The sequence below is a fragment of the Manacus candei genome, unplaced genomic scaffold (assembly GCF_025592945.1).
Source record: "Manacus candei isolate 608988 ecotype Guabito, Panama unplaced genomic scaffold, ASM2559294v1 h1tg000017l, whole genome shotgun sequence".
Taxonomy (NCBI): domain Eukaryota; kingdom Metazoa; phylum Chordata; class Aves; order Passeriformes; family Pipridae; genus Manacus; species Manacus candei.
The window spans coordinates 19,430,691-19,552,586 of NW_026138065.1; the positions used below are offsets into that span (position 1 = coordinate 19,430,691).

The window sequence follows — 121,896 nt, forward strand, 5'->3', positions numbered from 1 at the left end:
TCAGCTATGCAGGAATATATGCACAATAAGTCACTGCAATTAGAAAGAAATAAAATGCAAATTATATACTTTGCATAAGCCTCCCAGTAGGAACGGTTAAGGATACCAGTTAATTCCAGAGAGACCCAAAGAGGTCTGGCTGCAGGTACAGCCTTATCCCGTTGCTAAGGGGACAGTGTTTGTCAAGCACTTTCTTTTGTTACCAGATACTGTCATCCTTCTCTACAGAGATCAGTTTCTCCTCCTTTACATGCAGAGCAGCTACACAGAAGTACTCTGTGCAATCCAGGAGTGGCGGCTTGAGCTGACCGGGTTACAGGTGGGAGGGCAGAGAAGCAAAGCAGAGGATCAGAGAGTGCACTAAAGGCAATTAGAGGGAGATGAAGAGTGAGAGCGAAGGACACTGTTTCATGGCAACGGCAATGACTTTGACAAGGTTAGCCAAGAACAGCAACTGTGGGTAGATTTGGCCAGGGCTAGTCAATAAAACAGGACTGGCATACATGCTGTAAGTAACTAATGCTTACCAACTCACGACTCTGTTATCGTTTCCCCCTCCTTGGGAGGACAATTAACTCCCTGTGCTGCCACCACCACCTATGTATACATCACTTTTACGAGCTACCTGGGCCACAGGGAAGTGAATCTCTCCCACTCTCAAATTCTCAGTGCCAGCTGATGAGCAATCAGCTTTAAGACCACCCTGACAGAAAAACTTTTGTATCATTCAAGCAAGCTGAGATTAAAATATTTTAATAACCAACACTGTGACAGCTTTAACTCTGCCTCTGTGTATGCTGTGGTTTTACAGCTTGTTGCAGCTGAGTCTGTTCACACCATTTGCAGTCTCTCATCTCTATTAGATCAGGTTGTGAGAGCAAGGTCATTCATTTTGTGCTGGCGCAAACCAGACCAGTAGTCTCTGTTAGCATCCAGGATTTTGTTCTTTCTAAAAATAGCCCTCCAGGAGAACTGGATGATATCTTTCCATCCCCTTTTAATATTTTAAGTATGAATAATGGAAATTGAATTTGATTTTGTTCCATGGTATTACCTTTGATGGCTTTTTGATGAAGAAGATTTTTTCCGTTAAAAAAATAGACATGGCTTTCTGACTGGCTGTTTGTTCATACTTATGTATCTGCCTGTTTTCATATCACTTATATGCTATGGCTTCTCTAGTTATATGTTCACATAACTCTTCTATTAGAAGGCACGGTAATTCCCATCCACTTGTGTGCTGGGATATACATATGCGATACTTGTCTTTGAAAGAGCACAGAGTTTTTTGTTGTTAATTTGCATTAAAATGTTTTGGTATTTAACAGTAGCTGAACAGCTCATTTTTCATATTTTGCAAGACTTGTGAAGGCCATTTACTGGGCTTCAAGATTTTTAATCTGATTTCCCAAGCAAATGAGGCTTATGTGAACATGTTCTCTTTGTCAAATGCTTCTACCTGTGAAAGCTGAGGAAAGCCTCAGCTTCGACATGGCTGGTGGAGTTCATCAAGAACTCAGAAACAGTTAGGTTCCTTCTAGTTTTATGGAAACTAACTTTTGTGTAGAGGAAATAGAATGAAATTAGCGCTCACATTGAAGAAAAGGCCAGGAGAATTAAGCAATTACGACAATGCATCATTTATACCTTTTGTTTGGCAGGTTCTTGACTGTTCAAACAGCATGTGCAAAGCTCTGGAATAATTGTGACATGTCCTGTTATTGCTGGGGATGTAACAGAGGATATGCTGGGGATAAGCCAGGGATGTCCCACTGAGGAGGGATAGAGATAAACGGTAGAGAACTACATCTGCAGGGCACCCACTTCATTAACTTTTCTTCTCATGGAAAAACTGGCATGTCTGCATGGATTGTGGATGAATTTGGTGAATGATTTTTTTGCACAGTTTTGGTTTATCATTTCTGTAGTTTGTGCGGGCACATGCTCGTTGATTGGCACATTTTTTGGAATTGCAGTTAACAGTCCTGGCTGTATCTTCATGAGGTTTTTGTTTTGGAACAGTGAAAGGCAACAAAGTAGAATAATGTTTACTTTGGTCACTTGAGCCAGTTAAGTTTTTTACAAGTGCACCAATAAGAGTCATTATGTCATTTATCCAGCTCTGAAGTTTGCCTGTGACTTTTGGCTAACACTGAACATCTGCTAGAATAATTAGGTCTCAAAAACCACATTTTTATTTATGTTTTAAGTTTTTATTTCTGTAGCAGATGCATTACCCATGGATTAACAATGTGAAACCGAACAAAAGTCTTTGCTTTTTGATTTAGCTCACAGGACCTTTTCCAACTGTATCCCAGTTGGAAATCCGACCTTGTGGAGTCCCAAATTTGGCAGAAGGAAGGTGCTGCTGGAAACACTATTTTCCAGTTTCTTAATCATTTATTCATGAATTCGAAGTTACACACTGAGTATTATTTGGGCAAATCATTTGCTTCTAGAGTCAGGTTTATGATTCTTTTCCAAAAAGTGGAGACTTGAGGGTATCTGGTGTGTCACTCTCACCATGTGTAGCTATGCAATTTCTGCCAGAGGGCTCAGGCTGTCTTTCCTAGCTTTCGAAAACTATAAGAAGCTAAGTAAGAGTCACAGGTTATTTACTTAGTGCCAACAACTTGATAATGCAAACCTTAATACTGAAAGGTCAGGTGTTTAATGTCCCAATAAAGAACACTTTGCATGCAAAACTAATCTGATTGCAAATCTGACTGGCAGTGTTCACAAAATTGCTGCCAAAAGTTCTTACGGGAAGTTGTAAACTGATATCCCAAATCAATTAGGGCACAGCACTGTATTAAAATCCTTAGCCATCTTTTCATCGGCTGGAGCAGTAATATCTTTGGGAGATCTTTCTTGAAGATGTTTCAGAGGTTGTGTTTTAACTTCAACATTATGGGTTAGAGATTTTGAGTTTGTCTCTTCACTTCAGCATTACCACACCAATTTTTTTGCATTCCCATAAACGAACCACAAGGATAGAATACCCCGGAGCTGCATATCCTTGTGCTTCTTGCTGGGATTTTCATAAGTCTCCTGGTTAGAAAAACAGAATTTCAGTTTTGTGGGAGTTTTGATATCTTCTTTCAAAACCTGTTTTTATTCCAGATTGAAATACAACCAGAGAAAAGATGCGCACACACACACAGGGAGGTGCAGGTACATGTGCACACACAGCACTGGAGCACCCTATTAAGTGACATTTCAACAAAGGAGTGAGTTTTCTAGCTGAAAGATTTTATATTGATAAAATCAAGATGGTTCATTTTAATGTCAATATTATGTTAAAATATAATACAGTAAAAAGTCTTGTGATTAAAAGGTTTTTTTTCTGAAATGCAAGGCATTGCATATTTTGCCTTCCTCCCCAGTGGCATTTCAGTGAAATGACTGGCAACATTCCACTGGAAAATTTATATCCAGCTGTTGGAAATTTTCTTCCACTCTTTGTTCAGTTGTGAACTCACTTTGTTCACATCATGACAACTATAGATAGCTTATCCGTCTGGCATCTTAATTAGAAGATTACTAATCTAGGGCTTCAACCTTTCTGGTTACTGATAGCCTGTGTTTCCTAACCCTTCAGTTAGTCTTTTCATTCATACAAGCTATGGTTTTCATATATTCTAAGTCTTAATGAAGCACAGACTCTTTAATCCTATCTGGTTTAGTACTAGGATTATGGCTAAAGTGGAAGACAAAATTCAAAAGGTTGGGTGAGGATTATGCCTTAAATGGGCAAAGAATCAGCTTCTAACAAGGATCAGATAATTTAGAATTCTGAGGTAATTGCACATAAAATATTTGCTCACTTTAAGAAAAATCAGTGCAGAATTCTACCCAGAAAAAGCAAATATTTTTATATAATGAACACACACATGCAACATGTATATAGACAATGGTACTACATTAAACAGACTTGGTATTATAATTTAATTATCATGTGTGCTATGTATCATAAATGCATTGATTTGGAGGGACCTTAGAGATCATGTAGTTCCAACCCTCCTGCCATGGGCAGGGATGCCATTCCCTATATCAGGTTTCTCAGCTGTATATATTTGTATGCTAATAAACATACAAATATACTTTATCTCATACATATACTTACATAATATTCTATTGCTGTACTTGTTTTCCTAGTAACTGAGACCTTCATGTTCTTTAATGTATTTTTCTTTCTATGACACTCATCCATAAGTTTCTAGCAGCTTTTAGTTTTAATTGCCAATGTGGCTTCATATCAGTGCAGCAGGAGAAGTTTCTCCTGTGTTTGTTGAAAAGTTTAGGCCTTATGGGAAAAAAATTATCCTGTATGTGTCAGTTACTTGTCTTGCTGTTGGTAAATTTGTTGTCACATTAGGTGATAGTTCTTCCCTTTGGCAGGAAAATCTTGATAATATGTGAATTGTTTATACATTACGGATTTATCACCATTACTTAAGGTCTGGCGTTGAGCTGTAGTCATGTTTGTGTCCAGCTGTGCTTTTCTGCAAAGGGCAGACTTGTGAGATCACACGTTAAATGCTTCCAGCAGAATGAATTGACCATTGGATTCAGTAGAAAGTCTCTGACACATCCAAACTGACCAGTTGCACTCCTTTTATGCAGGGAATGGATGAAGCTATAGCTTATACTGTTGCAATTACACCACAGGAACAAAATAAAAATAGTTGAATTTTGTAAGTTTGTTCAAGATTTGTCCTTCCTGGTAACACTGAAAAAAAATGAGACCCTTATGGTGGTGGGCAGGAGTATCTGCTGTTTGAATACAGCTTAGAAATTTTAAACATGTACTTGTGAAAAGCACAAATAGAACTGATTTCATTCAGCATAGCTCTGAAAAGTCGTGTTTTGGTTCCTTACACATACTTTTCACACCATCTCTTTGTTGATGTGGAATCATGTTTGTTTCGCTGTGTCCTAAAACTGGTTTTCCAAATGGAGCACATCATTACTTTGGAAGAAATTATGCGTTTCTTTTGCATTTTGAAAACCGAAAGCTTGGACTAAGAATTCCAGTTGCAGTGTCACTAACTCTCAAACATATATTCATTCTTCAATTCTTCACCTTCAAAAACAGTTTGTCCAATGATACAAAGTTCTGCATTCCATTATGTTAATTGCATACATGAATCACAGAAATGTGATGATATGTGAGGCAGTCCAAAAATTTCAGATGACTTTTTAAACATCTAACAAACTGCATGCTGGATTCTGTATGGGTGGATGTCTGTGCCCTGGGAAGTTTTGCTGACATCTAACTGGTAGTTCTTTCATATGAGGATGCTGCCAAAAGCAGGGGGAGAAATAAAAAAAAGCAGTAGAGGAGAATAACAACTCCAGCTACATACTTGATCCCACAGGAATCTTCATCCCTGTGCTCAATACAGTAATTTCATCAGAAAGATGGCCATTAGCACAAATTGTACAGAAAACTTCAGGGTTGGAACACTTTCTAGGAATGAATAGAAAATCATCAGGGTATCTGAGGTAAATGTCAGTGCTGGTACAGAGAAATATATTTGCCATTAAGCTCTGCTGACATTTTCTCTTCTAAGATCCTTTTTACGGTTGGTTTTGGTCTGGACAAATGTCTGTCATTTGGGACTTGTGTTTTCCAAGATGGGGATTTTGCTCAAACTGACTTTGCTTTTAAATGCCCCACTTTTAAGTTTTCTTTTCCTAACTGAGGTGAAGAACAAAATCGAGAAAACACATTGATTTTTTCATACAACAAAACATTTCTGAAGGCTGCTTGGCTGAAGGAGATTAATGCTTCCAGGATTCGAATGGTGACTTAACACTAGGCAGAAAGATGACATTGGGACCAAAGACATTCCTTCTTACCACGTTGTGAAAATTTTCCTGTGTTTGGCCAGCTCATACGTGTCTGAAAAACCTGTTTGCATGTACTAACATGTTTCTTTATAGCTCCAAATGCTAGTGAGACTTTCTGACCCAGTAACAGAGTTTTATACACAACCTACATCCCATAAAAGATTACAATATAAAGTCCATAATATAAGCTATCTGCTTGGCTGTTTTCTCTGTTAGTCACAGGACCCATGCATAGCCTGGCTCAGATGTCCTTCTGGATCCCAAGATCCTTGTGGTAAATGCTGCAGAGCCTTGTGAAACCCTGTCCTCTTTGCTCACTGTGATGGTCCTTTTGAATGGAGCCTCTGGCAGGCAAGGAGAAGAGCACAGCAGAAGGAAGTCCTGCGTGGGACAACAGCTGCAGACCCTCAGGGAAAGAGAGGATGGTACAAGTTCAAGAGAGCTGAGGAAAAGTCATGGAAGGGAGAGGAAGGACCTGTGGCAGGTAGGACAGAGGCTCCAGCAACTCCTGTTGACCTGCTCCAACAGGTCCACATCCTTCTTATGTTGGGGGCCCCAGAGCTGGACACTGTATTCTAGGTGGGTTCTCATGAGAGCAGAGTAGAGGGGGAGAATCCCCTCCTTTGACCTGTTGGCCACACTCCTTTGGGTGCAGCCCAGGATACAGTTGGCTTTCTGGGCTGCAAGTGCACCTTGCCAGGTCATGTCCATCTTTTTGTCAACCAAGCAAGTCCTTGTGAATGTGGCTCCACATGAAAGTGTTCTCTCAGTTTTATGTCCCCAAAAACTATAGGAAATTGAGACTACAGTTACAGAACGTTATGGTTTAGAAACAGAAGAGCCAACCATGCTCAAATGTCATCTGCCTGCTGCACCAAGTCAGTCAGAGGTGTGATGGGAGGAATAAAGAGTCTGTCACCACGCTGCTATGTATTACAGGAGATCTGGAGCACATGAAGGTTGCATGTGTAATTTCAATGTTGCTATTTCAGTGGTTTTACTTAGCAAGACTTTTTTCAATGTTTTCACAGGGTTGTACAGGCCCTTGGTGTGGCCAAATATATGTGCACACAGGGAAGCCACATGCATGTGACTGCAGGTGCTGGGGGAGTGACATTCTGGGCTTGTTGATGGAAGCACTGGTGCAGCTTGTTGATGGAAGCATTGAATATTGTGTGCACTTTTGGGCACCACAATGTAAGAAAGATATTAAACTATTGGAGAGTGTCCAAAGGAGGGCAACAAAAATGGTGAAGGGCCTTGAGAGGAAACCATAGGAGAGGTAGCTGAGGTCACTTGGTCTGTTCAGCCTGGAGGAGAGGAGACTGAGGGGAAACCTCATTGCAGTCTACAGCTTCCTCACAAGGAGAAGAGGAGGGGCAGGCACTGATCTCATCTCTGTGGTGAGCAGTGACAGGACTCGAGGGAATGGCCTGAAGTTGTGTCAGGGGAGGTTTAGGTTGGATATTAGGAAAAGGTTCTTCACCCAGAGGGTGGTTGGGCACTGGAACAGCCTGCTCAGGCAAGTGGTCACAGCTTCAAGCCTGACAGAGTTCAAGAAGCGTTTGGACAGTGCTCTCAGGCACATGGTGTGACTCTTGACGCTGTCCTGCGCAGGGTCAGGGGTTGGACTCGATGTGGGTTGTGGGTTCCTTCCAACTCAGGACAGCCTGAGTGATTCTGAGAAGCATGGCTTGGCTGACACTAGTGCCCCCGGAGCCTCGGCTTCTGTTCTAGCCAATCGCTTTTGGAAAGGAAACCCACGGAACAGAACGGCGGGAAGCGCCGGGAGCTTCCCCTGACGGACAGCAGCGTTTCCGCCCCGCAGCCGTGAGGCGCCCGGGACTCCCCGCACCGGGGCCAGGCGGGGCCGGACGGCGGCGGCGGGAGCGGTGACGCGCCGGGCGCGCTCCGGCCGCCCCGCCCCGCCCCGCTCACCTCCCCGGCCCGCCCCGCCCCTCCCGCCGCTCCCGCCCCTCCCGCCGCTCCCGCCTGGCATCCGCGGCGCCCGGCAGCGCCTCTCCTGCGTGCGCTCCCTCCGCTTGGTACGGCCCACCCCGCCGGGGATCATGGCGATTGATGGTAAGTAGGCCAATAACGGGCTCCTCTCTCTCGCCCCGAACCGCTCCCCTCCCCCAGCCCCCTCCTCTCCCTCTCCTCCCCCGGGCTCGGGCAGGGGGGCGGCTCCGGGGGGAGGGAGGGGTCCCACCGCGGTGGGAGGTGGGGGCGCACCGAAGAGAGCGGTCCCCCAGCCGAGGAGGGCGGCGGGGGCGCCTCCTCTGCTCCCCGTCCCCCTCGGCCCGGCTGCGGGGGGTACAGTGCCGGGGTGTTGGATGGTGGGGGAGAGGTGAGTGTGGTGTTCCCTCCTCCCGTCTCCGCGCCCAGGAGCCGGGCAGGGGTAAATAAATCCTCGGCACGGTGGCCGGCATCCTTCCTCCTCCTCCTCTTCCTCCTCCTCCTCCGCCGCCTCCTGCCCCGGGGATGCCGGGCGTGCGAGGACCCGAGGAGGACGAAGCCATCCATCCCCCCGTGCCTTGAGCCGCCCTTGCTCTGTCGGGGAGGCGGGGGCGGGCGGTGCAACCCCCGCGGCCGGGGCTCTGCCGCCCCTGCCCGCCGCTGGGTCCCAGACCCGCGCCCGGGATGAAAATGTGGGTGCTGGAGGTGCGCAGCCCTTTCCACCCTCCCCGCAGGGACTTTGCCAACTGCTTTAAAACTCGTTGGCCCTCTCCTGGCCCCTGAGTCTCTGAAAACTGAGTCCCCAGGCGAGGGATGCTCCCGGCTCTCCGCCGGTTGCTGGGAGCTAACAGGCTGCACAGGAGCCTGGTGTCCGCAGATCTTTCTAGTCATCACTTAGAAACAACAACAAAGGAGCGAGATGTTCGAGACACTTGTTGGGTTTGTTTGGAGATGATCATCCTCAAAGGCAAGACTTCTGAGCTTTGCTCTGAAACCTCTCCTCTCGATTCTGAGAGTAATTTTACACTTCGATAAAAATCCTTTAAAAAAAAAAATAAATCCCAGAACTTTATTTCCAGACGGAGAAGATCCTAAGGTATGCAGCTTCCCCGACTGAGGTGTTTCTTTCTGAAAACGTCTGTTGTTATAACTTAAAGAATCCAGGAAAACAGTGAGGGAGGGGAAAAAACAAACTGTTCTCGTTTGTTTCGCATGTGGGATGCTCCTCTGCTGTCAGTTTTTTCTGGATTAGTAATTCAGGCCTCTGTAAAGAGAAGTTGCACTGCGCAAGCAGAGCTGCATGTTCACCCTGTCTTGGAAGCTGTGCCCACCAGGAGTCTGAGCTGGCCAGCTTTAAGTTGGCCGGGTTCTTTTCTGCTGAAAAGTCCTCTTAATATTATCAAGAAGATAGCAAAAAATTTCTGCTGGGTCTGGACTTTTTACATAATTCGAGCTCAGAAAGAAAAAAATTATCAGTCCTTCAAAATCTGTCTCTGTTTTCAATTTAAGCAGCATTATCCCAGAAATCTGTGGGAATCTGTTAGATCCGAAAATATTCATGGTATGTGAAATTCATGTGTAATATTTTCAGAGGATTTAGGGTATTACTTCTTAAAAGTTAAAGCAAATAATCATGGATGAATAAAGCAATCTAGCCTTTGAAAAGAATGCAACACTTCTCATTATGGCCAGACTTTAGAAATAGCCCAACTCTTGTAGATACTTATACGAAATATTCAAAATGGGGCTTAGGCTCTTGAGAAAATTGGGTGCATAGTTTACAGTTAAATGCAGAGGCAGAATAAAAAAAAGAATCCAATCACGAAAGTGGTCTGCTGGGTTTTGATTTAGTACTCTTCCTGAAGACAGAAAATGCAATGTATTTTTCTACTGTAGTCTGTAGCAGGCATGCATCCTCCTCTTTGTTTTCAGCTGAATAGCTGACTATATTGATGTTCTCTCCCTCCTGTTTGTGCAACAGTACCTTGCCTTGGCTGTACTGTTTAGCAGTACTGTGTTCTGACCAGCAGTGCTAAAAAATATGAGTTTGATTTGGTTGAATACTAACTCTTGAAGTTGGCATCAAACCATGGGATTTCTAGTCTAAACTGTCAAAATACAGAATTTGCATTGTGTCCAAGTAAATTTGTAAATGTATTTAAGTAAACAGAGAAAATACTTTGCTCAGTTTTAAAGACACAGCATTTGGACAGATTCTTTAATTTTTTTTTTTTTTGGTAGAGGCACAGGAAATAAGCAAGATTGAAGACTTCTGTTTGAAGAATTAATATAAAATAGTTCAAAACCCCTTCAGTGCAGGACATAGGTGTGAAGAGTGCACAAAATTAAAAGAGCTCAAGTTAAAATAGAATTTGTTAGCTGCTTTTGGCTGTTCTCAAAAATCTCTAAGTACCATATCCTGTGTCACTTTGTCAGCATACCAGCTGACAGTGAACTCCAAAGTTTTTATAAAAGTGAGACTTTTTGTATCAAGTGTTATAGAGAACCACGGAGCCACTGGCCATGGCCAGTGGCCATTACCCTTTTGGTCAGTGTCAATGCTTTGTTACAATCACTATAAGAGATTTCTAAAAGATGGGTATTCTTCATGTGATCATGGTTCAAAGCCCTCATCTAGTGATTGCAGGAACAATTACATCTTTTTCTTTAGAAAGTTAATGTCATGTTAAAACATGTTCCTTTTGTATTTTTTTATAAAGACATCAGGTTACAGTTTGCATAGGTCAGGCAGTCTCAGATTTATGAGGAAACAACAAAGAGCAACCCAATTGGAAAAGTTTTGGCACAAATGAGATTAAAGGATTGTATTTGCAGTTGTTATTTCTGTGTAGCTATCTCCCAAAACAAAATTAGTATTAGCTAGGAGCTCTGTTTTATCATGCAAGGTAATTTATTGCTTAACTTTTCCACTTTTTCACAGGGAAAGATTAAATTAATAAGTAGAGTATCAGAACAGGAAGGTGACAAATATCGTAGAGAGTAAGACCAAACTGAAAGCAGTAGTACGACCAGACTGGTAGGCAGTCCCAGGTTAAAATGCTCCCACCTACAGCTGCCCAGTCCTGGAGTCTTGTGGCAGTTTGCTGGGACTGGGGAGAAGGTTGAGGAGTCACTTCTGAGAACCCTTTAGCATCACTGTGGCAGTGATCCTTATGGCAGCATTAACTTGATTTCTCTATGCTGCTTTTCCTCTTTTGAGCAATAGCAATGGTTTGGCATCTTAAGAGAGGTCTGTTGAATTGAGGTCTAGGTGAGGAGCTAGCAATGGAAACCACACTGCATTGCATGGAGGAGGGAAAGGAAATGTAAAAGGTTACAGATGGGATACTTTATAACCTAAGGCAGAATTGCATCTCTTGCATAGCCTCTTGAATCTACTTTTACCAGATTTTTGGGCTGCACTTGAACATGCTCTAATGTAGTACAGGCTATACAAAAGTTTATGTTGCTGAAGGAGGGGAATACATCTGGAGATTAATCTTTTCAGAACAAGTTAATTATTTTCAAATTTAAACTCTTTCCTATGGTTTACATTGTAAGGAGTTTAGTGTTAAGAACTGAGAAGCTGTATTAAAGAGAATAATGAGCCAGCCAGATAAGAGGAATCTAGTAGAGAAGAAAGAATTACACCTTGGTGCTGTCATCTAATAAGTTATTGGTAGTGAGACTAATGAACATGGCTTCCTATATTTTTCCCCTGTGATCCTTTCAGTTTAACACTTCTTCCTGATGTAGAGGCCAAGGTCCTTACCATGTGTCTAGGTTTTTGATCATTTTGTTCTTGCATCTCCTGAGCGTCTCTGAAGTGTCTTGATCTCTTTGATGCTTCTGAAAAAATTGTCCCCTTCTCTTTCCTCATGTGCCAGCTGTTTGGTTTGGAGGAGGCATCTGCAGCTCTGTGTGCTGTGCAGGGATTTTTTTGGCCAGTGGGCTGTCCTCATGTTTAATGGGGTCTGTGTTTGTGTTGCATTTGACTGGTAATGTTTATAAAACAGTGAATACTAAATGTATGAAGTTCTTAAAACTTTCTGTCAATTTTGTCTTAAACTAGCCAGTGAATCTAAGACAAAATAGTAAACAGTAGAAGGATGGGGCAGGAAGCGAGCCGATTAATTATATAACCCTCATTTCCTTGGGAAACAAAGATAAAAATTACTGAATGAACCTACTTTTTGTTTATGTATACAAAAAGAGAGGGGATTTAAAACACTGCTTCATATAGGTTACGTGAAAACTATGCCTAGTTGTAAATTTCCAGAATCCAGAAAAGGAAACAATGAAACAATTAGCTGCTTACAGTTAGGTAGGAGTATCTTAAGTGGCTTGTAGGTTGAATCTGGCTTGGGGAACAGTTTTATCTTGACTTCCTACTTACCTGGGATATTGAGGTATCACTGCAGCATGTACTAGAAGGGTGTAAGATGACATGGAGATCCTCGAGCTAGTGCTGATCTGAACTGGCAGTAGTGCTTCCAAATCCAAGCTGGTGCAGCCAGGACAGGGGTTGAGCAGCAGCATCAGTATTAAATAAAGCCTAAACATAAGAGGACATATTTTGTGCTTAGGCCCACTTTTAACACATTTGCTTATTGTGGAGTGGATCATATGTCAGGGTATCAGATTTGATCAACCACGGAGAATCGGTTTAATGCTGCCTTCTGCTTGTTCACTGTCTGTAGTGGAAACTATTCAGTGAATGCCTGGTATTGTCATTGTAAGGATGATTCTCTGCATTATTTGCTGATGACAGTAAAACCTTGTGCCATATGCAAAATCACCAGTTTCCTGGTTGGATTTGTCTTACACCATCATAGCTGTAGTGTTGAATCTGTTGAAATAAGGAAAGCCATTAGGTCTCTATCACCTTTCAGATTATAGAGGGGGCTATCTTTTTTTTTAAAAAAAGACATCTACCCTCTAATGCTCTACAGACTTCTTTTTGATAAGTTCCCTGTGGGCTGAGATGTAACTATCATAGTTAATATAAGAACAGGTGATGTGTTCAGGGTGAAATTCTTCTTGAATTCTGTTCATTTTTAGTGCTTAGCAGTTTTGCAAATTGGAACTCTTGATGTTCAAGATGGGTGTGCAGGAAAGCAAACACACAGCCACTACTTGATTAAAGATGTTGGCTTATATTGCTGCTCATCAAAATACAGGAGATCTCTAAGAGAAGAAAGAGTCTTGCTGTCTTCTGGAGAACTTTCAACTGTTTTAACTATTAGGTCATATTTTCTCTTCAACCTAATTCAATTATAATTCTTCCAGCTTTTGTAATGAATAATGCAAGGGATTATTCACAGCTGATACAAATTTTTTCCTGAATATTGTCAGGTTTTGAACTGCATAAGGCCAAGGGCCTATGTTGTATGTAAAAGTTGAAATGGATTTCAAGTCATCAGTTAATCCTTGCACCTCCTGATTTTTGCATATTTAACTCTTGGAGGTGTTAGGTGTTTTCTGATTTCTGAGTAATTCTGTCTCTAGAGTGAGAGGGGGAAACTTTGGGAGGATTTTGAAAGTTAATTTTAAGACAGCAAATGAGTGTTGAGTTTGTGAACTAATAGGTTGCATTCTGTAGAGAAGCATAGTCTTCAGTGTGAAAAGGGGTAGGTTCAGTATGGCTGACACAAGCAGTTTTCCTACTAACTGGAATCTTTTTAAATACAAATTCTTTGTAGTAATTTCCGTTTGTATCACAGACTTACTGCATTGTGTGAAATGTGAGAAGTCCAGTTACTGATACTATTTCTGTGAGTATATTTTTCTCCATAGACCATAGAATCATTTTAAAAATAGAAATATTTCTCAACTTACTTTCTGTTTTGAAACTCTGCTCTAGAGTAGTGACTAGTGGGGGTAACTAAAAAATGCAAGAATTAGCTAAAAAGTGCTAATTTTTCATCCTTTTTCTTCTACTTTTTTTGTTGACATCTTCCTTTTTATTTCCAGAACATTTGATAAGAGTGTACATTGCTTGGCAGTGCATATTTAATAATTTTGGCATTTGAAATGAAGTTCCTTTTGTAGCTTTCAATTCTTTTAAAAAAAAATATAAAGGTTTTATATTAGGTCATCAGATTTGAACCATTTATACTGGATGGATGTTTCTGTGTGAGTTAGATTTACTGTATTTCTTTATTTCCATCAGTAAGACTTAACCTGAAGAAGTACTTGACTGAGAGCTAGGTAAAATAAAGAACTTTTTTGGTTTTTTTAAGTGCTAATTCTATTTCAGTTGTCAGAAGAGGAGGGAAAGAAAAGTGTCTGGTCATTCTGGGTAGGAAGGAAGGTGAGATAATACTATTTTCATGATGGGAGAGAAAGTCCCAAATAACCTCTTTACTTTATTACTTGGTCAGCTTAGAAAATCCGTGCTGTCTCCAGAAACGGCTATGCTAGTCTTGATTAATTGTCATTGATTGCTAATTCATTGATCAGTGCCATTGGTTCTGTTGATTACAAATATAATTCAGAAGTAAATATCTTCCATGAGAAAACTGGTTTATTGTTTGTCAATACTTTTATGGTTGCATAACAGCAAACAAAATATATTTGGGAAAGGTAGATGACCTTATCCTTAGGCTAAGAAATTACTGGACAGTGATCATTTTAAATGGTGCTAGTAAAGAAGACAGGCTTTACCATAGGAGTTTGCGTTTTAAAACCAGAACATTGATTTCTGACTTTTACTCTTGAAAACTTCTGGTCTTGAACATGTCTGCTGCTAATTTAATCTGATACTTATTTCTCTTATTAGTGAGTTAGACTGTGAATAATTGTCTTTATTCTAGAGTCTTAGTCTATTAAGTCATTCCTCATATGAAAACCATTTGTGTTTTAACTGTTTTCACTGATTTTTTTTTTTTACATTTCTTTGTGTGTTCTGTGGTTCTGTTTTATTCTTTGAGGTGGAAGGACCAAGAGGAGACCAAAACCGCATAAAACATACAAGATGCGGGCATAAAACATAAATCAGTATATAAAATAGCAAATTTTATTTTTTTTTAACTTGCTCTCTCTTTCCTTATAAACTCAGACATTGTTTGCTTTTTAGTTTACTTTTTGACTAGTTCTCAGCATTCAACTTTAAACATTACATTTTTTACATAACCAATATTATTTATAGACTAAAATTGTGAAAAGGTTGCAGAGGTGATTTTACACCACAAGCAAGGATAGGCTAATAAATATATGTAACCTTTTTAGGACAAACACCATACTGATGCCAGCTGTAGAGTTGCTGTTCTTTCAAAGTCTTTTCAACTTTATTTTCCATTGCTGTTAGCTGTCTGTTCATCTAAAACCAGATTCTTCCTTAAATTCAGTTCATGGTATGAGACAGTTTCTCAAGGAGCAGATTTGTTGATGTATGTAACCCAGAACACTTTCATTATGGTTGTCTCTTTCGATAAATTTGTAGTATGTTACGTGAAACAGCTTAGCATAAGAATGGGTTTTCTGAGTATCTTGTGTTCACAGCGGAAGCATTAGTATTTCCACATGCTTCAGACACGGTAACGTTAATGGTGTTAAGGCTTTATTCGCTTGTATCCCATTTTATGTTTCTGCCCTGTAACACTTCTATTTCATGCATTTGCTGCACAGCCTTGTTGTTTCTTTCTCATTTGACAGTCCTGCACCCTCAAGCCTTACCTGTGAGTTGTAGTTTTAACTATGACCGTGTCTGACGAGGGGTCCCAGAGCAGGAGGGAAGGAGCTCTGCTGAAATGCACGTCCCTTGCCATTGCTGTGCGTGGGCAGCAGCTACTCCTCTGTAATTCAGCAAGATGGACTCTCAAGGGCTGTGATGAGCACTGTGCCCCTCACCCTCTCCGTGCAACTCAACCTGCACAGTGTTGTTGTTCTGCACTGGAGTTTTGTGGATTTGCCAAGGGAATAAATAGTTGTCTAATGTTGAATAAAATGTTAAGTAAACATTTGTTGAATGTGGTCCAAACTTATGAAAATGCTAATTAAAATACAATCCTCAGCAGGAAAGTAATTTATCATATAAAAAATACATCCCCAAAATTACACCTGATGACAAAGGCTTTTGTGATACAATGTAATGTTCCTCTGCAACTGCTAATATGGATTTGTTGCTGAGCTGAAGAATAATGAATTTTTTACGCACCACAGTTTTGGTACTGGAACTGAGACTGTACGACATGTTTATTGAAGGGGTGGAACGTAGCCTTGCTGAGTTTGTGGGTGATGGCAGGTGGGGGGCAGTTAATAAGCTGGAGGGCAGGGCTGCTGTCTGGCAGGTGCTTGGCAAGATAAAAAGCGGCCTGAAGGAACCTCAGAAACTTAAACAAGGACAAATGAAGCCTAAGCCCGTGCAGCACTAGATGCTGCAGACAGGCTGGCCAGAAGAAACCCTGTACAAAAGACCCTCAGGTGAACAGCAAGTTCAGGGACCAGCCAGGTGCCTCTGACCTGTGTCTGGTTGTGATAACCCAACATGAGAGGATGACAAACTGGAGTTTGTCAGCAGAGTGCCGCTAAGTTGGGAGGGAACAGAGTACATGGCACATGAGGAGAGACTTAGGCAATACATTTGTGGAGGAGACTCTTACTGCAGCCTTTTACTATATAAGGGGGTCTCCGAGATGGAGATGAGGTCCTAAGCTGTGCAGTGAAAGCACATGAGACAGTGAGTGTGAGCTACATCAAGGGAAGTCCTGGCTGGCTGTGAGGAAGAAGTGCTCACAGTGAGAGGGAACCAGTGCTGTCTGGAGAGGTCATGGAATCTTGGGCATTGCAGAACTTGGTTGGTTGAGACCCAGAGGAATCTCCTGTAAAGCTGGTCCTAGTCCTGTTCTGAAGTCATTCCCAACCTAAATCCCTCTATGATAATGCCAGTGTTACATTTCCTAGACAATTATTTTCAGCGTCCAGTAGTGAAGTTTCACCTGAAGTCCAAACATAGTAGAACTTTGAATTTGGAAGTGGACTCATTTTAGAAAGACATAAAATTTTCAATTAATACAAAATTCAGGAGATACTTTGTCTTCTTTGATGTACACTTTTTCATCTTGTTGGTGTAATAAGTCATCTTGGCAAATAGTGACTTGGTATACAAAATCTTTGCCTTAAACTGAGAAAATGAAACTTCATCAGGTGTTTCAGCTGCCTCTGAAAACCATCTGGCCATTCTGTTTGTGCTAAATGTTTGAATGTTTCAGATTTTTAAGATGGTTTTTTAGGTGGTTTTTCTCACTCAAGAAAATGAAAATGTTTTGTTGAATATGCAATTCTAAAATTACTAAATCTTTCATTATTTTTCATTTTACTTCTACTGTCTGAAATTAAGAAAAATTCTGTATCCCCAGGTGGGTGTGTTTCTATTCTCAGATTACATTTTGGACAAAATATTATGTAGTTTTATATGCAAACTCACTTAAAATTTTAAAATCTTAAATATGAGATCACATTCATAGTCAAGATGAAGTAAAATTAATAATAATTTGTGTCTAAATCAAACTTAATTTTTAATTACCTATAAAATTATGGTGAACTAACACTATATTAGGATCAATTACTTAAAAATAGTATTTAAAGAGTAAAATTTAAGACTGTCATACCACTGAACATTTGGGATTTGTGGGCTAAGTGACACAAACTCAGTTTTTTCAGACTGAAGTGCTAAATTAGCGGTCATCCAAATATTTGCTGTCATCCAAATATTTTCAGTTTAGTTTCTTTCAGTGTCTAGGTTGTTCAAAGCTGAAAGAATTCTTGGGAGTTGGAAAGGCAGAAAAACTTGTGTTCATTTGTTAATCTATGAATAAAAGCAAGGTGTCAATACTGTATTAGTTCCACAGTTTTGAGGAGCACTGGGGAAAAGAAGAATCTGCCCAGATCAATTGAGGATAAAATATGTGTTCAATACACTGGTTAACTTAAATTATAAAAGATACTTTCTTCAACTTTATTTTCAAAACATGTAGATCACTTGATGTGTTTTCATTTCACAGTTGATTTTCATCTAAAAGCAAAGTTTGGGGAAAAAGTGATAGATCACTCACCTATTTAATAAGAAATAACATTCAGCATTTTCTAGCAAAATAAGAGGAATAAAATCCTGACTGAATGCATATTAAATGGTATAAATTTATTATAGTTTTGTAATCAATAAAAAGTAGCGTGCAGATTAATGCAAAGGCTTTATTTAGTGGAACACCATCATATTTTAGCATCTAAATGATTGAATAAAGATCTCTTTTTTAGAAAACAATAGGTAGCAATGCAGAATCTAAACCTAAAATTAGTATTTTATGATATGATTTCAAGCTGGTTGATTTCACTGAGGGAAGTGAATATAATTTAAATCTACTGCTGCTCTCTTCTCTTAGTCGTTTCCAGGTGAATCTTTATTTTTAACTGTCTGGCATCTGCGTAATGAAAAATTCTTTAATTTTTTTCAGTAGTTTTTATTATTTCCTTACTGCTGAATTTAAGACTATCGGGAGAAGAAATTCTAGGGAGAAGACTAGAGAGTGACTTTTCAGTCTCTATTCTGGTTTTTCTTTTGTACCCTGAAGATGATTGCAATGACATAAAAGAAGATTGTAATCTTTTCCTTAAGTCTGTTTTTGTTTTGATTGTTTTTTTTTTAATGCCTTGTTGTCATAAAAGCAGATTATTATTTTTTAATTTAGTTTTTCTTCTGTTTTTTGAATTAAAATGATGTTGTCCAGCTTCTAGAATGCACTGGAAAGAGGGAATCGTATTGCTATTATAACTGGCTTTTGTAATGGTGATGACTATACAAAACTCATGGAATCCTCGGACTTACTGACTCTTGATTTCCCATTCAAGACTATCTTTGAAGCTTGTATTTCACATTACTGAATATGAAAAAAAAAATATTGACATAAAATGAGGATTCTTTTTAATTTCATAGACATTTGATTTTATTTTAGAAGAGTTATGTTTTACTACATTTATTTGATCCCTTTTATCCTTTTTTCCTTCCAATATATGCATTTCCTACAGTTATTTCTTTAAAGTGTAAATTTAACTACAAATACAGATCTCTTTAAAACTTATACACCACCATCTGCTAGTGTTACCAATTAAGAGTTTTAAGTATTAGTTGATATTATATCATAGTATGCTTTATTGTATGTCAAAATTCATTTATTATGGAATAAAGGAGAGTAATAAGTGCTATATAATGTATTTCCATATTTTTGAGATGGAAAGAATTTTGTTACCTAAAGCTTGTGTCGTGAAGCATTTGGAGCCTAGTAGTGATTAATGCATATGGAATAGATGCTTTGTGAGTTTTTGTATCTCTTGCTTTGTATTTTTATGAGATTGCAGAGAACTGGGTATGAAAACCTCAGCAGTTCCCCTCGCTTCTATATTCATATGCTGTAGTCTTTTGTTGTCAGGGGAAGAAGGCTTAGTGGGTGTTAGGGTGTAATTAAGAGAAGCCATAGCTTGACGTAGTTTGAATTCTAAGGTTTGACCACGGGGCATATAATTCCAAAATGTTTTTATTTTAGATATATATTTAAAAGAGAAGAAGATCGTGAATACTGTAAATGTATTCAATATAAAGCAATCACAGTAAAAAAATCAACTCTTCCAATAATTTCTACAAACCATTAAAAGAATCTCTTCGACAGTTTGCCACTGCCCATTCCTCCTTCTGCAAGGCTTAGCAATAGCTTGTTTCCTGTCCAGTTCCTGGATCACACCTTTCTCTGTGAACATGGTTGACCAAATGTATTCACCTTCCTTTGTGGAATTCTCCTTCATTGTTCTCACTGGGTATATTATGTGCTGGCATTTTGTTTACGAGCTGCAATTCTAACATTAAAATGTAAACGAAAGCTGTTTCTAGCAACAATTTTATTATTCTTGTGTAAGTATCTTAAATTCTGTACCGCTGGGTTTTTTTTATGAAAGAAATCTTTAAAGGAGAAATTCCAGGCAAACCCAACCTTTGGTAACAGGATTTCTCTCCTTTTTTTTTTTCTTTTTGCCATGGAAGATAATAATAATGTTATTTTGGCATTATGTTATTGTCAATTCTTTTGTAGATACCCTTCTGTAGGGTAGTTCCCTCCAAACAGGAAATTATGTTTTGTACTTGGGAAACATTAGTGTGGCTTGAGTTAAAGTGCTTGCTTTTGTAATTTTATCTGTATAAATTCAGTGTAAAGCTCTTCAAACTGTACCACCATTAGCAATCCTAAGCCAAAGGTACATTTATGGTTTTCTCCAAAGGATTTAATGTATAAATGGAAAATTTGTTAGGTCGGTCTTTTGCATTTTCATTAAATGACATAGTTTTGGTGCTTTCCTTTACACTGTTTATAAATCTTATTTGTTACTGTTTTCTAATTATGTATTTCCACATAGGTGGAGAACGAACTTGTGGTGTACATGAGCTGATCTGCATTAGGAAAGGTAAGCATTGATTTGTGAAAGTGTAGTTCTTAGCTTGTGAATAGTACTGGTGAGAAACCTGCTGCCTAATGTTATGATCTCACCTTTTCTGGGTCTTAGTGTTGCATCTTTGTGTTGCAGAATCTTTTGATGCTGACAGTGTCAATGAAAAAAAAGAAAAAAAAAGTGAAATTACAAAATAAAATTTGATTTTTTGCAAGAAGGATAAAGGTACTCCTGCAATATTCACCGAGTTACATGGAATTTGTTGATGTTGCTCAACTGTGTTGGGTAACCACGAAAATTTTGATCTTTACCTTGTCTGCATATTTGTAGGATGATTTGATTTTTAGTAGTAATAGAAAGTTGTGAGGATGTTTTAAATAACTGATGTAATGGACTGGCAATATCTGCCTCTGATTTCAGGTGAGATCCTAATAACTCAAACTTCTTTGACAACGACTATATCAGTAGTGAAACCAGTAATTGGCAGAGCACGGAACAGAGCTCTGCTCAAGAGAAAACTTTACAGGCTTAAAACTGAGCTACAGTGATTGAAGTTGGAGCTTGACAGAACAGCTCAGCTGATATAAAGACTAGACACAGTTCTGTTTTCTGTCCCTTTTGGGAGCCCTGCACTCCCTCCTGCAGCATTGCTGTTGAATCTCTGTCTTCTGATCTGAAAGCTACCCTTAGATAAAAAAACCCAGTTTCTTCAAAGATTAGTTTCTTGAACTGGAGTCACAGTTAGGTCAGAAGAGTCTCGGTGCTTTCAAAAGGAAAGGAGTAAGAAAGTGTGCTGGGAGAGGAGGAAGTCTACAAGACTCTTTTGACAACAACTAAGTGTTAGACTGGCTCAATCGTATTGTCAAACCACACCATACTTTGTGGGAAGAAATTTTGTTTGTCCTCTTAGTTTCCATTGCATTCACTTAGAGATTTTAGTAACATTTTGAGGGTTTTTTGAAACATTTATTTAACATCGCCTAACCTCAGAATTAAATTTACCGGTTAAGGTCAAAACAGCTTTATGGTCAGAAGTCATCTTTTCCAAATATCTATTAAAAGAATTACTGAATGTTGTGTGTGGTTTGACAGTACTGTAATTAAAAACATTTCTCTGCTTTTCTAAACTGTGAATCATTTAGATCTTGCTTTTTTTTGTTACTTCGTTTGTATTTTGGAGGGGAGGTGAATTTTTTTTCTTTTAATGTTTTCTTAGGCTTTGGTTTTGTTTTTTAAAAAACATCTTTATTGCTGTCTCTGGTTTTCTGTTGATGGATGTCGGTACACACAGTGCTCTGTATTCCTTCTATAATAGGCCCTGTTTTTCTTCCTGAATTGAGAAACTCATTGGAATTTCAGGAAGCCTACTGATAAAATTTCAAAATCTATTAATCTTCTTAATCCCGATTTATTTTAGGATGCTGTAGTGATTTTAAGAAAAACAATTCTTCTGAGTTCTTGGAGGCAGTGCTCTATGGCTTTAATGTTAATTGCTGGGATGTTAAATTGAAAATATGTGCTTTTTTTAAGGTTCTAAGTTAAATTTGAACATTAGATTCTAAGCTCCATTTGCCATTGATATGATACACCTTTTTTTTTTTTTAAATAACAGATGCATAGAACCTGTGTTTTAGCATTGGTGGTTATAAATTAGCCTAAGTGTGATTAAAAGAGAAATATCCTCCTAGTGCCATTTATACCCACATTATGTCGGGTTCCTTTTTAGGTCATAGGAGTTTCCATGTGTATTCTAACCTTGTGTGTCCTTATGCCCAGCTGTGTTCCTTGTAGTGCATGGATTGGGTGCATTCTTGTCTGTCTTTGCTCCCTACTTGATGTGTATGTATAAAGAAGAAGGTGCTTGCCATTGTACTAAGAATCTCCCAGTTGTATAGAGTTTCGGTTACTTTATCTAAGACTTTACATCATCTGATACACATCCAAGATGCTTTTATATTCTGACCAAGGCCAGACTCCTAAGGATTGCTTTATTTGCCAGTTGTCCAGGCCTGCCTGCTTGCCAGGATAAGGGTGCAGACTCAACATCTCTACTGACCTCCTCGGAATAGGAAGGCATTTCCAAACTGAGAACTCCTCGCTGCCAGCAGTCTCAAGCTGGTCAAATCAGACCTTCCAGCTTTGTCATTAATGCCACTGAATACTCATGTCAAGCTTACACAGGATGTAGTTCACCATCTCTTGGCAGTGCCATGAAAGCCAAGCCTTTTTTTGGTCTGTGAGCACACTGTAGAAGTTGGATGGACAAATTAAGTGTTCACATCAACACATAGGTAGTCCTGCAGTCCTGTCTGGTGCTGAGTAAGTTTGCAGTGTGCCCCTCTCCTTTTTCACTGGTGTCTGTGTGACTGTGGCACCAGGAGAGTACACTCCAGCACTCTGGGCATTCATACATTCCCTCATTTTCATCGAATACAGTCAGTGAGGCTATGAGAGCTGGTGCAGTGTTTGACAAAATGGTTCTCTAGCTGCCTGAAAGCCTCTGATGTTTTCTGCCAGGGGATGGTGGGCAACTGTGACTGCCCTGTGACTGTAGTTAGAGTGCCCTTGTGGAACCCCTGAACGAAACATTAGTGGTAAATAGCCAGTGTTAAGTAACTAAAGTTCTTAGAGACGACCGTGTACATTTGTGCTTTGCTTATCTGTCCATGTTGAGAAACAACTAGTAGGATAAGTTCCATCTTATTTTTCCTGTACTGAATAGGGAAAAGGGAAAAGTTAGCAGGAAAAGGGAAAAGTTAGCAAGCAAGCAAGCATGTGTCTTCTATGAATAATGCAGGGGAAAACTTTCCGGTTTCAAGTGATGGAGTGTAATTACAATTTATATGGGGATTATATGACTTGAAGAACACCTGTTGCTGTGATCAGGTTTTTTTCTAGTTGTCAAAGTAACACATTCTTAAATTGTCTTTTTCTTGACTGCCTATTAATTTTTTGCTAGGAAAATAGGAACTTTGGAATGTCATATGATAAAATATGGCAGGTGACCAGAAAGGTCTGAAAGGCTATGTGTGACCAGACCATTTAGCTCAAATAGCATCATAAAAACTTCTTACCTTCATGTGAAGGCTGTAAAACCAAAACCCAAGCCTTAAAAAGGAAATGTCTGCTCTAAGACTATTCAGCTGTTAAAATAACCTGAAACATAATTTTTCTTCTTTTATTTTAAATTTTTTTTTATTTCTCAGGTTAGTCAAATCCATGGAGGTTTTTTTATTTACATTTGTTATTTTCAAATTTTTACGTACTCTAGGCTGCACTAGCCTAGACTGCAAATAGTTGCATTTTTGTTTGTATTTTCATTTAAAAGCATCATTAAAGCTTTTTTTTTTATATATTAACAATGCTTCCACTGAAATAAACCTAACTTGGTTGGTAGATTTATTTTTAGTTTTTTAAGATTCAAAGATTTGCAAGTACCAGTTCTAATGCTCATTGAATATCTGAGATTATCTGAAATTTAGTGTAAATATGATCTCAGTATGGTATTGATACACAACTTGGATTTGCTACCCCAAAGGTGTAGCAGTGGTCTGGCACAGGGCTGCTCCCGTGTCTCATACAGTTACAGCTTAATTTTTGCCCAAGGGAGACTGTGTTGCGTCCACTTCTGGTCTGCACAAGGATTCCAGTACTTTTATAGTGTTTGGTTATTTGGTTTGCTTTTAGCAGATTCATACATTTTTGAGAAGAACCTGCAAAGAGCTGATCAGGAGTAAGGAGACCGATAGGCTTTTCTGGAAAGCCTTAAAATCTAATTCATATGTATTTTTAAAGAGGCTTCTTCTAAATGCATAAATACAGAGAACGTGTGTCCTGAAAATGTGTTTTGTGGCCATTACGTGACATCTAATAGCCACAAAATCCTGAACAAGTCACTTTCCAGCTATCAAAAATAACTTTAAAGATGTGTGATCACCTATTAGGGAGGCACTAAAATTTGTGTCTCCTATGTTTAACACAGTTAAGTGGTTGAATTGTTTGCATGGGCTTGTATTTACACATTGTTGAACTCTGAAAATTGAAAAGAAAAGGAAAACATATTTCTAGTTTTATTATAAATTAACATCTTGTTTACTTCTATTGTTTAATGCAAGTTTGTTTTGTGTCCATACACATATTCAATATCTGACAATACAAATTGAAGACTTGGCTGTGGAAAGAAGAGTCTTGCTTAGTTTTTGACAGCAGGTGACAGTTTTTCTGAAACTACTCAGTTAATGGTTTGCCTTTTTGCTGGTTGTTTTCCTAGTACACACTTGTTTTTGAGAGAGTCATGGGAGTTATGTAAGGTGTTCCTTTGGTTATTTGCTACTGACATAAAAGAATTCAGGGAACTTGAGATCACACTTGAGAAAAATGTATCTTTTTTGGTTGTGTAGTGCACTGTAGCTGCAAGTCCAACTTGGAATTGGCAGTTGTTAGATGCAGTAATATTTTATTTAAGGCTGTTTTCAAGTTCTGTTTGTACAGACAAATCAAACTTGAGATGAGTGCTTATGATGTTAAGGTGTTACTGAAGAAATATTAAATATATTCTGGTATTCTCTTAAATATATTCTGGTATGTATGATATTCACTGTATGGCATGGAAGTGACATTAAAGGAGAAAATACATGACCATATTACTTTCAGGTCTCTCACCCTTGTTCATTTGTTTATTCTCAAAGTAATGCAAAGTGATACTTCTAACTCAGCAATGTATTCTGTATTTAATTCATGGAATTGTAGATTGAGTATCTGAGTAAGGGCTGAGTTGCACAGATGTTTAAAAATTATTTTAAGCTCTTTTTTCTTTTGCAAGATGTTCTTTTCTGTCTATTGTTGTGGCAGTCTTGCAAACAAAGGAAACTGTTCAGCAAACTGACTTTGTGACTAATAATGGAACAGAAGTGCTCTCTTTAATATGCAAAAGAGAAGTTGCAAAAAGACAATGTCTTTGGCTGACAATGAAAAATGTCACTTGTAATAATAATTTTGAAAAGATAAGAAGGTATGAATTTTTGCTTTGTCAGAAGTATGTTTTAAGCAGAACTATTCCTCTTTAATGTTCTGGTCAACTATTCTTATCCATTTGCATGTGTCTGAATGTTAAGTTGCCAACTGCATTTAATCCTAATGGAAAAAAATAGTACTTATTCATGAGTTTCATTTTACAAGTAGAAACATTATTTTACTGCAAATCAACTGCATCTGATGCTCAAGCTATCTTACAATTTTTATGATAGTCTACACTAAATAATTGCTTCTGAAAAAGAAATAAAATATTTTTTCCCCTTTCTCCCTGCTGTCATCTAGTCGATAGAACTCCTTGTGCTTCATAAGGAGAAAGGTGATGCCACAGACGGTAGCAAATTTCTTTAAATTAGGAAACCTCACATTCCAACTCAGGATAATCTGTGATTCTATGATTTTAAATATGTGTAATTTCTATGCTCATTTAGAGGTTCAGATTTGGACAGTAAAAAGTAAAGTGCATTTTCTCTTTTTAAAGATAGGAATAAAACCTCTTCATTAAAAAGGTATACACGATTAAAGCTACTTTTATAATATAGGCAGAAAATAGTAATTAGTCTGTTCATAATTGTACACTAATTAGTTTAAAATAGACAAATACTTTTTTTTTCTGAAGGCTTGAAAAAATTTTATGTCCTTTATTCCATGAATGCTAAACTTAATAGACCTGGGAGATATTTTAGAAGTATGGCTACATGTTATAAAAATGGAAGTTATAATGTTAAAATTAACATCACTGGAATATATACTGAATTCTGCACTCTGTTGGAAAGGTAATCTGTATGTATATGTTTTGGATTAGAGAAAATTTAATATGAAGTAAATACTTTTCTTTGAGGTTACTGAAGCAGAGTATTGCTTCTGTATGTTCCCCTGTGTTGGGAGTCTTCTGGAAAGCAGCAGCTGCTGAGGTCACTTAACTCCAGCTATGGCAGTACCTCTTCTTTCATAGCAAGTTTTCTGTGTAAGAACTTTGCTATATCTAAACCCTGGTATTTCTTCACTCAAGAAGTTTGCATGTTCATATAATCATTTTTACCTCACAGTACTTTGCTGTATATCCTAGTTAATTACTGTGCTGGATTGTCTCATGCTTTGATGTTAATTGTAGTGTCTGATAGGGAAAAATGTGGTTTTAGAAGATTTTTAGTACATAGATTTCCTCCTCCCCCCATAGTGGAGACCTACTTTGTAATAGGTATGAACTTCTAAACCACAAGTCTCTAGACCCCTGTGGGTCTTAAATACTTTTGCTTTGGGAGGATTATTTGAGAATGCCATTAAAAAATTTATAACCACTGCTGTTCTCTTACCCACTGCGTGGATAATAGTCATGTAATATGCTATGTAATTGCAACAGATTATTGGGATTTGCTGGTAATCAACATGATTCCATGATCAGTGTCTATTCCGAGTGTCAATGTGATGCTTCCTTTGCTGTTTCTTTTCGGAGATTTCTGTTGTGAGATATTACTCAATAGGAGATGAATTCCATGTTAGAGAGAAAAGGCATTGAGGGACTGGTAAATCAGCAGGGACGGCAGGCTGACAACTTCCTCAGCCCATAAGGATTTAGGAATTAAAAGATTTCTGTCAAAAGTTTAAATCTCCTTCTCCGACTCTGACTTCAGTTATTCCTAAATTCTTTTGTAGATCAGTGGTATTTTAGAGACCAGAGTCCTCTTTTTCCTGTAATGAAATTTATTTCCAAAAGACAGTTTCAGCATGGTATTTTAAAAGAAAGGGAAAAGGATCCTGGAAATGACAATCTGCAGAGGCAATACTAGAGTTGCTACAAGTATTTTCATGCTCTTATGTATGTGATTAGTTAACTTAATGAACCCAGCCATTTTTATCATAACCTGTGAGCAGCTGAGGTCACTTGGCTGGTTCAGCCTGGAGAACAGGAGATGGAGGGGAAACCTCATCACAGTCTACAACTTCTTCACAAGGTGGAGGGGCAGGCACTGATCTCTTCTCTGTGATGACCAGTGACAGGACCTGAGGGAATGGCCTGAAGTTGTGTCAGGGAAGGTTTAGGTTGGATATTAGGAAAAGGTTCTTCACCCAGAATGTGACTGGGCACTGGAACAGGCTCCCCAGGGAAGTGGTCACAGCACCAAGCCTGACAGAGTTCAGGAAGTGTTTGGAAAATGCTCTCAGGCACACAGTGTGGCACTTGGGGCTAGCAGTTGGACTGTGATGATCCCTGTGGGTCTCTTCCAACTCAGCATATTCTATGATTCTGTGATTGTATTTTATGAAGTAAATGAACTTTATTTGATGTTTATTTAGTCAAGTAATTTAATTGCTAATTATAAAATCAAATAAACTGAATTTTTTAATTAAAATGAATTCTAGACTTTCTTCCTATGTGAAAGAATTCCTGGAATCTAGATGTTAAAATGTATTTTTCTTATTAGTCCTTGTGATTAGAATGAAGAGGAGAAGAAGTTCTGATTTCTCTCTGTAGAAGTGCATATTATCCTTCAGCCAGTGTGAAGTGACATAAACCAAATGGTAAAAAAAATTTCTATTATTACTGATAAGTTTCCACTGGAATAAAAGTGACAGTGGAGTTAGAGCAGTGTAGCTGTCACAATACACTAATTCCAGAGAACCTCTCATGTAAACAAGCACATTTATGTTTTGCTTAATAATAGGTGTATGAAATTTTTTAGAAATTAACCCATAAGTGGCATCATGTATCACTTCAGATAATGTAAGTTTTCTGTTTTCCTCAGTATTACTTTGAAAGGTCTATTTAAAGGGCATTATTATTCTAAATAGAAAGTTAAATAAGCACTTTCATCCTGATTTCATTCTGTCAGTCCTAAAAGCTCCTGAAAGGTTCACGCCGCTAAGATTGTTAATAATTTTCTCATTTAGGAAATACAATGCTCTTTTCAGTTCTGGATTGAAATTCAGTTATCATTTCAAGTTTACATTCGTTTGAAATTGCATGTCACTCAAGGTAGTGTACCAGATATAGGTATTTAAAGTGCTGAAATATAGGTAGCTCATGTTGCAGGTGCTTTTAATTTGTACTGGCGAGTGTGTAAACTTGCTGCACAAAAAAAGTGCAAGATGCATGAGCAACAGGCACAAATGAAGGAATGTCATAAGACCAGCAGTATAAAGTGTATTTAACATAATACACTGACAGATGTAGCCTTTAGTAGTGGGGCAAGGTACAAAGTCTGTGCTGCAGAACAAAGCCAAAATGTAAGTTTTGGAGGGGCAGCATCTTTATACAGGAAAGTTTCAGTTTTAATGTTGTCTAATGTAACTAAAAAATTAAAACCATTGATAAATGAGATGTAATTGTGTGGTTTAAGTTGAGCTAAACCACTTTTCCAGATTGTTTCGGCAAAACATAAGAGAAATAGGTAAGTTCGTAGAAGGGAATGACATAGTTCCAATGTTTCATATGAGATAAAGAAGAAAGATTAAAACAGGAAGCATAGGAAATATGTTTGGAATTTTGTCTTTTGACATGTTTAATATAAATATTTAGAGAGAATTTTGATTTCATTGTCTGTCATTGATTTTTAGCAGCGATTTCAGGTAGTCAATTTTTGTGGAAATGTTGTTCCTGTTTTTTATAGGGGAAAGTATTCTAATACTGATCTCACCTGCCAGACAGTTTAAGTTTGTAAAAAGTGCAGATAGTCAAGAATTTAATATTTAAGTCTTCTGACACAACATTGGATAAAATATTGCCCTCTCTAGGTATATGATTTTGTCCAGATAAACGAGGTTCTATTCACTTGTTAGTGCTTCTTCAACTACTCCAGCAAACAGGAAGTTACTAATGCTGCTAAATTGTTATGAAACATTATGTATTGAGTTTTCGTTGTCCAAGAAAAGCTGTTTAGAAAGAGCACAAAACCTTAGGTAACCTTCAAGTTCAGTTACTTACTGTTAGAGAAGAGACCATCCTGTGTAATTAGTTATAAAAAGAAAAAATATTTACGTGTAAACTGTCACATATGAAAGTACAGTTGAGTAATCAGTCAGACCAGCAGACTGGGGAGCAGACAGAGGCATAGTGGGTTTTGTTTGTGTTTTTCTGTTATGACACGAGTTGCCTGTGAGAAATAAATACCTCCTCCTTGGAGATAAGTAGTTCAAGCATAGAGAAAAGGCAGTCAAGGCACAAATCTCATTTTTTGGTTCAATAATCTGTGCAACCTTCTGAGAATATGTTAATTTCTTGTGCAAGTTGGAAAGAAGTAACAAGCAGCAGTAAATAGAAATTGGATGAAAATATTTTTGAGCTGGACAGTACAGGTTATTTTTGTGTAATGTTAAGATGCAATGGTGTAAAAAATTAATAGCAATAAAAATAATTCTTCTTCAAGACTAAATGCAAAACAACAGTCCTATTTATTTAAAAGAATTTAATAGGCTAAAATATCTTGGATAAAACTGTAAAAAAATTGAACAGGTTATAAATAAAAACAAACTTACATTTTAATTGTTTTTTTGTACTAGGATCTTAAAGGTAATGAGGTTCTTCACCTCATACCCCCTAGTTCCTTGATTTGTGTGCAGAAGAGATAGTGTTGCATTTGTAAATGAATAATTGAAGCATCATTAAAATAACTACGTGGCTTTGTACACAGTACTGAGTGAGCAGTGTGATGTGGAATGTGGAAGCTCTAAAACCAATTGACTGGATAGTAAATACAATTTGGGGGTAGATCTATATTAAAAACATTAAATGCTTTTAAATTTAATATTAAAAATATTAAATTATTTTTAATGTGTCTGAGAATGTTTGTTGTTTTGGTGATTTTAAAGATGCTGTTATTTTCTGAAGAGTTTGAAACATCTTTTGTAAAAGAAAAATTATTTCATAACAGGGAAGTTATTTGAGAAAGACATGCTAATTTGATATTTAAGATGAAGAGATGGTAAGTTTCTGTATTCTAATAATGTTGATTCTAGTGATGATAATAATAAAAGTGAAATAAAGTGATGTTAATGTAATGCTTCTCTAATGAGTATAACTTTCTATGCCATTTCCATAGCCAGCAGTTCAATTAGTCTTAATGACTGTAGGAAGATGTTAGTTCTTTTAGTATTTTTAAAACTGTGTTATATTATTATGAATTTCAAACATAAATTAATTCATAAATTCAAACTTTCGTTTTTGTTTTTCTTAAGAACTGAGGATAATTATGAAGTTCATACAAGTAAGACTTTTGAATTTGAAATATGACTTTGAGAAAGTAATGCTTTTCTACTTGTTTCTGATAGTAGAAGAAACCACTGGGAACCTCTGAGAGTTTTTAAAATGCATTTCATGGTACAATTAATGCCCAGACAAGTCAGAATTTATGACAATGTGTGTTGAATCAGAATAATTCTGGTGCTGAATGTAGCACAGATCTATTTTATATGCAAAAAAGAATTTTTTTCCCTCTGTCTACGAAGTGTACCTGCTTGACACTTCAACGGTGAGAAACTAATTGAAAGATTAATGTGATGTATAAAGCCTGTATTCATAGATGGGAATTTGTACACATTTCATGTGGAAAATTGAAGTACAATTTTTTTCCCCTGGCTTTATAATGGTAATACATTACAGGATTTCAACTTGATAATATACTTAATCTGTGAACAAGTATTCTAAGACTCTTTACATGGTTGCAAATTGATACAAAAATACAATTTTCAAGTCCTGTGTTCACACTGAATTACATTAATAATTAATTAGTCTTGCTGCGGCTAAAGTTTCATTCTTTTTGTTAGGTATCAGCCAAAGTTTCTTTTTTCACTCCAGAAAGATGTCATCAGATACTGTGTTTCCATAGAGAACTATCAAGCTTGCAGACAGTGCTTTTTTTTTTTTACTAATTAGTATCCATGAAGTACTGGAGAAAAAAACTTAAAGGCTTTAGGTTTTCAAGTTACTTTTAGGTTGTGGCGAACTTCCTTAAGCACATATTTGGATGCATCAAAGCAGCTTTGGTTGCTGAGCAATGTAAGCATAAATAAAAAAAGAAGAAATAACAATTTAAACCTACAGTTTTAAAAGATCGAATGTGAAATACACAAGAGCATTTTTCCCTGAAGTTGTTGCACAATTTGTCCTATTAGAAGGAAACATTTGCTGTCCTTCATTGTGAACCATTCCATGACTGGAATTTTGTTCAGTCTCCTGCTCAAATCAGCGTTGACATTGAATTCAGATAAACTTGCTTAGGACAGCCTGCTCCAATAATAAAGCAGTTATTCTCACAGATAAATTCTGTGGTCCTATGATCTTTATCTGTCAAGCCTTCCTAATCTGTCTTCTTTTCTTGCCTTCTCATCAGTTTCTGGCTTGTTCTGTGTACTCCATCTCCATGTTACACCATCTTCATAACTCATGCTTCCCATTTCCTCACTGGACATCATTAACTTGTGTCTAATTGCCACCTGCTACTTCACTCTCACTTCTGTTGGTCCCTGCGTTCTGGTGAATCACATTTTCTTCTTCCTGCCTTTTCTGCCACTGCCTCTATGTTTGATAAGTGTTAGGGACTGGAACTCATTGAAGAATGAAGATTTTCTGCTCTTGGCCCAGTCTCTAGTCTCATTTGGGTCAGGACCAATAATTCAAAGAAAACTAGGTGTTGTTCCAATAGCCCCAGACATTCTCAGTTATCCATATGCAGTCTTGGGAGGGGTAGGAGCATGCCTACTGCCAGCAGAACCTTGGGAGATGTCATCTGTTAAACTTTGTGGTCAAAAATGAGCTTAGGCTTTTGTCAAGTCTCAGAGTTTTCCCATATGTAGTAAGATTCCATGAAAATGGAATGCCTGACAAACAATAAATCAACACCTGACATATGCCAATTTTTTTTGTGTGTTTCTATTTGTTCATGATAATGAAAATATAAAAAACCCCACAAAACAACAACAAACTAGCTGCCTTTCCTCTCTGTTCCAGAATAAAATTTCACTTTTCTCACCTTGTTGCTCTGCTTGATGCAGCAGGACGTCTCACTTGAAGTTATTGGCAAGTTCCTTTTCATGGAAAAATTTTCAGGGTTGTAGACACAATGTTATGTGATCTCTTCTGGTCAAAGTTAAAAAGTGAAGCAAAAATAATTTTCACAGTTTCAGATAGGTCTGGATGTCCAGCTCAAAACAGAAGTGCAAGTCTGACCAATCCATTTTGGATGGTGGAAGGCACATTTCTTTTGATCTTTCAGTTTTTGAAAGACACGTATTTAATAATTTAAGAACAGCACCACAGACCCAAATGTTCCCTGTCATCCTGCAGAATGAACTGAAGAGTTTGTGGAACTGCATGTGTTTCTCAGTCAGCACTTTTACATAGATGTATGAGCCCAGATTTACAAAGGGCATATGTCGAATCAGAGAATGATTTAATTTGGAAGGCTCCTGGGAAAGTAATTTGAAGTTCAGGCCCCTCCTCAAAACAGGGGTAACGTTAAAGTTGGATTCTATAACTGATCTAGGCAATCTGTTCCAGTGATAAATCCCTCTTATTCTGGATTTTTCCCCCCTCCAACTGGAATTTCTCTTGTAGTTATTTCAGACTCTTGCCTCTTGTTCTTTTGTATTGCATCTCTGAGAATGCAGGGTGTGTTGCCAACTTTTCTGTAATTCTACTCTTTTTTACACAGTGGAAAATGTTGCCATGCAGCATTATAGTCCTAAAGTGAAGTGCCAAAATCTTGGCAAACAGAATTCATAAATCTGATAAATCTTTGTAAATCTTTAATAAATAGAAAAAAAATCACGAATGTGATTTATGGTGGTGAGTAGAGAGTCTAGCAAAATCAGCAGGAATAAAGGGGTATGTGAAATCCTAGCTTTCATCCCAATGAATGCAGTTGGGTTCAATCCTGAAAGATACACGTCTGTGTGTTGCGGCGACAAAAACCACTCTTAAGTGTTAAGGTGTCTGTTACCTCAAGACCTTACTCTCTCTCTTTAGAATGTAGGTTTGAGACATAACTGAGGCTATAATGCTTCTTAATTGATCACTACTAATAAACCAGTTAACAGATAATTAATCAGCAATCCACTAGGTATCACAGTTTTATAATGCTTTATACCATTGTTAATTGCATGTAATTATTGAGTTCTAACACTTTTTTCTTATCAGTCGCACTGTATTATTTTGGAATTACAGTTCTATAACCTTCACTTTAACCTCCCACCCCAGTCAGTAACAACTTTACAATTCTGTCACCCTTTTAACTTCTCACTTGGAGTGTTTTGGATGTAGACCCTGTGGAGAGTCCACTGGGTTTCCCATGAGTCTTCCCTCTGACCCTTTATTAATGAAGCAGCTCAGCTTAATTAGAGTCTGTGGGCATCTGCATGCCTTTCAAAAGATCTGCCCACTTTTGTACTTGTACTGCCTTTATGAGTTGTTCTTTACCTCTTAGATTTCTAGACACTTGTTTTTCCTACCCTTCTATATACCTTACTCTACCCACTCTACTTTCAAATAAACAAGCTGCCCCTTAATTGCTCTTTCCCTATTGCTCCAATTTGCTACATCCACTTGCAGATTTCATATTTCTAAAACCCTTTCCTTGATAATCTTGGCCTTAAATGGTCTTATTGATGTTGTTAGATACTGATGGACTTGTAAGCTTCTACCCCTGTCAAATATCACCAATACTCCCTTTCAGTTACCTGCTCAATAGCAATTACATATTCTTTATTTTACATGGTTGCTAAGACACGTCAGTCTCCTTTGGTCTCTTTTACTTCTACCTGGTTTTGATTAAGTGTGCTTTATCTCTATTCCACATAGCTCTTTCTGGTTCATATGCAAGTGAACATACATGCTTTTTCTCATTCCTTTCTTTGCTCACACGGTATCCTGGTTATCAGGGAGCAGCACAGGCCAGCTGGTCCCTAAGGGAAGAGGAGCCAGGTGCTGAGCATAACAGGCTGACAAAGCAAGACCTCAGTCCCTCCCCAGCAACACTATCTCAGAGTTGTCCTTGAACCCAGGTAGCCAAACCTCCATCCCCTTCCAGGAAGAGGGCTTGCTGTTAACTCCCTTCCAGAGGGCTTGCTGCTAGCTCCCTTCCAGTGCTCACTCTGTCAGACCTTCCATCAGAAACCATCAGCCTTGACGTCTTCTGGTAATCTCCCCATTTTTCTGTCTTGTTATGGGGTCCAGTACTCTGGCAGAACCGCTTCCTCAAAGGGTCAGTCCTCGCTTAGATTAGGACCAGATGCTTTTCTGTTCTTTGAAGAGATGACTAAACATTAACTCAAATTTAAATGGTGTTTTTTTAGTTATATCTCGCATATATATTTGCAACTTTACAGGTATTTAATAATGATCAATTCTGGTACTGTTACAACTTTATAAACTTTTACAAGATTTTGAAAAATGTGTTTTTTTCTGTTTCTTTTAGTATCTCCTGAAGCAATTGGATTCCTGTCTGCAGTTGGGGTGTTCATTATTCTCATGTTGCTACTTTTCCTATATATTAATAAGAAGATGTGTTTTGAAAATGTTAGTGGTTTCCCAGATCTCGATTCAGGATACACTACAAGAAAGAATTCACAAGATAAACTTTGTAAGTATTTGACATACAGTGTACTAAACTTAATTATAAAAATGCACATTTTTACAAGGATGTAGCAACACAACAGCGTTGACTTTTCCTGTGACTGTGCAATACTTGGAAAGGAACAAACCTTTGTGTCCACAAGCTACAGAAATTCAACAGCTGTATAACCAAGGAGTTGACCTTTACTTATGGGAAGATACTTCTCTTGCACTCTGAGAATACTCTTGAACTCATTTTAAACATTCCATAATTGTGTAAAATTAAATCCTTTCAAGTAAATTTGTGAATGGATTATTGGGTTTTCACTCAGCTTATTAAAATCCTTCACCAAACTTTTGGAGGTCTTGCATTTTTCACCTGGAAAGTAATTTTAAAGAACTAAAACATTAGAAACATCTCTGACTGGCAAATTACTGAATACTTTTAATACTACAAGGTCTTTAGTGATCATGCGTGACAAAGAAACTTAGACCTTGAAAAACATTTTGGGGTTAGTAAAACAACCCCTTTCTACTTCTGTGCCATGGAAATTGAACAGGCTTTGTCAGCTGATGTGAGAGAAGGAGAAAGGCCCCAGGGAAGAGAATGGGAAATTGGAGAGGTCTTCTTCCCCTCTACCTCTTAAAATATGGAGCTAAATTTTTGTTTTCAATTTTCTTGGAGACAAAAAAATTTCTTCCCCTTGAAATTAAGTCTGTCATGTTAACTTTCTTTTTTGCTACAAACCAAATCTTCATGTTCCAAAATACCTTACCTTATTTTAAAGGCAGCAGATGTTTTGGGGTGAAGAAGTCTCCATGATGTGTGTTGTGTTGGTTATGTTGTGTTAAAAATTTGTTTCAGTGTGACATTGATGAAAGGACACAATTTAACTCACAACTTCTTCTTTGCAGGTTAGGATAAAAAAAAAAATTTCCAACTCACACAGTTGTCTGGTTTTTGAAAATAATGAATTTTTTTATGGCTAGTTGGTGCTGCAGTTGATGAAAGACTATGGTTTTGCTGGTTGATTGTGGCCTCATTTCAAAGTATTTACTTAGCTGTTTTCTCATTATTTTCAATGCACATTGAATGGAAAGAGGAAAGCTGCAACTTCCCCTGGTAAATATATTGATTTTTGAGATAGCAAAAACAAATAGCTCTGAAATTGAACTTGGAGAAACAGAGATGATCTGTTTGTGAAGCAGAGGACCTTTCATTATTAAAAATTGTTGCTGAATAGGCTGGACAAATGGCGTTTTTCAAAAACCTTCACCAAAATCTGAGCCTCCCCTCTGTGTCTTCCCTGGTGGACACGCTTAGCAGTGCTGTGGATGATCTGGCAAGTGTTGTTGGAGAGGTCAGCTACACTGTAGCTGACTCAGTAACAGAACAAGTAACCAGCATGATAAATGGCCTTCGTGCAGAAGATGAGAGCTCCAAAATGCAGAACGATAAACCTGTGGAGGGGAGAGGGGAACATACACCACCATTAACTCATTCTCAGGAAATTAGCATGGAAGTGAAGAGAGGTGTTGCAGAACACAAAGAGACTCATTATTCTAATTCATTAGATTTTGTAAAAAAAGGTACAAGTCAAGTTGGAGTATCTGACCATGTCTTGGACAAAAACCAGAGCCAGTTGAAAGGCACAGATAATGATAATCCATCCAGTTATACAGAAGTACCTCAGGTTTTGAAGTCTGTAGGAGGACCTTTTAAAAGGGAAGCAGTAGGGGGAAATGAGTGTATTGTAAATGATAAGTTCTTGAAGGATAGTCACCTGAAAAGTAATAAATTTACCACGGAGCAATCTATTGAGGAGCAAGATAATTGTCTATATGCAGTATCAGATAATTCTAAGAATCACTTGCGTAGAAAAATCAAACCACGGTCACCTGGAGTTGATTTTAAGGATTCTGATCAAGTGCATAGCATGAATGTTCCTCAAGATTTAGAAACAAAACTTGTTGAAGTACAGAAGCAAAAATTATCAGACTCCAGCTTGAAGAAGATGCACAATGATCCCAATTGCCTTAATGAAATCGAAGAAAAGAAATCAGAAGCCCTTTTTGATAGAAAAGGAAAATTCACCTCAAAGGATGAAGACATGTCAACTACAATTGCAAATGATGGTAAAAAGAAAAACTCAAAGAAATTAGAGAGAGAGCTATGTAATAAGAAGACAGCAGGAAAAGGTGAGGAGTCCATTAGCAAACTGTATTCTTCAACCTTTCCTGAAACTTATGATAATTCCTTCTTTTTTCACATAATGTACACATTTAATAATAGTGTTTGCCTGTGGATGAAAGTAGGTTTGTTTTTTCAGTGCTTCATTCTCTACTGATGTTGATATTTCTTGAAAGTTAATTACTTTTGAAACTATTACTTAAAGGAATTGATTAATAAATGGCTTTCCTATGTTCTAACTTTACTTTCTTTTCTACATGGTTTTTCTTACCTTCTCTGCAGTGCCTTGTGTGATTTCTGTTAAAAACTATGAATTAATTAATTAATACTTGTTCTGGAATGTCGTTTTCATTTTGTTTATTTTAAAAGCATTGCATAAAATGTGCTAAGATGATAAAAGAAATAACTTCTCTTGCATTTACATTACAGTAGATCTTCAGAATATTTCTGGGATGTGTAAGATTATGATTTCAAGACGCAAGACTCAATGAGAAATGGCTATTAAGTGATTTTAAGTATAGAAAAAGTGAATGAGGCTTGTCTTAAAGTTGTAGTCTTCAAAGAAAACCTGCGTGTTGTTGATATGAATACTGTGTGTGCCGTCTTTAACATCTAGTCTTAAACAACAGGATAAAGGGATTGCAATAACAGTTGAAGTAAAAGTAAGAATTAAAATCTTGCAGTTTTACACAGTTGTTTTGCAAGCTGCCTAGGAAAGTTTTAGAAAGCAACACAGGCTTTTCCACAGGTGCTGTTTCTGCAGAGAAATGAATGCTTTCATAATAGAAACACATTTTTTTTCTTCAGTGTGTGTGTTTTCCCTTATCTGAAAACTTCAGTTATCTGCTTTCTTGGGTTTTGGTTTGGTTTTGGTTTTGTTTGGTTGGTTTTTTTTAATTTGGTTTAGGAGGTGTTTTCCATGTTTGTATGATAACTATGATCTTATCTATTATTTCTTTATGTAATGCTATATTTGTAAACTATATTCTCTCTCAAAAATGGCATTTTAGGTCCCATAATAAGCAAATTAATAGATTTCAATAGTGTACTAATTACTCATGACCCGTGTTAGCCAAATAAAGCAAAATTTTTAATAAGAACATGAATTCTCTTAGGCAAGTTTCCTACTAAGATATGAAAGTCAAACAAGAAGTGGCAAGGAGAGGCATAAAACCCTGAGATTTTTTTTTTTTTTAATGTACAGGAAGCTATTTTTTCCCAAGAATCTGAAACAGATTAGCATTGTTAATTTTAAAAAGTGTTTGCATCGATAGCTTATGTTTTAACTTTAGTGAGGTTTTTAAGTCCTCTGAAGAGGTCTTGCTTCCTGACTTATAATAGTACACATTCTCAGTCTTTTATGCTAGGAACTGGAGAAAAAAATAATTGGTATCCCTGAGAACTTCTGGATGCTTACAAAAGTCAGTGTATTATTAGAGACATAACTTTCTACTCTTCTTTAAAACATGTTGCTATCATGCTTTATACTATTCCATTCTTTATGCAGGCTGATTAGTGAACCTAATTTCATATTTGTGAATACATTTCTTGCAGTGCTAAAGGATGCATCTAATACTGTTGTCTGGCACTATATTTTAGTCCTTGTATGCTCTGCTTTAATTATAGTTGTGGAAATCTGCAGAAGTTTCCAAGTTGACAGGTTTTAGCCTATCGAGGGCTGTATGAGATATAAAATTTTACTCTGTGTACCAGCAGAGGCTTTTCTGGGCAGCCTCTTGCACTGAATGTGTTAGCCAGAATAGATCCTGCTTGGTGTGATATTTTCAATAAGTGATCAGTGAAATTGAACTTGCTTTATAGACATCCATGAAATGGGAAGAACCATATCTGTTAGACTTGGTTTAAAATTGATAGCCTAGACTTGAAAGACCTAGTTGCTCATTAGCAGTCTATTAAGGCACTATTTTTCCTGTAAATACTAAATTAAGATTATGTACACATTGCATGTAGACCTGTAGCACCATATCCAGTTAAGGTTTTCTGACTTTTTCCATTTCAAGACCTTATTTTCAGTTCCCTAAAATTGTGTGCTAAATTTGAAAAATCTGTGATGAAATTAGGCATTATTTCTGTTGGAGATCATGTTAGGTTTTTGTTTTGTTTTGTTTTTCTTCTTTTTTCCCCCTCAAGTTATACTTTAAAATCTTCAGCTGTTTCCAAAAATATATTATGGGAAAAACATGCTGGGTATTTGTGCAACAAAATAAGTAGATTTCACATCAGCTTTACTAAGATATTTTGGCACCTTTGTGTATTGGAATTTGTACTTGAAATGTGGGAGAGCACTTTTCCTGTGTCAGAGAGGCCCATGTTCTTTTATGAAAAAAAACCCCAAAGTTTGATGAAGTTGTAAATTTTTGGAAAGTTTGCTTTTTGAAAAGACATGGTAAACACTTCTTATACTTTGCTTGTTAAATTCACTGACCATCCCATTTGCACTCATATGCTTCATTTTAGGAGTTGAGGAATAGAGCAGGTCTTATCGTGCCTTTAATGTTTGTGGTTGCTGAGGGACAGTGGAAGTTTGAACAGAAAAATTGAGAATAAATGTGTCCTTTGTGAGGACAGAAACTTCCTGAACAAATATAATGTGATGCATGCAGTAGATTGGGATTTGAAGTAGGATGGGTGACAACAATGGGGCTGGAAAGCAGGAACTTACTCGTATAAATGTAACTTTCTAAAAGATGTCTTACCTAAACTTGTAGCATAGGTTTTTTTGTATGAGTACCAGGGAGAAAAAGACCTTGATGGGAAGTGGTTTTATTCATATGCTCTAGAGGCTTACCTAAAAGTAGGAAGGATGGACCTCTGTTGTTAGGCAAACACTTGACTGTAGAAGAGGCCTATATGATTGAAATACGTTGAGTTACTTTAATTTTAAATGGCTGCATTTTGAGTAATCTGAATCCTTCCTTTAGTAGGAATACTCAGCCAAAGGAGTGAGACTGACTGGGTGTGAAGGCAGAGACTAATGGGAATGGAAATGCAGAACTAGAGCTAAGGACAGGGACTGGGAAGAGGTCTTAAAAGCAGGGAGGGGAGAAGCGGTTGAGTATGACTGGATAGCATGTTAGAGAACATTCCCTCACAGAATCAGGAGCTGAAAACCAACATTTTAGGTATCTCAAAGCTCTTCTAGTAATGGAACTTCGCTGGCAAATCATATGCTGTAGGCTTGCTCACTGAGTAGTGGTCATGCTGACCTTTACTGAGTTTACACGAAATCTGTTAGTGCTTATTGGAGTCTGAGATTTACAGAACCTGTGCAAAGCATGTTAAATTTGGGTGGAATCCATCTGAAGTTTGGAAGAGGGAGGAGGAAACTTTCCTTCTACAGAGATAAATATGCAGCTGAATCTTTGATTTGTGGGAGGAAGTCATGCTTGAGATGTAGTTGGAAAACGTTAGCCACAGGAGTGGGCACTATAGAAGAGCTGACATAAAAGAATTGACTAGATAGATTTTTTTCCATGCAATTTTTGCCGTTGCCAGATGTCTGTAGTGAGAATCTGCATTAATTTCAGTTATTGAACAAGAGGCTGTTTATTTAAAGTTAAATAAAATTGTGCATGCAAACATCTTTCACTAGCATTTTCTTTCCCATTTGTTATTATGAGTTTAAGCACTACTGGCATAAATATCCCAAGATGATTTTTTTGTAGGCTTCTCTTGGCAAATCAGTTTCATTTCTATGCTATGCTACATGCTCACAGCAAGGATCAGCTGGGAATGTAGGATCAGGAGCTGCCTTTTTGTATATTAGGTATCCAAATGCATTTTCCTACCTAATGAAGGGTTTCAAGAATGTCAGTGCGTGCTGCCTTACAAGAATCGATCAGTTTTCTGTTGAATAAGTATTAGAATGGTATTTGGGGCTTAATGATCTTTCAGGTTTTCTAGAAAATGAAAATAGCTCTCACCAGTTACAAAATCACATAATGGTTATAATTACAATAAAATATTTTTAAAATACTACAGAAATTTTAATGAAAATTTCTTAATGAAATATCTTAAATATCTTCAGTGATAACCTTTTATGGTTATTTTCTTGTATTCTATTTTGAGCTGTAGTCGATTTGCTTTATTTTATTCAAACAGACAATTCTTATATGAGTAAAGACCAGCATGGTTCATCATCTGAGAGTGAAGATGAAGCACTGGGTAAATATCATGAGGCCTTGTCTAGAACCCAGAGTTCCAGGCTGCCAGTGGTGGATGGCAGACAGCAAAAAAACTATATATGGGAAACCAGACAAAAATATAGTCCCCTGTCTGCAGAATATGATGGATACAGTAGTGAAGCCTCAATAGATGAAGGTAAGAGTGATTTAAAAGCCTTCCTTTTACTCCAAATTTCAGAATTGTGTTCTGGATAAGTAAGTCCTAGACGAGAGCAGCTTGACTAGAAAATAGTCAAGATCTGCAAGAAATATCCAGACACCTTTTATATTTGTGCATGCTCAAAAAAAAAAAAAAAGCACAGACTTGTGTGCATTCTTTCAGAAATACTGCAAATGATATAATACCTTGTTATATTAAGTTTCTTTAAATTTAATTTTGGGGGAAATTTAAACTGGTTTGATTTAGGAAGGAAGCATGGCAACTCTTGTTGAATTTGTGGTATTATAAATACAAAAGAGACGTGTTATTCCTCTCTTGATAAGCTGTTATAACAGCAAAGTAAATGGAGTAGGTTATTGGCTATGGTGCATATGGTCATTGCAGTGTGCATTACTGGAATGTTCTGTATGTTTTCTTCTCTTGAAAGAAATTACTACAAAGATTAGATTAATGTATTTTTTTCATGATGCTGAAAGTTGGATGTAAACAATGGATATTCTCTTATGTGCTGTATATTTTTTAAGTCAGGGTGACAACTTGACCTAGAGGCTGAGAATTCTGCTGTCAGTATTTTGTCAATATGCTTTTTGTATTTGAAAATAGCTGTATGTGAGAATTGTGTCTGTAGCCAGTTTCAAGTGTGAAAAGTGAGCTCTTGTGGAAGTTAGATAAAAGTCAGATTCTAATACAGGTACTGTGCTATAGTAAGATATTTGTTGGTCTCCCTTTAGTACATTAAAATGCAGAAGTTTTTCGGTGTTTGATGTTTTCTAATAAGCATGGATACATGTAATTAAAAGATATCTGTCCTTAAATGTTCTATATAGTCCAGAAGTGCTTGAAAAAAAATATTTTCTACTGTGTAATGTAATTAAATTATATAAAAGTCTGTTTGCCATTGAAGTTTTTAATTAGTGTATGATCATTCATGATCCCAAGCTAAGACCCAAAGCACATGAAAGCCATAGTTGAATTCAGTTACAGAGTAAGAGAATTCGTTTTTGATCATCAGAAAATTCGATTCTTTCCTTTGCTGTTAGATTGTAGGAAGGCTGAGTTCCAGCAAATAGTGAAGGAGATGCAGAGGTGAGATCAAGTGGTAAGAACTGATCCTTGGACACCGTGATGGAGAAGGACAAGGAAGAGAGATAATAAAAGTATCATGTTTGGGTTTTATATCTACTGAGATCTCTCAGCAGTGTTAGTTGGGGAAACATGAAAGACGAGATACTAATTTTTTATACGGCTTGTGTCACTGTTGGGAAAAAGTGATGATGTATATTAACAGGAGAGGGAAAAATTATGGTATTTTTCAGCAAATAGTACAAATTATACAAGAAGACTACTTTCACATATCCAAATAATGTATTTGTTTCTTTTCAAACCACTGAGGCTGGTTGTTGAAATAGTCATAGTCATGACATTTGTCTTTCTATTTCATCGTTGCTCAGTTTTTTTATCCACCTCAGTTCATCTTCTCAGTGAAAAGTCCTCAGTTCATCTGAGCTTTTTACTTTGACCCTGTAACATTTAAGCGTCAAAGACATCGTGCTAGCCTGTATCTAATTTTTTCTTTCGGTTGTATTTTATTTCTTTTTTGTAATTGTCTTCTTTATCATTCTCTTAGGTCATCAGGATTCATAGTCACTGATTTTTATCCTCTTCTGGGGAATGAAAATTCCAGTCTAGAAATCTATATCATTTTTACAATCTAAGACAAAATAACCTTGTTGGCAAGTCCAAGTTTTGCATCAGGAAAGTTACAATTGTTTCTCCTCTGTTCCTTTTTTGTTATTCTTCTATTGCTAAAGAAGTCTGTCACCAGGTGCTATTTCTTCTCAGTGCTCTTTCATTCGGGGAGCAAGCTGGATATAAACCCCATTTATATATATGCAGACATATTCAGGGTTTGGAAGAAAACCCTTTTAAAGCAAAAACTGTCAAAACATTGTAACTTAGAAAATTTGAAAATTTTAACCACATACTTCTACTTGCATAAATCTTTAATACTGACTATTTTGCTTTTGCTGCTGCTTATGACATCATTCTCTTTCCACATTTTACAAGAAGTGGAGAGTCAGCAGTGTTATTTATTTGACAGCCTGCAGTCATTCTACAGTGTTTGGCAAGATGCTTGCAAATTGGAGTGATGTTTGTCTCGTTTTTGGAATGTATTAATCTCAACAAAATTATGTTTAATATTATTAAAAAAAAAAAAAGGTTAGTATTGGACATAGCAACAGATTAACAACCTAGTGTTTTTCACTTTTCAGTGACCTGAAGGTGGCACACTAGAATAGTGTTAGTACTTTTTCACACTCCTCCTAAATTATTTCAAATGAAAAAGAAAGAATCTTTGCACAATGATTAAAAAGTTTTAGAATAGAGGAAAAGGCAGAGTGTCCCTTGTTATGTTATGATCATTACAGAGGGAAAGCTGCCAAACCTAGAACTTTGATGAAAAGAGAAAGCTGAAAACCTCATGAAGAAAGTTTACAGTCTTAAATAAATGAGGGACTGGCTATTGCTACCAAACAGTTCATATGTGTTCAGAGGAACAGTCCACTGAACAGATGACATTAAAAATCTCCGATTCCAAGGGGGGGAGCATCAACATTCCAGATGTTTCAGTGTAACTAGGTGTAAAACTTTACTGTTTTCCTTAAATTTGGAAAATAATTTCATTAAATACTTGGTTTTCATGACTTAAATTATTTTTATAGGAAATGTAAAGACAGGTAATAGAACCATTTCTTGATTCTTTGTAGTGGAAGATGAGCAAGCTATGTCTTCCTATGTACTTTATTTCATATGAGAAAAAGTTGTCACTCCATTTGACTTCATGTGCTTCTGTTTTTTCATATGTACTTTACCATTTCTACTTCTAAGTCTTTAGCATTTTGGCTGTACTTCCATCTTATGGCACTGATTAGTCCATATGTTAAACAGGACTTGATGATGTTACAGTGAAGTGATGAGAGGACAGAATTCATTTTTGTCTCATCTCTGTTTTCCTTCTGCTCCTTGCTAGTAAACCAACCCCTGATCATTAAGATTAAGGACAAGGTGGAATGGTCTTAAACGGAAGGAAGGTACATTTAGAATAGATATTAGAGAGGAATTCTTTACTGCGAGGATGGTGAGGCACTGGAACAGGTTGTCCAGAGAAGCTGAAAGCATTCAAGGGCAGGTTGGATGGGGCTCTGAGTAACCTGGTCTAGTGGAAGATGTCCCTGCCCATGCAGGGGAGTTGGAATGGTCCATAAGGTCCCCTCCAACCCAAACCATTCCATGATTCTGTGAATTCTGTCAGAGGTAGAGCAATGCAAATATTTCACTTTCAGAAAACTGTTTTTCTCTGCTGAATTTTCTCTTCAGCAGTTAATATCTATCACGTGTTGTATCTTGCAGTAGTGAGCTGTGTGTTTTCAAGGGAGTAAATAAACAGTTTTACTAATAACTGTTTACTCTCAAGTTCTGTCTTCACTTGTTTAGATGTGTCTAACTCTGCACACACAAAATTTAACAGAGACAAAAATATGATCTTGTCTTTATTAATACACCCTATTAGATTTGCTAAAAGCATGTATAATATTAATATGTTTGCATCACTAAGACCTTCAAAATGTCTGATCACATTATTTTAAGGTTCACTTATTATCAGTTACATAATTAGTTTATTACATCCATTTTCTCGCTTCATGCCTCTAAAAATGTTATATTCCAAAGCCTGAAAATGTGTGTGCTGTGTTTTCATATCATTCTTTTCTCCTCTAGATGGCCATATTAATCTTTCTTTTCAATGTATTTATATAGAACTTGCACGGCATTTTGTATCATGTTTGTAATAGTTGAATGAAGAAAGCAATATATTCTGTGGGTTTCGGTAGTTATTTTGATGATGGAATGTTCTAGTAGCACTTTAGTTAATTCTGTGAAATTTAAGGTTTTAAATTTTCATTCACAAATACCTGCTTATGACCAGTGTCTGATCTACTTTATATATTTGTATTGCACATTTGATACATTTAGATTTTAATAACTTATAGTGCGTACTTAAAATGAAAAGTAAATTACTATTGTCCTTAGATGCAAATATTTCTACACACTCAAAGCTACTGTAAATATGTAACTTTTGCAGTGAGGTTCTCATGGGCAGGCTTAATTCCATAATATCACTAAAGGAAAATCTAATTCATTAGAAAATCAAGTGGATGACAGATGTCATCATTAAAAGGAAAATGGTAGAGGTTTGCACCTGAAATTTTCAGCTCTTGCACAAATGACCAAAAACTTAATCACCGAAAAGAGAAACCTGTATAACTACAGTGTATGTGGACTTAATCTCTGTGCTTGGGCCCAGAATTCCAGGGTCGGCTCAAAGTTCGGAATTTTAATTTTGCCAGTAATAATATTTGTGTTATTTCTAATATTATCCAATAAAGTATGGATATTATGGTCACTTCCTGAAGTGACCTCTTTTCCTTTTTCCTCACACACATCCTGATAAAACTTCATTTTAGGTTTTTATAACAAGTATCCTACTTCTTATATTATTTCCTACCATTTCAATATGTTGAATATGTAGTATTGCCTTTATGTACTCCAACTTTTTGTAATATTTTGGAAGAGGGGACTAAGATAGGCTGTGATATTACATGTCTGTTTCAGAAAATATAGAACAAAAATAAGGAAAAACCCACCATGAGATATTTTTGCTAACCAAGAGTTTATAATTTCAAATAGGGATTTAAATAAGGAAGTGTAAAAATTTTATGTTTCACATTGGCATTATTCTTTGTACTTTGTATTTGGAAATATTTTTTAATATCTATATTGTGATCTTAAATGGACCATGCTTTCTTAATTACTTCAAATTCAAAAAAATGTAAAATATGATATTAAACTAGCTTCTTTGTTTCCAGTAGTGGCTGCTTCCTCAGCTTTAACCAAGCATTACACTGAGAAGTTGTTGTGTCTTTCTTATCTCTCTAAGCCTCATAGGCAAGTACAAGATGTTTTCTTTAAAGAGATGGTTCCCTAAATTCCTAAATATTTAAGTTTTTAAACTTAGAAATGTTAGGGTAAATATATTGAAATTACAGTTTTGCAGGCAGATGTCAAAAACTATAGATGGTTCTTTGGTTTTGAAATCAAGATTCTCTGAATCCCTTGAGATGAGAAAGGTAGAAGAGGGGAAGAAAGCAGTTTGGATTTTTTCATAGTTGATTTGTGATACTCTTAAAGCATGTCTTGCCCAAATTACCTCTTTAACAGCTGTGCAAAATTCCAGATTAGGGAGCAAGCAAGAGGGATTGATCCCAATTTGAGACAAAGTAAGTGACATCATGATGGAAAAAAGGAGTAAGCTCACTTGCTGACTTAGCACACTTAGATGTACTTTATTTAGCTATAGTTTACCAGTTCTATTACAACCACAGGTTCCATCTCCAGCCTATTTTAAAGTCTTTTTCTAACTTCTCAATTGGTAAAGCCCCATGACTGAAGACATGTTTGTTCAGAGGCTCTATTTCTGGGATTGGCCCAAGTGCCTTACATTTCGCAAGGTTTTTTTGAAACATATGGAAGCACTAAAAGACTGCAGTGAGAAAACATAAGTTCTCTTAAATGAGAATCTGCTGCTCTAGCAGACATATGCTACTGGATTTTATCCATCATTTCCATATTGTGAAGGTAGAATATGATGTTATTTTTGTAGTTTATCTTCTCCTCTTCTATTCTTCTCTAGGCTTTCGGCACTTTATGTTGATGTGTCTGTGGACATATGTTTGCCTTGTTCCTCAGTGTCAATCTTTGCACATGAAGGTGACTGTTCTTCTGGAATCTCTTGGATCTAATTCTTTAGGCAGCTTTTTGCCTTTTCCTTCTCTCTTGTTAGTTTCTATTTGGGAAAAGTCTCCTCACTGAATTAAAGTATATGTAGAGATTTTCTCTCAATATCTTTTCAACATAAGCACCAAAAAGTCCTTCATAAGCACCTCAAAACTGGTATACAGGTGAATCTTCCCAGTTTGTTAAAGCAACCTGTGAAGTTTTCCTTAGTAAATACATTCTGTGAAGTAGGATCCTACTTATTCAGACTTGTCAAGCTGAGGTGAAACCCATTGAACAGGCTGAGAGAGGAAAAATGGATTACTCAGTGAATCCCATGATAACCAGTTTATTTTCCAGTTTATCTTCTATCATTATTCCTTGCATGTTAGTAGATCTACTTTCAAACCAAGTGTGAATGAAGACTTACTGTTTTGAAATTATAGAGTGAGGGCCTCGGTATGGTTGTATTGTGTTCCGCAGAATAAGGCCACAGTTCTCTCAAAATTGGTCTGTCTGTCTGTACACTTCAGATGTTATGAACTACAGGCAAAGACAATGGCTTACATGGAAAAAGAACTGTGCACTGGTATTCACACTGGAAGTTGGAAAGCTTAGTCGAATACTTGATCATAAATAGTTATTTCTTTTATTTTTCCTCTAATGTGCTTCAAATAAATGAATTAGAAATACTGGAAAGAGTATTTAGCAAGAAGGTGGCCAACCACTTTTTTCTGATGCGTCTTTATCAGGTTACCTGTGAGATTTCTTCCTACCTATAGAAAGTAAATACTCTTTTTGTCCTGCTATTTTGGATAGACTTAGGGTTTCAAATAGTACATTCAGCAAGAGACTTTGAAAGGGTCTTCAGTCAAGAGATTTAAGAGAAGTCTTAAGAAACCTTCGAAGTAGTGTTTCATAAATGCTTCAGAGTGTATTTTGAAGGCCAAGTCATGTTACAGCTGTGAATACTCCAGATATTCATACTCATGTATCCTACCTGATAATGCTTGTGTACTAACAACTGATGTCATTCTTGTTGCACTTTCTGGAGATTTTTTTTTTATTTTTAGTTGATACAGCTTCCTTATGCTTGTTTTTTATTATGTGGACATCTACCCATGACATTTTTTATTTTAAGAGTAATTAAAAATCTTCATGTAGTACAGGAGAAAGTGCAGTGATGCAATACTAATGATACAAAGGTCTGATGCCTGATCGTATGTGTCTGCCTCCTCTGGTTAATTGGGATGAGTCCTCATTGGCTTCAAGCCCTTAAAAGTTGGAGACAGCGAATTTCTTGTGGTTTTGAAGCTTCTGGGGAGTGTGGCCATTCAATCCATAGCTGTATCAGCTCTATCAAGGGAATATTTAGGGATACTTTCATAGAAAAGATACTTTTTTAATTTGAGGATTTGCAGAATAGTGTCCAGAACTAACTTGATTTGCAGCACTTTCTACTTACGACCTCTGATGCTGCGGTTTTGGGTTTTGGGCTTCTCTGTGGGTTTTTTTTGGTATGAGGGTTTTTTTTGGTGTGGGTTTTTAGGTTTATTTTAAATGCCAAAGTAGCTTCCTAGTGCATTATGACAGACCTCTATTATTCTTCTGTGATACTGGAAGATAATTCTCTTAAGTACTTGAATTTATGATGCATGTTTCCCCAAAATAAACTCAACTGAACATTGCAGAGACTAAGGTGATTTAAAGATTATCTCTTGCTCTGTCTTTTATTCAGTTTTACAGAGTTCAGATCTTTTATCCTTCCCAAGAAACTGTTACCATTTGTCTTGTGAAAAGTTCCTGATAGCAAGGTACTTTTCATGTAAGTAATTCATGTATTAGGCTATGATCATGTTGTGGTTACAACTCTTTACCTGTAGGAAAAGCAGACAAGGAAAGTCTCTTGTCCTAGAATGGACAGAATTCACAGATGAGGTAGAAAGTACATGTGTAATTCAATATTATTACTGTAATTTTCTTGAAGAATATTATGGAGGGGGCAAGATATAAACATGGGATTTAAGTGCAAAGGAGATCTGTGTCTGAGTGGAAATACAGTTTGGAAGAGAACAGATTTACATTGAGAACTTGAGAGTTTAAAAGCCAGATAGATGATATCAAAGTTGTGCGCAGTCTTTCAACCAAAGGAAACACATGAAAGTGCTTGATAGAATGAATTTGGATAATTCTGAAACCATGAATTTACCCTGTGATTAGCAGCAGAGATGCTGGGAAAAAAAGATGCTGTTAAAGTATGCATGTCATCTACTTCTGAGAGAAGAAACCTAGTAACAAAACTCAGTCGGGGATGATGATAAGATTTTCAACAGAAAAATTCCTTTTCCAGCTAGGCCAACTCCAAAGAGGGAGGAAAAACTGTCCGCCAATGGGAAAGGGCTTTTTTTCCTGATGTGCACAAATGAGGAAAGCAATCTCACAAATTAGGTTCCTCCTGCCAGCATTTTGAAGTCTTTGAAGAAATACCCACCCTTTGCATTGATGTGAAGGCTTTGAAGAAAGTCACCCTTAGCAATGTGATATCTCTGAAATGATGTAAATCATACATTAATAATAACAGGAAAGTTTTCATTTTATTGTAAACTTATTATTTTAATAAGTCTCTCATCTATTCGAATCTGGAATTTATGAAAGAATCAAGATCTGTCTTTAACTTGGAAAAGTTCACATACGTATTTGTGACTGAAATAGTTCCTATTTAAAATAGATGTTCTGCGTTCATAAAATGTTGAGCTGTTTTGTGATAAAAACACAAGAGTATTGTATCAGCAGAAAAGATCATTTCCTTGATGAACCACGTGATTTTGCTGATTCTGAGAGTTCACATTGAATACTGGGTATTTCTTGTACTAATATCTAAAAGCTATTGAGAGTGGGCATTCTTTTTTTCTTGGTGTTGTGGTAATATCCAGCGATATAGGGTAGCAGTTACTTTGATGTTTATGCATGTATACCAGGGCATGTGTCTTGTTCTGAAAGACTCTCACGGAACAGACAGAAGGAGGTACAGTTTTCATTAGTCTTAACCCTAACTCAAAAGATCTCATGGCTCTATCATGGAAAGAGTGACTGAGAAACAGGATTGAACAGTAGACCGGAAACCTCTGTAGACACTGATTAGGTGCATGGGGAAAAGGGATTTTACCCTGTACTCTACTTACCTGCTGAGAACAGTCATGCTACTTGGTCATCAGAGTGAAGCAGTTCACGTAAATATGAGAACTAAAGTCATTATTACAGCTTTGGAATCGAATCATAGACTGTTTTGGGTTGGAAGGGACCTTAAAGATCATCTAGTTCCAAACCCCTGCCATGGGCAGGGATGCCACCCACTAGATCAGGTTGCCCAGGGCCCCATCCAACCAGGCCTTGAACTTTACATAAGAACATTACAAAAGAACGGCTTATGAGTTTTTCCTCTGTTGCAGGTGTGGATAAATGGAGCATTCTTCTTACCTTTAAAGGTTAACAGCCAAAGATTTTTAACTCTAATCTGAGACTAATGTTTGCCTTCTAGTTGTACCTTTTCCCCCTAGGTTAAGGACAGGTTACCATTAGGCCTTTTTTTTACAATCTGATCACATTACATTCAACACATCTCTTTGATAAAAGAAGAACAACAGGGATTTTTTTTGTAACTGAACTATTTTTTTTGTTTTGTTACCTAATGTAGATTATTTTCCTTATGCATATATATCGATTTCATAGGTATTCCTTAACTATATTGTAAGTGTTCTCTTGGAATTATTTAATGAATGTTTTGTCCTTGTACAAGAAGAATAATGTTACCATTTTTATCTAATAACATGTATTTTATTGTTAGGATAACTATTTTCATAGCTACTTTATGTACATTATTTATTGAGACTACTTAGTATCTGACTAAACAATATGAATTTGTTTCTGTAGCTTGTGTGGAGGGAAAGATATGTAATTTGTTTTCTTGCAAAATAAACTCTTAGGTGCTACTTGCAACACTTCTGTGTTACAAAGTTACCCCAACTTTTAGGAATTATTGGAATGTTTTCCTTGGGGAAAAGGAAAAGCATGATATGTTATACAGCTTGAAGTAATATTTTTTGTTTGTGTCCTTTTGGTTTGAGGTGAGTTTTTGGGGGCAGGGGAGTTGGTTTGTTTGCAATTACTTTTCCTCCACTCTACTGACAAGCTGGAAATAGATCCTTAGCTAGTGTAATTGCTGTGCTTCTGGTCACTCCAGTGCAGCACATCAGGTCTCATGAAAGCACATAGGAAAACTCAAAGGGAAAATTATTTTATTATGGAAATTCTGATCTGGTCCTTTGAGAGAAGCTAGCAGACATGCTTAACTGGGTGTAAGATTTTCTGTGTGGAGTCACCTATGTCCAATTCAATTAAAGCTTGATCTTTAAATTTGTAAATAGGAAATCTTGCTACATTCACCTTCCACACCACTTAATAGTCTGGCAGCATGTGTTTTTGTGTATATATTTGTACAGTTTGCTTGGGAGAAAAAAAAAAAAGTGACCCAGCTCTCTATTTTGACCTTTTTGCTTTTAGTCTTTTTGAACCATTCTAAATTTTGTCCTTAAAAGTGTTTTGCAAAAGATATTCAGTTATCACAATTTTCTAATTGTTTTAATTTTAAAAGAAAATTTGTGACATTCCTTTGCAAATATATCAATTTGTCAGATAAAGGTTAAAAATTAGATACATTTTATTCATGTTAAAGTCACACCCAGCTTATTTAAAGGCAGCTTTGACTTAGAGTTGCAAGCCTGAGGATATTGATTTGAATTATGCATGACTGTCTGGTATGCAGTTCCATTAGCCTGCTGGATGGATAATGTAAACATGTTCAGAATTTTAAGTATCCTATATGAGCATATGAGCGGCAGGTTAAAAATAGAGCCGATAAGAGCATGTGTATCTGAAAAATCCAAATCTTGGAGAATAAAACGACAAAAGGGTCGTGTCTTCAAGAGACTGACTTCAGGGGTGATTTTCTTTTCTTTGAAACTGCTTGGCCTGAACAAATACAGCTTGTACATACGACTTGAACAGGTGACACGATTGCTGTTATCTGCTGCAAAGCATACTGGAAAACACACTCGTAACCAAAAGGTGAAGGCCAACCCTGCAACTTTTGGCAAAAAAAAGCGAGGCAGTGTCTGTTCTTGTTTAAATTGGTCAAGATTAACTCTAGTGATTAGGCTAATTTCACCATATCTTCAAGGAATCTGCTTTGGAATGTTATTTGATTTTGCTCAAACTTCCTGTGGCTTCCAGTATCTCATAGTTCCTGTTTATGTTGTATCTGATCGGTTGTTTGTTTGTATTTTAGCAATCTGTAGTTTGGAAGTACAAGTAATGATTTCTGAAACTTTGTTTTTAAATCCTTAGCACTAAAAACAGTGTGTTAGTAAGATTTAAAAACAGATAGTATATTTTTAGAATTTTGTCCAAGTTCCTGTGAATTTTAATAGGAAAAAAAAGACAACTCTGAAATGAAAAGTACAGTGTCATCTATGTTACATTTATAAAGACTTATCATATTTCCAAATGTTTCTGTTGCATATGTAGAGTTTTTCGCAATATGGTGAGCTGAATGAAAATCACAATCTTTTGCACTTATTTTCAACATCTGATGGATACAAACCAGGAAACTAGTCTGATTTTGCATTAATTAATACTACCTTCTCAAAGTTATTTTGCTTGGAGTGCCTCATATTTGGCTATGTTAAATGCTGTACATAATATCAGATTGGAACTATTTCTAGATTATGAGATTGAGAGAGAATAATGATGTCTTTTCCCTGGGCTTTAAAGCATTCGTTTGCTTAATATAATGATAAATCCATGGAAATTTGCAAGCAAATGTGTGACTTAAAAGCTCTTCCTGATGATGAAGTTAATTATACTGCTCTCATATATTTCTTTCTTTTCCTCTCAAAGCTTGGATTATGAATTTTATATTCACACAAAATTTGGCCAGTAGATAAATCTTGGGTAAAATTTGAAAAGGTGTTTTGAATTGATGGTCATTTTTCCTTTTAACTGAGGACTAGTTAATTTGTTATGAGACTGGCACTTAATGCTCTCCTTTGAAAAACTCATCATCCTGTTTGGTAACAGCTGTTATCTTTGACTGTAACCAGAACAAAATTCCCTTCACTGTCAATGAGAAACACTGCTCTGAATCATCTGCTTTTCCTTCCTGTTAAGAAGAAGGGGCTTTTAAAGAAGAAAATGTTTTGAAATAGCAATAGTAGTTGTCATTAGTGTTAAAGGCAATCTATTGGCCACAGAGGTGTAGGGATCAACAGTCGCAACTTCCAGACAACTTCAATATTTTGTGAAGGAAGAATTTATGAATCTTTTTTATGAGAGATGGTAACAATGGCAGTTATTTCTTTAAAAGAGACTAGTTTGCACTTTAATTCTTCTCAGAGAAGAACGGGGGAATCTCTTGTGTGTTTTTTGTGCCCAGTGAAGATAATGCAAGAGAACATTATACAGAGGAAAAATGATAGCATGTGTAACAGTGAATGTGGTGGCCTGAGTACAGAGCCATTGTGTAAATATCTCCACTGTTCCAAATGCTCTTTTTTTGTTTTGAGTGGTTCTGACATAAAACTACAGAACTGTAATATTTTGATAATACAGGCGACAGCATAAATGCCACAATGTAGCAGTCAATTTTAAGTTCATTTTCCTTATTCTCTAGCTTTTGGTAACTTTTAAAAGACATTTTCAGGGGAAAAAATAGAAATGGGATTTAATTATAGTTGAATATTCATGGTAAAAATATTATGTGGATTTTTTCATACCCCAAAGAAAGTTTGAGACAGTACAAAGTTAAATTTAAAACTTAAAATAAGTGCATCTTATGAAATCTGGGTAAATGTAAGTCCAACCTACACTGTTAGAAAAATGGAAATATTTAATATGTCTTTAGTCCGTATGTGATTGTTGGAAAATTGCAGAATGATACAGTTATTTTGTAATGTTACTACAAACAAGGGTAAGAGTCTGGTTTTTATGCATCAATGTCTCTGCCTCAGATATTATACTTTAAAATGTCTGTATTTTAAAGCAGATCTGAGCCTGTGGATATGAAGAAGTCAAATACATTTTTTGTTGAGTGTTTTGTTGTAGTACTTAGAGAAGTTTAGGTAGCTGAGGAAAAGAGACAAGAGCAGCAGTTGTTTGCTCATTCTTCACTGGCTCTCCTGCTCTTAGTTGCCTCCATGACACTTGTTTATGCAGTTGGTGTCTTTCCGATGATTTAATGCATGGAAGGGTGGGATACAGTTCTGAATCTATGTCGAGTTCATATTACAATAATTTATTTTTTCCTGCTGATTATTCCCCTTTACTTTTCATACATCAGTTCAGATTATGTTATCAGAACTTGGTTTTTGAATCCTGTGTAAATTTTGCTGCCTCAGTGGGAGGGAGTCTTTTGTTTTTAAGAAGAGGTCAGAATACAAAAGCATAATGGGAAAAATCAGTTTAACTGCCCTCTTCCTCACTGAATTAGTACAAATTATTCCCAGCTTGTTGGAAAGCAGTCTGCATTTGAAAATGTCCATAATAAATTGGTATAAAGAGGCTTAACAATTTCTGTTTAAAGGAGTTTTATTTACTCTAGTTTATGCATAATCTCGGAGTTGCATACAATGTGTCTGCAACTCCTTTCAGAAACACTTGCTGAAATTTGCAGTGTTTACATCTCCCGTGGTTATACTGATCTAGAAACACACAAACTCTACCAACTCAAAATAAACAGCAAACTCAGAATGAATCTCTGTACTTCCATTTTCATTTTAACACTGTTTCAGTGTTGGTCAGACTAAATTTATTTATGTCTGTACCTTTTTTCATTTTGTTTTCCTTGAGCAAAAGTACTAGATTTCAGATAGAAACAAACATGCCTGTTTATTTCATTACAGATGGTAGTATATGTCGTACCTCAGGGGTTTTTTTTGGGGGGGTAGAGGAAGAGGAACACTTAAAGTGGTTAGGTGTTCATCCTGTATAGATCTCTCAGATTCCTACTGTACCAGTTCTCTGGTGTTCGATAAGGCACACAAAGCAGTTGTGGGAGAAAGCATATCACTTGTATCCATGGTAACCCGAAAGATACTTTGGAACTCAAAAGGATAGAATAAGCCAGAGTAATAGGTCTCATTATAAGGGCAAAATACATAAAAGATTCAGGCATATGCTTTTAATTAGTTACCAAAAATAGTTAGAATCAGAGATGATGCAATGAAACAATAATTCTTAGTATTAGAAATGAGCAACACTTGAAATCTGAAAGGCTTTTATCTTACCATCTTACAGGTATTCGGTCCATGAATACTAATAGGTTTGCAATGGTTTCTTAATCATGCTTAGGACATGAGAGTGCACTCTGATAAAAGCTAGAGCAAGTCTCATATGACTGTAAGTTTCCGAAGTTCCATAGTGATGTTAATTCTCCTGGCTGTGATGCAGCCTCTTATGAATAGCATAAGCAAAGCATTCTCTCCTGTTTTGCAAGTGCACTGCTGAAAAATGAATGTAATGTGTGCTTCTATGAAGGGATAATAAAAAATGGTTAAAAATACAGATTAATTTGAGATCAAAGATACAGTATTTTTCAGAGTAAGTCACTTTAATTAATTTAAAATAGGAAGGTAAGCAATTGGGAAAAGTGTGAAAACTTGAAAGAATGGTCTAGAATTGAATCCCGGAGAACAAAAATAGAACAATATATGAAGTACAAGGTATAGGATATTTGAATAATCATTTTAATAAAAATATTTTAATACAGTGAATAATTTCAAAGTTTTCTATTTGAACAGCAGTGTTTGTAAGGGATCCATCTTGTATTGCAGTGCAATTCTCCACATTATTTCCTCTGTTGCTATAGAAACTAATTCTAGTGCAGCTGTGATCGCTTATCAAAATTCTAATGTTTCAATACCCATTTCTTATTTTGAGTTATTTAAATAGCCTTGTCTTACTTTGAATCAAACTGCACATTTCATCACTGCTGAATTGTTGACTGGTCAAAATATTAATGCAAAGTGACGGCAAATGCTGTGGGATTGTGATTTTTTTTCTTTTTCCTATCTAAGCTATCATACTTATTGTTAAAGTTTGAATAACAAGCAAATTAAGGCTCTTTCATTTGTTAAATTTTAAAGGTCAATATTTGTTGTCTAACATCAGCATTTTGTAATGCATATCACTTCCTCACTGTAATCTTAATTATATTTAATATTTCATAAACCTTAAATTTTTCCTTTAACTGATACTTGGCATTCAGGAGGGGGCGCATATGTATGTTTAAATATATGTCTCTCTGTGTGTGTAAACTATCGTTAGGATGCTTTTAATGTAAAAGTAAGTCTTGACATATTATTTTTATCACAGTAAAACTTTCAGTGTTACGACATTGTCTAAAACGAGTATACTACAGTAACATGTCACCAGTTAACAAAGTATTCTGAGTCTCTTTTGCTCCTTGTATTATTGTTCCTTTGGGACTGGATTTGGGGTTGTTTTTTTGGTGGTGGTAGCAGTGGGTTTGGGTTTCTGTGTAGTTTTTGGCTAGTTGGTGTTTGTGTTTGTTTCTAACAATGAAAGTACTGTGCTGGTAGATATATGTAATTAATGCAGGATGCAGCAATGTAACATTCTGATTGTGAACCATGTTAAACATCATTCTGCTGAATAGTTTTCAGTTGTAATGCTGAGATCTAAAAACTTTGCTGACACCAAATTACGAGGAAGGGTGTGATAGTAATTGGTCTGGAGACATATGTTGTATATTTTCTGCTGTTGTATCAAAGCTACTGAAATGTTCCTGTAGTACTTTTCAAGATAATCACTGACTTTCTAATGAGCGTACACTAATTTCATGTAGAGTGAAATAAATAATTTTCAATTTTGAAATTATCATACAAACATTTTGCAGCTGTAGCTGTCAGACTTTGATTACTAATTAACTGCTGTGCACCACCTTTAAGTCTCTTATTCAACAAGCAGCATCAAACAGTAATTTCAAATTAGATATATAAATTTTTTGCTAGTATAAGAAAGATCTGTAAGAAATGAGTTTTGATGGAGATGCATGTTTTCACTCTGTCTCAATGGCTAGTAAGTTGGTGTTGTAAATACTTACAGTTACACCACCATGTTCATGGCAACACAATTTTCCAGATAGTGTTTTGGGAAGGTAAATGGGTTGAGAATGACTGATCCTTGATTGTTCAGCTCTTTTGTTTCTTTGGGTTGGTGACTTGGAAGACCTGTTCCTCTCCTGCTATTTGCTGAGGTCTGAAGCATCATTCAGTAGACCTTTGTGCTCAATATGCAGCTTGGCCCCTCTTCTCTCATCCTCACAAGCTCTTGCTTACCTCTTATGGCTGGTGCTATGCCTGAATGGAAGGATCTTTACCAGCCAGACTCATATTCATCTAGTCCTGTCAAAATGCAGAAAATTCCCTATTTTGTGAATTGTATGACAACTATGGAAACACAGCAACATCACATGTTACATATAAGCCTAGTAAAGCAGCTCGTCTGTGACGGTGGGAGGTCTCGGAAGCGCCGCAAAAAAGTGCAGGAAATTTAGTTTTGAATAATTGTGTTTCTTTATACCTGGAGAAACTTGTTTGAGGCCTTGCTGGAGTGAGTGGGACAGACTGATGTGCTCCCCGCTGCTTAATCTGTGCCTTTTCTGTGAATTCTTAACCCTCTTACTGGGTATGTGAAGCAAAGATACCTTGGTTTCAAAGCATCTCCATTTCCTATAATTTCACAGTGTCTATTTTGCCTTTCTTTTTCTAGAGAGTTGGCCTCATAAGTGGTACTAGTGCCATTCCTAAGCATACTTTCTACAGGCACTAATATGTAAAAGGTTTTAGAGTAGTTCTTGAGCATACATAGATAGTTTTCTTCTGCTGTTGACCTGTTAGGTACTCCTGCAAACTGAGATCATAGTAGATTTTTCTTCTGGGTTCTAGCTGCTTTTTATTTGATAAAGTTATGAGAGATGTTTAAAAAAAAAAAATTCTGTTTTTTTCTGAAATCCATTTTACAGAAATACTCTGATATACTGCAGGAAATACAGTCCGTTTTACTACAGCAAGTCACTGAGCCAGTGTGTCAAAGAGAGAAGGGAAAAAAGTGCCTGAATAGATAAGAGAAATCAAGGTGCTTTGGAATCTTAGGATCTGAATAAATAATTACCACTATCTCCCCTGTTAAAAGGAAAAATAATGATAAATCTAAAATATAAATGTAAAAATAAGTGCTTATTGTGGGAAATGTCTTGCTGCTCCTGGAATGTAACTAGCTGTATCCTTTAGGTCGTGCAGATTTTCACCTACAAATATGGATATTCCCACCCATCAGACATCACTGATTTCTCTTTTATCTCTTTACTCTGTTGACATTGCTTTTTTCTCAGATCTGAACCACTTTTTTGCATGTCATATGTTGTTTTATTTTCCCCATTCCTTCACCTTTCTTCCTCTGTCATTTTGCTTTGTTATTTTACCCGTTTGTAATTTTTCATTCCTGTTTGCATCATCTTTTTTATTTCTCTCTTTGCACCTTTTCTCATTTTCTGTACAGATCTACTACACTTCTCTCCCTTTATTTCTTTTCTTTGTTCATTTACCAACAACCTATCACTTTTTTTTTTCTGAATCTTTGCTCCTACTTTCTCCTTTTGCCTTTTCTCTTATTCCCTGTACTTTTTTCCTCATCCTTTCTCTTCTTTCTTTCCCACTACAAAGCTGATGATATTGGAAAATTCTGTGGGGGTATATCTCTTAAAAAGCTGGTGAGTTGGAGATTTCCATCTTGTTGGTGTTATACATTTCAGGTGAACTTTAGATTAATAATAATTTAAAAAGCTTGAAGTAAAAATAAATAAAAATTTTAAAACAACCAACCAAACCAAAACCAAAACCACAAAAACAAATAGAATAAATGCCTAGAGTACTAGTCTTAAAATATTTGATTTCAATTCTACGCTTCACTGGAAACTTTCTGTGATTAGGAGCACTTCTGAGCTAGATTCACAGCAATCTATTACCTCTTTGTTTACCCTGTACTTTAGTTCTTCATCTGTAAAGTGCCAAACGTTAACTTCTACTATTATAGTACTACTATTGTCCACCATAATATATTAACAGCTGCAAGATAGCCAAATTGGGATCATATATGTATCTTAAGTGGATGGGCAGAAAATATAACTCATGCTCTACTGAAATGGTTCATGCAGAATTATTGTATTGCTGCACTCTCTCTAACAGAGCATCCTCTGCACACGAAATTGCTGTGAAAATAAGGCAAAGCAATCAAAACAAGCTTTGTGTTCCTATTCTAGAAGCAGGTCTTGATGGAAAATATCTTTCGTGGTTCGTTTTCCCCAGTTAGGATTAAGTAATAAATAGAAAGCTAGAATAGTAAGGAACTTTACAGATTTTTTTTTTTTAAATTACAAAACAGATACTAAGGTGAAGCTGTTTTTAAGACACTACAAAGTTATAGCATTTGAACTTGCAGAAAGAATTCCCACTAAAGGGAGTAGTTGTATCTTATTTAAAATAAAAGTATGGAAAAAAGAGTGATGGAATTCTGATGGTTAAGGAACCCATGTAAGTGCTGTATATACTGCTGAATAGATCTGTTTGTATTGGCAAATGAATAATTATTGAGATCTTCAGGGGGCTTTCTGTACCACTTAGAAAACTTTAGTGGTTTTTTTTTTTTTGTCAAATATAAAAATGAACATGCCTGAAATGAACCACAAAAACATTAGTATGTTAAAGAAAATTATACTCACAACACATTAATCTTGCTTTCTAATCACACTTTGTTTCCTCATTTGAGACCGAATAGAATGAGAGCAGGAACATTACAGGAATATTAGCTGTGTGTTACAGTTCTTTACTGGGAATTGATTTTAGACCTCTGTGGGATCTTTTTCACCTTTTCAGCACTTTATCCTGCTGCTCAGCTCCAGTGCTTAATACCGCAGCTGTAGTAGTATAAAACTGGACTGGATTTTGAGCTATAATTTAAAGTGGTAATTGCACTCAAATGAAGTACACCAATGACAGGAAAATATTTCTGAAGCCCACATCCAGCTGCTACCATCTAGGGGTACGAGGGGGATGCCAGTGTGCACACACTGCTGAGAAATGAGGATTCTCAGGGGCCTGAGATTGTTTACAGCGGGTGGAGTTTTCAAAGCTTTTAACTGTAAAGCTCTGAATTTCCCTTAAGCATTTGTAAATGCTGGTGAAAAAGCCAAATTTGGGAGAAAATTCACAGAGATGATAAAAGGCATTTCCTTGTCACCAAGATACTCTTAAGATTTCAAAGCCGGTTGTCAATCACCCTCAGCAAGCAGGACTTCTAGTGTATTCTAAAAGAGAGAAGAAAAAATAAAAGGAAGATTCTATGAATTCATTTACCTTATCTTTTTAGAAGTGATATTTTTCTCAAAATTTTGATAATTTGGAAGAAATGAACAGTGGACAGAGGTGCACAGAAACACCTGTTCGTTTAAGAAGTTAACCAATGTAGTGATCTGAAAAGTAGTGCAAAGGAAAGTTGGCTGATTATAAAAGTAGTAAAAGTGAAACCGGCATCTAAATGGAACAGAAAATAAGTTTTTCTACCAGAATGAGCATACTTAGAACAAATGCTTTACCAAAGGAAATATAATTATGGAAAAGAAGGCAGTCAAATTCACAATTTCACTTCTTAAAGATCGCAAAGCTTTAAGAGCTGGATGTAGTATCAGAAAACAAGAGGTTCTGGAAAGCTTGATGCATTGATATTCACATCAATAAAAGATTAAAATATTGAACCGTTAGGTTTAAGCATTATTTTGGACAAGTGAAAATTATAAATCCAAAACCAGGTAGCAGAACTCCTTCCTATTGAAATTAATAGAAATACTGTATAAGGAATCAGAAAATGATACTTAAATTGAAAGCAAATTAATTCAATAGTTGCTAATATATAATTTTCATTGAAAGCCGACCAAAATATTTGGGAAGGAAACAAAAGAATGTCTTTGACAGCTGGTTCACTATAATGCTTTTAAGAATATATTTATAATTAAAATGTTATAAATTGGGCTAATTCGGGAAAGAGAAAGAATTTTTCACCAGTGCAGGGCTTTTCAATATTGCTCTATAAAACAGACCATAAATTCTTACAAATAAGCAGTGCTCTAGTAAGTGCAGAAAAGAGCAAATTTCTTTTGTCTGGAAACAAAACCAACCGGTTCCGCAGGCTAAAGATGTAAACAGACACATTAAAAAAAACCCCAAACCAAAAACTATGCATGTTTCAGTAATTTCAGTCATTCTTAGACCTTTCCTGTGGAAGAAAATTGAAACTTTAATGACTGGACACAAAGATAATTCTATATTTTTGGATTACTTTTATATAAAAAGCAAAAGAGAACATTTTTTTACATCAATGACTAGTAGCATTAGCCTTAGAGGGTGAGGAAAATGCAGTGCTAAGAACTTCACATGACATCAGATGTAAATGGCAGCAATGTTGTTTTGATTTCCACAGGTCAGCAATTAAGCTCATAGTGTCTGGAATTTTCTAAATATTAGGAAACAGAATTATCTTTTATTGAAAAAAACCCCACCCAACCAGAGATATGATTATTTTTTTTGTTATCTGGTGATAACATCTGCCTAATGTAGAAGATAGTTCAACTGTGAATAAAAGTCTAAAATGTGGCAAATGCAAAAGGAAATCTCATAAAGAATTTTTTTCTGTTGTCCATAATGACCCCATACCACTCTTATATTCCCCTTTTTTTTGCTAAGCAAGCCTCATGCCATAACTGTTTTGGAAGAGAAATAGAATAATGCCTAGATAATTTGTTATATTGTGAAATAATAAGGGATTTGTCGTCACAAAGATGCATGTAAGCTTTTGATTTTAAAGGAAGGAGAGGCTTGAGGTTTTATTCAATATTTAATGTTTTATATTTTATACTCCTCGTAATATGGGGTAATTCAGTCAACATAATATTTTTGGATGGTAGAAAAGTTCAAACATGAAAATTCCATTTGGACTGTCTGTGCTGCTTATCAGAAATCTCTAAGGGTATTTAATCATTCAGAATAAGAAAGGTTTCTTTAATTTTTAAACATGTATTTCATTTTATGTTTTATTTAAATTGTCTTAACATTTACATAGAACCCCTTGAAGGCTTGAAAACTTGAAATTTACGTTCGATTAAAAAAATAAATAATCATGTAGCATAGTGTATGCGGAGAGGTATTAGAGAAAGAAAAGGTACTGTTGGAATATGAAGATATTCTAAAAATTACAAAATCTGACTTGCCAAAATTACTAATTTATATAGTGCTTATTTGTTTTAAAGAAACTGGAAAACAGATTCCAAAAGAACTGTTGGGGTAACGTTGCCTCCCACATTAGTGGGAATTTTTAAAGAATTAATATATATGAGAAAATCGAACTTGCAAAAATGTAGTTAATGACTGCTTATTAAACAAGGGAATTAAAGGCACAAGGATGATTTCTTTACCCATATGTTAAGAGATAGATGTTCTTGGAATTACTCAGGAAATATGGGCTAAGGAGGGCTAAGTTTGTGCTGTTGCTGAGAACCTTTGGGAAAATTATTAAGATAGCAAAGACTAAACACTAGAAACATGGAAAAGAAAGAACATGACCTGTTACGTGCCAAAATGTTGGGCAGCCTAGCATGGTCCAGAAGAGACCAGGATAGAGATGAGAAGTGAGGAGCTTTGGAATTAGCAAGCTCAGACAGCAGCTGCAAACCCAAAGCATTTCTTCTGGTAAATTTTTGCATCTCTAAACTTTGATTCCACACAGCAAAAAAGTTTGTGTATTTTCTCATAGCTATTGACTCATAGCTCATAGCTATTCCAGGAATACTCACTTTGGCCTAGGTTGTTGCTGTGTCAGTTTTTGCTGACAGTCTCTTGAGATTGATGGCAGGGTATGTGTTAGGTATGATGGCTTGCAGTACGTCCTGAAGGGACATACGGAAAGAGATTATCCTTCATTGTTTAACAAACAGTACTAAAAAGAAGATATTTATTTACTTTTGACTTAAATGTGCCAATGACAGTTTACATGCTGCAATTTCTGAGTGTACCAGCAAAATGCTAATCTGCTTGTGTTTCTCAGGTGTTTCACTTACAGTTCAGATTTGTTTAGCTATTAAGCAAGGCCTTTACTATTACCACTATATGAGTGTTTTTCCAGCCTGCTAAGGAAGGAAGAAAATTTTTATTAAAGCAACTAACCCTTTAAAAATTGATTATTCAAATCTGCCTATTGGCAGCAGTATGCTGAATTCTCAAGGTAGAATTTACCAAATCTTTGTTACTAAACAAATTTAGTTTCACTCATATTATGAGAATGCAAAGTCATTTCACATACTTGGGCTGGAAAGCTGGATATGAGATCTTTCTTTCTATTTGTCTTTTCTCTGTTCTGGCATTTTCTGGTAGGAACCTCAAAACCCGATTTGGTTTCTTTGTGGTTGTATCTTTCTTCCACTTTTGGGATGTATGGTGGCTTGTTTTTCATCCTGTCTAGTGCAAACTGCTATGGTAATTTAATATTATTTATTTCATTGGGGGAATTGGCAAAAATTATTTTCTATCTGATTTGAGAGCGGAAAGTGTTTTTGGAAATGTGCAAAGAAACAATTCAACCATTAATTTTAGATTTTCAGTGTAACTATTCGCTTGTTAAGAGTAACTCTTTAGCAGATGTTATTAGGCACGCTCAGTGGTCTTTGGAGGGTGTTCTTTGGCTTTGTCACAGTACAAAAGTATGCACAAGTGTACCTGTGTCTTAAGTTTATGCCTTAAATGAAAGGTACAAGGTATGTTTTAGACAGGGGTTTGACAGGTAAATATGCAAACACTTCAGATCATGCTTTTCTTTCGGCTCCAAAAGTTTTCCTCCAGACAATCAGTGATAGCCCAGCAGGCACTAGCAGTGATTTTTTGTGTTAAACTTTGATGCATATGCAAAATTGTGTTGACAGATTGATTGTTGAAATTAGTTGCTCCTTCTGTGCAATTTTTAAGGAAAATACCCAGTATCAGATATTTCATGTTGCTGTATTCACTGGTATCATTTGTCTTTGATATCATCAGTCATTAGAATATCCTAATGTAATTAAAATCTTCAGTAGTTTTATATATATTTATTATATATATATAATATATATTATATACAGAGTTGTACCAAAAAATTTATTTTATTGCATCATTTACTATGGGAAGGGGGAAAATAATTTAAAATGAGACATTTTCATTTTAAAAATTAATTTGTAAACTTTGATATCTTTTTATGCAGGTAAAACTTTTGTTCAAAACCAGTTTGTGCCTGTTTAGACAGAGGTGTCCTTAGATTTTTAATCCCAGATCCTTGTTTTAAGAATGTATGTGCTATTTCGGTTTGATAGACTAAACTTTCAAAAATGTATTAGTTAAAACCTGCCCCAGGGCTTTAGCTTTTTCTGAGATTTTTGAATCACATCTGGTTAATAAGAATTTTCTTTTCTTCACTTCTTTTCTGCCTACATTAAAAGCACCTCTTTCTGTCACACAGCCTGTAGAGTTTTCCCATAGGGATATGTAATGGAGTTCATGAAAGTGAAAAAAGTGAGTCACACAGTCATTTATTTACTCATGTAAGACAATAATGGTGTTGATAGCTACCTGGACACACTTTCATATTGTTAGACTGTGCAAAAGCTAGGAGGTAAAAAGTCTTTGCAGAATTGACTTCAAGTGAAAAGAAAGATATCAAATTCAGGGCTGCATGGTGATTACTGTTTCATATAATGCTGTTTGTTGCCTTTTAGCAACAATGAGCAGAAATGTTACTCTGTCTTTGCTAGAATATTTAATTATATAAATTATGAGAAGGAAGCCCTGTTTTCATGGTATGGATAGGTATTATTATTGTATTATTATTAAAACACCAGTTTAGATTCTAATATTATGTCAACCTAGTTTCATGGGCAAAAGTTATCTGATATTCGTAGGTAAGATTTTGTGTTTATCTGCTAGACAGATGACTGCAATTCAAGAATAGGATTCCCTGCTGGCTGTTTTGCTTTCCAACCCCATGGGATTGAAGTTTCAAGAGCTAGTGGCACTGGTCTAACTAAGAGCAGGAGCGCTGTAACAGCAATTCGGAATCACTCCGAATGGCAGGCTGACTCTGATGGGTTTATCAGAGAAGAGGAGGTTCCTGACAGTGGTTTCATCTCATTGGAGTGTTTTAATTACTCATTTCCCTTAGCTAAAGCTAAGAGGTGTTCTGTTAAGGGCCACTGAAATAGAGAAGAGCCCTGCATCCCCCATTATCTCTGAGGCCTGTATTTGTATGTGCAGTAGATATGCTCCATAATGAGCTGTCCTGTCCTTTCCCAGCAGTGCACATTGTCTCCCCTGTAGCCAGTCTGTCTGGGAGTGCTTGCCATGGGCAGTGTGCACCCAAACCATGGTGGTTTGGGCTTTACATCAAGTCTTAGATGCTATGAAGTGTTCCAGCATGCCACAGTCACATACAGCCCAGCCTTCCAAAGGAAAGGAGAGATAAAGAGAGCCTTTTGCTTAAGACTCTTTGTTTCCTAGGAGAGCCGTGTGACTATGTTCTTGGCCTTTTCCATAAAGGTAACTCTTATGCATACTCAGTCTGTTTATATGATATGTTGAACAACTGGTGATTACCTCTGAAGGAGTTAAAAGGTTGGAGAATTTAGGACACAGTCAGGGCAATCCTGGATACAAAAATTTGATGATGAAACTAAAACGTACCACCTTTGTTATGTGGGAAAGATCAGTTTCTTTCTCAGATGAATCTGAAATCAAAGCTGACGTTATTCTAATGTTAATACTTTTGTTAACTTCCTTGTGTGGTAGATTTTTCTGTGAGCGAAAGTAGAATTTCTGACACCAGAAAACATTTTTGCTTTGAAATTTTTATGGAAAAGGTAATTCTATGTGTGAGGAGCATTGAAATATTCGTTAAAACCTCTACAGAAGATGTAAACAAAATGTGACACAGGTCATCACCTATCCTTGATGTTCCTTTTATTTAGGCTACTGCACACCTTGCTGTCTTTTCCCAATTCTGTTCAACTGTGTAATGCTGCATAGTAAAATATGAGATGAAAACTTGAAATGTAATTATTTTGAATTAGCTTTCTATATCTGTAGCCGTGTATCAGGTTTATTTTCTGAGGAGATGTATAACCACATTTCTATCTATCTATCTAGTGTGAGAAGCAAAGATGTCAGTATCAAGTATTCATCCCAAGCACAAGATTGCTCATGATCCTTTTTCCACTGTCTTTAACCACTTGATATAGTGTCTAACTTCCAGACCCTTTAGCTGTCCTTATCAAGTAATAAAGGATCTGAGACACTGCTTCACTTTTTAAATTCGCCAGTGAGCAGAGTTTACTTGTGTGAAAGGCTACCTTTATTAGTACCTTATTTGTCTTCAGAGTTCAATTTGATATCTCCCTGGTGGGCAACTGCATGGGAGGTGATCAGTTTGATATCGTGGCTTTAGGGAGTGCATTTTGCTTCTGTAATTGGTCTACATTCCACCTGCACAGAATCTGACTTAAGATATCCAAAGGTTTTTGCAAGGTAAGCATCACTGAAGTCCAAGCCTAGAATTTTTGTCATGTCATATTTGTGCTATATTTATTTCTATATGGTTTACACAATCCATTCTGACTATACACTTAAAACTTTGCTTTTATCTAAATTTCTTTCATCTGAGATAATTCATTTCCATTTTTAACAAATTTTTTTTCTGTAGTGTTTGTCATCTGATTTGAAATGTAAAGTAAAAAAAAAGACATACATAGATTTTAAAAAACTCTTTCCAGACATTTAGACTTACATTTTCCACAGAACTGTTTCAACAGTAAGTAATCAGAAAGTAAGTAAAGAATTTTCACTTATTCTCAGCAAACTGCATACAGAGGATGAGAAGAACACCTCCGCTAGATGAACTGCAGCCGCCTCCATATCAGGATGACAGCGGTTCTCCTCATCTTTCCTGCACGCCTTCTGAAGTTGGAGACAGTAAATGTGAATATTCCCAGTGTAGCAACAGTCCAAGATGTTCATATAAGTGCCCAAGTGAGGGAAGCACGGGGCACGAAATAGAAAGCTTTCATAACAAGGGATACGAAGAGGATGTGCCAAGTGATAGCACAGCGGTTCTTAGTCCAGAGGTAAATGAAAACAGTTAAGTGTTCTGAAGTGCCATTCAGTGCAACTTTTTAGGGCTTTTTAATCTGAAGATCTGTGCAGTGTTATATGGACACTGATATTGCATCTCACTAATTTAAAAAAAAATATTTTGTTACAGTAGGATTTCAGATTGTTCAGATTACCGTAGTTATCTTTATGGCACCTTAACTTTGAAACAAGCTCCCAGTAAGTGTGAATTATTTTTTAAACCAGTCAGAAAACTTCTTCACACTATGAGGACTGTAGTCAAAATTCTTCCACAGAATTTTTCAAACAACCTAAATAAAAGTTTTGTAAATGCTTTTCAAACCGAACACCCTATAATGTAAAACAACTTTTATGAAAAAAAAACCAAACTATGAAGATTTTTCTTTTAATTGTTGATGTGATATAGTGGTCAGTCCACTTCATTTTCCTATTTTCTGCTATAACTGTGATGATATCTGTGTATTTTTTCTGTGAAGAAATCATCTTTTCTGACACATATTTCCTTGAAATGTCTTTAACAACCAGTTACTGCACTGATATTCATGGGTAAGTCTAATTAGTGATGTCATGTGCAGAAGAGGCTACTTTTGGTACAAATTTGTCTTTTGTTGCTACCTGAAGTATTGAAGTACATATTAGAGCTCAATCCTGATGTACCTAAGTAGACCTTTTGGTTAGTTGATGTTGCATACCTGGGGTATTGGTACTAGATCTGGAAGGCCCAACTGCAAGGTCCTCCAGTGGTGAGCTGTCTTTATGTATCTGATGATCAGCTGTGATCTGTATTAACTTTATTGCTCATGAAGATATGGTGTGTACATATAGTCCTTGAACCTGGATATACTGGAAGAAATCTAATCCTAGTTCTTCCCAGTGTGTCACTCCAGTTGTTAGTGTAAGCATACTCAATAAAAACTGAGAATGCTGCCAACTTTTTTTATAACCACTCAAAACTTGAAGAGTGAAGCTTTTAGAGGAATGAATTCCCATAGCTATGTAGCAACCAGGTTAAAACAAGAATATTTTTTAATCCAAAAGGCTTTGTTGTGGCATCTATTCATTCATGTGAACAAGTGTATCTTTCATAATATGAAGATACACTTGAAATATATTTGTTTTACATACTTGGGATAACTTATTGCATGAGCAGTAGGTCGCTCTGTACTTGTAAATATTTTGTGTTTCAGTATCACTATCAAACTAACTGTTGTAAAAATATAGGAGATCAATATTTTGTTCAAAATTTGAAGCGACAATAAACAACCTGAATTTTAAGTTTAAACTACAGTTTTAGGACTGATGCAGTTTACAGAAAGTTCAGAAGGTGTGTTCAAAAGAGATGCATCTTGCACAGTTTCGCTAAAATTACATGAATAAAGCCATGATAGTGACATCCCTGCCCATGGCAGGGGTTTGGAACTAGATGATCTTTAAGGTCCCTTCCAACCCAAGGTGTTCTGTGATTCTCTGATAATTTTTGGCATATTCATACAACTCTTGTGGACTGCAGCAGGAGCTACACATGCAAGTAGGTTTGTAATTCTTATCTTCTTTGCTGGTATCTCACTGTGCTCTCAGTCATTAGCCAGCTCTTCAAACACTGTAATATATTACCTTAAAAATGTGTGTATACTCACAGTGAAATAAGGTAATTCTGTCTTTTAACATATGTATATACATTTTTACATGTGGGCACAGAAGAAGAGATCATCAGTACAGCCTAATTCAGTCTGAGCTCTGTCTGATTGGCTCCTGGCTTTTGGTGGTATCAGCTAGGTGAAGTCTTTTGATTTCTTCTTGTCTGCTAGTCAGCCCTCTCCTTGGGCTTTTGGTGTTTGATAACCTTGTTTATGAAATGAACAAAAGGATCATAGTGCCTTCATATTGTCTCAAGAAAGCTATGTATTTCCACACTAGATTTAATAATAGAATACAATAAATAAATAAATAAATGACTTTTCTTCTTCTTCTTCTTCAGGATATGTCAGCTCGAGGATCATCTTCACAGCTTCCTAAACCTTTTGATCCTGAGCCAGTAGCTAAATATGGCACACTGGATGTGACTTTTGACTATGACTCACAGGAACAGAAGCTTTTGGTGACAGTGACAGCTGTCACAGACATTCCCACGTACAGCAGGACAGGTGGAAGCTCGTGGCAAGTACACCTAGTTCTTCTCCCTATAAAGAAGCAGAGAGCAAAAACCAGCATCCAGCGGGGACCATGCCCTGTCTTCACAGAGACATTCAAATTTAATCACGTTGAGTCTGAGATGATTGGGAATTATGCAGTTCGCTTTAGACTGTACAGCGTGCGTCGCATGAAAAAAGAGAGGATTGTGGGAGAAAAGATTTTTTACTTAACAAAATTGAATCTTCAAGGGAAGATGTCAGTGCCAGTGATACTGGAACCTTCTTACAGTCTGTCTGTGAGTATTAAATGAGGCAGAATAAGAATGCAGTGATATACAGTGTCCTGAATTCTGTAAGAATAGTGTGTATATTTATAGAGTCATCACATCCACTTGTTTTTTTTGAACAGCCATAGCACTGTATTAGCACAACAATTATTTCCTGGAGCTTCTATAAGTACATTCACTCTCCACCTACAAAAGCTGCCCTTATTTTTCCTTTTAATTACTTAGAAATTTCCAGTCTACAAATAGGGGTACAGTGGTGAATACATGTATAAATGCAAATATATATATATATATACATATATGTATATATGTGTATATATATATGTATATATGTTCCTTACTACCCTCAGCACTTGAATTTAAAAAGAAAAAAAAAAGAAGCCATACTAGCAAGTACCCTCCATCTGTTGCAATTAAGTCTTGCTTGCAATAGGTTATTTCGTTTCAAGAAAGAAAGATAAGAAAGAGGAATTTTGAGTATAAAGCCATTTTTAATAACTTCAGATTAAAATCTTGTAAATAATTCATTTCTGATTCAGTGTGAAGTGGAATAGTGAATAGTAGCTCAAAATGAAAAGGATTTTTTTCTGAAAAAACAACTACTTACCTGATGAACAAAATTTTTTGTCCCCCAAATAATTAAATATTTTTAATAAAGCAAAGCAACAGTAATTAAGGGTAAACATTAGGTATCACTTTCAATAAACACAGAAGATCACTAAATTGGCAGTGATTAGCATCTTCTTTTTAATTTTTGTAAGTATTTAAGTATGCATTTGTCCAGAAAGAGAATGTTTGTCATGTTGTGGTCTGGGCTTCCTAGACTAGGAGTGCTTGAATGCTCATTGTTTAAGAGCTGTATATATGCTTAATTATGGGCTTTTTTGGGAAAAAGATGATACACTGTATGTATTTGGGGGGGGGTGTTAAAAAATCAATAAAAGAAAAGGAGGAGAAGAAGGGAAAGAAAGTATTTTTTCAGGTGAAACAATGCAATTAATTTCTTCTGTATTTTGAAAAAAACTTTGGTTCAATTGAAATGGCATTTCTGTTGAACATGAGTACTGCAAAAGACACTCAAAATGAAAGGCCATTGTATTTAATGACTAAAAATATATTAATTAGTAAAAGCTGAGACTAAAACATGGACCTGATGGAGCATCAACTGACAATAGAACAGATTTTTTATGGTTCCTTAAGAAGTACTAATTAGTCTAAGAATGAAGGAAGTTGAACATGAGCCAGCAGTGTGCCCAGGTGGCCAAGAAGGCCAATGGCATCCTGGCCTGTATCAGGAACAGTGTGGCCAGCAGGACCAGGGAAGTGATTCTTCCCCTGTACTCAGTGCTGGTGAGGCCATACCTGGAGTGCTGTGTCCAGTTCTGGGCCCCTCAGTTCAGGAAGGATATTGAGGTCCTGGAGCAGGTCCAGAGAAGAGCAACGAGGCTGGTGAAGGGACTTGAGCACAAGTCCTATGAGGAGAGGCTGAGGGAGCTGGGGTTGTTCAGCCTGGAGAAGAGGAGGCTCAGGGGAGACCTCATCACTCTCTACAACTCCGTGAAAGGAGGTTGTAGCCAGGTGGGCATCAGTCTTTTCTCCCAGGCAACCAGCAGTAAGACAAGAGGGCACGATCTTAAGCTGTGCCAGGGGAGGTTTAGGTTGGATATTAGGAAGAAATTCTTTCCAGAGAGGGTAATCAGACATTGGAATGGGCTGCCCAGGGAAGTGGTGGATTCACCGTCCCTGGAGGTTTTTAAGATGAGACTGAATGTGGCACTCAGTGCCATGGTCTGGTAACCACGGCGGTGTTGGATCAAGGGTTGGACTTGATGATCTTGAAGGTCTTTTCCAACCCAGCTGATTCTATGATTCTGTGATTCTATGAAGTGGTTCACCTACGTAGTGCAAACTTTCCTAATCCAAAGTTTGCTAGTTTCACAGCTTGGAAAAAAACACCCTGTGAAACAAAACATTAAATATTCTAAATGTATTTGTTATGTTTGTGTGTGTTTTCAATAGGTTCTTGTATAAAATTTACCAAAGTCAGTGACAGAGGCCAATGAAGGAGCCAGGCCTGTGATTGATTAGTATATCCCATATGTGCACTGGTTATTCTTCAATATTATTTTCTTGATTTTTTGTGACAGGGAGTGTTAAAACAAATTCCAGGAGGCATCAAAGATGATAAGGCTGTTATTTATTTTCTGTGATGGTAAGGCATGCCATGTCATCATTTTTCTCTCCTCAATTTTTGCGGGAAGGAACAGGAATAAGGAGTATCGGTAGGAAGTTAAAGTATCTTCCAGAGTTTGTTGCTTTAACAGGGTTTAAGCAGCCTCACCCCTTACTGGAAAGGATCCTTCAGAGTCTTGGTAGCTTGAATGAGGATCCATGGTTTTTTGGAACTGTGTAAATAATTTTTAAAGCTTTCAAAATTCATTCACATCTGACTTTACAGGTATTTTTCTCTTATCATTTATAGCCAGTATAATATTTTTCCAGTGAGCAGATTTACAGGATTTAACATAGAGTTGTTTTGCAAGAATGTTAAATTTCATTGTGTTCTTAGGATGTATAACTGGAAATGGGGAACATCCTTGGGTCACTTGACTTCAAGCCTTTGTTATTGGAAACAACCAGGTCATCTTGATCACAAAATTGTGAATTTTCATCTGAAAACATCAGGTTATTTCATTTCAGTTATTACCATTTGGTCTTATGCCAGTGTAAGTTCTTACCCTTCTCAGGTGTTTGCCTCTGGGTATATTTATACACACTGGTCGTATTCCTTTTTAACTGTCCTTTTGCTAAAATAAAACAACAATATTTATGTTCAACTAATCATAAGTGTCAGGCAGGAGTTATTTAATGGGAGAAGGTTGTTTCAATTTGGATATATCCAGTTGCTCAAGGATATTTGTAATTTTAAAATCCATGATGAGGTACATTGTACATTCTGAATTAAATTTGCCTTGTTTAGTTGCAGAGTGTTTTGTTGCTGAGAAGTGTTTATATTTGACAGCTTTTTTTATGAAGATACTTCTTGGACAGATGACAGTTGTCCTATTTTTTCCACTGCTTCTCATTATATGGATTTTATATATTAAATATACCTTCTGTCACTGAAACTCCCTGATCCATTGAAACATCTATGCTAATCTCTTCTGCAGAAATGTATTTTATTTGCTTCCGTCTGTGCCTGATATTACAATAATGTATTTTATTAGCTAATCATCTGCCTTCTGATTGTGTAAGAACACTTTGTATCCTGTGAAGTTCAGGTTTTTTCCAGTGATGTCTTAAAGCTATACACTGGGGAATGTGGTTAAAGGTAGATCAACAAGTTCAGTGCCTTCAGACATAGTGACACACTCACATGACTGGGGCCTGCAAGTCTCTGGTTATAGTTAAAATGTGAACCAGTGTACGTCGTGGTGGGAACGTGATACTGTTATGTTCCTTAAATAGGTTTCAAAGCTACACATGACTCCAAATTTACAAATATATTCACAAAATATCTTTTTCACCCAAGTTTTCACCCTGTTCACCATCTTCCTACGTTGTGTATGTCTTGCATTAGCAGCTATTATCCCCAGTCCTGTTGCCATTTAACAGTCCTGTATTGCTGCAGTTCTCCCACGTAACAGGGAGTTCCTCCTCAGCCCCCTTATTTATCACATGTTTCCTTCCAAGTTCAGCATATATTTGAGTGAAGAGGAAGCAATGGAACCAATATGAGCTAGGCAGAGTGCAGTTGTCACTGTTACCTTAAACTGTGTCCCTTTCAGATTTGATAGAAATTGTCCATTGCATCAAAAGTTTAATATTTACATTGTGGTTTTGTCAGAGTAGAGCTTGTGTAGGAAGATCTTTGTTGATGCTTTCAGATAAATTTTCCTTTTAGTACAACGGTAGACAAATTTGTGTTGACCCATCTTGGAGTTTAGAAATTTTGTTTATTTATCTTCAGGAAATCCCTGTGGACCTGTTTTTAGTTGCTCTTCATTCTTCTCACCCCCAAAAATTTTCCTGACAGTAAACAATAGCCTCCAGTATAATGTGCTTATAAAGACATATAAGCAGTTTATTGAGTGAAATCTGTTTGGAAAAGATCAAAGAAACAAACGTAATCCGTCCCATAGGTTGCTTTTTCGTGTAGAATAACAGCAATCAATCATGGTTTTTATTTTGTGATTGATTTGGGAAATACCATCTGGGCAACCAAAACATACCTCTTCCTGCTAAGCAATGTAGTAATTATTCATTATGTATCGTCAATTTACAAAGTGTTTACTGGGGAGAATTCAGTTTATTTTTCTTTCTGTCTGTAGCATTCTCTAACATTGAACTCCCAGGTGTGATCTCCATAACAAAGAATGGATGGTGTTGGCAATTGTATGTGCTTAAAAGATTATTTTTGTATATCTTTAGTATAAATACCCAGAGCGTCTGGATAATTATTTTAATTGCAGGTTTTTTGAGTGAAGGCATTTATGCTTGCAGCATATAAAGATGCTCACTCTTGCACACACACATGCACTGGCTCCACTATGAGGACAGTGGTTAATCAGCTAGTGTACATTGGTTTATGAATGATGATTAAGGCACAATGTTTCATGTTGCCCTTTATGCGTGGCATATCTTCAGTATTCTTTTTAATGGATGTTTATCAGTTCATCATCTTTTCAGGAATAAAAGCTTTCAGAGTGGCATTTCTTTCCTGGGAATTCTTGTCCATTATAGAGTCAAGCTGTCAGGCTTTGTGCAAACTCTTAAAAGTATAAAAGTCACTACTGATGACTCTGTTACTGTGTTCTTACGGCATAGTCTATCCAGGATTGTATTTTGAAAGCTAGATACCAAAATTCACATGTATAAACAGAGCTTTATTAAATACCAGTATGATATTTAAAGCTGCTAATAAAAAAAATTACTAAGACTTACCTAGAAAAAGAAAAAAACCCCAAATATTTTCTTCTTAGTGTTTTAACTAGAGTTCTACCCAAAAGGAAGAGTTACTATGTGATGGTGAAAAATGCTTTCAGTTACCTTGTAAAAATTGTGTCCCTCAAAGGGACAATTCTCTTTAAACTCTGAGCACATTGTTATCTCAGGAATAACTTGCTCAATTCATTTGAGTTACTAGTGTAAAACACGGAAGATTAGAATTGATCCTTTGACACAAGTAGAAAGATTATTTATGATTTCTTTTAAGAAAGCCATTAGGTGATGGGAAAATGGTTATCATGATAGTGAGGCTGCGGGAGAACTTGACAGTACTTGGCAAATGAAGCATTCTCCCTGTGTTTGGCTGCTTGTGCAACATTTCATGGCAAGCATCAGCAAGCAGCAGTTATTGTTTTCTCAGTGTCATGGATAGGGTTAAAAAAATTGGCAAGTACCTGAAAACTGTGAAGGAATATGTCTTAGTCTTATTCTCCATATGTTTTTAATTAAAACAGGGAAATCCTGATGAGGGGTCTGGAGCATAAGGCTTATGAGGAGTGGCTGAGGGAGCTGGGGTTGTTTAGTCTGCAGAAAAGGAGGCTCAGTGGGGACCTTGTCACTCTCTAAACTACAGGAAAGGAGGTTGCAGTGAGGGGAGAATTAGTCTCTCCTACCATGGAACAAGTGACAGGACAAGAGGAAATGGCCTTGAGTTGCACCGGGGGAGATTTAGATTAGATATTAGGAAAAAAATTTCACAGAAAGGATTGTAGAGCATTTGAACAGAGTGCCCAGGGATGTGGTGGAGTTACTATCACTGGAAGTGCTCGAGAAATCTGTGAATATGGCATTTGAGAACATGGTTTAATGGCAAATGTGGTGGTGGTGCTAGGTTGATGGAACACCAGGAGCTTTCTTCAACACATTATCAAAACCAGAAACTTGAATTTAACGTTAACTTTCAGCTGCCTTGCTGTCATCCAGATGGGGAGCAAGTTCCTACATTGGTAACCAGATCTATTACCATAACCCTGAATGTAGGATACCGAGAGAATTTTTTGAAGTCAGCAGTGCAAAGAATTTCATCTAGTTGTCAAAATCATCAGTTGGTCACAAACAGAGTAAAATAACAATTATGAAACTGATATCTTTTGCCTTTAATCAATGACTTGTGTCAAGAAAGTTATATACTCAGTTTGGTCCCCACAGTCTTTGATATTTGCATCAGCAAATAATGGAAACTATGTTTCGGATATGGCGTTACTATTTTGAGTGCATGATGATGCTTTTCAGCCTCTAAAATGCCCCCAGTCAAATGACAGGCTGTGCATGACTGTTCTAGATTAAATCAAAGTAATCCTGAGCAATACCCTTATTTACTCAGAAAAGCCAGTCCGTTCAGTGACAAACATATTATCTAGAATTGTATGTGTAGATTTGATCATCTTTAAAAGAATAAAATGGAGAAAGCTTATCAATACATAAAGCTAAAAAAGTCAGGTAACTGAGATTCTCAGACTGTCACACCCTTTAGCAAAAGTCTGGTCTCCCAACCTGGATTGCAATTTCAAACAGCAGTAAGGAAAATAATCGTACTGTAAATTTCCCAGAAGTGACTTTTTAGAAGTTACAAGTAAAGATTATCAAGGTTGTCACTCACGTGAAATTTCCACTTTTGAAGACTATGGAGCTGCTGCTTAAATCTTCCCCGAGAACTCCACTCTTTCAGTGGAGGTATGCTTTAACCTATCTAAGTGAAATTTGTTTTCCTTAGAAATACTGAATTTCTGGAATATTTTGTTTTCTTATAATTTTAGTTCTCTCTTGTTTGCATGTATGTGTACACACAAATGCCTTCTCACTTTTGCTGCTGTTTTTCAAGAAAACTAGAAAAAGTCAAAGCACAGAATCAGTTCTCTTTGCAGGTTCGAGTACCTTTCAGCAAAAGCACGTGCACTGTTTTCCTTCAATTTATTTCCATTGAGGGAAATCCTAATCAGAGATGCTGCACAAACAGATGAAGTCACCTAGCCTGCAAATTCATGATGTATGTGTTTATGAAACTTTCAAGTTTAGTTTTTAGCTTACTTACTCAGTGATTCTTATTCTTCTCCTGGGCTTTGCAGTGTAAGTCTTCATCATTAGCATTTTTCATTTCAGACTTGAGCATCTTCAGGTAATCACTTTTTTTGTATATTCAAGCAGCCTGTATTTGGTATCAGATAAGCATTTCTGTTCATAGGGTGCCTCTAGCAAGGGTTCCTTTTAGTCTTAGGGTGTCAACATCTTGTCTGGTTTGGCTTCCGTGTTGTTTGACCTTGAACTGAGTCTTTCACAGCTCCTGCCTTTCTGTTGGGCTTAATCAGCTGTCAGCTGGCCCCGGGAGAACCCAGCTTATCTCTTTGCTTCTTTGTGATGCGTATGATAGCTCTGAAAACTGAAGCACATCCCTTCCAACTGCAAACACCTGGTGGTCCTCTGATCACGGGATTAAATGTGACCTGAACAAATCTAAAGGGGTACCACTAGGAGGTTAAATCAGAGCTGGGTGAACTGTGTAATCGCAAATACTGACAATAACTGACAAATGCACTTACTTGTAATGTTACAGATTTGTTCATTGTGAAAAACAATTGCATGTATGTTTATGCAATCAAATACTAATCCATAGATTGATTACTCATAAATTGTGCTTAATGTTTGATCACTGAATCGTTCTCTTTTCCCAGTCTGAAGGATGTAATCAAGAGAAAAAAAGAGAAAAATGAAATTATTTGCTATTATTTGCCTCAATGAGCATAGACTAACTGCATCTGGACAGAGCATTGTCATTTAAAGAAGTCTCTAGTCTTGGAAGCTGTCCCACAGTAACATCTCCATGTTCTTATATGTGTGACAGGGAGTAAAGAGAGGGGGAGGTGTGAGTGAGCCCGGGTAGGAGCTGTTAGCATAGCTTCATCAGGAGTGCAGGTAAAATGTCTGCATTTTGTGTCAGATGTTCTAAACTAAATTGCTAACACAAACATCTGACAGCTTTTAGTGCTTCAATCTTTCTTTATGCTACGTGTCTTATCTCAGAAAACAGAATTCAATAACAAAAGGCCTTTTGCCTCTTTTCCTCCCAGCCCATGGCTGTATAAAAAACTGGTAGACTTCTGCAATGTGAAAACAGCACTTTGCAAATGCTGTAAATTCCATTGTACTTTCATTTCCAGTTGCCTCCACTGCTGCTCGGATTTGCTCTGCAAATTTCAAGCCCATTATGTCTGTGGAACAACTTGGTGACCTTTTGTCATCTGGCAAGGAAGCCAAAGGTGTAATTTAAATGCAGGCTAATAGAAGTTATAGAAAATTTCTAAGTGTTTCCCTTTTGGTAGAGAATTAATGTTTTGTTCTGCAGAGCTGATAATTTTAAAAACATGTAAACTTAAAGTACTAATAGCAAATTCTCATGAAATAGGAAAAGCAACACAGAAATCTCTCTGTGAATTTGTTCAAAATCTTTCAGAAAAGTTGAATGTTGATTTGCCACTATTAAGAATATATAAATTTTAATTTAATTTTATGACTAAATTATTGTATCTTAAAGTTTGAAACCAAACCTGATTTTAATAATATAGTATTCTTACTAGAAGACCTACAAAGATTTTATTTTTTATTAAAATTAATTAATTTTAAATTATTTTAAAATGGAATTTTGGGTGCTGTCGTGTCTAAGGATAGCTAAGGATAGTTTGATAGCTCTGTGCATTATAGTATCTCTGCTAAATTAAAGCTGTGCATAGAATTTTTAAGGTTTTAGTCCCTTGAATCAGGCAAATAAAAAAAATATTAATTTTGCTTTGATCTCAATTTTTCAGTGTTCCATCTGTGGGAAAACAATATGTTTTGTAGAATTCTGCATCCATAAAACTTTTTTCTCTTGAGAGTCAAAAACAGGGTAGAACAGAAGCTTTTGATGAGAAATATGAATATTATCACTTCAGATAGTCTGATTTTCAACTACATTAATAGTAGTTTAATAAACAAGACAACCCATATTTGACATGAATACCATTAATGTTGAATGTATTTATTTGCTAAAGATCCTAAATTGGAATTATTGACTAAGAAGTCCTGGTAATTTTTAAAGCATACCATTCTATCCAAAATAAATATTTTTTGTTCCTAAAATCAGATCACATAATGGAGATATTAGAATATTTACTTTCATGTTTGTGATTTAAGTTGATTTAGTAATACTGCAAAGTGTTAAGTGCATAAATAAAAATTCACATTATACTTAATTGGAATGTGCTTCAAGGAAGCTATTAAAAAAAAAACCAACCAAAATAATTACCTGTCATAGATAATGATGCTTTCCTAAACTTGAGTCTTTGTGAAATGCTTAAAACTATATTTTTCAATGTTTGCAAGTTGGGGTTATTAGTTTAAAAGCAAAATACCGATAACTATTTGGGTTTTTTTAATTTTACAGTACAGGACAGCTGACTTTAAACCTCGACATTCCTAATTCTTTTTCAACCCTGTGTTTTCAGGGCTGAATTCTTCAGGTGGTTTAAGTTCTTTTTCCCGGGAACGCTCTGGGTATTTTTTCAAAAGTATTTTAGCTTTGAAACATGTTTTTATGAAGTACCTGGTGCTGCAACCACTAATGAAGGATGTGGAGCCTCTAGGTTTGGTTTTCTCCTCCCTAAGAGCTGGTCTGGAGCCTGTGTAGTGCTTGGGTGCTCTCATCACCTCAGCAAGCTTTTACCTCAAAGGGGAACAGTAGCTTCAGGATTCAACACTGGGATGGTGATTAAGAGAGATTTTAGACTTTTATCTAAAAACTGTTGGAGGCCTGGCTTGAGTTCCTCTTTTGCCTACTAGGATTCAAATTTCCTTTCCTAACCTCTCAGTTGTATTGACCTAGAGGTAGAAAAAGTAATGTTGCAAAAAAGTTCTTTAAGAGATTAGTGGTATAACATTAACATTTAAAATTGGAGAGAGACATTTTGACAAGTAGCATGCTGTGAATCAGATTTTTGTTGCTGGAGGATTGTCAGCAAGGTTTCATCTTTCCTGTGTATATTTTGAAAAGCCAAGAGAATCGGATGTTCTTGTTTCATAAGCCTACAGAGACATGATTTTAACCTGTGCATTGAGGAAAATGAACTTTTAACTGCCTTCAGAGCATGGCCACATTATTCCCTGTCATTAACTCCATTTGGCTTAAGAACAAAATTTATAAGCAGAACTCTAGGGTATAGAAAAATAACAGTAGGAGATGAATATGTAAGTAACAAATACTGCGTTTCCATGGAATTATGGTGCAGGAAGACAAATAAATACATTTGACTTATATTACCATTGATGCAAATAGATGGTTCTCTCTGTTGTAAGAGGGCAGAGAAAAATACTACTGAAAATGCCTCTTAGGGGTTGAAGTCTGATGTAATGCATTATATGTGTTCATGTCCACTGGCACGAGAGAAGAGTGGGGTTTTTTTGACTGACAACTTTTGTACAATAGGGACATGTGAAATACAAAGACTGCTTAATGGGCATGTTTTTATTATATATTTCTTAAAAAGAGATGTTTCTTCCCTAGATAATATATGCAAAGAAGTCATCAAGGACAGTAGTTTGGAGAATTAGTAATTAATTTGTTGTAGAATATAACACATTACTGTTACAATCCAGTGGAAAGCAGTGATTCTTGTAAGTGTTGGTCAAATAAAATCAGACTAACTGTAATAAAGTAATACTTCGTGATGTATATGGGAAAGGTTTAGGTCCTTTGCACACAGCTCTCTGTTAGAAAATTGAAAAGCTGAATTTTTTTCATTTACTGTAGTAAGACCGACCTTTGAACCAACTACTTGGAATAGACTTTGCCATTTATTTTTTTGCTTGTGCTTACTGTTAAGAATGTATTTTTATTATGGCTAAATCGACAAAAATATGTTCGGGATTTAGTATTAATGTCCTCAATCTCAAGGGACAGTTTCTAGCACTGTGGTCAGATCATCAACACTTTGACAGTTCAACTCAGTTCTTAAAAATCTGCATATAAGGTTTTAAAGCAGTTCTTGCTAGGCTATTCTGGTGCTTCACTGACCTTGAAAAGCCTTTTCTGTTATGGAACCTCAGTCCTTTTTTTCCTACTTGTTAAATTACACACAGTGTTTATAAAGGAAGAGAGAGAAGAGTTATGAAAATAAACTAACGTAGACAGATTTCAAACAAATAGAAACTTTTGGTCTGAATCTTAAGTTTCCCACAGTGAAGGAACAGTGTCAAAAGTGGCCTACAGATAGATTAACAGACAGATTGAATGCAGATCTAGATGGAGATGAAGAGCATCTGGTAGTATTCTTATGTTATCATGAGATGAAAGCTTCATTGTAGCTAAGTTTGTATTCATGTTGTACCAATTAGCAATTTCAGTGTTACTATTTTACAATTTTGCACTTGATCATGAAGCTTATATTTTGAGCAGGTAAATATGTAACTTCTTGACTTGCTTTTTCTTGGTGAGTTTGCTAGCACTCTTCTGGAATTCTGACTTGTGTAAATGGAAAAACCCCTCTAAACAGAAACTTTAATAAAGCTGTTATTTCCAACTCTAGTGCAGTTTATGGATTTAACACAAAGTCAGTTTACTTTCGATCTCAGCTGTCTGTTACCATCCTTGATTCCAGTTTCTTCTTCTCTTCCTCATAGGGCTTTTCTGTCTTCTTTCAAAAGACAACTGTTGAAATGCAACCTCATCTTCCTCATTTCTCAGGTCTTTCACATAGTTGTCCCCAAATCCTCTGTTTTCTCCCTTATTATAGCCACAGAAGGTATATTTTGGTTTACCTTGTTTAACACTGTTTTTACCCAATATTGTAATTTTGTCTCCTAATCTGCTTCACACCTCACTGCTTCATTTTCCTTCTTAATATTTCATTTTCTCTTAAGTTAGAATTTTCCAGTTCATAACTGAAAAGCATTTCTTAAAAATATGTTTGGGTCAGCATGAAACAAAATGAGTTGAAGTTTGTTTTTTTAATGTGAAATGGAAAACAAAATATGGTTTAGATTTTTTCTTAAGTGAATTTGATTGCTTTATTTTAATGTCTTTAAACTTATGTCCCCACAGCATTTTGTAGGAAGTAGATGCATAAGTTTATTATATAATAAGGATTAAACAACATTCCTTTGTTTGTCTCAAACCTGCAAAGTATTTTGGTTTAGAAAATATCATAGCAAAACATTCAAGTTAGATGCTCTCTCCAGATTTTCATCAGGCTTGCATCCAGCACCAGTTCTTCCTATGCAACAGTTCTAAGGTACAGTAAGTTGCATTTCCATCCACTTACAGATCTAAAACGTCACATCGGTCTTCTCAACCCAGCATTGAGCTGGTGAGATCCTTTTGCCTTGCCTTGACAAAGGCAGTCTTGTCCTTCACCCATCCACTCAGGATTATGCTGTAAAGGAATGATATTTCTAGTCCATCCTTATGTACCCTTGTAATATCACACATTTAATTTTTCAGTTGTTTTTCTCCTTCTCTGTTATACCACACAGAAGCTACTTATTTTCCCTTTCATGGTACTTCAGGACTTATTCCCACTCAGTTGTCAGTCATTTACTATTCACTATTTCTAGCAAGCTAAACCTTACTCTGATACCCATTGTAATCAGTTTAACTCTGTCATAAACTGATTTAGACTGAGTCCCTCTTAGAACATCAGTTAACTGGTAAGTCACAATTAGGACAAATGTGTTATCATCACCTTCTCTTGGTATGTCACAGCCCTTTGAGAATTTGGGGGAAGTGTTACCCAGCTGCTCACGTTCTGTTGTATCTCTTTTGTGGACTTACAGCACGATCTCAATTAAATTTGAGACCTAAGTGAACAGTGTCAGGTTGACTGTACTTAAATTCCTGGCTCAGCAAAATAATATGATGAATAATATCCATAGGGATAATGTGTCACAATTTTAAAATACCAGAAAACTTAAGTAATAGCTGCAGTTGTGACAGGCTGAGTCTTTCAAGTGTTCAGTGCATACTGTGACTGCTGAATCAAGTCATCTTTGTTTTAAACTTTCCATTTTGTGTTCTACTGTTGAAGCTAGGAATCGAAAGTTTCCTTTTCTATGAGTGACAAGAATCAGAGAATGAATGTGTACTCATATTTAATTTCAGCAGTTTATAATTTGCAATCAACTTGAAATTTATTCTTGGCATTGAATAAAAGACTTCTGGAGAAATAACTAAAGATTTAAAATTTTGAATTTGCAGTTTGGGAGATGGAAGTCGGAAAGTTTTGTTGAGGTCCTTCTTTAGTAGTAAAAATACATTTTCTAACAACAGTGAATGTTTATTAATGAGGAACTGGATTGCTACTTGAAAATTCTGTCAGATGTCTTGGAAATGTTCTGTTGAAAAGAACTAGTTAAAATGTCAGTAAGAAGAATATTATTGTAGGTTCATAATTTCTTGGAGGTATCATGTCTTCTATAATTTGCTATTCTGTAATGTGTTTGGCCTTTACATGCATTTATATGTGTATGCTTTTGGGCTTCACCTATGTCAGATGAAGTTTCTTGCTTATAAAGTTAACTTTTGTCTTGATGAGGATTTGTGCTATTTAGGGTTTAGATCTGATCTTACGCCCATGTCAGCTGTTGCTGGAAATGATAAAGACATTTGGAATCTGGAAGAATCGGCTTCACAAAATCATCATGACTCCTTGAAAGAGTGATGCCAGGTTCCCAAATGAGTCAAGCCATATTTGAAAAAATCTGTGGATCCAATTTACATTTTTTCCGAGAGGATCATAAAGGGATGTGCTGATAATCCAAAAGTTTCTTCTTGGCTACCAAGCAAATTGCCATGCTATTGGATAAATTCCTTCTAGTGTCTTGTTTTTAATAGTACAACTCTATGTGCCAGTGCAAATGAAAGTAGGAACAACCATGGTATGATTAGCATGGCAGCGTCAAGAAAGTATGTCTTTTTTTTTTCTAAAGCCAATAATGAGGGGTTAAAATGATAAAAATTGATGTTAGAAACTCCCTTTAAAGATGCAATGTGGTGAGACTGCATGAGAGATACAAGTTTTTTGGAAGCTTGCAAGATGGAAATTAAAGCATTACTTGCTGCGTTTTGGATGGCATTCCTCCTTTCCCACCCAAGACCAAGGATCTATTGCAGTTCTGTATCCCTGTATCAATTAAATTCCTTGTAATTTATTCTAGACAGAGCGCATTTTTCTATTTGCATGTGTTCTGTTATTTTGCTACTCATAAATTCTCAGTCTAGAGAAAAACCTTTACAAAGGATGAATAAGAATTTTCTGCATTTTATTATCTTCAAACTTCCACTGGTGTTTTGCATTTTTTGGAAAGTAAAAGATCCAAGGTTTAATGTTCTCCATGATGCTGACAAATTATGTTACGGGTCTTACCTTAGCAATTGAAGTAAATAGGGACCATAAAGGCTGTTCTTCATCTTCTGCTATTATTTTTCCTGAATTATGAAGCAGTGGAAACACTGAAGAATTGTTTTCGTTTCAGACCACTTTAGTCTTTGTTACCTCTAAAATGTGCAAATTAAGTATATATTAAGAATGTACATTTCTTATTGGGTGATTGAATGGAACTTCTGTTAGTGTCAGTAAGTTGCTTTCATAATTTTCTATGCATTATTCTAAAAATTGACTTCCCAGTAACATTGTTCCATAAAGCACACAGAACTTTTTATCTGTTTTATAGGGCTGTGACTCTCAAATGAGCATGTCAGAAGTGTCCTGCAGTGAAAGTACCTCCTCTTGTCAGTCTCTGGTACATGGCTCAGCTCCAGAAATCCTCATTGGCCTCCTTTATAATGCTACAACTGGAAGATTATCAGCAGAAGTGATAAAAGGCAGCCACTTCAAAAACTTGGCAGCGAACAGACCACCCAGTGAGTGAAAATCTTTTTTCATCCTAATGCTTCTGTACTGATGGGGCTCTTGGTAGCAAGGACTTCAATCCTATCACTTAGTCTTACCCAATCAAAATGAAATAGAGCAATCATCAACTAATCTGTTTCATGTTTTATATTTCTAGTCAGTTGGGAAATAGCAAAAATCTAAAATTCAAAATATTAATTGTAAGTTGACAAGCCTGTTTTAATTTTTCATGATGACTGACTAATAAATTACCTTTATCATAATGATTAATTGCTAAATTACTAATGCCTCACATCACAGGCCAAGAATAAAAAGTCAGTGTTTAAAGAGAAAGTACATGCCAGTTAATATTAATATAAACACTCTGAACAGTTATTACTGTTCCTAGAGGGGTTGATACTGCAGTCATTAATTGCTTATGTGCCTGTATATATGTAGTAATAGATGTAACTTTGGAATGTCAGTGAAGACAACAGAGAAACCACTTGAGATCTTTCACATATTTACTATACAGAAGGAATGTTCACCATCAGAAAGGACTTGAACTGTGTATTGAAGCACTTGTTCAAAAATACATTTGTCTGAAATATATGTGAACTTTATGTACTTCTAAACTGGGGCCAGATGGAATGTCACACACAGAGAACGTTATTACTGTCTCTAGTTCTTTTCAGCTTGAGAAAGTTCAGTAACGAATTTCTTTTAAAAATATTTTTTATTGTTTTTAAGGTGATGAGTCTGATTTACATAAGTGTTAATGAGACTTAGCTACCTGTTCCTTTTGATTTTGTCTGGAGTCTCAGGCTTTAGCCACTCTTTTTCTTAAACCCGAGATTAGTATGGCACTAGCAGATTATCTGGCACGACTGGATTATGTAGCAGGCTGCCAACATTTTGTGAGTGGTTTGCACATCTCCCTTTTGTCTCCAGAGTTTAGGAAGTAAGCCAGACAACTTGATACTGATGCTCACTCATCTTTCCTGCTTTCTTCACCCATGTTTATTCTATTCATTAATTGATTCACCTTACTCTGCTTTGCTTTCTCTATACTTTTCACACTGATGGAGCTAGACTTTGTTGGCATGGCCAGAGAAGGAAGGCAAAAGATGGATCTCTAACACTTTTATGTAATTAGGTAGCTGCCCCAGAGTCATCTATTTGGAGATAAGGTATGGAAATAGATGGAGAAAGCCAAGGAGGTCCTATGACACTGGGGTGGGAGAAGGAATGAAAAGGAGAGAAGACCTGGAGAGAGGGATCATGTGTTTCCTTAAAGCAAAAACAGATGCTTATCTTTCTGGAATCTCAGAGATAGGCAATTTTTATTTAATATTTAGAATATGCACGTTAGGAGGGGTTCAGTACTTGTTTTGTAAACAGAGGTGTTCATTCCCTGCTATGTTAATTCCCAAAATATGCTCTGTGGGCCCATGCTGTGTAGCTAATAGTTGTGTGTGTGAGTGGGGTCAAAAATCTGTTTCAGATTGCAAGAAAGCAGCATAGAATATGGCACGTAGCCCTGTTCTGTCTAATCTTTTTGGAAGGAAGATTTTTCATGTTGTCTTTTATCATCTCCTGTGAAGGATAGGGGAAAGTTTTGATATTCATAATAGTAATAGTCCAGTTCTGTTTAGGCAGCTGTGGGTTCGGAGTTCTGTTGTTTCTTAGAAAGCTGGAAACTAATGCACTTTCTGGGTCTGGTAAAACCATGCAGAGGATATTGTGGAATCTAGATTTCCCCTGTGGGCTGTTTTGTGCCATCCCCCTCCCCTCACCCCAGTAGTGGTGCCACCTGCTTTTAAACTCCTGGCCCCAGGTGCATACTGTTGCCCTTTCCTAACTCCTTGTTGAATCCATTGTGGACACCTGCCAGCCTCAATCTGTGCCATCATTTCCACAAAATGAAAACTAAGGCCCATAGGGATGATGATGAAATGTTCTGGTCAGATTTGTTGTTCAGAGTACCAGTGGTTCAAAATCCTGAGAAGTGCTGGAAAGTACATGTGCAGTTCAGTTTTCATTCATGTGTTGAGAAACAGTGATAGAAATGGAAGCAATTATTCTTTCCCACGTGCGATCCTTTCTGTAGTCTAAGGGTTGTGAACCTGTGAATTTTTGTGAAGTGCTTCTGCAGCAAATATAAACTGAATACTAAATTTCTACTTCCTGATTGTACAAACTCCTCTACTGCATATTTATATGTTATATAGTAGCTAATTTAACAACTGAGTACAGGCAAATAGGCCAAATTCTGCAGTTGACAACAGTGGATGTTGGAATGTGTCTTTGTTTCTCTGTGTGGCAATTAATATTTTGTCTGAGAAAAAGATGCTTCTTAATGTTCTTTAAAGTTTTGTTGAAACAGGGTATGAGCTTTTGCATATTAAATGCATGTGTGTGTATGCATGCACACACACATTAAATCCATAAATACATGGATTTTAACAAGAGAGATCTTTACATTCTAAATAGAGAGCCATAGTTGAATTTCAGATATAAGTGTCCCTCAGCTATTTTTAGAGATTAGATCAGAGTAATTCTCATGCCCAGGTTCATCACTACTCAAGAACTAAAGTATAAGAATCAGATATCAGTAACTATAAAAGCTAAGGGCAAAACCAGCTTAGTTTTCTGTTAAGTGATTTTTCATTTTATTGCTTTTAATAGGTGAAGTAAAATTACTATGTGCAGTTTTCCTAAATATGCTGGAGTTTGCATGAAAAAGAATAAGTTTTGTTAAAAAGGATACAGTGATTTTTACCCAATTTGCTACAATCTAATCATTTGCATGATTCTTGCTATGTTGAGTGTGTTTTAGAACCCAGTGGCTATTAGTGCTAAGATAACTCATTATGTAAGTGGTGTAATTTTTGTTAAAGATTACACAAAAACTGCACAAAATTTTCATTTCATTAAATTTTACCTGACAATCCTTTTGTTCAGTCCTTTTTCTGATCTATGCTGCTAAGGTTTTATGTTCTTCCAGTCCAGTGAATAGTGTTTCCTCTTAAACTTTAACCTTTGATCCTCTCTCACCCAACTACTGACATCTGGTCATTATTTCTTTTACTGCTTTCCACCCCCTGTTGTCAGACGGACTGTTCTGTTGTCTAAAACACTTGATAGGTGGACAGGTTTATATAATCCGAGGTGAGTTCCTGTAGAAACTAATTGGATGTTGTCTTTTTCATGCAAAAGAAAATGTGCCAGCAGTAAAATTTCCACGGCTGCCTGCATATCGGTTTATAAATGTATATGTTTATTTTTTTGTGACAATCTCTAATGCAAAAGTTGCATTTATCTCTGATTATGGATGTTGGGATTTCAGTGTACCCTGCAAAGTGAAAATATTCAATTTGTTTCTTTTTACATAAACTCCAATCTTTAGTTAATGTTATCCATTAACAAGAATGAGATAGGAATAAAGAATGAAACACAAGATTGTTTTATACAGTTTTATGTTGCCTATCATCAGTTAACTTCATGAAATGTGCATCCTTCTACAGGAGCATGGTTTGGTGCTTCTGGTCAAAGGAAAATAGAGCTTTAAAAATAAGGGTTTATACCAAAATGTGAACGCTTAATTTGTGCTACCTACATTACTTGCATCAGCTTCTTAAATGTGATGCTTAAGAGTACTGTACAAACTATATTTTAAACAATCATCTTGAATTATGCAAAAACTTGTTTCTCTTTAAACATGTATTTAATGTATTCCTTCATGAATCTAGGAATTAATAGGGTTTTTGTATTGTGTAAACTTCCATCTTTGAATGAACTTTGCTACATTTTGGTCTTCAAAATAAATAAAACTGAAAAGCCCAAAGTGAGAACCGCATCCATGCAGAGATTATTAATAAACATTTTATTCTGGCTGTTTTGATATAGTCACTGCGAATCAGTGTTATTTTTTTTTCCTCTTCATTAGTTGCCTTTATTCCACTTCATTTGTTCATATTCTTTGAAAATTCAGTGGTATGCTTTACAGTGTTGTGCCTAGTTGGAGCTTGCTAAGTGTTAATGCAATTTAAGTTTCTTTAGACTAAATAAGGGGGATCAACGGGAAGAGGATTATGAGGTATACCTTTAATTTGGTATGTACCCATGTACATAGTAATGAAGCTAGTTAATTTGTTAGTGTGTTTGTAATATTTTGCTTACCTGTCATCTTTCCATGTGTCTAAACTAAGCTGTGTTCAGTCATCCTGGTATACACCATATCCTTCTTTCTTGTACATATCTTGTTCTCCAAAACTTTTGTTCTAAGATACCTGACATTCCAAATATGATTTATTTTGTAGATACATATGTTAAGTTAACACTGCTGAACTCGATGGGACAAGAGATGTCCAAATGCAAAACCTCCATCCGGCGAGGACAGCCCAATCCAGTGTACAAAGAAACCTTCGTTTTCCAGGTGGCTCTGTTTCAGCTGTCAGACGTGACACTCATACTGTCTGTATATAATAAGCGCAGCATGAAACGAAAAGAGATGATAGGGTGGATTTCCTTAGGTCTCAACAGCTCAGGAGAAGACGAACTCAATCACTGGACTGAAATGAAAGAATCTAAAGGACAGCAAGTGTGTAGATGGCATACTTTACTAGAATCGTAATGGATGGTAGGAAGTGTGGTCATGGTTTAAAGGGAGTTTGTTCTCCTGAGAAGATGATCATCCCTGGTCACAATCAACAGATCTGTTATGGGAGTAAAAAAAACAAAAATTGAGGTCAACATTCCATCATAAAGAATGCAGAAGATGCAAAATGGCCGGACTTAATATACAATCTTCACTTAGTGTCATAAACTTCCTTGGTGTCAGAGAAGCCGTGCTGTACACAGATATATTAGCAGTCCCTTCCCCATCCACCTGATGCTGTATTTGTTTGGGTTTGTTTTGTGGTTTTCAATTCAGAAACATTTTGTGTAAGGTTCTTTGAATTAATGTAAGCTCCTCCTTGTGTACTTTTTGTATTGCTTTAATACTGTAGCTTCTGACCTGCCTGCATTCAGATTAAAGGTCAACAGTTTGCACTTTGAGAAAAAGTTAATGGTCTGTCTAGCAAAAGCAAAAAAAAACCAGCCCACTGGTGAAAGAACACTTAGTAATATAGCAAATAGAAATATACTGTTGTTTTACACTGAGTTTCTTTCCAGGAGCTTAGTACAAGTAAGTTTTCATTTTTTGATATGCAGTTGGTTTGAAAAATACTAGCATTTGGGCATCAGGTGAACTTTGACATCAAACTAATGTTTCTTCAATCTGTGACAGGAACAAGCTCTATATATGGCATAAATTGGGTTTTTCCCTCTTGCCTGTACTTCTGCCTAATCCAAAGAGACCAGATCATTGGTTTGGTCCCTTCCAAAACTCCTTAGACAGGTTGTACTGTAAAACTATGTAACTTTCTGTTGAAAGCACTTCCAGTATTCATGTATTCCAATGTAGGAAGCTCATAGAGCACGACTTTACTAAAATATATTTTCATTAAACAAATTGATACAAATTTCTTTAAAATGTCATCGGATCGAAGTTAGGCTGCAAGACTGTGAAGGAAGTGGCAGCAGTTGAACTGCTCTGAATGAGTGTGAAATACTATGGTTTTGCTTGAAGCAGGTATCCGTTTGAGTCTCTTCTGAGCTCTTTTAGGAACTACCATATGCTGTTCGCTGGAACTAGAGAGCAGACAAGGAGTTTTTACATTTCTTCTTGAAGAAGAGAACATCAGTAAGTTATATTTCTAGTGATTTTTCAGCAATTGAATGAATGTTCCCATGCAAAACAGAAGTTTGCTTTGCTTGTGTTCAGGCTGGGAAACACAACTTTCTAATGACGCAGTTGAGAAGTCACAGTATTACAAGAAGGTTTGCCATCAGGTAAACACTTGTGGCATCCACCAAAATTGGGGAAATATCAGTGCTTCTGAGATTCCTATTTGTCCCAAATGCTTTAGCTGGACTCACACTAATTTATTGACTGCTGAATCTAATTCATATTACTGAAATTCTGGGTTATTGAGTAAACATATTTATTTTTAAAAAGCTTCCCAATTCAAATATTCTTTTTGCCAGTAATGAATAAGCTCCATTTATTTTTAATTGTTGCTGTATGAAAAGCAAGTGATTTTTTTTTTCTTATAAATGATGGTTATGTCTTACTAATACGGGACCTCACTGACTGTTGTAGCACTTGGTGGGTAGAAGACTATTGGATTTTGCTGAGAGAATTAGTGTTAGTCTAGAGCGTTCTCATTAGGACAAATGTTTTTCTCTTGAATTTCTTTATACTGTCTCCGAACAATCCTGACCTTGCATTTTACAGACTGTCAAGTACAGTGAGATTGGTGAAGGTGAGTATGCTATAATAAAGATATTTCACGTGGTTCTCAAATTCTCACACTACTTAACAATTGCATTAAGTCCTTTCTAAAGTATATTGTAATTCCACGTCTTGGTTTATTTGGTGCCTTTTGGTGGGTTTATTTGCAGAGCCGGGCTTTCGGTTTTTATGGATTTAAAGATTTAAACACTATTACAGACCTTTTTGGGGTTTTTTTCCTCCTGATATTGCGCTGCTGCTTCATTTACAGAAGCTTTATTTACTAAATACAAATAATGCAAAAAACTTTCTTTAAACAGGAACGGTCTTGCAGCAATACTCTTTCAGTCCTTTTTGTTGATCAGTTTGTGAAATATAATGTTGAGTGTAGAATTTAATAAAAAATCAACATTAATTTTATATGCATAAGGAAAATGCTCAGATTTTCACAATCCTTTCAGTTTCCCATGTAATAGAAACAGCTTAGAAGCTGTACAAAAGCAGTTTTTCAGTGGATGTGGAAGTGTTTTTATCCATTCTCTTTGTGTATATTTGGACGCTCTTTCCTGAAGCTGAAAGTTGTCTCTTGATGGTTGTCTCTTTGTACAAGTTTTGCTATATAAAATAATGTACAATATTTAACAGCAAGAACTGAGCCAGTTAATTCTAGTGGAGAATGTACTTAATGTCACTATTGAACAAATGAAGAAGTCAGTTTGGAAGGTGCAGCAAATAACCTCTTACAAAACCAAACTCAATTAAACCATGTCATGATGTGCGTTTCTGTTTGTAGGTTGATTTGCTTCAGCTTTCCATCTAATCCTTTAGATTTCTAAGACACTGAAATCTTAATTTAGACACAGCAGAGATTTATAGTCATCCGTGTTGGGCACATTAGGGGAGAGGAATTTCTCTCTAGGTCACATGACTTTTCCTAAAGTATCCAGGACCAGTCTGTGTTTCACAGAAGCAGGATTGGTTTACTTGGATTTATACTGTACAAAGCCTAGGAACTCAATGTATAAAGAATGTGAATGAATGTTTAATTTCGAGGCAGTAGAATATGGATTTGCCATGCAAAACCAGTCACACCAATAATTGGATTCGTCTTGGGATTTTTGTGAGTTAATTATAGTACCAATAGCTGTCATGTTGTTTTTTCTTCCTAGAATCCATTCTTACTATTTGATTTGTTTGTAATTTTGTTTTTCTTATTGCTTATGCGAACCTATACTTTTGTATTTGAAGTCTGCCTTTAGATATTGTGGATTTTTTGAACCCTGAGTAAGGACTTACACATGCAGTGTGGTTTTGTGCATTCAGTTAGATCATAAGCCCAGAAAAGTATTTCTAAAGAACCAAGTATCACTAACAAATTAGAGGCACTTGTGTTTTCCTCAGAGTTGGCTGTGGTTTTTTTCATAGCTTTTTGTTGTTTGCCTTTGTTCAAAAGTACAGTGAGCACTTGGAAAAAATTACCAAACTAATTACTTTTCTGTGTGCCAGTATACCATGTAGAGATTGCAGATCTTGAATTGAATCTGTTTCCTGTCAGTGTAGCCTTAAATAATTATAGAACAATGACGTTCTTGCAGATTCTATTCTTGAAAATATTGCATCCTTTCTGTGTATGAACTATTTGATTTAATGTTTAGAACGTTTCACATAGCTCGTCTTAAAGTATTATGAATGTGAAAAAGTTAGTTCCTTTCTATGGTAAGGGCAAGGTTGTGAAGGGCAGGACAGCCAGGCATGAAATCACTGCGCAGAAAGATGAGAGGTTGTACAGCACCTGCAGGACATCGCTGTCTCCCACATGCATGGAGGCAAGAAGTCAGCAGAGTCGTGCTGCCACTTCCAGTTCAGCCAGGTGGCACAGGGAAGGAGGATAGCACTGGGAAGATTCAATCCTTTGTCACCGTGGTGCTTCCTCACACTCGGGACTTTAAACATCCACATTGTAATCACACTGTGAGGTCTGACTGCAAAGGCAGAAGTTAGGCAAGGTGTTAAGTTCTGCTACGGGAGAAATATGACACTATTTCTAGATGCAATTAATGTCTTCTAAGCTCATTAATAATTAGATATGGAAATATGGGTGAGCCCTTAGAATGAATGTATGTACTCTTACTAGAGCTGAACATTGTTTATTCATCAAGGAAACACTTGAGCTGAAAACAGATTTTATGGCATTTACTGTGGGACATATTTTTCTCTGTAAATTTTTGTAATGATTCTTGATGGCAGATGTAGTGTCAGCATCAGTACCTTCCAATTTGTCACACCTTTGGAGCAATTTTTTTGTTGTCTAAAATTTGTGTTGTTGATTTTTTCTCTTTTCTCCTCAATGATTCACTCCTGCAAACTCCCCAGCACCCTGAGAAGTTGTCTGGGCCTTAGAAGTCAGGGACATTCTGCACCACTTACTTTAAGGTACTGGTGCAAAATTTCTGTGACCTGTCCAACTCCCAAAGATTTCTGAAATGAAAACCATCAGTTTTAATGTAGTGAAGCAGAAGAAGAAAACTTCTTTGAGGGAGACATTTTAATGTAGAAATTGAATACAGATTACTATTACACGTATCAATTCTAACAAAAATTCTGAGGTAAAATCGGAATGAGGGTTGAGGGGAGGCCTTTTGGCCTGAGCTGTTTCAACTTGAAACTAACAGCAGAATGCCTTTTCGTTGAACTCATAATTGTATTGAACCCTTTACTTCCTTATCATACTTCCCTGGAGGAAAAAAATCTGTCCTGTTTAAAGCAGTCTTTAAAATTATGGCTTGTCACTTGTAAGACAGACTGACTTCCTCCTGAAGCTGAATTCTCAGTGACAACTAAACATCCATTTAATTCTCTGACTGATGTGCATGCCTGCCTACTGTTACTGTTAGTGAGAGGAGCCCATGGGCATCAACAGGAGAGCAGACGTCACCCTGAAAGTGTGAACAATAGGATTGGTAGGTTAGAGAAGTGGTGCAGCATGGAACCTGCAGCACAGCCAAATGTGATTTCAGTTATGAATGAAGGTAGAAACACAAATATCCGGATATTGTCACAAACTTGTTATTTAATCATTCTCTCTTATATTTGTTTCTTCCTTTTCTCAGATTTTGAAATATTTTTAAAACTTAGTATTAAAAATGTTAAAGCAGTTCCGAACATCTTGATAATTTTAACTGGAACATTCAGCAAAATTTATTGTTAGAACGAGCCTTCAGGAATGTTCTGTGGTTTTGGTCTCTTTAACTCAACTGCTAGATTTTGTAGTGCATCACAGCTGGATTTCAGACTACTTTGTTGTGATGATTGATTTTGAGGGGAAAGTCACAGGAGCATTTCCTTGTCACTGAATCAACAATGCCAGTTGAAGAGATGTCATCTGAGAGCAAGAGCAGTAAAATAAGAGATATCTTCATGCAGTAGCGGTGACAGTGACTCAGATTCCACTCTTGGAGCCTTGTGGCCCTCAGAAGGTCCTGCTCAGAGAAACTGTGACATGGGAATTGTGGAATTTCATACATTCAAAGCAGCACTGGTCTGTGTGGGCATCACGTGGCTTCTAAACTAGTGTATTTTACAGAGGTGGATTTTTTTTTTTTGCCCAGGGTGAGTAGGGCGAGTGCCAACTGGCCTGTAGTGACATGGATTAGTTTAGCCTTAAGAACTTATCACTGCCCCTCCTTAAGTTCAAGCAGGGTTTTTTCCTTTCTGCAGACTATGCAGAAATTTTATGCACCCAATGTATCTGCTTATATTATGCCTACCTGAATATGGCACAATTATATTAATGCTGGCAAGCTTAGTTCTTACGTTAGATGGTGTGACTGAATTAATAAATGGGCCTGGTACATGCTGGATCAGGTTTTACTGTTCGGGCTTACACTGGTACGATGTAGAAATAAGATCCTTATGTGGAGGAATGTGCCAGGAGTTAGGAAAGTGGGTAGTATTGCTCCTGTAGGAATGAAGACCAAGAAACAGCTATGCCCAGAAAATGGGCAAGGCTAGCTTATAGCAAGAAGGAATCATTCACTTCCTTGCAAGCATGTACTGGTTGAGCTGGCATAAAGACCCTACTCAGGAGAGCAGAAGCAGTAATACCATATCACTGAAGGAATACCTCATGGACATTCAGGGATGTAATTAATGTCATCCTTTTGTCTCTTATATCTGAGGACAAGAGTCTTGCCCATTGTATCAATACAATTTTTTTGCTATGTTTTGCGAATCCTGTGGACATTCACTGCATGCTGAGGGTCTAAAGTGGATTGCTTTTTAACTTCTGGTTTATTTACAAAGCATGAGTTTGAAGGATACTACCGAATTAACTAGAAGCATTATCATAGCTTTGAGATGTAATCTCTAGGCCATAGTGCAAGCAAGGAGCAGGGCTTTGAACCAATTTTGATAGTCAGTTTGCAAATGGCTTATTATGACATTTTAAGAAAATTTCTAAGCAGTTGAATGTATTAAGGAATATTTACAAAAAAGGAGATAGAGCAATGATCTTTTTTTACTATACAGCTAGTTTGCTGTCCTTTCCAGTAAACCACAAGGTTCATTAGTGCTCAGTACTGTTTTGTTTACGATAACTGTTTTTAATGTGATTTTCATGACAAAGTGTAATTAGTGAAACCTTTTATTCAATTTTTCCCTTTCTTTGCTTTTTTTAAGGAGAGATTTCTCCTTATATAGTATATATACTTTCTTACAGAGCTTTCTTACCTATTTTTATATAAGACTTAACAATGTAAAATTAAATGCTCTATGAGCAAGCTATATCACTGTTAACACAATCAAAAGTGCTACTATAATGACTAAGGGCCTGAACCTTCTGCCTTTTACTCAGGTCCTGGTTTAACCAGATGTATTTCATGTTGTGTGGTACCTTTCCCTGTAAGTAGTCCCATCTATTTCTTGGGATGTCTCAGAGAAAGGCACTACTAACATGAATAACAGTGGTAAAACTGAGCCTCCTCTGCATTCTTAGTGGGACATCTGTCATGAATACAGGCTGCTGGCTCTGTCCCAAAGTGTAGTCATAGATTATAGTTCCCTTGATCTTCAGTGATTTTGAACTTGTTTTTCTGGTGACTATAAGCTAGTAACTGATCTTAGTGAATACAAATATTGAATTGTGCTGTTATCAGCAAGATTATTAAAATGTGTTTCACATCTTAATTCATTCTTTCATTGGGATATAAGGATTTGGAAGCATTATATTGCGTAGAGATAGCACACATTCACCACATTTCTAAAAAGTATGGGATATACAGTATGTAGCATTTTCTTGCATACTTTTATACTGCCTGTATGTCACCGATGCACTCGGTGCCTTCCTTCTTTTGTATAAAACTAATACGTAGAGAAACTAAAGTTATGGTGTGTAAGCAATGTCACTGCAACTGAAGAGATGTCTTAAACTGATTATTTCTAGTCCAGGAGGTTTCAAAGGGCAGTTCAGTTAAACACAGTGCTTTATATTTCTTTGAATTTGAAGTTTTCCCATTTCCTTCCTCACCCCCTGTCCAAGAAACTTCCTCATATGACTGTTTATTCTTAATTGATTCCTGTGTCTGATGTAAGTCACATGGTGTTAACCAAAGAACCAAGTCTGTTTCTAATTATTTGGACAAATAATGTTTGCACTTGCTATTACTTAAAGACAGAAATGATATGATGGATCTCTGTTAACAAATACAAAATAGGCTTCTGTAAATGTGACTCCCAGCTGAGAATTCCAGATACCTCTTTTCTGACTGGATGTGCATTGTTGTATCAGTAGCAAAGTGTTTGGGTTGTATTTCTTGGTGCATTTTAATCAAAATCCTATTACAAACAAAAATGTAAGTCAGTCAGTGCTGTCAAATTAGCTTGGTTTACCCATGTTATATCTGAAATGTGCTATTTTGAGAACAGATTTGGCTTTCCTGTGTCTGAAGTCCTGATATTGTACAATAATTATCTCGTGTATGCTGGTCTTACAGGAACAGACTGATGCTGCATTGTATGTACATTTCCTACCAGTGTCCCTTCATTGTATAATTTATGTAATATAACACAGTTTTGAACTACTGTTTCAACCCGAAATTCCTTAAATTTCAGTGCATGTATAGCCTTAAATATTTAAGACACCAAGCACAGTTTTAATGGGAATAGGTTATATTTGCAAGTCCTGTTTGACACAGAAGTCAGAGAATTATTTTTATATATCAGTCAAAGATTGTAGAAAATGAGTATATTGCAGTCATCAACCATGCTCCTACTTATATGCATTAAAAAAAAGGGCATTTTTACTAAAGGTTTTAGAGGTAAAATATCAGTGCTCATTTCCTTTTTTGAATTTGTTTATTTTGTTTTCATACTTCCATTTCTGTACAGAACCATGGTGCCCTTGACTAATACCCGTGACTGAATTCACACCTATTTTCAGTATTCCTTGAGCTGCTTTTCCTCTCCGTTCCTTTTCCAAACTGAATAAGCGGTAATTAAAATTTCCCTAAAAAAAAAAAAATTCCCCCCTTTTTTTTTTTTTCATTTTGACAGTAACATAATTAGAGCAAATGACTGTTTGCAGCTGTTTATGCAGCTTATTAGAGTCTTAGAAGTTTGTTTGAAGCTGTCATTATAATCCAGAGGAAGACATACGTCTCATGGCATTTGAGTCCACAGCAGGTGAAAACGGGAGCTCTGGCGATGAACATGCAGATCTGCACACTGGGTGTCAGACTGTACATCCCCAGAGGGATTTATAATTAAGTGTCACACTGTATCTACAGTAGCTCCAGTTGCGTGTTGTCAGATTCTTGTTGTTTTATTTTCTTTCTTACTACCTAGCAAAAAAGTACTTTTATCATTTTCGTGCTACCGTATATTAATCTTGAGGGTTTCCAGTGCACAGGAACGGTTTAATGTTGTCAGTTCTCTTTCTGTAAAAATAACCCTGGACTTCCAGCATACACATCCCATTCCTATTCTGGGGAGAGCCAGAATGCCACCAGCTGGTTTTAGTTATATTTACCTGTACAGCACAGGTAACTTTAATCCCATGTTAGTTTGAGTGAAACATGCTATAGTATATTTTCAAACCATGGGTCTGTCACAGCATTAAAATAGTCATTTTGCATATCTGAAACTTTGCAGCTGTGGATTTGTATTTTGTTTACTTCTATCTCTGTGAAATGTATTTTTGTCAGTTTGAGGACTTTGGATATTACAAAGTATTTTCTGTATGTGGAATCAGCTTTTTGCATGTGAATTTAATTGCTGAAAAGTATTTGAAAAAAAGGAAAAATCACTTTTAAAACTGGTTGTCGTCACTTTCCTTTGGAATCATTAGATTGTAAACAAAAACAGATTTCACTGTTCAGAAGATAGTAATGCTTGCTCAACCATTGGAACTGCTGTCTGCATTAAAAAAATAAAATCTTTTTTAATTTTGGCAAGCTAATCCTAGCCCTTACACACATTTTGGCTCTGTTTACAAATTTCCTAAGTTACCCCAATTCCCTTTTTGTTCCTCACAGTCTTTGTTGATGTCATCTTCTACTTAGAGAATTTTAAATTAACCAGTGTGATAATGTTCTAAAAAATATGATGTGTATACTGGCAAATAAAGACACACTCAGGTGATCATTCTGTTTGACTTGATACAGTTTTCTTTTGGGGTCATCTGTTGTGATTCTCTTTGCTTCTTTGTCCCACATGCATTTATCAGAAAAGATCTCATCTAACATACTTATGTTTAACTTCTTTCTAAGGCATAAGCTGAAATAATTGAGGTTTGATTTAAACATGAAAGAACACTTTCCATAAGTAACAATTATAATTTTACTGTGACCCGTCTTAGGTCTTCTGTGCTATCCTCTGATGATTTTTGTGGTACCTTTTAGTAAAAAGGCTTTCTGGGCTTTCATGGTAGCTCAGTTTCAGGAGGTGTCTGAATAGATGTATGTTTTCATACCTATTAGCATGCATGAAAAAAGAATTGTTAGAACCAGTTAAGTAGGTTTGCCTGTCCTAAAGGTAGGAAGACTTAGTGTAAAAAGCTTTTATTGTTTCTTCCCATTTCTGCAGATGAAAGGAGCATAACCCAGTGACCTTTAGCAGATGAAAGTGGAGAGAGGGGTGCATTTCTTTGCTATACGATCCTGATCATCTGGACCCATCATCATATGTACAAATCCTAGGACTTCTGCAAATAAGATGAAATGGTACTTGCTGCTGTTAAGGGTAGCATTTTCAAAAGGCTATACACTTAAGAATAACCTGGCATTCCATAAGGAGACTGGTATATATTTGGTATTTGAGAAGCTTTGAGAGTTTCTCCATACAACACTTGTGTTGTGTCCATATTCTTTAGTAGGTTGCAAGATATTTGGTATCCTTGTCTGTCAGAAAAAAAAACAACCCAGGAATGTTTTTTTTCAGATTATATAAAATCTATTAAAAGGTAATAATATGAAAAATATTTGCTTAAAAATTAAAGATTTATGAAATTGTGAAAACTTGGCAGAATAAGTGAAATAGATATATTATCTGTAGGGTGATAGTTGTTCACCATTTATGAACAGTCATTTTCTACTGAAAGATCACAGAGCAAAGAGTTACTACACAGCTTCAGCTGCATGTGTGGTACCTTGCAGTAAGTCACCCATGTTTCATGCAAGTAGCTGAGCAAAATGATGTGTAATACTCATAGTTGTTAAATAGTTTGTTGTGCAACAGTAATAGCTTCAGACAGGTAGAATCAAGTTACATCACTTTTATGCAGGTACAATTTTACCTGTTAAAGGTTTTCTCTGAATTGTCTTCATGTGGCAAATTACATATCAAATAGTATTTAAAATTATTTTGAAGCTGCTAGTCACTTGGTTCCAAAGGTTCACGTGAGTAAGGGCTATTCAAGATTTTTTCTGATGAAATCTGCAATTTTTTTCTCTAGTATTTTTGTTTTTACAGTCCAACAGTGCAGTTCTAATTTAGTGTTTTGTTCATATTAGACGTTTCGTTTTACTCGTAAATTCTGAATGAGACCATTGCATTTTGTTACCTGCCAGTCATTTAGAGTAGCTACATTTGAGCATAGGGATTCAAAAAAACAAATTTACTGTTGCATTGGCATCAAGAATAGTAAGGATAGAAGAAAGAAAGAAAACCACAGAAATGAAATAAACTCTCGTCAAGTATAATCATGCAACAAATCAGATAAATGATTTATTATTAAATTTAAAACCTAATAGGTTTGTGTGTTCTGAGTGTAGTTTACACTGGTTTGTTTTCCACTTAATTAGAAGCCTTACATTTCATCTTATTAATAATGAAAATCCTCTTGTCAAATTGTGTAAGATCATGTTGAACTAATATGTATATTTTAGAGGCAGAATAAAATTTCCCATTGTAGCCTTTCATATTATTTCATTGCATTATGCAAAAATTATGTTCTGCTTTTAATTTTGCTACTGTGAAATTAGAAAACTTCAACTCATCTTTCATTCCTGCCTGAGAAAGTCCTGGTTTTAAGACCTGTGACAAAGATAGTTCAATTGCTGTAGCCCACTGTTTACAATGAAAGGTTAACTGTAAACAGAAATTCAGAATACCGGGCCAACTGAGCTTTATAAATGTAATGAATGTGCATATTAAAAATAATAGTCAGTAATCAAATCTAAATTTATATCCTGTCATATCAGTTCTTGTTGCAGTAGTTCAACAGTTCAGAAAGGGAGCAGGCTTAAACATGCCAAAGGAGACCAGATTTGTACTCTATTTGTCTATTAAAGTACACATTTCCTATGATATCACAGCATTTTCATCTGCAGAGACCTAAAGTACCAATAGACTAAAATGTCAGTCACACAAACCTATGCTCATTAATGCCTTTGCCAGAAAATGTCTGGCGTTCATAAGAAATCAGGGAGATACAGAATATAGAATTCATTCATATTTATATTAAAAAAAAAAAAGAAAAGCCATATAATCAGCTGTTTTAAAAAGCTCCAAATCAGTCAGCTAGGCTAAAGGTCATGAATATGTAGCTAGATCTTAGTAAGCCTCAGTGGTAAATCATCACACAAGCTTGCTGCTGTTTCCTGAGACCATATAAAACACTCAGGAGCACACAAGCCAGACCAGTAGACCAAGTAATGGCATTAACTATTCAGCCTGTGCCATCTGTTACACGTACAGCCAAGCAGGCAGTTTGGGTGGAGTCATTCTATATGGCTCCTCATTTCCAGGCACTGGGGTTTTTAACTGAACTTCTTCACACAAGGCTTGCCAGCAAGTACAAACCACCCTCATCCACAGCACCACCACTCACTGCGAAGTGACAGCATTGATTGGGACGTGACAGTCGGGTGTTTGCAGACTCCTGAGCGTACTTGTTAATAAAGCAAGGCAAGAGTGTGATGCTGTTTGTTGGTCTAAGCATGGGACTGGGCATCGGGATGTTTGATGCAGACTGGCTTTGTAGCCAGGAGATTTACTTGGCCCTTATTTTCATTGCCAAAATTTCCATTTTCACAGAATCACAGAATATGCTGAATTGGAAGGGACCCACCAAGATCATCAAGTCCAGCTCTTAGCCCTGCACAGGACCATCCCCAAGAGTCACACCATGTGCCTGACAGTATTGCCCAAACGCTTCTTGAACTCTGTCAGGCTTCCCTGGGGAGCCTCTTTCTTGCTTGTCATTGATATACCCAGGCACTAAATGACCTGTCATGCTAGTAAATTAATCAGTAAAACAGATGCACATCTTTTCTTTCATTGAAAGATAGTATGAAATACTCTGTAAAGCATTACTATATAGAAATTGCTATATGTGGTATTATATGCATAAGAATGCTTTTCTCTTTATGCTTAAACATGCCAAATACGTATGCTGAATACCTTAGTTATGCAGAACTTCAGTGATTCTTGCTATCAGCAAGAGTCACTGAAGGATCAGGATAAAGCCTAAGAAGATTTTTTTTTTTTTTTAAGTTTTCAGTGGGATCAGTTTCCCCATGTGACTGACTTGGAAGCTAAATGAGTGCCAGTGCAGGGAGGGGAGTGGAAGTGCACAGCTGGAGCTGGCAATCCCCTGGCAATCTGCGCTTAGCTCAGCTAAATATGACACTGAAATCACTACCTGAGAAAGCTGTTCTGAACATGGAGGCATTTTATATTGCTGACTGTTGCCTGTTGGAATCTAACCAACCACTTCTCATCTTATTTTGAAAAAAATATGTTAAAAATTATTAGATGTGAAATCCATAGGTGCAGGCAGAAATTAATCTAAAAACTTTTAGATTAGGGACAGTCATTTTAGTGGGACAGAAATCACTACTTCTTTCTGGTATAATTCATCCTTTAAGCAAAAATATTGAAAAATTTATAGCAATGTAATAATTTAAAATTCTGTCCTTTTAATACAGTTGATGTTATTTTGGGGGTTCTCCTAAACATCCAACCACATTCCCTCTTTTTTTTTCCCATCTTACACCCCTCAGAACACTTGTCCCACAGCAGGACCCCCTTCAAGGTCATAGGTTGTCTTTGTCATCTGACACAAGAGCCCCTGTAGAAGGATTGCCACTGCTGGTACTTGGACCCCAGGGAGCCCTTTGAGAGGAAAGGTGGTTGCACGTGAACATGTGGGACCATCAGCACCAGTAGGAAACTGAGAAAGAGCAATTGCTGAAGGGAATTCAGAAGCAGGTGTTTCCAGACAATGTATAAAGATCCAAGGATGCTGGTACCCAAACCACTGCACATCTTGCACGCAGATCTGCTCCTCCACTTCCTTCTTGGAAATGGATCGCCCTTTTCCGTGAAATGGGGCGATCTGCCCTTAGGCAAGCCTTTCCCTTCCAGAAACATTTCAAGGAATTGTTCTTCTCTAAGCGCATATCCTACTCTCTCTAATTATGCATAATATTTCAGTGAAAGCTTTCTCACAAGGCAGACATGTGGTGTAAGATCTACTGCATCAACAACCTGAAATACAAAATACACTTAAACTGTTCATTGTCATTCTGGACAAACCAAATTAAGCATCCCCAGCAAATACTGCAATCAAAGGAACAAAAATGGTTAAATGAATTTATAGTCCATGTAACCACTGGATGACAAACATTTCTGCCATGTACAAAAGTAGAAATGCTGTCATTTATGTACGGGGTGGATCTGAGAAAATGCTAACACATTGTGGTGGTCTGCAGTTAAGATCTTCAGCCTTCACTTGTATCCACTAACTCCATTTGTCAGTGGATTTCTCAGCAAGTTATTATTCCACGTAATCTTTTCTGGATTATTTTCTGGATACAATGTGGAGTTCTGCTTTTCACTTTAATTACTGTCTTTTTGTAAGTGCATGTTGAAACATTTAACAGATACTAATTTTGGTATATAGTCCTGTGTCAAGGGAGTGTATTGATGTTCCTAACCTAACCCCGAAATGAGCCAGTTGATGAAGATGAAGCCTAGAAAGCTCTTCACAGTTCAAGCCACTGCTGCTCACCAGTTTAAGGGAGGAGACAAATACATCAATCCTAATTTAATGGGAGGATTTTCAGGTAGACAGTAATTGAGTTGGAATTTGGCCAAAGCCTTGGGGTTAAAGAACCTACTGTCATGAAATGTTTTAAAGGGTTTTAATGAATACAAACAATTGAGATCACAGTCTCTTCTCTTCTGCAAGGGGCAGCAAAAAATGCTTGTTTGCCTCCAGAAATACTCTGCTGCCTGTAATGAGGCTGGGGCATTGAAAAAAATATGCCACCTTCTGATACACCAGGACCGGTTTCTTACCCATAAAGATCTCAATGTGTTGACCTGTAGGAGGAGTAGCTGGCTCATGTATTTTAGTAATAGCTCTCGCATCAGTACTGGGAAATAGCTGCTAAGCAAGTGAAGAAATCCGTAACTAAATGGAATTGACTTACATTATATTCAGCTAAGTTGGGTTTTTTTCTCTTTTTTTAGTCTCAAGAATCCTGATGATTTGCAGAATAATTTCAAACAAGCTTATTAAGCTCTTCAGATAGGCTGGACGACAGGAAGGTCTCCAGACTAGCTGGTTTCCATAGATATCTATTTCCATTTCCATAAGTTCTTTTGGATTTCTTACATATATGTATTTCTAAATATAGCTAATGGTTGGAAAAAGAAATGTGACTGGAAGAGTCCTTGGCAATCTAAAGATGAGGGGAAATTGATGCTTTACAGATACTGGAATTGTTTGCCTTTGAAGCTCTCCAGGTGAAAAGAGTTGTGTCAGCCAGCTGAAGCCCAAATGTAAGTTACTGTATGCACAGAGGGGATTGCATTTTGTTATTTTAAACAACCTTTAGTGGGTGATACTTTATCAGCTGAATCATAAAAGTCTCTTTAAAAGCAACAGCCTCTAAAATGCATATGAAGGTATTTACTTCAGAGATTAAAGAAAAAATATGCAAGTCAAACTTTATATGACTGTTGAATCCTTCAGTATGGGATTTGAAGCAGTGATGCATTATGCTGCCTTGCACCAGGACAGCCCCCAAAAGCAGCAGGGACAGGTAATCATCTTGGTCACTTTCATTGATGAGAATGAATAAAGAGTAAATCCTTTCATTTAGGTTTTGTAATGCTACCTGGTAAAGCTAAATTCTTGCTAAACTAGCAGAGCTAATGGTTTGGTTTTTTCCTTCTTTAAGTATGCATTTACTTTTGGTTTTAATCTCACAGTGGGTGTGCAGTTCCTAGCACACTGACATAGAAGGACCTGACGTACCAAGTGTCTCTGGGGACTTTGGAATTATTAAAAGCTGTAACATTTACACCTGTGTGTGTGGAATGGCTAAAGTGGTACCAGGTGAATCAGACTTAGGCTGCAGAGTATAGTGGGCCTGAGCGTGAACCCTGATTCCAAAATCCCCATTAAAATGTATGTATTTAACTTTGGGCTTCTATTAAAGTGAGTACTTCCTCTGCACAAGCATGCTTTGAAACACAATATGTGTCGTGTATTACCGGATTAGATTTTGGGAGGTAAAATCAACTTTATTTAAAAACATACACAGTATGTAAACTGAATAAATAACTCAATTTTAGTGTCCTGCCTGAGATTCCCTGCATTCCCTTAATGCTTTCCTCTCCAGTCTCTATACTTAGAGACAGCAAAACCTGGGCAAGTGGTTAGTTCCTTCAAGATGACATGGACTTGGAATCCAATTAAATATTATTCTTGCTTTTATATTTGATTTTTGGTTTGGATTATTCAAGAATATTTATCCTTCTCTCTTGGACTAATTTTGCTTTTGGAATAATTTCAGACAACAAACATAGTCTAAGGTTTAACTTACTGTGACCCTCTCTGGCTCCCAGAATAACTTCTCCTACCAATTTATTTCTCAACTGTTGGCTATGCTCTGCTGGTTTTTTAACTCCTTTTGTGCCCCTCAGATTAGGTGTTGCTGCTGAGATATTTTTCTTGAAGACCTTTTATTTCTGATTTTATTTATTACTGTGTGCTTTTCTAAGTAAAAGAATTGCTCTCATGGTTGTAAAGTAGTAGGAAGCTGCTGATGCTTTTTGAGAGCAGAACCACACACAGGAGACCCGTTTAATTTGCTTTGTAATTGAATGTACTTTTCCCAGCATCCAAATTTCTGGCAGTTGGGATTTCTTTTTGAAGATGATATATCCTTCAGAGGTTGTGATGTATTCCTATTAAAGACAACTAGGATGGATTTCCCAAGCTTCTAATAATGAATTGCTCAAGCAGACTGTTGCCAGCGAATCTCCCTCAGAGTTCTGCGTAATCCTCCAGTAACCTTGTGCAAACTTGTCCCAGGCTGTACCAGAAACTTGGCACCTTGCTTCTGGCTGTCCCCAAGTTGGGCTGGTGCCTCCCAGAGCCGTACCCTGCGCCGTTGCTGTGAGCTTGTTTTTGTCTTTGGACTGATTGGATCTTTCTTCTTAAGGCCAGGTTGTGCCAGCTTTATTCAGGCTGAGCGGTCCCACTGCGCTCAGTGAAACTATTCATGGAGTGAGGTGAGCTTGAGGAACTGTTCAATGGGAGCTGGGCTGGCACCATCTGGTCCTTGGAAGCGGAGAGAGGAAAGTCTTTTCCTCCTTTTGTGAAAAGCGGAGAGCATGTGTAACTGAGAGGGACCATGAACAGGAATGTGTCAAGCAGAAGTAGACATGGGAAGGAAAAGACTCTTTGATTCATTACCATGGAACAGCAGCTAAGCTGGAGCTAAAAAATACTTCAGAGGTTTAACATGAGATCTAAATTTTATTTTAGAGTTCAAATTGCAATTTTATTGCAATGACAAAAATGATTCAACTGAATAATTGAACCAAAGATGATCATTATTCAGGTTTTTTTGGTGGTTTGATGGATGAAGTGATATTGAAGTTTAAAAACCTCTCTCCTTTTATCAAAAAAATTCACTGTTCCACTCCAGAGTGCATGCTTGAGAAGAGTTGGTTATACAGTGTCTTTGCTATTGCTACTGGAGATGAAGGTGAAAGTGGATATGGACATCGGAGCTCACTCAATATACTGTACAAAACTTGAAAATATAAAGGAATACACAAGTGCTTCTCCGCATAGTCCTTTTCCTGCTTTTTGGAATTTGGGGAATAGTGATTTCTTCAAAACCATGAGTTTTGCTGCACAGGTTTGTTTAAACTAAAGCACTTGCCTGTCCCCAGCCATTACTCATACCAGTTAGAAAACTTCACAGGACTTAGCTTAGACGTTTCCCCAGTCCCTGGAGCTTAGATATAGTCCAGGACACACCATATGGATAAACAAGAGGGTTGACACAGCTGTGCAGTAGCTGTGAGGAGGTTTTGAAGCAGGCGAGCAGGAATGGCTTTGGGTAATTGCCATTGCACCAGATCCTGCTCTTAAAATGCTGTCCCTCCCACACATGACACTATCTTCCTTTCTGGACATTAGAGACTACCCAGGTCTGTGACAGGCCCTGCCCTGATCAGTGTGGGGCCCAGCATTTTGTTAGCTGTGCTACTTTTGCCTGTGTAGAGGAGGGGGAAATTTCCTGCAGGGAGCTGGGTTGCTCTAACTGGAGTACACCTGTGTGTTCCTCTTCTCCACACACACCTTGAGCTGCACCTCCTGCTGGGAGCATGCACAGGAGACTCTGCCAGGGCAAACATGGTTCTTCTTGATCCCTGGGACTGTCATCCACATTGGACTGCACTGTCCTTATAAACAGGCCCTGCTCATGGTAGTAGAAGTACTCCTGAAAAATGAAATGGTAGCAAAAACCAACTGCCAGTGGAGGAAGAGCCACTTGTGTGGATCAGAGAGCTGCAAGTCCCAGCCTCCACGAGGACACACATCTCACCACAGGTCTCTAATTGAAAACTGATGCTCAGAACAACTTCAAGCTTTTTTAAGCTACTGTTCAAGTAAAAGGAATAATCACTTTCTGTAGCACCAGTTAAATAACTGAATGCAGAGCTTAGCAGAATATTATCAGTCCAAGGACAGTGATTGCATAATTATTTTATATGATGTAAGTATTTAGAGATTACTTTTCCCTTAGCTATTAAATCCATAGATTAGACTTGAAAACTGAATTTAAATAGTTTTATTTTTTTTTAAACTTAGTATTTTAGGGTCTGCATTGTAAACTGAAACATAAATAAAGCCTTTTAAATGTTGATAAAATTGATCTTTTTTTTTTGCTTCCTCTTATAGATCATAAGTGTTGAAGTCTGAAAACAGGGACACAGGCGAGGAGACTGAGAAATGAATGGGCAAAGTCATGTAAGTAAGAATTAATCTGAATGCTGAAATTCTCAACAAAAATTTCAGTCAAATATGAAGTTCTGCATCAAAATATGATATGGTCTCTTAACACTGTAGTTTATGATGCTACACCAGAAAGCCTGTCTCTGGGGAGACACTGCTAGAGCACAGAGGGGAATGACTAATCCATCCCTGCCAAAAGTATCTCCTACTGATTACAGGGCATGTGTGCTGCCCTGTTGCCTCATGAGCTACATCGTGCATAAAAAAAAGGATGCTCAACAGCACTGTCATCATAATTTTATAATAATTTCATTATTTAAACATTTCTCTTTTTCTAAGGCATTTTATGTGCATCGTGAGTATTTATTATGGAAAGAAAACATTTTTAAACATGTTTTAAAATCAACACCCCATGTCCCATAGAAAGATGGGCTCTCTCCATTCTCTTTTCTTCCCAGCTCCTCACCACAGTCATGCCACATTGTTGTGGCTGGGAGACCTTTATCCTGTAACTAAACTTATTCTTCCTAACCTTTACAAAATGTCTGAGAGTGATATCCTGTATCTCTCCCTTGGAAGGTACTTCCTGCAGACACCTCAACCCAGGCAGCAGCTTGGGCTATTTTCCCTTGTCCAGGTTTTGCAGAGCAGTGGTGCCTGAGCAGGATCAGATCCTGGCCATGCTCATGAGGCTGCAGCTGCTCTGGCTGCTTTGTGAGCATTCTGGAAAGCATGAAAAGCTGAGAACCACAGGAGGCTGAGAAAGGGTGTAGGCAAAGTGATTACAGTGATTTTTGACTTGTGGATCTCTAAATGTTTTCTATCATGTGCTTGGCTTTATCCCTATGCATCTCCTTCCCCGCAGCAACCGCCACATCCCAGCTGATCCCTCCTTCCTGTCACTAAAATGAGCAGCCGTGCTATTATGAATATTAAAATTCACCCATTAACACTGCAGTGAGCTGGGGTTCGAGGAGCTCCTACCTCCCAGCCCTCTGTGCCACCCTGCCAGCAGATTCGGTAAGGTGACACCACACTGGTTTATCCTGGTTTCCTTCCCAACCCTGACAGCTGGTTATAACTGGTTGAGCGATGGCTGGAGTTCAGCACAATTCAAATATCTCAGACAGTCTGTACAAACATCTTTCCTTACTTAGAGGTCCTGTTGGAAGCTGTGTATGTTGGACACTTAGTGAGTTACAGGCTTTAGAAACTACCTGGCAGTGCTGGAGACCTTGAACCAGACACAAAACTTCCACTAATGCAACCTTTAGAGTCTTAAGTAGGTACTTGGCTGCCAGTTGCTTTCAGGCACACTGTAAAGGGACTTTCTGAAAAAAAAATCTGACTCTGGACCAGCATCCCCATTTGTTTCATCTCGATTTGGAGTGGTTAAATAGGAATTTGCAAAGGAAATGAATAAGGGGACCAGCTTCTTTCATTTAAAAAGCTTGTCTAAGTAGAACCAAGCAACAAAGGAACTCTGTGTAAGGTTTGCAATTTTTGTCACTCTTGTCTAACCAGATTTACATCGTCAAAAACAAAACAAACAAACAAATTCCCCAAACCAACATGAGAGAGCATGAGCGATTTAGAGTGTGTGTATTACAAGTGATACAGAATATGCATTTATGATTCAAAATTTTAAACAGCTGAGAAATAAATATGCAAAGTAGATTGTTCTGTTTGCAGATGGTAATCCTGCCGCACTGATTTTGCTCAGCTGCCTGATTTTTCAATGTCTGCATTTCTGGTTTCTGGGATTCCTGATTAAGAAATAAAATATGAGTCACGGTGCATGGTTACCTTCTGTGCATCTGAAAGGCTAACTCGGTGACTGAAAACAGATTATTGGAGGCTGATCTTGCCCTGCTGAATTCGTTGCAGTGTCAGGGGATTGGAAAAAAAATCCCTTCTCCACTCTGCCCTTCATTTTTAGAGCTGTAGGAAAAAGGTTCCTGCCAGTTCTTGTAGATCGGCTTGTAGCAGATCGTCTGCCCGGCCCAGCTCTCCCGGGGGGTCTCTGCGGGTGGGGACGGCCGGCGGGCAGCACGCTCCTCAGCAAGGTGAGGCACATCCCTTTCCCTCCCTCTCCCAAGGATGACTCAGTCGGTTATTAAAGATTTCCAGCTTCCAGCTAAAAATGGCATCAGCAGCGGTGCCCCAGAGGGAAAAAGGGGAGACGTGAGAAATGGGTTCTGTTCCTGTCTCTGGGTCCTAACACACACACATACACACACTCTCTCTCACATGCACACACACACGCGCAGAGCTGATGTGCAGCTCATCTGGGAAAAGTTTATTTTGCAATAAGAGGGTTTAGTATTTTGCTAAAGGCTTTTGCAAAGACTGGTTCCAATTTTCAGAGCCTGTTGCCAATATTTGTGAGTCATTTCCTTGGAATCCTACCTTTGGTGTTTATTTCCCTTAGAAGGAAACTTGTAAAAGAATAATAATAGCGCTCATTCTTCGTGGAAAGTAGCACACAGCAAAGTGGGAGACAACTCGCTCTTTGTTCCAAAACACTTTTGTATTAGTTTTGTTTACTTTCTTCAGCAGACAAAAAGTGAAGAAGGCAATATAATTAACTCCATAAACCATCTCATTTACAGTGCCAGTGACATGCATGTGCTGCTGTACCGGAGCTAAAGTTAAGTGGGGAAGCAGTTTTAATTGGTACCTCTCATACAAAACAAGTGATGAGAACTGCCTGGTGATTTGGGAAGTCTTATGTAACAGCAGGGCTTTGCTTTTTCTCAGCCCCATCTGAGTGCTGGGACTCCTTTTTCCCTCTGACTTCAGTCCCAATAACAACACTGAGCACCTATTCAGTGTCAGAACCCATCACAAAGGTTAACTAATCTGAAATACTGTCTGTTACAGTTTGCAGTGATAGGAGCACCTTTTGCCCTCAGGATGTTGAAGCATTTTGCAAACTAAACTCCTACTGAGCTAAGTGGATCCTGGACGGAGTTTGTATGTCGAGCAGGGCCACGCAGCCACCAGCGGGGTGGAGGCAGAGAGCATATGAGACATTTTGGCTAAGAACACTGGAAAAAATATTTATGCTTACTGAAATGAATACCATGGAGCTTTATTGTTCTCCCAGACCAGGCAGGCAAAGCAGCCTTTGGAGGATGGCTGCAGTAAACTTATTCGCATCTTTTCTCTTATCTGCCAGAGCCCTGCGGCAAAAAAAAAAAAAAAATTCTTGTATTTTTATATGTTTGCACAAATTCTGGTGCAAAATTTTAACTATTAGAACTACCATTTAAAAGTTCATTGCATATTGTCTACCAGGGGTTCTGATAGGTGACATATACCTACAAAGAAATAAGAGAGGAAGCACCTTTTCTGTCAGTATAGTAACCTGCTCTAGGTCTGCTTCACAGACACCAGAGGCAGGACAAAGCACAACTGTTAAAAATTTAAAGGAACATTTTCTTTTAATTTTTTTTCTCTGAAACCCAAGGGACTCCAGCATTTTGGTCCAGAGTAACTCCATGAAGTGTTTCTGGGAAGAATTCAACTGAAAAGTATGTAAAGGAAAAAAAATAGCTTGTGGGAATTAGGAAAGTTAGAGAAATATTTGCTCAGAATTCTGTCTTGAGAAAGAGACACTTGAGCATCTGGCGTTGTATAATCTAAATTAGGGCAGAAGTTAAGTCATGATACCTTTGAAACACTTCCGTGAAAGAGCCGTATCTTGACACAGAAATCAATTGCTGATTTCACATTAGTTCCTTTTCCACCAAACACTAAGTCCAGCTCTAGAAAAAGAAGGAAAAAAAAAAAAAGAAAGCAAAAGAAAAAAACAGTGGATTTCTTGAAATTCCCTGAAGTGAGGGCCAAGAAATACAGGGAAAAACACTAGACTTGGCACGTCTATGGTTTATCTATACCTCCAAAGGATGAAAAGCTGAATTGACCCTGTTGGCACACCGACCTGTTGTTCTACCAGTCTAGTTATTTCAGCCAGCCTTAACCCTTTCATTTCACCCTTGTATCATGCTTCTGTTAGATAGTGTTATGCATGTCTGGTAGGAGGCACAGCTGAAGAAACAGAAAATCATCATTGCCTGGGGCTCACACTCTCTTGCTGCCACCTGTCCTCATTCCCCTCTTCCCTCTGCCACCTCCTTGCTGTCTCTGGCTTGTGGTTCAGCATCTCCCTCACTGCAGACCAGGGACTGCTCTGCACTGGCACAGTGCAGTTCTCCTCAGCTATTTTATATCAACAAGAGAAGGAAAGAAAATCTCCATGTCTGCTCCCAACCACTGTCTGTCTCTTGGAAATACAATTTTCAATTTAAATCCAGCATGGCCAATTCTAGAGGCCATTTCAGTTCTTGCAGCCTTGCTGCTCACCTTGCCTCCAGAGCCCTGAGCACAGGGATCATCTTTGACCCTTTGCTTTCGTTTAATGTGACTGGGCTGTCCCAGTGTGCTGCGATTCAGTGTCCCCAGCATTTACACTGCTTCATTCATAGCACTACTACAACTCTGTGCATATCTATCCAGACAATAAACTTTTTAATCAAGGCCCTCATTATCTCCCATCTCCGTAGCTTCCTCCTTCTTGAACCTGTGACATATCAGGTAGTTTGATCTATTTAAACACAAGCTCCCAACATCCTCTTCCCTGTCTGCTGCTGTGGTCAGAGCCAAGCCACCTCCTGCCTTTCCTCCTTATTTGCCTCCATCTAGTCTTTTATTTTCACATGTGAGGTTGTGACAGTTCCGCCGTAGCTGTCATCAGTCCACCATTGTCTCTACAGCACAGCTCTGCTCTCTTTGCCAGTAATGCTGGCATCCTCATGCCTTTATCTGCTGCTCCCAGGGGAGCCTTTATGCCCTCTTCCATGACGCTCTTGTCCACAGGATGCCCTGCCTCCTTCAGCTCAGTTGGTGATAGCAAACTTTGTTGCATCGACCATAAAGAGTAGATAGTTGCAATGAGGTTAGCCTGGAATTGTTTACAGGTGATGCAGTGGGTTTTTTTGCTAAGGGAGGTACATCAGTCTGGGTATGTGATTGTGCCTTTCCTCTTCCTCTCACCAGCTGTCTCTTGCTGTCTTAGACGGTGGGTCTGCACAGCCTCTGTGCAGTGGGATTCCTGATTGCTTCTGCACTGTAAATTTTCTGTAACACCAGAACGGTAACAGCTATCATAACGATGGCACTTTTGTTTTCTAAGCACTGCGATCCAGATGTTAACAATGGTATAGTACAGCTAAGAACTGCTATTCTGTCCCCAAGTCATGTTGTTATGCAATGGAAACACTGCACGATATATAAGGACTGAAACCACTGCAGTATTTGGGTACAAACCCAGGAGTTAAACAAGAAATAGACATCTTAAGTCTGTTCCCTTGTTTTTATTGGTCTTGGTGAGACCTGCAGCTTTATAGTCATGGGCATTTTATATTTAAGTTTGGGTTTTTAGAGACATTCTGGAACTGTATAAAAAGCTCCTTTCTCTGACATCGGCATCAGGCTTGTTATAATGTGAATGGCATCATTACAGTTCTCTCATTAACATCATAATGGCTCTGGAGGAATAGGGAGTGAAAACCCCAGCAAATGGAGTAGTGGCAATGTATAGTAGTCTTACTGTGTGAAACTGAGTACAGAAAAAGTTTGGCATTTTAACCTTCAGGCTGCTGTAGATGCCCCGGGGTGTCCTCACACTACACACATTTGGCTGACAAAATGGAAAAATTGTGGTAGCCTAAGGATGGAGGGCTGGGTTCAATAAAAAACTATGCCTGGCTTCCATGCCACTGAAGCCCACACAAGGCTCCCAAATGGATTTTTCAAAATTGAATCCAGCCCTAAGTGTCAACCTTTTGCTGTAATTTTGTATAGTAAATGTGTTGTATGCTCAAATGTACATCTTTCATCCTTTATTTCCAGAGGTGCTAATGGAAATGTAACAATATGTGTGCTGTTCTGCAAAGTTTCATTGAAACCAACGGGATTTTGGATGAAATCCCTCCATTGCATGAGATAATGTAATATAAACGGGTTGGGCTTAAGGCTGGAGGACGATGAGATTTGGTTCTATTTCTGGCTCTGACACTGATTTGCTGTGTGACTTCTGGCAAGATACTCAGGAGTCGATTTTGCCACCCTTAATGGGGAAAAACAGTAGGCTGGCTCTTCAGGAGCAGTGCCAGAGATCCTGTTTGTGGAGTTAGGTCTGGTAGTTCTTTCTCAGTAAACACCAGGTTACAGTTCTGCCATGTCCAACTTTACCTTCAAGGAGGCTGACTTTTCCCATGTGCTGAATGCTTGTAGCTTCCTTCCCACTCATTTGCAGCAGCTGGAAATCAGTGCTTTTGAACATCCAAGGGGAACAAATAGCATGCCCAGTCATGAGCCCTTTTAAAAGCCTGGTTCTCAGCTTCTGTGTGCTAAAGCAACCCCTCTGCTACAAAATGGGACCTATTTTGTAGCTGAGTGCCACCTGTAAAGCTTTGTAACACATGCTGAGACCTACAAACTTGGTTTGGGGCTTTGGTTTTCTGGTGGGTGGTTGTTTTTTGTTTGTTGTGTTTTTTTTTTTCTCCCAGGGAAGCTCTATAATTTATGCCTTGGTTTTATACAGTTTGGAAACATGGAGAATGTGCATGGACAGTAGCTGTTTATGGAAGTGAACTGGCTTGCCTCTATTCATTTTGCATGTTGTAAATAGCAGAAGCAGTTCATTTACTTTACTGGCTGTCCAGAGAACTCAGCTTTTCAAGATAAATTAGCAGCACTGTGCAGAAGGCATCCCAACGCTTCCTTCCTTCCTTCCTGCGTGTTGCTGCTTGAGCATAGCAAGACCTATTTGTGATGAAATATGGTAAGAAAAAGATGCACAGCTTAAATCTCTGATTCTCATTACCAAAAAAAAAAAAAAAAATCCACAAAGAGATGCTGAATTCATTATGAGCAAGGAAACCCTGACTTTCCCGAAGCAGCAGCGAGTTTCTTCCAACCTTTATTCTCTCAGGACAAACACTGAGTGTTGACATCTTGCCAATATGAGAAGATTGATGTGTCCCTGTGAATGATTCCTCAGTGCAGATTAATGAGAAGAGTCCATTGGTGCTTTCTAATAATGGCGTAATCTTTTCAGACACAAAATATATGACTTTGTAGCTGCTTCTTGGACCAATTTTTGGCCCTGCTGTTAGGTCAGCAGACTGACCCATTTGTTTTGACCATTCCTTTCATGTATTGGTAGTCATCTGGTAACAAAAGGTGTGGGGAATAAATAATATATATTGTCTATCTGTGTCAGGGATAACTTCCAGTGGGCCAGTCCAGTGGCTTGCCAGTCCCTGTGTTGCTTCTTGGCAAAAAGCACGATGGCATCTTAGAAAAAGCAAGATGGCATGAAGGGGCTACTGCAAGAAAGTGACTGAGGGCTACATGCAGTACTTTAGCAGTAAATTGACTCTGAGGAAGGGTCAATCCGATTGCAGCGAGGTCTGGTGACCTTTACTCAGGCAAACTGCTTGGGGACTCAGCTGACTGTCCCTTCGCCTCCCATTTTTGCCTCAGTGAGGAGGCAGAGCAGACCCATGCACGCATGCATCCAAGACGCAGACAGTGCATGCTGGAAGCCGTTTCTTAATAAAGTAGCAGTCTTTTGCATTCTTACAGGATTTAAGAAAACAACTGGCAGATGTGAAGGATTTATTTTTCCTCCCTCTTCTGCTGCGGTTTATTTTTTCCTCTTGTTCGAGAGCGCTCAGCTGCTAACACAAACAATTGCTGAAATTCCACCTGCCCACCTGCGGCCCCTCCCTCCCGCCGCCTGCTCGGGCCCTCGTCTTCCTCCGGGAGGGTTGCGCCGAGGAGAAACTACATCCCGCTTTCTTAGAGAGAGGAGGAGGAAGGGGAGGGAGGAGTCGGGCTGTGTCTGGGCGCATTGTTCCGCGCTCCTCTGCCAAGAAGTAGGTGACTATGATGAACTCATCCCTCGCCCCTCGCAGAAAGTTTGCCGCCTTCCCCCCCTTCTCCCCTCCCCTCCCGCCCGCTGGCGCGGCAGGAGGCAGCTCGCAGCCCGGAGCTGGCCCCGGAGTCCCCGCTCCTGCTTAATATTCCGCCCGCTCCGCCGATGTTGTGCTTGGCTCCGGTGGGACCGCAACTCACGGCGTGAAACCGGAGCCAATTTTCTGTCTTAGTCTCGCAGTGTTTTGACTGGAGGCAGATCCAGTTCAGTCCGATCGGGGCTAGTGGAAACAACTACCTAAGTCTCCGCTGTCTGTGTCGTTTGGGAGGGAAGAAAGAAGAAAGGAACGCGATCCCGGACTGCTGGGCGCTCTCTCTCTCACACACACAGGCACACACGCACACCCCACCGCACACACACACACGCACCGCACACACACGCACCCAGACAGGCAGACTCGCACCCCCTCCGGTGCCGAACGCGCCGTGCCAGCACCGCCGGGAGGAAATGGGAAGCCAGTGAGCGGATCCGTGCCGGTGCGTGAGCGCCGCCGGGGCCGGGGTCGGGGCGGCGGGGGCAGCGGGAGCGCGGCCGGGGGCGGCGCTGGGGGAGCGCGCACCGACTCCCGGTGCGGGGGACCCCGCGCCCTTTGTGACAGAGGGCTCCGCTCATTTTCCTGCCGCAAGAAGGGGGAAAAGAAAACGTGCGTCTCTGCGATATCGGCATGCGTATGTTTTTAATATACGTGTGCGCAGAGGTCTGGCTGCCGGGGGGCGCGGGGGGCGGGACGCCGCGGGGCGGGGGGCAGGTGGCGGGGCGGCGGGCGGTCACCGCGCTGCTTCGCTTCCAGGTGCCGGCGCCCGCGATGACCCTGGTGCTGCCCATGCAGCGGCTGGGCCGCCCCATCGCCGCCGAGGGAGCCGCCGACCTCGCCGCCTACCGCGCCCTCTGGGAGCCGCCCTGCTGCGGCCGCCCCGGCCCCGCCGCCCCCCCGGCCCCGGCCCCGGCCCCGGCGGCCCCCGGGCCCCCAGCCGCAGGTAGGCACTGCTCCGCCGCGGGGGGAACGCGGCGGCCACCGGGGGCACGAAGGTCTGCCGGCGGAGGGAGGCGCGGCGGCGGCGGGCGGAGGGCGGGAGGTCTCCCGCGGGCGAGCGGGGCCGCAGGTGCGCGGGGGCCGCCGGGCGCCGTCGCACCGGCATCCTCGGAGCGATGGAGGTGCAAAGTTCTCCGGCAGCCGAGCGCCCTGCGGCGGCCCCGGCTCCCCCCGCTGCCCGTCACATCGGTCCCCGGGCGGCTGGCGGGCGATGTGTTAGTTAGGCGAGGGTTTATTTCTGATCGCTGCGAATAGATGCGAAAATATGCGGCGGAGTTCTCCTGTAGCGCGAAGGGAAATGAAAAGTATTTTGTTTGGAGAACCTCCGGCAAACCGCATGTCATTTGTCATATCTGATTTATTACCCACAGGATCACATTACAGGGGAATTTCAAATCCTGTAACAACATCCAAGATCACATACTTTAAAAGGAAATATGTGGAAGAAGAGGATTTTCATCCACCACTCAGCAGCTGTACACATAAAGTATGTCTTCTAATAGTCATTATTTTTACTCCGAGTTTCAGATGCTTAGTAACACTCAATTGACCCATTTCCAGAAGCCTGAAATACTCTGCTGAAATTAGGAGAATGATCCAGCTGCTTGCTCAGAAACAAATAGTTGCCACTTCTTCACATTTATTGTTGTATTGTCATCGAACTGCTTAAGAAGCAAAGGCGTTTCTTCGTTAATAACAACTGTAAATAGAAATGCTGAGAATAACTTTTTTTCAGACTATTTTGTTCTTAGCTAGTTTATGTCATGCTTTCAGAAAGAGCTCTGTAACAGCATTTGAACAGCAGAAGGGAAGAACATAAGTAAAAGATTCCCCACTCATTCAAAACTTTTTTTCCAGGGGAGAAAATAGTAAGAGGTTCCATGTACCCCACACGGGTTACAGGTCCTCTAGAAAAGCAGAGTGACTTGGAAAGCAAGTACAAGTTCCTTCAGTGTTTAATCCTGTTTATTAAAAAACTAATAACTCAAAAAAAACAGATTAGTAGATGAAAGAATATTTTTTTTAATGAAAGTTTTCAAGGAAGGGATTAGAACAAATGTTTCCCAGGATAACAAATACACAAATTTAAATCTAACTTTTTTTGTGAGAGATTTTATGCTTCTCTTCATTAAGGGCTCAGTCCTGCTTGGAACTGGGATGAAGTGCTTGGGAATAGCTCCTGCCTTGAGACACCACCCTGACTTTGTTGGATTGTACCTGGCCCATGGCAGACCACTGCTACCCATGTTCTATTGGTGATAGAGGAGGGATTTCTGCAGAGCAGAAGTGAGCAGTAGTGCTGAGTTCAGTTTCCAAGAACCTTAGAGTACCTCAAGGCTACAAGTAGGAGTTGTCTGCAAGTGGTACCTGGACTGGGAAAGTGAAAAACTGCCCCACTGTTAATTTCAGAAAGTATCCAGTCTGCTGCCAGAGCACTGAATAAACAGCACCAAGGGTGTTGAAAAATGTGCTCTGGTTAGTGAGCATGTTTCACATGTCTCATCACTCTCCAATTTCAGACAGTTTTGTTCTTTTTTACTAGATTGTTGGATTTTTGTTTCGATGATTAATTTCCTTGCAAAGAGGAGGAGGAGTAGTTTCTTAGCCCTTTCAAACAGCAATAAAAAATAATTGTAGGGGTACTGGTAAACTAGGCCCAACCACGGTTTTGTGCTGTTATAGAGGTGTATCACCTCAGAAACCCTGTGTCACCAATTTCTTCTGTTTGGCCCAAATACATTTTTTGCTTTGCAGCACTAAGCTCTGGCAGAGGGAGGATGCCCACCAGGTTTCCTTGAATTTCTTACGTGCTTATACCTTCGCTGCCCAGTAAAGAGTTATATGCTGAGATTACTTGTCCCATAGAGGTTATGATGGTAGGGCCCAGAATCACTTTCCAGAGGGCTGCTGGCAAATGTGTAGTAGAAAGCCTTTGACAACTTGTACCTACTGGTGTCTCTCCAGGATGTATCTCCAGGAGAATCCCAGTTCAAGGCTTACTGGTTTGCTCCAGGCTTTTATGGCTTCGCAGACTGTTGCTGCAGCAGGTATAAAGGACCCAAATTAACCTATAGGCTTAATATACTTTAAAATGAGTCATTTATTATAGAAAATTACTCTCTCTAGCAAAGAGCTTCAGCTGTGAACTTGCAAGAAATTATGGCCAATTTTTGTTTTTGTGAGGCACTGTGCTGCTTCTAAGCCTCGCAGACATGACCAGGCTGTGGAAAGAGCTAGAGGGCTGAGGAGAGCTGAATGGATGTGAAAAGCAGCTGTGCTTTAAGCTCTTTTAGTCCTCATAGCTACGACTTCCACTCTGCAAAAATGCTGTAACCATGTGGGAAAGGGAAGAATGATCAAGCTACAGATGGGGGGGGATTTAGAGCAGTCTCTCTTTGTGCTATGCTCCTTCTCCTCCTACGCAAACCAAATTCTTACTAAAAATGAAAATTAGTTAATACTGCTTACAGTAGCATGCGTTGCCCCCTCTCTTATTTTGATTCCCAGGGTAGCGATTACAATGCAGAATCCGGGGCCTCCTGGGGGCAGTAACCTGCTTATGCTGCCAGTGCTGAGAAAGGGAGTCCTGGAAGGACCATGGAAGGGAGAACAAATCTGTGGGCGTCGAGCCAGGATTTCTGCAAATTCCTATCCTCTCTTCGTTTCCTGACCTTGTCCCTGCCTATCTGTGTTCCCACCGGTCCCACAGAGCACAGGGTGTAGTACGCAGGCCAACAGCTGCTCTCCAGATGCTGTGATGCTTTGAGATGGGTTTCTCCCTGCCTCCCTCCCTGCATGCACTTTTGTACACAAGAGCAGTGTAAGAGAGGCTGGCAAATGGAGACCTCCTTGCTGGAGGGCCTCTTCCACTGGCAGTGGATGAAATGCTCCAACACTTGCTGCATGAGGCAATGGCTGCTGGCTGCGTCTTGCAAACCTTGATGCTGCAGGAGGGACCCTCACTTGGCTTCAGAGCTGTGTAGAAGCCCCACAGGGGATGATGGAATTGGGTCCATTTGCAAAAAAAATCCCCCAGCCATTACTGGAGCGAAACTGCACAACAATATTAGGTTCTAACCCCAAATGTAATTGAAAAACCAAATGTGTGCATCTGGATTTCACTTTCCCACCCTGGATTCATGCCCTGCAATTGCCTTTGTGGTGTAACACTCAGCTACTTACCTCCTAAGCCTGGGTGAATGCTGTGGCCAAGAAAAAGCAGGTTCCCAGGCACATGGGTGTGCAAAATGAAAAGCCAGCCCTAGGTGCCTCAGAAAGAGAATAGTAAAGTAGTGACACAGACTTTGCTTCATTGTCTTTCTCCTTGCCTGGAACAAAACCAGTTGCCTTCAGTTCTGTATCTTGTATCTTTTGCATTTTCAGACAATCTCCGTGTTTGAGGAGCGGGCCCATATTCTTTACATGTCTTTGGAAAAGCTGAAATTCATTGACGATCCTGAAGTCTACCTGCGGAGATCCGTCCTCATCAACAATCTAATGAAGAGAATTCATGGAGAGATCATCATGCAGAACAATTGGTGCTTCTCTGCCTGCTCCTTCAGTGGCACCTCACCACAAGAGTGGTTTGTGCCTCAGGACTGTCCATACAGAAAACGCCTTCGGATGGCAAAGGAAGAGTATGAGAAGCTCCACATGTGCTGCTTCTATCAAGAATGTGGCAGTCACTATTTAAATCTACCCTACTCTGTTAATGCTGGTACAGAAAATACTTCCTCCTCTTCCTCCTCCTCCTCTTCCTCCTCTTCCCCCCCCATTTTTTTGCCAAGCTGTTCCCAGCAGGTGGATTATGACGTTGGCAGTGCACCTTCTTACAGAAGTGATGACCAGATACCTGCTAATGAAATATTCATCACTAATGGCAGGTCTCACAGTAATCAGGAAAAAGCAAAATTTAATGATGAGAAAGGAGGTAATGAACCTGAGCAAGGGAGCGTTGCTCTAAACTGTGAACCTGTAAGAGGCACCCATGCTGTCGAATGTAGAGGCAAATTTTATGACTATTTTGAGACTGGATGTAATGACAAGAGCAACGTAAGTGAATCTTGGAAAAAATCCTTAAGGAAAAAGGAATCTTTACCAAGTAATAAAATGTGCTGCAACAAAGGAAGTAAAATATGAGGCATCTTTCTTGCTCTGTTGAAGCATGCACAGCACGTTCTTTCTCTATCAAATTTTTATTTTGAATGGATTTTGTATAGTTTTCTACAAATGGTACAATCATGCCACAAACATGGCATGTAGTTCTAAATGACTGGAGAGCAGATTGCGTAAAGATACTCTGTGATCTGCATCAGCGGGCTATTTATAAATATGGTGACTTCATAAAGGACGCAGTTGCGTTACTGCTGAGACTGGTGTAGCTATGGTGTAGCTTTCATTACTGAAAATGCCAATCAGCCAGATGGGGAAAACATATCGTTTTATATATCCCCGCCCCCAAGAAGTCTGCCATTAATTAAGAAGAACCTCCATTATGTTTACCAAGGAATTAGAAGTCTGGTAAACAAATTGATGCTACCAACAAGGATGATGTGCTCCTTGTAACTCGGTGTTCCTTCTGACAAAGGACTGTCTTCATGGACTAGGAATAAACCATCCTTATGTTTTGTACTGATACTCTTGAATTCCTGGATTCAGCGTCTTGTTCAACTGACAAAATAGGACATAGCATAAAGAAATAACCTGTTTATGGGATCTTAATAAGAATGAGACATGCAGCTCAAGTACTTGCGTGTTTTCACCTCGGCTGTAATAACTAATGAGGCTTGTTATACAGGGCAGATTTTTTTTTGGTGCCTTACGTTTTGTCTTAATTTTTGCCAGCGTGAAAATTAAGTATGAATCAGTGATACAGCAGGGATTTAACCTAAACAGAGATTAAAAAAAAAACCCACAGGGTGGATCAATATTA

At 37.7% G+C, this 121,896-nt stretch overlaps 2 protein-coding genes across 3 annotated transcripts; both read left to right on the forward strand.

Moving 5' to 3' along the window:
• The first annotated feature begins 34,762 nt into the window (after positions 1-34,762).
• Positions 34,763-98,798, forward strand: SYT14 (synaptotagmin 14). The gene is made up of 8 exons (XM_051783135.1): positions 34,763-34,853; positions 35,741-37,024; positions 41,139-41,357; positions 67,265-67,533; positions 69,519-69,968; positions 84,663-84,852; positions 87,935-87,991; positions 89,143-98,798. Exons 2-8 carry the CDS (start codon positions 36,079-36,081, stop codon positions 89,454-89,456), a joined length of 2,445 nt encoding a protein of 814 aa, XP_051639095.1. The 5' UTR covers positions 34,763-34,853; positions 35,741-36,078; the 3' UTR covers positions 89,457-98,798.
• A 16,866-nt stretch (positions 98,799-115,664) lies between these two features.
• On the forward strand, positions 115,665-121,609 carry SERTAD4 (SERTA domain containing 4). Of its 2 annotated transcripts, none has more exons than XM_051783171.1 (4): positions 115,665-116,406; positions 116,721-116,907; positions 117,335-117,450; positions 120,348-121,609. In XM_051783171.1, exons 2-4 carry the CDS (start codon positions 116,736-116,738, stop codon positions 121,101-121,103), a joined length of 1,044 nt encoding a protein of 347 aa, XP_051639131.1. In that variant the 5' UTR covers positions 115,665-116,406; positions 116,721-116,735; the 3' UTR covers positions 121,104-121,609. The 2 variants fall into 2 exon arrangements, with proteins under 2 accessions (XP_051639131.1, XP_051639132.1); XM_051783172.1 differs by lacking the exon at positions 115,665-116,406 and adding an exon at positions 116,450-116,598.
• Positions 121,610-121,896: the final 287 nt, after the last annotated feature.

Bases quoted from the DNA above. Each gene is read 5' to 3' on its own strand.
- SYT14 (XM_051783135.1), top strand. From the start codon at position 36,079: ATGGCGTTTTTCAAAAACCTTCACCAAAATCTGAGCCTCCCCTCTGTG. The intron at 41,358-67,264 runs GTAAGAGTGATT...ACTTATTCTCAG, and splicing joins TGAAGCCTCAATAGATGAAG to CAAACTGCATACAGAGGATG. The intron at 87,992-89,142 runs GTGAGTTCCTGT...TTTATTTTGTAG, and splicing joins ACAGGTTTATATAATCCGAG to ATACATATGTTAAGTTAACA.
- SERTAD4 (XM_051783171.1), top strand. From the start codon at position 116,736: ATGACCCTGGTGCTGCCCATGCAGCGGCTGGGCCGCCCCATCGCCGCC. The intron at 116,908-117,334 runs GTAGGCACTGCT...TATTACCCACAG, and splicing joins CCCCGGGCCCCCAGCCGCAG to GATCACATTACAGGGGAATT. The intron at 117,451-120,347 runs GTATGTCTTCTA...TTGCATTTTCAG, and splicing joins TCAGCAGCTGTACACATAAA to ACAATCTCCGTGTTTGAGGA.